At 52.7% G+C, this 137,993-nt stretch overlaps 6 protein-coding genes and 1 long non-coding RNA gene across 33 annotated transcripts in view; 3 read left to right on the forward strand and 4 right to left on the reverse strand.

Moving 5' to 3' along the window:
- The window catches only part of CIZ1 (CDKN1A interacting zinc finger protein 1), an 18,045-nt gene extending 3,525 nt beyond the window's left edge, over positions 1-14,520 (reverse strand). The window contains exons 1-12 of one of the 6 annotated variants that reach the window (XM_027556393.1): positions 14,435-14,520; positions 13,570-13,702; positions 13,224-13,339; positions 11,689-11,760; positions 9,463-9,692; positions 6,733-6,826; positions 6,417-6,549; positions 5,330-5,922; positions 4,948-5,069; positions 3,893-4,090; positions 3,019-3,143; positions 489-576 (exon numbers count right to left, since the gene is read on the reverse strand). In XM_027556393.1, the coding sequence (XP_027412194.1) occupies positions 489-576; positions 3,019-3,143; positions 3,893-4,090; positions 4,948-5,069; positions 5,330-5,922; positions 6,417-6,549; positions 6,733-6,826; positions 9,463-9,692; positions 11,689-11,760; positions 13,224-13,339; positions 13,570-13,697 (1,899 nt within the window). In that variant the 5' untranslated portion in view covers positions 13,698-13,702; positions 14,435-14,520. Of the gene's footprint in view, positions 1-488; positions 577-3,018; positions 3,144-3,892; positions 4,091-4,947; positions 5,070-5,329; positions 5,923-6,416; positions 6,550-6,732; positions 6,827-9,462; positions 9,693-11,688; positions 11,761-13,223; positions 13,340-13,569; positions 13,703-14,285 lie in introns of all 6 variants that reach the window. The other 5 variants (XM_027556396.1, XM_027556394.1, XM_027556395.1 and 2 more) reach the window with 5 other exon arrangements.
- A 6,619-nt stretch (positions 14,521-21,139) lies between these two features.
- On the reverse strand, positions 21,140-25,818 carry LOC113901695. 2 transcript variants are annotated; one of them, XR_003513508.1, is made up of 3 exons: positions 25,631-25,818; positions 23,381-23,591; positions 21,851-22,432 (listed from the first exon to the last, which is right to left on the reverse strand). It is a non-coding gene; the product is annotated as an uncharacterized LOC113901695 (long non-coding RNA). The 2 variants fall into 2 exon arrangements; XR_003513509.1 differs by having other exon boundaries at positions 21,140-23,591.
- Positions 24,783-72,666, forward strand: DNM1 (dynamin 1). Of its 8 annotated transcripts, none has more exons than XM_027556410.1 (23): positions 24,783-25,076; positions 39,063-39,136; positions 39,368-39,517; positions 39,855-40,058; positions 40,350-40,448; positions 40,554-40,714; positions 41,675-41,817; positions 41,952-42,087; positions 42,284-42,351; positions 45,205-45,343; positions 50,730-50,816; positions 52,769-52,839; positions 53,031-53,082; positions 53,288-53,299; positions 55,576-55,689; positions 59,651-59,760; positions 60,667-60,778; positions 61,239-61,250; positions 61,629-61,799; positions 63,093-63,334; positions 63,707-63,921; positions 66,058-66,094; positions 67,039-68,318. In XM_027556410.1, exons 1-23 carry the CDS (start codon positions 24,916-24,918, stop codon positions 67,109-67,111), a joined length of 2,643 nt encoding a protein of 880 aa, XP_027412211.1. In that variant the 5' UTR covers positions 24,783-24,915; the 3' UTR covers positions 67,112-68,318. The 8 variants fall into 8 exon arrangements, with proteins under 8 accessions (XP_027412211.1, XP_027412210.1, XP_027412212.1 ...); XM_027556409.1 differs by having other exon boundaries at positions 24,816-25,076; positions 66,904-67,286; XM_027556411.1 differs by having other exon boundaries at positions 24,817-25,076; positions 67,042-68,318.
- Positions 68,899-85,809, reverse strand: GOLGA2 (golgin A2). 9 transcript variants are annotated; one of them, XM_027556399.1, is made up of 27 exons: positions 85,393-85,809; positions 83,742-83,864; positions 82,687-82,767; positions 79,562-79,678; positions 79,250-79,293; positions 79,084-79,147; positions 78,621-78,680; positions 78,350-78,430; positions 77,522-77,560; positions 76,962-77,024; positions 76,780-76,873; positions 76,583-76,689; positions 75,447-75,505; positions 75,015-75,156; positions 74,071-74,157; positions 73,860-73,967; positions 73,569-73,656; positions 72,879-73,216; positions 72,435-72,548; positions 71,556-71,801; positions 71,400-71,475; positions 71,059-71,147; positions 70,579-70,797; positions 70,383-70,485; positions 70,179-70,285; positions 69,952-70,105; positions 68,899-69,866 (listed from the first exon to the last, which is right to left on the reverse strand). In XM_027556399.1, exons 1-27 carry the CDS (start codon positions 85,471-85,473, stop codon positions 69,652-69,654), a joined length of 3,099 nt encoding a protein of 1,032 aa, XP_027412200.1. In that variant the 5' UTR covers positions 85,474-85,809; the 3' UTR covers positions 68,899-69,651. The 9 variants fall into 9 exon arrangements, with proteins under 9 accessions (XP_027412200.1, XP_027412203.1, XP_027412205.1 ...); XM_027556402.1 differs by lacking the exon at positions 82,687-82,767; XM_027556404.1 differs by lacking the exon at positions 79,562-79,678.
- SWI5 (SWI5 homologous recombination repair protein) lies at positions 85,583-92,037 on the forward strand. Its single transcript, XM_027554497.1, has 6 exons — positions 85,583-85,588; positions 85,785-85,928; positions 86,212-86,307; positions 88,422-88,543; positions 89,583-89,677; positions 91,732-92,037. The coding sequence occupies exons 1-6, from the start codon at positions 85,583-85,585 to the stop codon at positions 91,794-91,796; spliced, it is 528 nt and encodes a 175-aa protein (XP_027410298.1). The 3' UTR covers positions 91,797-92,037.
- Positions 92,038-108,864: 16,827 nt separating this feature from the next.
- On the reverse strand, positions 108,865-120,911 carry TRUB2 (TruB pseudouridine synthase family member 2). The gene is given in 9 exon segments (XM_027556417.1): positions 108,865-109,748; positions 110,550-110,686; positions 111,543-111,615; positions 113,409-113,490; positions 114,898-114,959; positions 116,101-116,175; positions 119,886-120,017; positions 120,750-120,797; positions 120,800-120,911. Coding segments are annotated over 9 exon segments (993 nt in total). The 5' UTR covers positions 120,858-120,911; the 3' UTR covers positions 108,865-109,422.
- Positions 120,912-120,988: 77 nt separating this feature from the next.
- Positions 120,989-135,338, forward strand: COQ4 (coenzyme Q4). Of its 6 annotated transcripts, XM_027556419.1 has the most exons (9): positions 120,989-121,084; positions 121,336-121,428; positions 121,514-121,645; positions 122,961-123,057; positions 123,583-123,685; positions 131,763-131,786; positions 133,423-133,552; positions 134,152-134,245; positions 134,806-135,338. In XM_027556419.1, the coding sequence occupies exons 2-9, from the start codon at positions 121,359-121,361 to the stop codon at positions 134,975-134,977; spliced, it is 822 nt and encodes a 273-aa protein (XP_027412220.1). In that variant the 5' UTR covers positions 120,989-121,084; positions 121,336-121,358; the 3' UTR covers positions 134,978-135,338. The 6 variants fall into 6 exon arrangements, with proteins under 6 accessions (XP_027412220.1, XP_027412222.1, XP_027412224.1 ...); XM_027556421.1 differs by lacking the exon at positions 131,763-131,786 and having other exon boundaries at positions 120,991-121,084; XM_027556423.1 differs by lacking the exon at positions 121,336-121,428 and having other exon boundaries at positions 120,996-121,084.
- Positions 135,339-137,993: the final 2,655 nt, after the last annotated feature.

Here is a 137,993-nt window from a genome sequence, read left to right on the forward strand (position 1 = left end):
ATGGAAGGCAGGCCCAGTGGGCAGTGGGGGCGGCCAGTGTTCCCAGGTGCAGCGGGCAGGGCCCAGCAAGACGCCACCCCCCACCTGAAGGCCTCAGGTGTGCTACCTCCAGTCTCAGGGTTAGGGTTAGAGTCAGGCCACTCTGCAATCAGCAGACTGTGCTCCACAGAACACGGGCAAACACAAGACGGGATGGCGGATGGCAACAGAGAGACAGGACAGTCAGAAGACAGACAGGGCAGGCGCCAGAGGACCCCATGAGCCCCGAGGCTGAATGCGGGGTGAGATGGTGCCTCGCCCACACTGGACAGATGGGAAACTGAAGCCCAGAGAGGAAACATGACTGACTCATCACGAGCTACAGCCATGCAGGGACAAAGACTGACGTTTACTTTCTGCTTCCAACCTGGGCTCCCTCCTCCCCAGCCCTGGGCCTGGAGACCACACACGCGGTGCCTTTACCGCCAGCGGCGGGGGCGCCCTGGTACCTTGTGGTCCTGCGTCCTGCGGTGCTGGATCAGGTCCCCCATGTAGTAGAGCTGGCAGGTGTTGCACCAGCGCCTGGGTGGAGGCTCTCTGATGACAATCAAAACAAGTATGTGTGACACCGCATTCTTGTTGGAAAGACAGCCGCTCTTCCGGATGCTCCATAAATGGAATACAAGTCCAACAGAATCGGGTTTTTTTGGAACCTTAACAAATGGATTCTAGGGTTCGTCTAGAAGAATGCTTAAGAATAAGAGAGAAGACTCGGTGGGAGGGATGAGATTTAGAAGCACTGGGGACACCAGGAGGCCACCAGGACAGGTGACAGAGCTGAAAATATCTGGCCTTGAGAACTCTTTATCCTTCAGTTTGGATGCCCTGTCTTTCCCAGAGCTTGTCTGAGCCCTTCCCCAATTCCAGGACCTGTCTCCATGCCTGTTAAGTCAGGCCCCGCTCTGGGACCCCCAAAGTCCCACTGCCATAGCACTGTGCACAGTGGATTGAGAGGACCTGATTCCCTCTCTGCCCTCACAGCACCCCGGCATCCCTGGGGTCTGGCAGGGGATCAGTTCAGAGCTTCTGACTGTGAGGGAAGGACAGACAGCCCAAAGGAAGGACTGCCGCATTCTGGGTGGGGCCGAGTCAGGATCCAGCAGTGTCAGGACGCAGTGTAGCGAATCTTCTCCACCTGAAGCTTGTTTACAGCTTGGGCTACAGCTCTGCATTCTGTCGCAAGATCTATTTTTATATAGTCAAACTCATTCTGCAAATGCAATTTTGGATCCTGTTTGGTCCTGACATTGCATCAGGCATATGTTTCCACATTGTCAGCAATTCCCTGCCGTTGTCCTATATATTATTAGTTCTCCTACCAAGTGGAAGAACTGATCTAAGTCCATAGTTTGGGATATTTTAGATCATTTCCAAGTAAATGTTTTCACCACTGCATGAACTCTGCAAGGAACATCTCTGTGTCACCTTTCTCCTGGCTTTATGCTAATTTGGCCCAAGTGTAACTCCTAGGTCAGCAAGCCAGGGGAGGCTTAAGGGTGGAGAACATCCCACAAAGCCACAGGGAAGTTCCGCTCGAACTGAGACCAGCTAACAGAGACGCAGCCTTTAGAGAGAGCTCCCCGTCACTCAGGGAATGCAAGCAGAGGCCACCCAAGGGCCCTTCCTGTCCCCTCACCCCACCCAGGGAGCTGCAAGCTGTGACTCTCTGTAAATCCTCATGGCGGAGCCCCTGACCACTGACTCAGGGCCTATCCGACCAGGGAAAGGATCTGATTTGGCCTCCACAGGACTCGTTTCTTATTTTTTTAAGATTTTTTTTTGGGGGGGTGTGAATCATTTTTCTAAAGTCTTTATTAAATTTGTTACAATACTTCTGTTTTATGTTTTGGTTTTTTGGCCACAAGGCACATTGGATCTTAGTTCCCCAACCGGGGATTGAACCCACACCCTCTGCATTGGGAGGTGAAATCTTATCCACTGGACCACCAGGGAAGTCTGCTGTTCTGGTTTTAACTCTGAACTAGCTATTAACATCATGAAATTGGGAGATTCACATACAAATCGGTTTCTAGATGCTTCTGAGAAACCAGGAAATCTGGAGCTGAGTGGCAGCTGTTTGGTGAGACAGAGCCCACGTCCCCTAGGATGGACTGAGCCAATGCCATCCTGTTTCTCTCACTGCTGAGGCCTCCCAGCTCCTGCAGGCCTCAGTGGTTGCCCACTGAGCATCCCAAGAGCCAGTCCCAGACTCTGGAGGGCTGACATTTCTAATGGAGCAAGCCCCCATGACTAAGAAAGGAGAAAACCCAGGGACGTTCTAATCTCAGCCCATGAGATGAGCAGGTCCCACCTGACCATCAGGCCCTGTGGTCGGAGGCAGCACATATGCCAGGGGAGTGGGGGGTCTGTGCCACAACCCAATTCCCTCCCACATAGGGGGTCAAACTGTTCCTGCCTGGATAGAGCCTTAAGAGACTGTCTAGGGGCTGCCCTGCTGGCCCAGGGGTTAAGAATCCACCTGTCAATGCAGGGGACACAGGTTCAACCTCTGATCCAGGAACTAAGATCCCACGGGCCATGGGACAACCAAGCCCGCGAGCCACAACTACTGAAGCTGGCATGCTCTAGGGAATCTGTGCCCTGCTGTTTAAGAAGCCACTGCAACGAGAAGCCCGTACTCCACAACCAGAGAGTAGCCCCACTTGCTGCAATTAGAGGAAGCCTGCATGCAGCAACAAAGACCTAGCACAGCCAGAAATAAATAAATACAAATTTTCTTTAAAAACATAGAGGCTGTCTAGTTCATGAGTTCCTGCCTTACACCCCTCGCCAGGCCATTTTACAGATAAGGAAAACTGAGGGCCCAGGCCACACAGTTAGTGAAGAAGTATTTGGGAGAGGGCGATCTTAATGCCTTAAGACCTTGTGGATGGTAGATCAGGGGTCCCCTATGCCTGGGCTGGCTTGTGAGACCACCTCCCCTGCACCATCCCGAGCCTCTGAGACCCCCCCACTCACTCGTCCTCTCTCTCCAGGACGTCCCGGGGCACAGGCAGCAGGGACAGCAGGAAGGCTTGGCTCATGTGCTGGATCTCACCGAGCCGCTGCTGGTGCTGGGCTCCCGACATGTGTTCCTGGAACTCCTGCAGCAGGCGGGAGCGAGAAAGGGGCGTGAGGAGTGAGCCCCTGAACACTGGGGCTAGAGGAGGCCTCCAACCTGGGCTTCCTGGCCACCCCACTGCTGCCGGGAGGACTTCTCTCTCATGACCCTGTATGGGCCAGAGAAGGATGGTAAACTGGGGCCCAGAGTGAGCACATGCCAGCCAGAGCCTCTGCGCCCGCTGGAGACCATGAGCACCTCCGAGGTGAGGAGCAGTGTGATCAAATTCCAGGTCCCCGTGGCTCTGCTCAGGCCAGGCACAGAGGGGCAGTGCTAACAATAGTGACAGTAATCGCACCAGTGTGATGCTGTTACTAAGGCTGCACTCGCTCTGCGCTAGCCCAGCGACTCATGACTTCAATGTCAAGTTGCTGAATCCCCAGAACCCCTCTGGGAGGCAGTTTTTCTTTTTCTAGAGGTGGGTTCTAAATGTTTCTTCTGATGCATGCAGAAACCGAGGCACCAATGCCTCAGTTTGGAAGGTGGAATTCACTTTCCAAAACCCACATAGTCAATCAGGGCTGATTTGCACCAGGTCCACCCAACTCTGAAACCCTGCCCCCTGGGCTGGTCCGGAGATGTTTTGTGATCTAAGGTACAGCTGCCGGAGGTGGGGCTTGGGGGCCCAAGTGGACACAGAGGCAGCCCTGGGAAAGGCAGGCTGGGCATCACATACAGCCCCCAAACCCTCCACCCGCCCACGAGATCTCCCACCCCCCCACCGGAGGGTACCTGCTGGCTACTGCAGCCGGCCTTGCAGATGTAGCAGAAGAACTGAAGGGCCTGCTTAGAGGGTGTGCTGGCCGCCGCAGGGGTGGCAGAGGTAGAGTCGCTGGCCCGGGGACCGGGTGTGAGGGGTACGGTGCTAAAGGCCCGGCTGTCGCTGCTCTGCAGGATGGTGACCTTCAGGGATCCCCCAGCCCCCCACACCTGCACGGGGAGCAGGAGCAGAGCTACCACCAGCTGGGCGCTTATGGTGAGTCAGCCCTGTGCTAAACTTCTAGGAGCCCTCCTGATAGCCCATTTTACAGGTGGGAGAACTGAGGCTCTGAGCCGTTAGGTGATCACCCAGGCTCGCTCAGCCAGGCAGCACTGCAGTCAGTATTCAAAAACCCATGTCCCCCTCAGTTCTCCCTGCCTCCTGTGACAGATGGAGAAACGAAGACGCAAGGCAAGGAAGGGGCTTGGCCACAGTTATTCGGTAAGGCTCCCCAGGTGGCGCCAGTGGTAAAGAACCCGCTTGCCAATGCAGGAGACACGAGAGATGCAGGTTCAGTCCCTGCGTCAAGATCCCCTGGAGGAGGGCACGGCCACCCACTCCAGCATTCTTGTCTGGGGAATCCTATGGACAGAGGAGCCTGGTGGGCTATGGCCCATACGGTCGCAAAGAGTTGGACAGGACTGAAGCGACTTAGCACACAGCACAAAGTGGAAGGCAGGACTGGGCCCCAGGCCCCAGACGGAGGCTTCCACACCACGCTCTCTCCGCTGGAGCAATGTAACTCATGTGGGGGCTCTAGTTTTGGGGTGAGCAAGCTGGAAGGGACCCTTATCACCAAAAGTGCCTCCAGACTGTCAGAGCAAAGGCACATAAAGGCCCATATGAGAGCTGAGGAACACTGTCAAACCCAATCTGGTCTGCCCGCAAACCCAGGAGGAGGGCTGCTGTCACATTTCACAGGAGGGGAAACACCAGGGGTCCCGGGAAGGGGGGGCATGGCTGGGGCAGAAGGAGGCCATCCCACCACTGGGCACACAGTGCAGCCCTCATCAGAATCTCTACCCACCCCCAGCATCTCTCTCGCTCTTTTTTCACATTCTGCCACATCCAGGCCACCGGTCAGCTCCTCCTGGCTCTCCCCCACGCTGGCCTGGGCGCCCCCTGGCTCTGGTGGGGCCTCCTCTGGGCCTGAAATGACAGAGGCGTGCTCCATTTCCCACAGTCCATCTCCCACCGGGGCCCTGAGGGATGTGGGCCTGAGAGCCACTTTCTCTGCCCACGGCCAGGACCTTGAAGCCTCCACTGCACATGGACCAGAACCCTGGATCCAAGCCCAACCCTCAGTACCAGGCGGCACCCAGTCAGGGCTGGACAGTGCTGGGGGAGGAGCGGGGTCCCAGCAGAGCAAGTCCCATCACCGGGCCGGCTGGGAGTCACTGCTCACTTACCTGCTCTAGCTTCTACTGTATCAGGCAATCTTTCCAGCGCTGCAGAGCGAACCAGAACTGGGGCTTTCTCTGACGCTGGCACTGACACCTGTGGCTGAGTCTGAGGCCGTCCCTGGGCTGGTTCCAGTGGCTGCACCGGTAACTGAACCAGAGGTTGCTTGGGTGGCTGCTCCGGCGGCTGGAGCCTCGGCTGTGCTTCCGCCTGGACCTGTGGGCACGTCTGCGTCTGTGCCTGCTTCTGTAGCAGCGGCTGCACGTGCCTGGGGGGCTGCGGCTGCGCCTGTCGCCGTGGCTCTGCCTCCTCCTGCGGCTGCCGCTGCACCTGCTGCAGTGCTGAGTGCTCTGGAGAGGTCTGCGTCTGTGCCTGCTTCTGTAGCTTTGGCTGCACCTGGGCATTTACGGGGAGCGTCTGTGGCTGCACCTGGGCTGTGATCTGCAGGACCCGGGGCTGAAATCGTGGCTGCACGTGGGCTTCCAGGGGCTCAGGCAGCAGCTCGGGTGTCTGTGTCTGCTTGGGTGCCATCATCCGGGTCTGCAGCCGGACCTCTGCCTGCAGCTGCCCTGGGGGCCCCTTCTCTGTGGGCTCCTCTGAGCTGGGAAGGGTCAGAAGATCATATTCATGTCTGCCAACTGGCCCCAGGGGCTCCCAAGAAAGGCCCTGACCTAGGCTCCAGTCCTGGCTCTGCCATGTACAAGCAAGCCCCTTAGACTCTCCAGGTCCCAGCTTCCTCTAAGCAAACTGATCACTTGCTCCCACCTCCCACAGCTTGCTAGTATGTATTCAAGGCCCTGGAAGCCTGCCTACCCTCTGGCCATGCTCTGAGGTTCCAAGTACACATTTTCACCCCTCCACAATGGCCCCCTCACCTCACCGTGGCCCAGTCACAGTGAAGAAGCCAGAGTCCATTTGGCCAAGGGCCTTCCCAGGCAAGATGCAAAATTAGGTTTGACCTCCCCCGACGCCAGAAACCAAGGTCCTTGCCTTGTTCCCTTGAAGGATCTCACCCCACCTACCCCTACCCTTTGCCTTTGCAGGAATGAGGGTAGAGAACACCTGGGTACCAGGCAGGTTTTCAGCCTCAGTTACCTCTTTGACTTTTTAGCTGGCGGCTCAGAGGCTTCACAAGATTCAGGCTCAAGTGCTGGAGTGCATTTCTCCTTAGCGATGTCATCTGGGCACTGGGGAGGTTCTTGGTCTGGGATGGAGGGCAGGTGAGAGACTGCCATGCCAGGTGGAGCACGTATGAGCTCCCAGTTCCAGGAGGTGGGGCCTGGTCTCACAATTCCCCCCACCCCCTATAAGAGCCCTGCCTCCCAGATCTGCCTCCATGGCTGCTCCCCGCACCCACCTCCCCCCAACCCACATCCCTCCAAAGGACCAGCAGCTTCCCTCTCTCCCTCACCTTCGGGTGTTTCTGTTCGGGGCTCTGCGGCTTCTTCAGACCCCTCTGGGGGGTCCGATTTGTCCTCCACAGGCGTCGTCTGAGAAGAAGAATCCTACTTCCTTTCAGAAACCATTTCTGATATCTGCCACCCACCCCAGTAAATACCCCCTTGCTCAAGAGCAGCTCCAACATGTAGGCTCCAGGGGATGAAGGAGCCTGGCCCCAGAGCTGCCAAGGGAAGACCCTCAACACCCCGGGAATCACGTCCAGGAGTTCCATCTAGCTGCCAGCCTGTTAAGTAAATGCAGGTTTGGGCGACGCAATACTTCCTCCAGGTCCATGATGCTGCCCCGATTCCTTACCTTCTTCACGAAGCAGCCAGAAGGACCCTTCTCAAATGCAGACCTGATCGTGCCTCTTGTCTCTTTCAGGCTGAGATCCTGCCATGACTTCCCATAGCCCTGGACTATTCCTTCCTTACCCCAAGCCTGAAACTAACTCCCCTCCCCAGGCCCCTGCACAGTCTGGCCCCTACCTCAGGCCTGTTCCTCCAGCCTCAGCTCTCATGCCCCCTCTCCTCTCTGTGTCCACGGTGGCCTCTCTGGCTCCCCAAAGCCCTGGATCTTCTCCCAGGGCCTCAAAGGCGCTTCTTGCAGGAAGCCCTCCTAACCCATAGTACAGGCTCCCCGGGGCCTTGGACTTCCTTTTTGTGGAATTTCCCACGGCCATCATTCATCAGCTGGAGAATTATGTATATTGAGGTCCTGTCATCACTACCAACCTCCTCCCAGCCCAGGATCTCCAGGAGAGCCGGGCCAGATGCCTTCTTGCCCCAGAGAGTCCTCTGCCAGGCCTTAACAGACATCTGCTAAGTGAACACGGTTCCGGATGGCTCCAGGGTACCCCAGGGAGCCCCAGGGGTCCACCTGCCGCTTCCCTCTCTCCTACTAAGCCCAAGGGACCAGCAGTGAGTGGAAACATGCACCACTTCAGGGCTCCATGCCCTTCGGAAACTACCCAGCTCACCCTGCATGACACAGGCACTGGTCTGAGAGTCAGGAGGGCCGGACTCTTGGTCTGCCTGGACAGCTCTGCAGCCCAGGACAATCTCCACCCTCCTTTCTGAGCCTCTGTCTTCCCATGTGTAAAATGGGGCAAGAAGGTAAACACTAGACAGGGCCATGTTAGGGCAGGCTCAACTGGAAGGTCAAAGGCTGTGACCCCTCTCTGGAGGGAAATGCCTCACCTCTGGATGTGGGTGGTGTCAGAGCCAGAAAAGGTGGGTGCTGCCCCCTCTCCCAATTGGGGTACTCTCAGGAATGTGGTGTGTGTGAGGAGCTGTCTGGACATCCGGGGACAGGACAGACATAGGGAGCATATTATTTCCTTTGAAAACCTCCCTGGTTCTTCCTGCTCAAGTCAGGGAGAGCTCACTAAAGGTTCAGAAACTTCAGCTGGCAACAGGGTTGCTGCTGCTGCTAAGTCACTTCAGTCATGTCCGACTCTGTGCGACCCCATAGACGGCAGCCCACCAGGCTCCCGTCCCTGGGATTCTCCAGGCAAGAACACTGGAGTGGGTTGCCAGTTCCTTCTCCAATGCATGAAAGTGCAAAGTGAAAGTGAAGTCGCTCAGTCGTGTCCGACTCTTCGCAACCCCATGGACTGCAGCCTACCAGGCTCCTCCATCCATGGGATTTTCCAGGCAAGAGTACTGGAGTGGGTTGCCATTGCCTTCTCCGGCAACCTGGTAGAGTTTAGGATTTTATAACATTGTTTTACCCCAGTCACTTTTCTTTTACTTCTATGGTTGGGGATTTATTCAGAGTTACTGTTACTGTGTTGCTTTTTTTAAAAAAATTTTCAGATAGTGATTGTTTTTTTTTTAAATAAATGTAACAGAAAAGCAGTGTTCATTTAAAGCTATACTACCCCAGACAGTAGCCAGCAGGCACATGTGCCTGACTTTCAAGCACTGGAATTGTGGCAAGCTGAGTCGAGATGTAAGCATAAAATATATACCAGTTTTAAAGAATTAGTATTAAAAAAATAATCTCAAAAGAATATAAAATACCTTGTTCATTTTTTATATCGATTACATGTTGAAATGATCATTTTTAATATATTAGGTTAAATACAATATGTGAGTAAAATTAATTTTGCCTGTTTCTTTTTACTTTGTTACTGTGATTACCAGAAATTTTTACTTTTTAAATTTTTTTTAAAATTTAAATTTATTAACTGGAGCTAATTACTTTTGAAACATATATAATATCATATAAGAAACAAATCGCCAGTCCAGGTTCGATGCAGGATACAGAAATTTTTAAATTACCTGTGTGGCTCACATTTAATTTCCACTGGGCAGTGCTGATTTAAAGAAAGTTGGTAAAATATACCTACAATGAATACAGTATTATATGTCAATTACACCTCAGTCTTTTCAAAAAGAGAGAATTGTTAGCAAATAGTATTAGCAAATAATAGAAATGGTAAATAAAAAGGGAATAAATAGTTTGAGTGGTGTTCGGATATAGCAAAAATCACTTTGGGGTTCAGAAACATTTAAAGTTTTAGAAACACTAGACAAGTCTAACTCTCTCTCCTATCATTTTACTGATAAGGAAACTGAGGCACAGAGAGGGCTATGATCAGCCCCAAGGCCAGTGTGAGCTGGAGGGGGTACTGCTGGTGGGTCCCCAGATGTGTCCTCTCCCATCCACACCTGCTCTGCACCCAGACACCACTCACCTTGCGATTGGGGGTCGTAGAGGAGGAGGTCCGAGTCTGTTTCTGGGGGGTTCGCCCTGAAAGGTTGAGCTGGGAGGGGTTGATGGGGACCCCGACGGGAGGAGGACCCAGCAGGGACTGCCGAGTGGCCTGAGGAAAGAATTGCTGGAGATTTGGGGTGGCCAGCTGTGGAGGTGTGAGGCTGGGGGGTGTCAGGTTGGGGGTGGCCAGGTTGTAGCCACGGAGGTTACCTGTGGGTGAAAAGAGGGCAGAAGGGGGGTTACAACTGTGGTCAGGTGGTAAAGGTTAGGGTCAGGGGTCAGTGCCCCCAAGCATTATGGGGGCATCACGGATAACTTCAAAGGGGACTGTTCACACCCAAGGGCAGCCAGAGGGGAAGAGATGAGAACTGAAGGCCCAGTCCCACCTGAAGCACTGGTGGGAGGGGGCTTTCAGGCTGGTTTTCTTCTCCAGCTTGTGAGGGAAGGGGCCCTTTTCCCTCCTCAAATGCCTCCCTAGTCAGTGGCTTGGGCACCCCCAGAAACTCTGTTCACCCCCATGCATGCTTTAGGGTACACTTTCAGGTATATAAAAGATTCAGCACAGGAGCCAAAGGGAGAACCAGCAAGATGATTGGTCTCTGGAATAACAAGATAACTCTCCTACCAACACCAGCTACCCCTCATCAAAAGTCTCCTGGGGACCTCCCTGGAAGTCCAGGGGTTAAGACTCCACGTTCCCAATGCAGGGGGCCTGGGTTCCATCCCTGGTCAGGGAACTAGATCCCACAGACCACAGCTAAGACCTGGTGCTGTCAAATACATAAATAAATATTTTTTAAAAAAGGAAATGTCTTTTGGTGACTGGGCACTTGCTAAAAACAGCCTTAGTCACACCACCCAGCCACCTTCAGGGTAACTATTATCCTCTCTACTGATGATAAACAGAGACACAAAGTGAAGGAGTGGCTTGTCCAGGATCTTTGGGAGCGGCACTGCTGTCCACTCACTGGCTCCCAGGTGGGACTCTGGGGGTCCTCCCGACTCCCCTCTCTCTTTACCCTCCCCCATATGAGCCAACACCATTTCTCTTAACCCTGACCCTTACCCTCCTCTAGCCTGACTCCCCTTCGGATCTCCACTCCTATCGCCCCTCCTTCCAAAGCCGCTTCATCCCACGTGTGAATTTCAGCCACAGTCTCTGTACTGTGATCCTTCTAAAAATCACATTCTGACTTTGCCCCTCCCTCTGCTGAACCCATCCATAGCTTCCTGATGCTCAGGAAGGAAGCCCACTCCTCACTCTGCAAGGTCCAGCCCTGCTCCCCTCGACCCCCTCTCTTGCAGTTCTCTCACACACACCCACTGTGCTCCAGCCACACGCTCCCATGCATGGGTCTGCCTCAAACAAGCCTGGGTCTGCCTGCCTCTGGGCCTTTGCACATGCTCTTCCTTCTGCTTGGTGTGTTCTGCCTCTGCATAACCAGTCATCCTTCATTCCCCTCTTTACGTGATTCTCCTTTGAGAGGGCTTCTCAGACCCTCTCTCTGTCCCTAGAAACCCAGCTTCCCTGTTCCCAGGCCAGCTGCACAATTTCCTTGTCCGCTTCCCACTGTCCACCACTTAACCACCCTGGGAACTCCTTAAGGGCAGGCACTTCATCTGATTCAGAGCACTGGGGAAGTATCTGATCCAATAAAGGACAGTTTAAATCCTTGCCCCAGTGCTGGGATGGGAAACCCAGGGGTTACAGGCATGTATGGGTCAGATGTGCTGGGAGAAATGGTTCAAATGCAGGTTCCACAGTACAAGTTCTGTGACCCTGAGCAAATAAGTTTCCCTGTCTTAACCTCAGTTCCCTCATCTATAAAATGGGCATAGTAATAGTGCTTGACTCAATGTTTTATGAGGATTCAGTGAAATACACAAGTGTGCCTGGTATTTACTAAGCATTTTGTGATCATTAACTTAAACACATATACACGTATGTGCAGAGAGAACGCCAGCCAGCTCTTAAACAGTGAGATAAAAGATGGCACACTCTAAAAGAGAAATGGACAAAGAACATGGACAAGTCACAACATGAATTACAAACGTTCAGCAGACACAGAGAAATGTTCAAGCGCACTAAGAAATGTGACTAAAAGCACTCCAAGAAATGTAAACTAAAGCGTTAGTGATATAGCTTTTTTGCCAAGCAATTAGACTAGATGTATATACACATATATATTAGAAAAGAGTATAATACCCAGTGTTGCCGTGGGCATGGTGAAACTGGCACTGTCATACGTGGCTGGTGGCATTGCAAATTGGTCCAGTCCTTTGAGAAAGCAATTTGGCAATACTTATCAAGAACCATAAAACACCCATCCTCCCTGACCCAGTCATTCTACTTTTGGGAATCCATTCTAAGAAAATATTCTCAAACATGATATTCACCCCATTATTTAAAGCAGCAAAAAAGAGAAAGAAAAGAAGTAGAAGAAGGAAACAGCTGAGAAAGTTTAGGGACATAAGGGCACACACCTCCAGAGGAATATTAAACAGCTGTTAAAAATAATCTTTATAGAACTGTCAAATCATATGGTAAATGAACAAGCCATTCTGCTCAGTGAAAAACAAACAAAATACAGCTTTTCATGTATATCAGTAATCACAGTCATATATAAAGCCCCAATTCTGTGCGAGAAAAAAAATGGGAGGAAATATACCAACACTTTAATGGGTATTCTTTTTCTTTAGAAGTGAGGCTACATATGATTTGGATTTTCTTGTCCTCTTTTTAAAATATTTCTTTTGCTCTTTGAAGTGTGACTTTTAAAATGAGAAAGAAAAGAGTGGAAAAAAAATGTAAACATTGTGGGTTTCCGTATGTGGTCTTATCTCTCTATCCATCCCTCTATAATGTATAAGCCGGCTCCTAGGATCATCCACACCCATGTGGCAACGGGAGGGCTGAAGAGTGACAATATCACATCTTCTGACCTGGCTGCATACCCTGCTGGGAGGCAGGATAGCCCGGTGTCTCAGAACAAAGCTCTGTAGTAAGACCTCTAATCAACACCTGGGCCTCAGTTTCTTCATCTGTAAAATGGGGCCATGAGTGTATCTCCCCTTAGGGTTGTCAGCAGAGTCAAGAAACTGGATTTGTAAGGGGCTCAGCATAGTGCTCAGCCCTGAAGGACCAGTCAGCATGTCACAGATACCCTGTGGGAGGGGCTAGGTCTGAAGAAGAGCTGGCTCCATGTCTCTGGACCCCTGCCTCCTCCCACAGTGGCTGAAGTATTGGGAGCAGCATCATGGAAAGAAAAGCTGAAAGACTACTCTCCACGTGGAGAAACCCGGGTGAGGGCACAGGCTTAATGCAGAGGGCTAGAGACACCTACTCAGAGATCCAGGGGTCAGGAGGCCCAGGCCTCCATCTAGCTCAGCCATTGCTGATACTGTGTGACCCAGGGAGAATGACTTCCCTTCTCTGGACCTCAGTGTCCTCATCTGTCAAACAGGATGCAAAGGAGGGTGGTCAAAATAGATCTTTCCATCCATCATATCATCTAATCTCTCAATGTCAGCAAAATATGTGCTGAGTAGCGCCCACAGAGCTAGCACCACGGCCAAGGGCACTCCTCTGTGATCAGACAGACCTGCATTCAGCTGAGCAACCTAGGGACTTCCACCTCCCAGAGCCTCAGTGCCCTCATCTGTAAACTGGGATATTGACAGTAGCTCCCTCTCAGAGTTGCTGTGTGGCTTGGATGAGATTCAGTGAGCCCGCAGCCATACCTTGTAACTGCTGCAGAAGCAAAGCTCTCTGCAGCACAGAGCCGTTGAGGAGGGAGGTGGGGCTGGTCCCCTGGAGAGTCAGGAGCTGCTGCTGTGGCTGCTGCTGGGGGAGCCCCCTGTGTGTTGAGAGCGGGGGTCAGAGGGTCATGGGGAGAGGCAGACCCTCCCTCTTCTCTGACCCCCCTCCCCTCCATTCTCTGCCCCTTTCTACTGCAGAGAATCTCCTTGGGTTGGGAACTGATGACCTCCAGGGCTCAGACAGGGCTGCCCCTGGGCCAAAGGTCTGGAAAGGGGGCGACTCTAAGGCACGGGCCAGAGTCACCCAGCCCTCCAGTGGGGAGCTCACCTGCTGACGGTCATGGGCAGTGGGGCCTGCGGTGGGGACTGCTGGAGCAGCTGCTGAAGCTGCAGCAACTGCTGCTGTTGAAGCTGCTGCTGCTGGAGCTGCTGGAACTGCTGCTGCTGGTTGAACATGGTGGCTGCGAGAAGGGAGGGAGTCAGGTCGATGGATCCCGGTCGCCCAGTCCCAGCCCGCGGCCCTCGCGCGCTGCAGACTGAGCTACACGGCTACCCTCCCGGTTAGGCCCAGAGCGCGCCACGCGTGCGCTCCGTCCCTTCAGTACTCCTCCAATCCCACCAGCCGCGAGGTTTAACCACCCTCCCGCCAACTGCCTCCAAATCTTCCCAACAGTTCCTCCTCCAAACGCCCAATCCCGCCCTCCGTCTCTCCACTCTCCACTCCGGTGCCTCCAGGAGCGGTGCCTGACACTGATACACCTCCCACCCCACCCTTCGGCCTTTCTTTAGGCCAATCACGTGCAGAACAAGCCAAGCCCCGGGCCATTCACACCCCTCTAATGCTCCCACCCCGTCCCGGGTGCGCGCGTTCCGTCAATAACATCACCCCACCCCCACCCTGCTGCCACCTTTGACTGTCTTACGCGAACAAAGTAGGAGGAAGGCTTCCCTCCACTCTAACCCAACCGCCGCCCCCGACCCCATTCTACCAGCCTCTTCCTCTACCGACAGATCCAGCATCACATCCAAATGCGGCGTCCCCACCTGCCCACGAAGCCCTCAGTCTCCATCCGAGTGGCCCCTGGGTCCTCGGCCGTCCCCCCGAACAGTGCCCGGACTCGCGCACTTCGTCCCCGCCCCGGGAACCTCACTGCCACCTCCCCTCACCCGCTCTGCCGTCTCGTAGCCCTCACCGGCAGGGCGGGGTGGGCCGGGCCGGGCCGGGCAGCTCCGGCTCGCGGCTCCGCGGGTCCCCGTGTCTTCCCGCGGCTCCGCCCCGGCCTATCCACTCGGAGGGTCGGTCTGCGGGCCGGGCCAGGGCAGCGCCCCCTGGAGGACGGGAGGTCCAGGTCACGCTGCGGGGACGGCGGTGCGCGGTGGGGATTGGGGGAGGGGGGAGACGGCTCACCCGGCAACGCGGCCGGCGGCGGGAGTGGTTCCCGGCTGCGAGCCGGCACCGGGCACCGAGCAGACCCTCCGCCCCGCAACCTCCGCATCAGGAAGGGAGGGCTCTGAGCCCCAGGTCCGTCTGTCGCCCAGAAGGGGGTCTGTCGTCTGGCGGGGACTTGGCGGGGGGCTTTGAGGAGCACTGTCCCCAACCGACCTCCCCGAAGACCCCACTGTCCCGCGATCCCGGGGGTCCCGCTTGGGGCTGGGGCTGGGAGGGGGTGAGGAGCCATCCTCTGTACATTCGGGGACCGAAACCCAGCGAGGGGACGCCCCGCACAAGAATTTGCCCTAGAAAGGGTGGTGGGGCCGGCGAGGGGTGCGGGTGGGGGCTCGGTTTGAAAGTGTCTTTTTTTTCCCTCGGGTTTGGCCGCGGAGCCGGGGAGGAGGGCAGAGTTCAAAGATTAAAAAAACGGCGCTCATCGTCCTACTCTCAAAGACCCTTTAATTTCGCCTCTGTCCGGTGTCCCGGTGCCTCGCTCCTCGGTCCCCACACTGGGTCACAGTGTGCGGTTACTCGGGAGGGATCCTTTTTCTCTTTTCCGTAGTGCAAAGCCGACCACCGCTGTAACAGCCCTAGGCAACTCGCTCGCTTTGTATCCGGCGCCGACAGTGTGCCCCGCGGCGCACGCGGTGGGGCAAGGGACTGCAGGCCCGAGGTTGGCCCAGCGGAGACCGGAGGGGCAACCAGGCATCGCAATCACGTGGCCAGCGCTGCCCTAAAGCTAGGGACCCGCGCTACTACGGCCCCTGGGGCGGCAGCACAGGTGCCTAAACTCGGCCTGGATTTAGGCGCCAACGGGGCTGGACGTGGGTGGGACTAAAGGGGATGTCCCGCCTACGGGTGGAAGGGCGGCCCGGGCGCTTCGGACTTTGAAGCAGAGCCCGGTTTTATACCTGAAGGGCAGGAAGCGACAGCGTATTGTGTGACAGCATCACATCCGCCCAGATTCGGACACGGCTCGAGATTCCCCAGGGCTTCCAACCAAGCAGATCTCGGCGCTAGCCGGGATTGAACTGGGGCTCCTCTGCCTCCTGGCTAGGCGACCCTGGCAGACGCGGGAGTCCTCTCTAAGCCTGTTTCTTCGTCTTTACGTAAAATGAGTGGCCCCTCCCGGGGTGTGTGTGTGTCTGTATGATATTACATAATGTTTCGCACTGGCATCTCGCACAGGGCGAGCTTAGCAAATTGCCAAAGTAAAAAAATATATATGGTTTAGTTCAGTTGCTCAGTCCTGGCTGACTCTTTGCGACCCCATAGACTGCAGCATGGCCAGGCCTCCCTGTCCATCACCAACTCCTAGAGTTTACTCAGAATCATGTCCATTGAGTCGGTGATGCCATCCAACCATCTCATCCTCTGTTGTCCTCTTCTCCTCCTGCCTTCAATCTTTCCCAGCATCAGGGTCTTTTCAAATGAGTCAGTTCTTCGCATCAGGTGGCCAAAGGACTGGAGTTTCAGCTTCAGCATCAGTCCTTCCAATGAATATTCAGGACTGATTTCCTTTAGGATGGACTGTTTGGATCTCCTTGCTGTCCAACGGACTCTTAAGAGTCTTCTCCAACACCACAGTTCAAAAAATATATATATAAACCTGAAACTCATGCTCATGTTGGTGAAAATAGGGGCGCCAGCACTGGTTTCTTGTGTTGCTTCATCTTTCTGGAAAGTAATCTGCAAATTCTCTATCAAGACTCTTGAACATGTTCTGCCCCTTGACCTGGTAACTCCACTTGTAGGAATCTAGCCCAAGAAAATAATCAGAAACAAGTCTTTTTAAAAGCCAGCAGGTGCACAGAAACATCTATAATAGTGGTCGGGGAAATAATCAACTTTGGAGAATAGCTAAATAAATCACGGTGTCTGCCTCTTAAGGAATAGCACACAGCCTTCAGAAATTGCTATTTCAAATCCTGAAAGATGATGCTGTGAAAGTGCTGCACTCAATATGCCAGCAAATTTGGAAAACTCAGCAGTGGCCACAAGACTGGAAAAGGTCAGTTTTCATTCCAATCCCAAAGAAAGGCAATGCCAAAGAATGCTCAAACTACCGCACAATTGCACTCATCTCACATGCTAGTAAAGTAATGCTCAAAATTCTCCAAGCCAGGCTTCAGCGATATGTGAACCATGAACTTCCTGATGTTCAAGCTGGTTTTAGAAAAGGCAGAGGAACCAGAGATCAAATTGCCAACATCTGCTGGATCATGGAAAAAGCAAGAGAGTTCCAGAAAAACATCTATTTCTCCTTTATTGACTATGCCAAAGCCTTTGACTGTGTGGATCACAATCAACTGTGGAAAATTCTGAAAGAGATGGGAATAGCAGACCACCTGATCTGCCTCTTGAGAAATCTATATGCAGGCCAGGAAGCAACAGTTAGAACTGGACATGGAACAACAGACTGGTTCCAAATAGGAAAAGGAGTACGTCAAGGCTGTATATTGTCACCCTGCTTATTTAACTTCTATGCAGAGTACATCATGAGAAACGCTGAGCTGGAAGAAACACAAGCTGGAATCAAGATAGCCGGGAGAAATATCAACAACCTCATATATGCAGATGACACCACCCTTATGGCAGAAAGTGAAGAGGAACTAAAAAGCCTCTTGATGAAAGTGAAAGTGGAGAGTGAAAAAGTTGTCTTAAAGCTCAACATTCAGAAAACAAAGATCATGGCATCTGGTCCCATCACTTCATGGGAAATAGATGGGGAAACAGTGGAAACAGTGTCAGACTTTATTTTGGGGGGCTTCAAAATCACTGCAGATGGTGATTGCAGCCATGAAATTAAAAGACGCTTACTCCTTGGAAGGAAAGTTATGACCAACCTAGATAGCATATTCAAAAGCAGAGACATGGAGAAGGAAATGGCAACCCACTCCAGTACTCTTGCCTTGAAAATCCCATGGGTGGAGGAGCTTGGTGCAGGCTACTATCCATGGGGTCGCAAAGAGTTGGGCACGACTGAGCGACTTCACTTTCACTTTAAAACCATAAATGTAATTGGTTTTCCTACCTTTTCATGCCAACTTATTCCATTAAAAATAGAATGAAAAAAAAAAAAAAAGCAGAGACATTACTTTGCCACAAACGTCCATCTAGTCAAGCCATGGTTTTTCCTGTGGTCATGTATGGATGTGAGAGTTGGACTGTGAAGAAGGCTGAGTGCTGAAGAATTGATGGTTTTGAACTGTGGTGTTGGAGAAGACTCTTGAGAGTCCCTTGGACTGCAAGGAGATCCAACCAGTCCATTCTGAAGGAGATCAGCCCTGGGATTTCTTTGGAGGGAATGATGCTGAAGCTGAAACTCCAGTACTTTGGCCACCTCATACGAAGAGCTGACTTATTGGAAAAGACTCTGATGCTGGGAGGGATTGGGGGCAGGAGGAGAAGGGGACTCCAGAGGATGAGATGGCTGGATGGCATCACTGACTCAATGGACGTGAGTCTGGGTGAACTCCGGGAGTTGGTGATGGACAGGGAGGCCTGGCGTGCTGCGATTCATGGGGTCACAAAGAGTTGGACACGACTGAGCGACTGAACTGAACTGAACTTTAGAAATTATGTCTTCAAAGGATATTTAAACACGATATGGTATGAAGTGAACTCAGCAGGTTACAAATCTGCATACACATTATGATCCCAGTTTTTGGAAAGAATAAATGTGTGTAGTGGGTTCATGGGGGCGGAGATTCACTTTCCTTTTTAAAAATAATTTGCTATGATCCGTTTGGATGACTTTTTCATGAGGAGGATGTGAACATTTTTTGGAATGTATGTGACCTTGCGCTGCATCCCTGGAGATCAGAGAATGCTCTGAGGACACTGTTTGGGGCTAGACTCATGTTAATTGCTTTTTTTTTTTTTTTGCTGAACCTCGGGGCATGTGGGATCTAAGTTCCCAGACCCTCTCCAGTGGAAGCACCGATTCTTAACCACTGTACTGCCAGGGAAGTCCCTCGTGTTAATTCCTTTAAATCAACCCCTTGCAAGCAAAGCCCCCCAATGAGGTATGTTCAGAGGGAGAAGAGAGGCCTCATCTCTGCATCCCAAATGAGGCCTGAGGATGTGGCATCACCTGGAGGCCCCATTCTTGCCTCCACGTGGAGATGCACCTTCACCATGAAATAGGCTTGTACTCAGGTGGCGCCATGTCCAGACCTATTTGCTCCAGGAATCTGTCTCTTCTCACGATGATATCATATAGTATGATTATTACGGTGGTGGTGTAGTCGCTAAGTCGTGTCTGACTCCTGTCACCCCATGGACTCTAGCCTGCCAGGCTCCTCTGTCCATGGGACTCTTCAGGCAAGAAGCTTTCATCCATTTGTGCCTTTACCTACTACTAAGTGAGCTGAGGGGAGCAGAGAACAAAGGTGGGGAGCGGCAGGGTGGGCAGCCCCTTGTTGCTGCCCCTACCCTTCAGAGTGACCTAGGGCAGGGCCCCTCCCTACTTGGGATCTGAGTGTGGCCATCTCTGCTGGACAGGACTGACTTGTGTGTAACAGGCTCGCCCAGCCCCCACCCCCCACTTACCAGCTTCAGCCACAGTGGCAACCTTCTGTCCCCAGAGGAACCAAATCTCCCTCACAATCTCCCCTCTCCTCTCACTCATCACCAGGCTGATTCCTGTCCAGTCTTCACTGCTCCATTCAAACATCACCTTCTCAGGAGGCCTTTCTTTTTTTTTAACTCCTTTTAAAAATTTTTATGTATTTACTTTTGGCTATTCTGAGTCTTTGTTTCTGTGCAGGCTTTTCTGAAGTTGCAGCACGCTGGGGCTCCTCTCTCGTTGTGCTGCTCGGGCTTCTCCTTGCAGTGACTTCTCTTTTTGTAGAGCACACATTCTAGGGGGCGTGGGCTTCAGTAGCTGTGGCTCCCCGGCTCTACAGCGCAAGCTCAACAGTTGAGTGCACTGGCTTAGTTGCTCTGCAGCATGTGGGATCTTCCCAGACCAGGGATCGAACCCATGTCTCCTGCCCTAGCAGGTGGATTCTTTACCACTGAGCCACCAAGGAAGCCCAAGAGGCCTTTCTTGATTGTCAGATATATCCTCAAAGCTCTCTGTCCACATGGGGAATAACTGGACTCTAGGGCTCACTGGGGCCTGAGATTCTCACAAACTGAGCCATCCAGGGATAGAGTTGGCCCCCAGTCCATGCCTCCAGACCTAGCTCTGTCTCTCCTGGACAAATCCTGGCGTGTCTACAATCCTTTAACCTTCCCACCAAGAGGTGACAGCCCAGGACTTCCCTGTTGGCCAAGTGGTTAAGACTCCACATTCCCAATGCAGGGAGCCCAGGTTCAATCCCTGCTCAGGGAACTAGACCCCACATGCTGCAATTCAGAGTTCATATGCCGAAACTAAAGATCTCTCATACCACAACTAAGGCCCGGCACTGCTAAATGAATAAAATAAATTTAAAAAAAAAAGAGGTGACATCCTTTGCTACCTTCATGAGGTTGAAGTTTCTTTAGACAGTACAGTGGTAATGATGATTATAATCACAGTAATCGTGGCTCTAATTATTCACTGTTTCAGGCACTGTTCTCATATTTTCTCTGAATTATTACATCATTGAATCCTCCTCATATAACCCTATGAGATAGTTAATAGTCTTATCCCCTTTTTGCAGATGCAGAAACTGAGGTCCAGGTAGGTGAAATGACTTGTCTAAGGTCACTGGGTTAGATAGTGGTTGGCGTGGGATTTGAACACTGGGCAGTCTAGCAACAGAACTGTACCCTTGATCCTCAGTACACAAGAGTATGTGCCTTGTTCCAGACTTATGGGGAGCTCCTCATTGTAAGATGAGGCAGTGCAAGCACAGATGCCTGGACCACTGGTGCCCCAAAGCCCCTGGGAAATCTTGGTGCCCAGCCCCCAGCCACACGGAGAAAGGCACTATGTAGAGCCCCAGCCTGGCCCAGCTGGCTTCCACAGTGACCTTGCCTGACACAGCCAGGTGTCTTGGCTTCATCCACCTGGACTACTTTCTTGTCTTTCTCTCCCCTGTGATCCACATTCTAGGAGGGTTCAGCTTCTGCATCTTGCTAACCTCTTCATCCCCTTATGTCTTGTTTGAGGCCTGGCATGAAGTACCTGATCAATACCTGTTGAAGAGGGACTTCCCTGGTGGTCCAGTGGCTAAGACTCCAAGCTCCCAATGCAGGGGGCCCAGCCTTGATCCCTGGTCAGGGAACTAGATCCCACATGCCACAACTAAAGATCCTGAATTCAGCAACTGAAAAAAAAGATCACACCTGCAACGAAGATTGAAGACCCCACGTGCCACAGCTGAGACCTGGCACAGCCAAATACATAAGTAAACATTTTTTTTAAAAGCCTGTTGAAGAATGAATGAATCCAAAGGGCCAGACTCTGAGCAGACGTCATGACTAAATATAATGGCTTGGCTAAGTGCTGCATAATAAAGCCACTGAGAAATTCAATACAGTCAGCATTTATTGAGCACCTGCTGTATGCCCAACAAAAACCCCATCAGAAGGGACTAGCATTTCATTTCATGTGCATTAAAAGCATGCAGATTACAACAGCTGGTGCAGTATAGGCTATAAACATGGAAGCCCAGAGTCTCACCAAGCTCCATTCACATCTTCACTCCATCATTTTCTGGCTTTGTGCCCTCAGTCACATTCTTCTTTGCGCCTCAGTTGCTTCATCTGTCAAGGAGAACTAATAGGAACTCCTCCCCCGTCCTGAGGGTTGACTCTCTCAGCCCAGTAATCTGGCCCAGGGAGAAATGTCCAATGAGTGTTCCTGTTGCTGATCTGCCAGTACAGTGGTGGTTACAGCTTCAAGGGCTCCAGAGAGAATTCTCCCTCGTTAGGGCTCAAAATAGAGGGTCAAAGCCACTTCTCTCATTTAACTCATTGGCCTTCGGGACTCCCAGCTTCTCAGCACCTGGGAGAACCACCTGCAGCATCCCTCCTTTGGTCCTCACCAAGCCCTGTGGGAATGAGTGTGTGTGTGTGTGTGTGTGTGTGTGTGTGCGTGCTCTCAGTCGCTGTCATGTCCGACTCTTTCTGACCTCATGGACTGTAGCTCTGCCAGGTTCCTCTGTCCATGGGATTTCCCAGGCAAGAATCCTGGAGTGGGTTGCCATTTCCTCCTCCAGGGCATCTTCTGACCCAGGGATTGAACCTTTGTCTCCTGCATCCTCTGCATTGGCAGGAGGTTTCCTTACCACTGAGCCACCTGGGAAGCCCCATGGGAATGAGGCCAGTGTAGATATCAGGTTCATTTCCTTTCTGATTCCATGCCTTTGCTTATGCTGATTCCTCTGCCCAGAACATCAACCCTTCTCCACACACACACCCCCAAGTGGCATTTTATCCATCCATTCTTCAAGCCTGGCACAATCATTTTCACCGAACCCGAGAACAAAACCAAAGCACTACTAAACAGCGGGAAATTATGCATCTGCGAACAAGGAACTTGACCAATCTGTTCTTACACTGAGAGACCTCAAAGACTTACTGTTGCTAAAAAAAAACAAGTTGCATATAATAATATATATTAGAGCTTCTCCAGCTCTGATGAGATTCCTGTGCACAGGAATCTCCGGGGCTCTTGATTCTTGTTAAATGCAGGTTGTGATCTAGCAGGTCATGAGTGAAGCATGAGATTGTGTATTTCTGACCAACTCAGGGTGATATCCAGGCTGCTCGTCTGGCATGGGTGATTCAGCAAGACAGGATTTATAGTATGATCCCATTTCTGTAAAAAACAAAATGAATATACATGGGATAAACCAGAGAATAAACTCTAAATAGTGGTTATCTCTGGGTGGAAGGATGATCAGAAGTTTTCAAATACTGTGTAAATTCTGATTAATACAATATGTTTCTCTACTGTAATTAGGAAAAACAAACCAGCCACAATGGCGCCCCTCTAGGCAGAGTGTAACTGGCACCCTCTAAATAAATGAATGGCACCAATCCAGGCTTCATCTCTGCCCTCTCTGGTTCTCAGAGCATAACAACGGGCTGGCTGGGAGCAGCCACACAGGATGTGCAGTTCCACATCCACATCCAGCTCTCTGGAAGGTTGTGATCATCAGCATTCTCAAAGCAGTGGTTTAATAAGGGTCGCCTGAGCCTCAGGCCGGGGCCATGCCCTTCACGGGCATTCCAGTCTATCATTATCCCCATTACCCAGATTAGATCACTGAGGCTCCAAGATACGGAGGAACCTGGATCACACAGCTCATCTAAGACCCAGGTCATGCTCTTGGAATGGGATCCGCTTTTTCCTCTCTGCCCAGATGTTCCCCAGATGTCCACATGGGTTACTCCCGTACTTCCTTCAGGTCTGCTCAAATTTTTACCTTCCCAGAATCCTCCTCCAACCACTATATGCAAAACAGCAACACAGCCCCCACCTCCAGCTTCTCCAGCTTTCTTGTCTTCCAAAGTACTCATGACTATCTGACAGTCATATTCATTGGCTCATTTGTACTTTGTCCTTCTTTTTCTACTAGACTATAAGCCACATGAAGGTAAAGGCTTCATCCATTTTGCTCCCTGCTTTATCTCTGAGGTCTAGCAAAGCTCCTGGCTTAATAAATATGTCTTAAATGAGTGAATGAACCACAGTCTCCAATTTACAGACTACTGATCTCCCAGCAGTGGCCCCGACTCTGTTCACAGATGGTGACCTACTGACCCCCAGTAGAACAGGGCTGCTGTTTTTGCTCAGTCTCGAAGTCATGTCCAACTCTTTGCAACCTCATGGACTGTAGCTCTCCAGGCTCCTCTGTTCTCCAGGGTTCTCTCTCTGTTCTCTGTTCTCTCTTCCCTAGTCTCCTTGTGGGAAGTCCCAGTTAGGTTCCTTAAATGCAGAGGTGGACAGCTTGGCTTGGGGTCCCATGGTCTTTCTATGTGAAAAAAATAAATAGGGTAGGGTTTCAAGAGTCCTGGATTCGAGCCCTACTGTTTTACCACCACCCTGATGGTTTGGGGAGAAGACTTCACTTACCAGGACAAGACGTTCCAACTGTCCCAAGAAGGCCCTTCCAAGTGTCAGGGCCTTTGTACCTGCTGTTCATTTGGCCTGGCTAGCTGCTTTTCGGAGAAGGCAATGGCAACCCACTCCAGTACTCTTGCCTGGAAAATCCCATGGACGGAGGAGCCTGGTAGGCTGCAGTCCATGGGGTCGCTAAGAGTCGGACACGACTGAGCAACTTCACTTTCACTTTTAACTTTCATGCATTGGAGAAGGAACTGGCAACCCACTCCAGTGTTCTTGCCTGGAGAATCCCAGGGACAGTGGATTCTCCTGGTGGGCTGCTGTCTATGGGGTCGCACAGAGTCGGACACGACTGAAATGACTTAGCAGCAGCAGCAGCAGCTACTTCTCATCATTCAGGTCTCTTCTCAACTGTCACCTCCACAGAGAACCCTCCTAACCTGCCAGGCTAAAGAGAACTCTTTATATGCTGTTTATTTCTCGTGTCATTATTAGTATACACTATCTTCACTTGTACTGTTTCCTTTATCTGTTTATTCATTTACTGTCTGTCTCCACTGTAAGATCTATGAGGGTAGAGACCTGGTCTGTCTTGTTTACTGCTATATCTCTAACGCCTAGAACAGGATATGGCTTACAGTACGTGTTCAGTAAATATTTGTTAAATTAATGCTCTATATCTTTTCCTTGTAGAAACAGGGAGATTGAGGCCCAAAGGCGGGAAGGGAAATGCAGGAGATAAATTAGTGTTACAACCTAAAGTAGAAGGCAATGAAGCCGAGTGAAACTGAAGGTCAGAAGACTGACCTTGGAGGAGGCCGTGCCTTCAAGCCTCAGTTTCCCCATCTGTAAGAGGGAGTGAGGCAGCCACGACTACTCTCCAAGGGGTCTGGTACTAAGGGCACCTAGGAGACCTTGTCCGTTTCCAGGAAAGATAACGTGCGATGCAGCATCTGTGCCTCCCCCAGACACGGCTCGAGCGCCCCCAAAAGCCGCAGAAGTTGAAAACTACAGTCCCCATAGTGCCACGGGCGGCGCCTGCGCACGGCTGCTGACCCGCTGCGCTGCGGGCGCCCCCTCGCGGCACCCCGGCGCAGCGCGGCGCTCCGATCCCCGAGGGGCGGGGGGACCCGCGGCGCAGAAAAGCGTCGGAGCGCGCTGCTGCATCCGCGGAGCCGAAGCCGGGAGCCCAAGCGGCGGCCGGATCGCAGCCTGCTGGGCCAGCCGCAGCCATGGGCAACCGTGGCATGGAGGATCTCATCCCGCTGGTCAACCGGCTGCAGGATGCCTTCTCCGCCATCGGCCAGAACGCGGACCTTGACCTGCCGCAGATCGCCGTGGTGGGCGGCCAGAGCGCCGGCAAGAGCTCGGTGCTCGAGAATTTCGTAGGCAGGTAGGAAGCGGCGCGCCCCGGGAACGCGGACTCCTCGCGCCCGGGTCCTCCGGGTCTCGGGACCCGGCCCCGACGGCGCCGGGACCTTGGAGCCCCTGGCGCTGCACGGCGGACAGCTCGGCCCCCTCCGCCCCCACCTCCAGCCAGAACGAGGAGGCGGCCCTCCCCCGCGACGAGAGCCCTTCGGGGGCGCAGCGCCCTCCACCCCCCTCACCCACGCTGGGCTGCAAACGTCAAGCCTGCGGCCGCGGGCTCACGCCCCCCTCCTCTGCTCCATCCTTTAGGAAGACAGCAGACCCGGGCAAAGGGCTGCTCCCCCACCCCGAACCCCTCATGGGTACCGAGGGGCCTGCATGACTCCCCTCGGTTCTGGGGGGGTCTCTTGAAGCGGGCAGCACCCCTGGGCCTGTGCCCCCAGGCTCTGTGGACAGCTCCCCCTCCTCTCGTGGGGATTCCTGGACTGCGGTGGGGGGACACCCCTCCCGTCGCCCCTGGGAGAGGACATGGCCCCTTGAGCATCGGGGACCAGATACAGTCTCCCCCGTCACACACACCTCTGCGGCTCCGGCCGCCATCCGTGCGCAGCGCGGAAGAGGGGGGAGGCGCGACTGCAGGATGAGGAAGAGGGGTTGGGGGAGCCAGGGCCTCTGAGCCTTCCCCGAGCCGCCGGCCCCTTGCCCTGCCGCCGCCCCTGAGTTGGTGGGGAGAGGGGGGGCGCCTGTCAGTGTCGTCCTCCCCGTGGCCTGGCAGAGGGATTGGAATGGAGGGAGAAAGCGGTGGAGTATAGAGATGACTAAGACAGGGAGGGAGGCGGGCTGGCTGGGAGGGGTGGGGGGAGCCATTTGCACGACCTAATCCCCCTCCTGCCTCGGATCCCACAAGGCGCCGGGAGGGCCAGGTGGCAAGGAGTCAGGGGCCACCACCAAGACAAAGAGCCCTGGGTTTAGGGAGGCAGGCAGGGTCGTGACCACCCCCCAGGCTCTCCCCAAGAAGGGGAGACAGAGATGGGCTTTCCGGGGGCTGAGAAGGAGAGAGAGGCGGGCGCTCTCCCGGGGGGGCTGGAGGCGGAGTTGGGGGGGCTGGGCAGACTGAGGGAGGAGGCAAGAGAATTGCCGCTGACCTCCCCACTCTGTCATCTGCCTTCCTCACCTCCTTCAGAAACCCTAGCTTTCTTCCAATGACCTTCATGGGTAAAGAAGCGGATGACCTGTGCCAGAGAGGGAGGCAGGCAGAGAGGGCTTCCTCCTCCCCCCATCCCAGGGATGGCAGTTCTGGGCTGAGACATCCTGGGTCCCAAGCCATTTCTGCTGTGAAATCTCCAGCGAGTCACTGCCCTCTCTGAGCCTCAGTTTCCCCATCTCTAATATGGGCGATTAGACTGGATGGTTGTCCCCGCGCCTCAAATGACCTGGGAAGGCCCAGTGTCAGCCTCAGGGGTGAGAGAGAAGGATACTGCACTGAACGATGTATCTGTGGGACGTGGGAGAGCCACTGTGGGGGCGGCTGGGCCCATCTGATCAGCAGGGGGGGCGCCGTCTGTCTCCCAGGGAAGGGCTTCCAGAGAACCTCTTTCCTGCTCATGTGACCCCACCTTCCCCCAGAGCTGCAGAGATGCAGACAAGAGACACAGAGATGGTCCCTGTCCCTATGGCCTGACAGTCAGAGCGAGGGGGGTGGGAGGACCCTGGAGGTAATACAGCCCCTGAGCCCATCATGCTTTAGATGACAGTCGTGGACATCCTGCACTTTTCAGGGTACAAACCACAGGCCCGCCTTTCCCCCCTCTACTCACGCATGCTCCGTGCCTGCTGCGTGCTCTGGGCAGGGGGCACCAGAGGGCAGCTGACCTCAGCCACCGTCTGCCGGGCCCTTCCCCTGTGCCTCCTGCCAGGCTATATGGGACAGGTCACAAGAGCCCCGTGAGGTGGGTACTGTGATGACCACCCTGCAGGGGAGGAAACTGAGGCACTGAGGTTAGAGACCCTGTCCAAGGTCACAGGGCCAAGAAGGACCGTGTCTGTCAGGCTCCAATCTGGGGCCCGCACCACCTCTAAGAGCCCAACTCAGCAGTGAACACAGGGACGTGCAGCTGCATGGGCCCCCACTTTCCCCATCTGAGGAATGGGCCTACTGCCAGCTGCTGCCCTGCCTTCCTGAGACATGGGTATGGGGCTCCAGCAAGTTCACGAGTGTAAAAGCCCCCTTTTATAGACACATGGAAGGGAGATATTGATGTTCAGTTAGGTTTGGGGCTTGTGTGGGCCAGGAGACCTAGCCACTGCCCTCTCGGAGTCCACCATCCAACCGAGAGAGGTACCTGGGGTAGACAGCACAGCAGGCCAGCCACAGCTGACTTCTGCAACTGTTAGCTTGTTGAGGGGTCAAGTGAGATTCAGACTCTGCCCCCAGAGGCTTGGACCCTCTCGTTGCCCTCCACAATCCAATAGCCTTTGACTGCGGCCCCATGGGAGGATACTCAGGGAGGATACTGCAGGTCTGGGGCAGAGTAGGGGCCCAGCATGCAGTGGCATGCATGGGAATGCATCAATTGATTCTCATGAAAGCTAGTGAGGAGACCAGGACTGGAGTGGGACACAGGTCCACTGGGGTCCCCACAGTCTGCCTCGCCATGGATCCCCACCTCTCCACCCTGGACCAGGTCCCCAGACCCGTGTGCATGGTAACAGCCGCCCTATCTCCTGGGGTTTCCCGGGAGTCAACCCCCCATGGAGAGGAAGTGGAAAATATATCAGAGGAAGCAGAGGCTGCTCCAGGCTTCCGGGCACCCAAGAGGGCCCTGTTGTCATCTCTGCAGTGGCGGTGGCCCAGGCAGCTGCCCAGGACCCTGGCAGGGCTGCTCTGGGTCTATGCTTTTTCTTTGTCTCCCTTTTACAGAAAGGAAGACTGAGGTTGATTCATTCAGCCATCCAGCAGATGTACGTGAAGAAGAAAACTGGGGGCCATAGTCAACGCTAGGAGTGAAAAGGGCCACTTTCCACAGGGAGGTCAGAGAAGGTGTCTGGGAATCCGTGGCATCTGAGATGAGAACTGAGGGACAAGAAGTCATGTGACTATTTGGGGAGAAGCATTCTAGGCTGATGGAACAGCACATGCAAAAGCCCTGGGGCAGTAACGAATTTGGTATCTGAAGAACAGAAAGGAAGCGCTGTGGCTGGTGTTTGGTGAGCAAAGTGAACACAGCATGGGAGAGGTAGGCAGGGGCCTCAGATTAAGCTGAGGAACTACGTTTGTTTTCATTATTATCAGAAGCTCATAAGTAGTGGAATGACTTGAGCTGCTTCCAGCATGTGTGTGACTTGGGAAGGGGGACAGGAAACAGGAGCAGAGGCTGCTGCGCTGGGCAAAGAGGGGCTGGACCAGGGCGTTAGCAGAAAGAAGGGGAGAACGGTGGAGTTCAGGATGTATTTTGGAGGATGGTCCCACAAAACCTGCCGGGGGATGAGATGTAGAAGGTAAGGAAAGAAGAATCCAGGATGACTTTAGCACCTCGACCCTGGTGGGCATTGGTACCATTAACGGAATCTGGGAGGAGCAGGCTGGGGGTCGGGGGATAAGATCAGGAGTTTGGTTTTGAACTCATTGAGTCTGAGATGTCAGGTGGGCAGTGTGGTGATGGAAGTCGGAAGCTCAGAGGGAAGGCAGGCTGGAAATATAAATTTGGAAGAGATGGGATGTCAAGTCGTGAGCATAGATGAGATCATCTCGATGGTGAGCGCAGACAGTGGAGTGTGCGTGGGCCCCCGGACACCCCAGCACTTTCTGAGCAGATGTCTGGGGCCCCAGGTTTCCCTTCATCTGCCCCCAGCTGCGTGACCCCTCCCCACTATACCCATCCGGCACCAAGTCAGGTGTCCTGGGATAGGCTTCCAGGCTCCAGCACCCCTGGCCTCACTCACTCTGAGGCCCAGGCATGCTGACCATCGGGCACTGCCCATCTTCCCTCCTGTTTGGCCCCCCGGGCAGGCCAGGGCCAGCAGGAGTGTGACAGAGGGGCTGAGTGCTCAGGCTCTGGAATCAGACCTGGGTTTGCAGTTTAGCTCTGGTACTTACACTCTGGGCAAACTTGGGCATGTTTTTTAAACCCTGCCCAGCTGCTACTTCCTCATCTGTAAAATGGGGATAATAATAGCACCTCCATCAAGGGACTGTGGCGAGTGTTGACATCATGCCCGTAAAGCACTCAGGGTCAGGTCTGGCCCAGAGGATGTGCCCATTCTGTTCCTGCCTGGGCATAGATACCAGCTGGGAGGAGAGGCAAGGATGCAGGTGGGGCAGGGAGCCTGGTGAGTGAGCCTCTGCCCAGAGTCCAAAGGGCAGCCTGGGGGATAGGGTTTTGGTTTCCTCTGCTGACTCTGCCTACCCCAGCTCAGGCTTACTGAGTTGTTGGTCAGTCACTGAGTCGTGTCTAACTCTTTGCAACCCCATGGACTGACTGCAGCCTGGGGATCTTCCCAACCCGGGGATCGAACCAGCATCTCCTATGGCTCCTGTGTTGGCAGGCAGATTCTTTACCCCTGAGCCAGCTGGGAAGCCTTTTGCTCAGGCCCCCTGCCTCCTGTCAATCCCCCGTGTCTGCATTCTGGTCCCAGCACAGACCTTGTGCCAGTCTCTGGCCTCTGAGAGCCCTTCTCTTGGTCAGCCCCAGCCCCTGCCATGGGGGACAGACTACTAGAATCTGTCTCTTCCTCTGAACACTTCAGGCTACATCCCATTTCCCAGATTCGGAGACTGAGGCCAAAGAGGATTAGGACATAATTGAGACATCGCAAGTAGAGGGGCGGAGGGAACTGACATCTCCTTGGCACTTGCAGTGCGCCAGGCCCTGAGGATAGAGCTGTGAACAAGCCAGACCCATCCCTGTCCTCGGGGGACTCACAGCTGAGCGGGACAGACAGAGGCTGCATTACACAAACAGCTCTTATGTTGTGGGTTTGAAGAAGGGTACCAGGAGCCTGATGTTGTAGGGAGCAGGAGTCGTCAGGGGGCCAGAGAAGGCATCTGAGCAGTTAGGTCTGTACCTGAGCGAAAATAGGACTTGGTCAGGCAAAAGAGTGAACCACTCCAGGAGCAGGGTCCCCCCTGAGGAAAGCCAGGGGTGGAACCCGGAGGAGAGAAGGGCAGTGAGGAACAGAGATCGCAATGAGATCAGGCTGGTCTGGGAGGCGCTTTGGGCCCTTCAGACACCCCGACCCAGAGAGACCATGATGCTGTGCCCCTCCCTGCCCAGAGCATGCTCCTGGCACATGCCCTCAGCCAGACCTGTGTGCCCATCCCTGCCAGAGGACGTCTTCTCCAACCCCCTGCCCCACCCAGTGGCCCCAAGGAACTGGGAATGAAAGGTGACTCTGGCAGACAGCATCTGATCCCGGCGTCAGGAGAATCGAGTTTCCCTGCCTTGGCTGGGGTCGGAGGGTCAGAAACAGGGAGGGGACACAGGCAGGCCAGTGCAGAGGGGTCAGGTGGGAGCAGAGGCTGCCAGTCACTGAGGCGGTGCTACCAGGCCTGGAACAGGAGGCAGAAGTGGAGCCCACGTGCCGTATGTCTAAATATTCCCGTTATAAATCAAGCTAAGGAATTGCTAACTACAGTGTGTTCTGCCCTCCCACCTTGACAAACACACCTTCAAAGCAACCTGGCAGGATGGTGTGGAATTTAGAATTTCAGACTCCTCAGTTCTGAGACGGGGTAGGGACTCCCCGGGCTGCCCTCATCTTCCAGCTCTATCAGCCTTAGCCTCGAGGTTGCCTCCTCGCACTGAGGGCAGCCCACAGGTGGGAAAGAACCTAGAGGTACACTTGAGACTGAGAGAAAGTTCCAGGGCACTTAAGTGTGGCCTAGGAGGGCTGCACAGGAGCCTCCCTGGTGGCTCAGTGGCAGAGAATCCACCTGCCAGTGCAGGAGATCCGGGTTTGATCCCTGGGTCAGGAAGATCCCCTGAAGGAGGAAATGGCAACCCACTCCAGCATTCTTGCCTGGGAAATCCCATAGACAGAGAGCCTGGCGGCCACAGTCCATGGGGTCGCAAAGAGTCAGGCTTGACTGAGCAACCAAAACAACAGTGACAAGGAGGGGTGCACAGGCTCCAGCTGGGCACCTTCCCTCCATCCCCAGGAACCCCTTGCTTCATGGGAAGGTGAGGCCAGAGATCCCAGCAAGGATGGGGCCCAAGGTCAGGGCCCCGAGCCCCCAGGCCCAAGGGCAGTGCTGCTTATCGTCTTCTTGGAACCAGCAACCTCTTAGCAGGAGGAGCATCATCCCGTTTTCAAGTGGTGAAATGGCACAGAGAGGGTAAGGGACCTGCCTGAAGTCACACAGCGGTGCATCGGAGGCAGGACAGGAACCAGCATGGGTCTTCTGTCTCCATGTGAATGTCCACCCTCTTCACCCCAACCCCCGTGCGTGCCTCTCCATACACCTTGGCTTCTCCTCCTCTGCTCTCCTGGTTGTCTCTCGGGCACTCTTGCCCCCTTCCTGGACTGAACTCTGGCTAAGGAGTACCAACCGTTTGCAGCAGTCAGCTCTAGCAACTTGGAATTCCTATGTTGTTGTTCAGTCACCAAGTCGTGTCTGACTCTTTGCAAGCCCACAGACCACAGCACATCAGGCCTCCCTGTCCCTCACCATCTCCCAGAGTTTGCCCAAGCTCGTGTCCGTTGAATCGGTGATGCCATCCAACCAGCTCATCCTCTGTCGCCCTCCCAGTGCCCCAGCCAGAGGCCCGGGGTCGGGTCCCAGCTCCTCTCGCATCCTCCCCATCCAGTGCGGCCTACAGACCCTGCGGGTGTTGCCCGAGTCCATCCCTTCTGTGCCTGGGCCATCATCACCTTTGTCCTACCCAACACCCAGGACAGACTCCTCTCTTGCTATTCTCCGTCGGGCAACTCAGAACTTTCTAGGGCTTCCCAATCCGATGCCTCTGCTTGAAGCCCTTCTTAGCTCCCTGCCCTCCAAGCAGGGCCTTATCTCCTGAGCTGGGCCCCTGAGGCTGGCCGTACCCAGCTGGGCTTCCCCTCCGGGGGCCACCTAAGTATCTTACAGCTCATGCGGAAATGGGCTGTCCCTCTCCCTCACTCTCCTATTCTCTCTGCCAGGAAGGTGCCTCACCCCACCTCTGTCTTCTTCCTTCACTGGCTCAACCTCCAGATCTCACATCAGCCAACACCTCCTCTAGGATGCCTTCCCTGACCACCCTCGAGCCCGTGACCTTGACGTGTGGGGCAGGACTCAGTTTTCTCCCAGAATGAGGGACCACAGAGGAAGAAAGAGGCCCTTGACCTTGGGCTGAGAGCTCCTGGCAGAGGAGATCCAACCAAGGTTATTATGAACGTTTTACCTGTTTATCACTGTGCCACTCTTTTGTCCCCAATCTTAGCACAGGGAAATGAGGCCACCAGCCCAGAAGAGGAGAAACATCTCAGCAGGTGAATGCAATGCTCCCTGGCACATGTAGGCACCAAGCCCAGGATGGGCACTCAGGTGACTCACGACAGCACCAATGGGCAGTCTGCTAGTTAGATCCTTCTACAGTCAGGGTCTCGAGACATCCCCTCATTGGCCATAGGAGGGAGCTGCTGTATTGTGTCCCATTTCATGGATGGGGAAACTGAGGTTCAGAGCAGGGAGATCATTTAGTGGAGCTGAGATTCCTTCACCTCAGGCTGTTTGTGGTAAGAAATAACAAGCCAGGGACTTCCCTGGTGGTCCAGTGGCTAAGACTCTGTGCTCCCAATGCAGGCGACTCGGGTTTGATCCCTGGTCAGGGGACTATATCCCACATGCCACAACTAAGAGTTTGCATGCTGCAACAAAGACCCAGCACAGAGAAATAAATGAAAGAAATGAGGATCCGGAAGTAACTCCATATTGAGCGACTTGGGAAAAGTCCATGCTGAACTGTTAGACAGAGCTGCTACCCAAGTGTGGCTCAGAGCCCGGGTCCATGAGGGGCACCTGACTTTGTCTCTCTGAGCCTGTTTATTCCCCTTCAAGTTGGGAAAACTGGCCATGCCAACCTCACACAGCCGTTTGAGCATCAATCAAGAGGCTGCAGGTTTCTTAAACAACTTTATTAAGGTAGAATTTACATGCTGTAAGATTCGCCCATCTTTAGTGCACACTTCAACGATTTTTAGCATATTTGTGCAACCATCATCACAATCCAATTTTAGACCACTTCCATCACCCCCGAAAGAAACCTCGTGACGATGCAGATTTCAGAGCCCCCGGAAGCATCCTTGGCCAGCAATCAACAATCCATCAGGGTTTGCCATGACTGTTCTTATAAGTGATAAAAATGTTTACAATGCTGAGGCCCAGGTGTTGGGGGTGATGGTGGCTTTTTATTTTTTCAACATCTTATGTATTTTCTGAAAAAAAATTTAATGAGAGAGCATATGATTTTTTTAAAGCAGGAGCAGAAGAAATCGTTTCCGTTTTGAAAGTATAAAGTCATCAACACTTGAAAGAAAGGGAGGGAGGGGGGAGGAAGACAGGGAGGGAGGAAGGAAAGAGGCAAAGAAGAATGGTAGGAGGGATGGAAGGATAAGGTGAAAAGCAAGATGGCATGTTTTCTTTAATATTGAAGAATGGTTGTTGTGGGGAGAGTGCCAGGCTTGGAATCCAGGGCCCAGGGCACCAGTCTTACCCTGTCACCAACTCGCATTGTGAGCTTGGGCGACCCTCTTTCTTATGCCTCAGTTTCCACATCTGTACAATGAGGGCGGTGATGGGAAAATTGGAGAAACTCCTTCCAATCAGTCTTTTGGCCGACAAGGGTGTCCCGAACGCCTGCTCCGTGCCAGGCTCCAAGCTGGGTGCTGGGAATACCGTGGTAAAGAGGGCCAACCCAGGCCCTGCTCTCAGGACATTAGAATACCAGGGGAAGCTAAGGCCAGGGCTGCCCTGAAATCTTTAAACCTCAGCTGGAAATTCATGGGCTGTGTGACATGGGCCAGCCCAGGGCCTCCTGGGGCGGCAGGAACAGAGAGGGACTTGTTGCCTGGGGGCAGTCTCACCTCCTCCCCACTGTATTTCTTGGCCCACCCACTCCCTCGCCTCCACCCTGGCTCCCTGCTTCAGAAGGCACCTCACAGTCTGTTGGGCCCCTTCCCTTCCACTTCCAAGGCAAGATTGGGCTGGAAATATTCTGGCCTCCACCCACTCTTCTGGCCAGCCCCCAGGAAACCTATCTTCCAGCTCCCTCCCTGCAGCATCAATTGATGACATGGTCCTGGGAACCCAGGCTGTGTGCTCAGCTCCCTCAACTTTTATTTCTCGTCATTGCTACCATGCCTGAGTACAGACATTAAGTTATATAGGCCTCGCAGAAACCCATTTTGCTGATAAGGAAACTGAGATTCAGAGACGTCTGATGATTTATCCATAGTCACACAGCTCAGACATCCAATGCCGGGCCTGTCTGATATCAGAGTCCAGGAAACAAGAGACTTACAAGGATGACCACCGCTGGGCGCACGCCAGCCCAAGCATGCTACTTTCTGGTGGTATTTGAGCTCAGCAGGACTTGGGAACCAGGGTCCCAGAGCAGTTGTCAGACTAGGAGTGGCAGCTCTGGGTATAATTCCTCCAGGCCCCTCTGGGGTGACAGTGCCAGTTCAGATAGGCCGTATGTGGTGCCTGGAGGTGGTGAGATGTGTTTATTTCATCCCCCCTGTGCTTCAGGTTTGAAGGTACCTCTGCAGATGGCAAGGCAAGGCCTCCCCAGGAAACCACCATCTGTCCAAAATGAGTGGGAGGAGCTGGCATGTCCCCATCCACCCCTCCCACACGTCAGTCGAGGCTGGTGGGCCTGGCACACTTTTCTCTGAGCACCTGTTCTGTCCTCTCTTGGGCAAACCAGGAGCTTAGTGGGAGGTGCAGAGGTGGCTCTGGCGGGAGACCAGATCAGGCCCGAATCTCCAGTGCGAAGGCGCCAGGGGACACCTTATTATTTTTTTAATATTTATTTATTTTTCTGCACCAGGTCTTAGTTGCAGCCAAGGGGGTCATCGTTTAGTTGTGGCATGTGGGATCTAGTTCCCTGATCAAGGATCGAACCCAGGCCCCCTACCACTGGACCACCAGGAAGTCCCCAGGGGGCACTTTAACTGAGGGTATGGGGCAGTCTGTCCAGGTGAAAGGAGGAAGCTGTGGAGTTGCTCAGCCATGCTTGCTCCTTCCAGGGTTGCCTGAGCCCCTACGATAGCCCATCCTGTGCCCAGCATGAGAATCCTGTGCCCAGCGTGAGAATCCAGCGGCCAGTGAGGCACTGAGTCTGGATGTGGGAACAGCTGTGCTCATCACTGCCTGTCCAGGCATGAGCCTAGCTGAGAAGCAGGCTTCCGGGTCCTGGGCCCATCTCAGCCATCCCTTCCATTGCTGTGCGGCCTCACAGCTCCCTGCCCGTCTCTGGGCCTCCATCCTACCCCCTGGACAATGACAGGGAATGAGATGTTCTCTGAAAACTCCTCTTCCTTGAGGTCCATCGTTTCCAGCCAACATTATGTGGTCAGGATCCTGAGATCCAATTCAGTGCCTGGAGGAGGTGAGGCAGACGGTTCTTCAGGATCTTGGATTCCTTGCTGAATTTTGGGAGGATTCTCCGAAGGAGGGGGGCTGAGGACAGGAGGCTCTCCTTGGCAGCTCCCTCCAGCTGCTGAGTGCCCACTGTGTTCCAGGCATGGGCTAAGGCTCTAGGAATCATTGTGCAGCCACGTGTGGTCATTTATGATGCCTCCTTTAGATCATGTGGTTTACAACTGAGGACCCTGAGGCCCTGAGGGTGAAGCAACTTGCCCAGGGGCACCAGGCTGGGGAATGGCCAAGTCAGGACTCGAACCCAGGGCCTCTGCCTGGCGCTGGTTCCTCGTCACCGAGCCAGGAGCCTTAAACTTGATGGGAACATGGGGATTGTGTTTAGAATCCAGATGCCCTCCTCCCCTCCCCTGCGCCCCCCAACCCTGAAGATTCTAACCCAGCCTGTCTGAGGAATGTGCATTTGAACAAGCCACCCAGGGAATTCTGAGAGCCTGGGCCAGGGCCAAGATGGGGCCCCTCGCCACCTGGGCACCCATCCCCACCCCAGCCTGGGAAATCTGGGTCTGAGTAGGCACTGCTCCCACACATGCTCTGTGCTCTAATCTCTGCTTCCCATAAGCTGCTTGTCCTTTAAGTAGCCCTGGGAGGCAGCAACTCGGAGCAGGCTGGCCCAGACCCCTGATCACCCCTCCAGCTGGGCTCTGGGTTCCCCACACCCTCTATGTGGCACCTCAGGGACCTCCACCCCTCAGGCCTGCCAGGGCCAAGTGGGTCCATCTGTGCAGGAAAGGGGTGAGGGAGGGTGGTGCTCTCAGGCTAGAGCTCCAGGGAAGGTTCATGTCTCTGCCTGGGGAGGGGCTCTCTGTGGGGAGTCCCATCCTTTCCAGCCCTGCCTGCAGTTTCCATGGCAACCACTGTTGCCATGGTATTGCTGGGTGAGGAGAAGGTGGGGAAGAAGGTAGACCCCAGGTCCCCATATCCTCCCCAGCCTCTGTGAGCTGAGATGCCCTATCTCTCTAGTCCTGGGGGGCGGGTCCCAAGTACTAGAGGGTCACCCTTGCAAAGAAGTCAACGAGTAAGGGCTAAAGACAGAGACAGGAAGTCCCTCCCCCCCCAGTTAACCACCGCCCCCTCTGTGCTGCCTGGTGCACCTCCATTCCAGCACATGTCACACTGCATCACATTATCTGTTTACTTGTCTGTCTCTCCCACCACGCTGTGAGTGCCTTGGGGTGGGAACCGTCTGACTCATCACCTCCCATCCCCCGGGCCCAGCACAGGGCCTGGCACAGAGCAGCTGCTCCCAAATATGTTCTACACTGAATTTAATTGAATTACATAAAAAGCCAAGTCTGGCTCCTCAGGTTTAGAGGGCAGCAGAGTTTGATGGGAAAGTTCCCAGGCTCTGGGGTCCGACAGCAGTGGGTTTGATTCCCCGGTTCTGCCATTCCTGACTGGGTGACTTTGAATGAGTCATTTCACCTCTCTGAGGCCTTGGTTACCTCATCCGTAAAGTTATCTTCTCCATATGAGAGCACTTTTTGAGGACTTGGGGATTCAGTTCGCTTTTATTATTTATTTTTGGTTCCATTGGGTTTTCACTGCTGCCCGCGGGCTTTCTCTAGCTGCAGTGATAAGGGCCTACTCTTCGTAGCAGCGCTCAGGCTTCTCACTGCGGTGGCTTCTCTTGTTGCGGAGCACGGGCTCTAGACGCACAGGCTTCAGTAGTTGTGGCGCACTGGCTTAGTTGCTCTGTGGCATGTGGAATCTTCCCTGACCAGAGATCAAACCTGTATCTCCTGCCTGCATTGATAGACGGCTTCTTATCCACTGTACCACCAGGGAAGTCCTCAGCGCCCATTTTTTTAATGTAATTTTCTGGCCATGCCACACGGCATGTGAGCTCTCTGTTCCCTGACAAGGAACTGAACCCGCGCTCCCTCAGTGCCCATTTATTAAGCACCTCTTGTAATGGAAAAGTGCGAGCCCTGCCCTTCTGAACCTCACAGTCTTGCGCAAATGAAAAGCATTTGCCTGGCACCTAGAAATGATGGATAAATGCAGGATTTATCATGCTCCTTCCCCACAAAGTGGCTGACTCCTCCTCATTAGTCTCTGCTCTCCCCAGAGGTGGGGCAGGGTGAGGACAGAGAATGGAAGAGCCCTCCCCAGGGCCCCCAGATGAGGCCTTGAACCCAGAAGCCTGGGCTGATTCTGTTGTTCCGGGGACACTCTGCCCTTAACCTGAGGCACAGAAAGCTTTGTGAGTCCAGGTCAGGCTCTGGGCTCCGGGTAGGGCATCCAGGTTTCTGTTCTGGCTCTGTCCCAGCCCTATAGTACCTTGAGTGTATGCTTTCCCCTCCCTGGGCCTTCATGTGCCTCACCATGAAGGAGATCTCTGTGGCCCCTTAGCTCCCCTCTTTCCTGAATCCTGGCAATCCCCTGTTTCTAATCCCAGTAGCCTGATCCCTGAAGAGGCCTCCACCATCACCCTTGTGCTGGCTTGGGTGGAGCTGTGGGTAAACAGGTGGAGTGATGAAAAGAGCTGACAGGACAGAGAGAAGTGGCACCCTGAAGAGTTAGCCAGAAGGACTGCTGAGGCTGAAATTGACATAGCAGATGTCTGAGGAATAGACATCAGGTCTACAGGCAGGAAGTGACTTTGAGACCCCCTCAGTCCAGTCATTCAAAGGGATCTGGGTCTGCTGGGAGATGATGGGCAGAAAGCCTTCACCAGAGGGTCAAACAGATCTACTGCAGGGTCTAGTAGATACAGGCTGGGCAACATGAATATCTCTGAGCCTCAGTTTCCTCATCTGTAAAATGGGGATAATAATACTGTCTTCCTAGTGAGGCTATTGTGTAGAGTCCATGAAATATTGCCCACAAAGAGCCTGGCATGTGGTAGGCACTTAAGAAGCATGAGTCCTTTTCCTTGTTTCCTCCTTTCCCTCATCCCCCTCATCCTCAACCCCAGCCAGATGGGGCCAGAAAAGGGGAAGTGAGATCCTGCCTTTCCCCACAGCGGAAAGGAGGGGACGAAGTGCAGCTCCATTTCCTTGGCACCCACTCTGTGGCCACCGGACATTTGGGCATTGGGGTGGGGCACCTCATGCCCCAGTTTCTCCTGAGTTGAATGGCAGTGATTGAGTTGGGGCAGGGACTTCCTGTTGGCTCAGAACCAACACAGGGCAGACTGAGAGAGGTCTGAGGGTCAGTTCAGACTCACAAATTCTGTGACCCAGAGGACTTGAGGGTGGTCTTTTCCATCTTTCTCAGCTGCCCTCTCCCCTTCATGAATCCCTTGGGCTGAGGTGTGGTGAGGCACTTCCGGGGAGCTTTGAGGCCCCCGGTGGCAGGACAGGCGTCCCTGGGACACAGGGAGCCTCCTCAGACCTTGACTCTCCTCTCATCCTCAATTCACTGCAGGGACTTCTTGCCCCGAGGATCTGGCATTGTCACACGACGCCCCCTGGTCCTGCAGCTGGTCAATGCTACTACAGGTATGGGCTTCCCCTCTTTGGACCTCATTCCTCATCTGAACAGCAGGGATAAAAATGCCTAACGGAGAGGAGGCCTTGTTGTCGGGGGAGGAAGAATAAGGCAGTGTTTTGTGTGTGTGTGTGTGTGTGTGTGTGTGTTTACGTGAGGGGTCTTTTCCCAGTGGGAGATGAGACCCAGGTAAGCTTTGGTTATGATGCTTTCTCCCCCGCGCCCGGCTCCTTCTGGGGCAGAATATGCCGAGTTTCTGCACTGCAAGGGGAAGAAATTCACTGACTTCGAAGAGGTGCGCCTGGAGATTGAGGCTGAGACCGACCGGGTGACCGGCACTAACAAGGGCATCTCTCCAGTGCCCATCAACCTCCGCGTTTACTCGCCGCACGGTGAGATCTGACCCTGGCCCCGCCCCCGGCCTCTCAGCTCCCTCGCCGAGTCCCGCCCCTTAGGAAACCGTCTCCTTGGCCCCGCCCCTTAGCCGATGCCTCACGGGCTTCACTCCTCGGCAGGTCGTATTCTGGCCCCCGAACCGAGCCGTGGCTCCGCCCACCTCTGGCCACGCCTCTAACGGGTCTCCGTTTTAGCCCTCCGCGTTTCCCTAACCCCACCCACCTACGGCCACGCCCCCAAACACGTCCTTTCTAAACCCGGCCCTGTTCCTTAATCCCCCCGCCTACGGCCACGCCCCTCGCCTTGAGCCCGCCCTCTCGCCGCCCTGTCCAGTGCTGAACCTGACCCTAGTGGACTTGCCTGGAATGACCAAGGTCCCGGTGGGGGACCAACCTCCTGACATCGAGTTCCAGATCCGGGACATGCTTATGCAGTTCGTCACCAAGGAGAACTGCCTCATCTTGGCCGTGTCCCCGGCCAACTCTGACCTGGCCAACTCTGATGCCCTCAAGGTCGCCAAGGAGGTGGACCCCCAGGGTAGGTTCCCACAGGCGGCCGACACGCAGGGCCCCGGGGGTCTATTCACAGGGTAAGGGGGAGCCACTGGAGGGTCTAAGCGAATAGCAGTGGGATCATATTTATGCCCTTAAAAGTCGTTTGGGCCACCGTGGAGAATGAATGGGGGCGGAGCACAGGCAGGCAGTGAGTGAAGGAGGGAGAGGGCTGGGAGATAGCGGGAGTGTGGTGGGATCGGGAGTGCCTGGGGTCTTCTGTATGAGGGCGAGTGCAGATGTAGACAACCCTCTCCTGCCACATCCTCCCCACCAGGTCAGCGAACCATCGGGGTCATCACTAAGCTGGATCTGATGGACGAGGGCACAGATGCCCGCGATGTTTTGGAGAACAAGCTGCTCCCGCTGCGCAGAGGTAGGTAGGCCATGCCCCTGACCCACGTGATAGCCCTTCCCTTTCACCTCCAGCCCCTCACTCCCTGCAAGACTGAATGCCCCTTGACCTCCACCCCACCCACAGGCTACATTGGAGTCGTGAACCGAAGCCAGAAGGACATCGATGGTAAGAAAGATATCACAGCTGCCTTGGCTGCTGAACGCAAGTTCTTCCTCTCCCACCCTTCCTACCGCCACTTGGCTGACCGCATGGGCACGCCCTACCTGCAGAAGGTCCTCAACCAGGTAGGGGCTCAGGCCAGGATGAAGTCTGGGAAACCAGCCTGAGAACAGTCATTGAAGTGTATTTTGGGAGGGTTGCCCACTGTCCCACAGTGAGGTAGCACCCGAGCTTCGTTGCCCCTTTCCTGGGGCCAGGAAGGGAGCCCTGGCACCCTGCCAGGATGGAGGGTGTCATTGATGAGGGCTTGGGCTTAGGGGCTAGGACTGGAGCGTACTTGGCTGAAGACCTTTGTACCTTCTGAAATGGGGAGAGGCTGATCTGGGGACAGGTGATCCCAGGGGACTCCTTGGATATTTCTCTGCCTGGAATGGGGCTTCCAGAATCACTGAGGTGTGTGTGTGTGTGTGTGTGTTGACAGTAGGGAGGCAGTGTGACGTGGGGCAAAGTTGGGGTCCCTGGAGGCCATACACCTTGTTTCTAATCTCAGCTTCGCCTCACCCACCAAGACTTTCCAGCTCTCTGAGCTTCTATTTCTACATCTGTAAAATTGTGATAAGACTCATTTCTTACAGTCATTGTGCATTTCAGGGAGATACTGTGTGGGGTGACCTAACCAGAATCCCAGAACTTGAGAATTACCTTAAGGGAGGCCTTAAACCTAGAGGGCACAAGGGGGCAGTCTTCCAGTCATCACTGCCCCTGATTTATTTCATCTGGTTCTTGTGGTGTCTAACACTATTGAATTAATCAAAACCAGGTGATTTCCAATAAAAATCTAAATTTCTGGCTTCTATTAAAAATGGCATTACTGACTCATTAGTTCAATTAAAACACCTCTGTGAGCACCTACTGTGTGCCAGGCAGCTTTCATTCCGGTGGGCAGGGCAGTGGTGGGCAGGGCTGTGGCTCTGCACCTCACCACGTCCACACGGGCCCCAGACATCCTGGTCCCTGCCTGGTCCTGTGGGCTTTCTGGGTCTCTGTGACCATGGTCTTCATGCTTTCCTCACCCCTACCCCCAGCAACTGACAAACCACATCCGGGACACACTGCCAGGGCTGCGAAACAAACTCCAGAGCCAGCTGCTGTCCATCGAGAAGGAGGTGGAGGAGTACAAAAACTTCCGCCCTGATGACCCAGCACGCAAGACCAAGGCTCTGCTGCAGTGAGGCCCTCCCCAACCCCTGACTCCCCATTGAGGAGCTGCCCCTCCTGCAGCCTTTCAGCACCACCGGGTCTCTCCCTGGGCTCCCTGCACTGGGTTGCTGCTGCCCCCTCAGGTGACACCACTCTCCCCAGGATGGTCCAGCAGTTCGCTGTAGACTTTGAGAAGCGCATTGAAGGCTCAGGGGACCAGATTGACACCTATGAACTGTCAGGGGGCGCCCGCATCAACCGGATCTTCCATGAGCGCTTCCCTTTCGAGTTGGTCAAGGTAGGCAGCCCCCCACCCTGGGGCAGGAGGGTTCACCTCCCTCCCACCCACTCACCTACCTAGAACTCTCTCACACGTATGTTGGTTGACTTAACTAGAGGCCCTGGTGCCAGTCCTGGGAGTGGGGTGGAGCCTGTCCTGACCTCCCAAGTACAAACAGAGGCCCTGACCAGCCATCTCTTGGTCTCCTACACAGATGGAGTTTGACGAGAAGGAACTCCGAAGGGAGATCAGCTATGCCATCAAGAATATCCATGGCATTAGGCACGTATGGGGACTGGGGAGGGAAGCCGAACCCTGGAAGGCAGAAAGGGTCTAGCGCAGAGGTAGAGGGAGTGATGGAGTGAGCTCCCCTCGGGAAGAATGAAGAGCCCTAGTGCTCAGTCTCCTCAACCCCGACTTTTCGGCTTCCAACTTGGACAGGCTCTGGCGAGGGGCACTGGATAGGAGACCCGGGCTACCCCAATACCTGCCGCCTGCTGCCTGCCTTTGCCTGTTCCTGGGCACAAGGCTTGGCGGCTAGACTAGTTGGGTACAGCCCAAGGTACAGGTGGCAGGGGCAGCACCCTCTGGGCTTGGGTCCCCTGCCCATCCCCAAGGTGAGACAGCTCCCATCAGTCGTCTCCAGCACAAAGTTGCCCAAACCAATGGGTAGGGCCTGAGATAGGCTACCACGTGTTGGTCTGTGAACCTTTTGTGATGGAATGAGGCCTCTCAACCCTCCAGACCCTCCCATGATCCTGTTAGCCCAAAGTTGGCCCCATTCCTCCCCACTTCCCTCCTTCCAGTCAACACCAAGGCCAGTGGAGCAGGAAGGAAGACTGGGAAATAGACCAGTCCTTAAAATCTTAGCCTCTGCTCCAGGGATCCAGAGCTACACTGGTCCTTCAACAAGAAAATTTAAAACACCCGCTATGTGCCTAGGCAGTGAACCAGACCAAAATGTCACTGCTTTAATGCAGGTTCCATTCCAAGGTTTGGCATGAATTTACAGACTGCATTGGCTAAGGCACAGGAAAAAAAAAATCTCTCTCCTAGTCTTAAAATAAAATGCTTTCTTCCCAGTAAGGCTCTCAGAGACAACCCAGTTCAGCAGTTTTCAAACCATTTCTAGCCACAGAACCTTTTGTAGGAACAGAATCTGAAGACAAAACAGGACATATGCACCAACTATAAGCAGACCTTACCCTGAAAAGCATCAATTGAAAGACCTTCATTAGAGTCCCTCCTGCCCATTTTACAGATGGGAACACTGAAGCCCAGAGAGGGGTAGTGGGAGGACCCCGAGGGCAGAGCTCAGGGGGTCGGGATGGGGCCCTGGCCTGGTACTCCTGGCAGGAGCTGGCCTGTGACACTGTGCCCTTCTCCTGCTCCGGGCATTCAGAACCGGGCTCTTTACCCCAGACATGGCCTTTGAGACCATTGTGAAAAAGCAGGTGAAGAAGATCCGAGAACCTTGTCTCAAGTGTGTGGACATGGTTATCTCGGAGCTAATCAGCACCGTTAGACAGTGCACCAAGAAGGTAACTGGCGCCCGGCCAGCCCCTCCCACCTCTGCCCCGCCCTGCTCTGCTGCCAGGCGCTCCTTCCCCACCCCACCCCACTGCCCCCTAGTAGCATGTACAGACCTCAGCGGGGCGGGGGAGGCAGGCCACCGCAGTCCAGGAGAGCGGGACTCTCTGAGGGGTCCTCAACCAGCCCTGGCCCCCAGGCTGGGGGGACCAAGGGATTAGACATTGGAAAGACAGATATGGCAGTGGTTATTTGCTCCGAGAGCCCACCAAGAGCTCCCCCAGCTCAGGGAGAAGAAGGGACTCAGTCCCCTTCCTGCTCCCAGAGGTGGAGTCATCTTTGGGGTCTCCAGGGAGGGGTCTCAGGGAAGTCTTGGCCCTGGAGACAGAAGAGGTACAGGACCTTCTTGGGTGCCACCCAAGGGGCCTGGACAGCCAGAGGGATCCAGAGGACCCAGGTCAAGCAGGTACCCCAACTCCCTACCGTCCTTCATCTTCCCCATCTCACCCCCACCCTCACTCAGGACCCTCACTCAGGACCTTCCCTGTCCCTTCCATCCACATCCAGACTTCCAGGGACAGAATCCTCCTCCATCTGCCTCACAGAACCACTCAAGGAGGGCAGGGCAGGGCAGGGAAGATGGTACCCATTTCACAGCAGGAAGACTGAGGCTCGGGAGATCAAGTGACTTGCCCAAGGTCATGTGAGCTCAGAGGTGGCAGAGCTATAACTCCGAGCCAAGGCTTTGGACTCCACCCCCTAGCCTCCCTTCCTCTCCCCTCCCCACAGCTGTCCTGGCCCCTCTCTATCACCATCTTCACTCTTTTCTGTCTTTCCTCTTCTCTCTGTCTTTCTAAACTGAGCTCCTCCAGACTCCACTGGAGGAGAGGCACAGGATGCCCCTTGAGGAGAAAGGGAAGGGCCGGATTAGAGCAGGAAATAGAGAATGGAGACCAGGCAGCTACACACAACTCTGGGAGGCATCCTCTACCCCACAGTCTAGTAAATGGCGCCCCCTGGAGTTGTGCAGTGCACCGCCTGGGCAGCGGGCTGCCACGACCTTGGCAAATAGGGAATGGTGCTGGGCTTTGGAGGCGGGACGAAGCAAATACAGGAGGTTCTGGGAAACCTAGCATTGACCAGAATGGAGGTGAGTGGAGTCCGGGCCTGGGTCAGCTCCTCAGCAGGACCCCGGGCTGTGACAAAGACAGCGCTGGAAAAGAGAGAGGGGGCAGGCTTCAGGGTAGCTGAAGAGTCGCGGAGCCAAGCCCTGGGAAAGAATATGAACTCAGTAAGGGCCCTTGGATGGTGCCGGGGCTTGGTCCCTCACACCCCTCCCATGCCCTCAGAGCCCTGGAGGGGGGGTGCGGCACTTGGCAACACCCGGGAGGTGCCAGTCTGGGTGGTAACAGGAGGGCCAGGCCCAGCGCTCACATTGTCTTCTCTCCTCTCTCTCTTTCTCTGTGTTGGTGTCTCTCTTCCCTCGTGCCCCTGCCATCCTCCACCCTGCACCCTGGCTCCGCTTGGCCTTCACTCCCCTCCACCTCCTCGCCCTCCCACCCCTGGCTGCACCCCGTCCTGCCCCCCTCCTCCTCCCGGGTGCAGGACGGGCCTCTTCACACCTGACCTCGCTTTTGAAGCCACAGTGAAAAAGCAGGTGCAGAAGCTTAAAGAGCCCAGTATCAAGTGTGTGGATATGGTAGTCAGTGAGCTCACGGCCACCATCAGAAAGTGTAGTGAAAAGGTATGATGGCCGCCTGGGAGGGGCTGGGCCTGGCCATGGCTTCCTCACGGCCAGGGCCTCCTGTGGTGGGCCGCAACCAGCTGCTGAGCAAGCCTGGCGACCTCTCAGCACTCAGGTGGACCCAGGCCAGCCCGGGTGGCTCCTGGCTCTGAGATCTGGTGCCAGCTTCTAACCCTGGGTCTACAGTCCTCATAATCCCTTCAGGTCCCCACCTCCGCCTAGCAGACTGCTCTCACCCAAGCACCCTCGGTGGTGCCTTTGACAACAATGATAATAAGGAGCTGGATGCTGTTTATTGAGCACCTACTGTGTGCTAAGCACTAGGCTAAGTGCCTGCCCTTGTTATCTGACCTCATCCTTCGAACAACCCCAAGCAGTGGATAGTCTTATCCCCATTTTACAGATGACAAAACCGAATCGCAGAAAAGAACAGCAGAATGGGATTCAGGTTTACGGAGACCAGGGGAAGAGGTCTTGGATCAGGGCCTCCTGGGCCAGGGGAGCCATCCCAGTCCCAACACTAATTTGCCTAAAAGCATATTGGATTACTCCCTTGATTGCAATCCATACACGTTTGCCAGGGTCAGCCTCTTTTGAGTAGTCTCTGACCTTTCAGATGCCTTTTTCCTGTTTGTCTACTTCAGGGCATTTGGGGGATTTTTCACCAGATCATCTAAAGCAGTCCTTCCCAGAGGCCTGCATGAGTCCAGCCTTGCTTGTGTTTGAGAAAGCTCCTATGCTGGGAGGTGGGGGAATTTTTGCCTTAACTTCACGTCTCAAGTAAGGTATCACAGTTTTTGTGGCTCGTACACAATTAGTCCTGTGCGCCCCTTTCACAGTCCTGTCTCACTTTTGCTCACTTTTGTGCCAGATGGGAATGGATTAAGCAAATTAGCGTCCACTCAGTGCCTGATCCAGGTGGAATCAAATCTGAGCTGGATTCTCTATTGTAGAGTATATATCATGATATCTAAATCATGGTCCCACAACATCATGACTACTAAGCGATATGATCTTAACTTTTGTTAAACTAAAAAATACTGAGTTTTTTTTTTTTTTAATTTTTGGCTGCACCATGCATGTGAGATCTTAGTTCCCCAAACAGGGATCCAACCGAAGCCCCCTGCCGTGGAGGCATGGAGTCTTAACCATTAGACCACCAGGGAAGTCCCATGCATTTATTTCAAGCTGCCTCAAATCTCTTTACAAAACAAGACAATATCTAATTTTTTTTTTCATTTTGGTTTTTCCTAGTGAAAGTGATACATTCTCAAATAGATAAAATATGGAAAACCCCTAAGAATAAAAAGGAGGCAACAACCCTCCCTTTCAAGAGAACCACACTGAGACTTTCATACACTTTCTGTAAATACACTCCTCTTTTATTTATTTATACTTAACTAGTTTATTTATTCTTTCAACTTTTTACTTTTATATTGGAGTATAGCCAATTCACAGTGTTGCAAAAGCTTCAGGTGTGCAGCACAGCAACTCAGCCGTACACATATAAACTACATATATAAACTCCCCTCGCATCCAGGCTGCCACACACATGGTCCTTTAAAAAGAATGAAATTAGCAGTACTGATTTCATTCTGATCATACATGACTGTTACCAAAATACTCAAACTGCACAGAGAATGCAAAAGTCCCTATAACCCCACAGCCCTGGAGATAGCTGCTGGCAGCACTCCTTCCTTAACTAATTACACATATTCACCAGTTTTAACCAGAGATCACACTGACCACACTGATCCATGGGCTCTTCGTTTTTACTGAATAGTATGAACTGAAATCCTTGCAGTAGCTACATAAAGACTATGCCCTTGAACACTGTACTGTATTCCACTGTAGAAATATGACATGATTTACATATTCAATATCCTATTGACAGACACTTAGGTTGTCTCAATTTTTTGTTTTTCGTTTTACAAACAGTTCTGCAGTGAATAGCTTTATAAATGTATTTGCGCATTTATCCTGTTGTTTCTTTATAGCAAATTTCTAGTATAGAACTAGCTAGCAATGGATGTAAGCATTCACACTTTTGGTAACTTCTGCAAGATTTGCCCTCCAAAAAGTTTTAACCAATTTATTCTTCCAAACTATTTTTTCTATACATAGACTTATGTACATTATTAGGTACTCACACTGTGAATATATTAGTATCCTGCTTTTTCTCCCAACATTTTGGTGGGTGTTATTACAAAGTCAATGTGAGCATTTCTAATGATTGCATAATATTCTATTGAATTGATTTATTACTGTCATGGTTTATTTAACCATTTTCCTATTGATGAATGCTGAAATTGTTTCCTGTCTTTCAATATTATAAATACCCTGGCAATGAATATCTTTGTGTATAAGTAGTTTTAATTTTCTTTCTCTAGGACTATTTCCTTAGGACAGATTCCTTGAAGACTGATTACTAGATATAGAAATTGTGAAACACTGCTGAATTGCATTCCAAAAAAGTAGTAATTAGGGTAAATTGTAATATGTTGGAAACAACCCAGATGTCCATCAAGAGGATATTGATTATAGTATTATACAATGAAAGACTAGTTGTTAAACGGGCAAGGGATATTTATTTCCATTCATATGTCCTTCCACAATGTACTATGGGGGGAAAAGCAGGTTTCAGAAAATAATATATAGAATTTAGGGGGAAAGAAATATATTTAAATGATAAATATACAAAAAGTAAAATACAATATAATAACCTACATAAATTATCAAGTTCTAAAGGCATAGTTATTAACCATTATTTTGAGAAGGCAAAGAACATAGGAATTTTTCTGTTTCTACTTCACAAACTTCAGTCATATTCAGATTTCTTATAGTGAGTTGGTAAGTTTTTGTAAGTAGACAACTGATCAACAAAGACTTTAGAGAGGAAAGCTTGTAAATTATTTATTTTTAAAAATACCCTTTGATTGATTTAATGCATAGTAGTTTTTTGGTTTACATAGTGAAATTCACCCATCTTCATCTTTTTTTTTCCTCCCTAAGTCTTCCAAATTTAGCAACACCCTTCTGCTAATTATTCCTAGCCCTGCTGGGCTAAGCGTTTTCATCTCTGTATGAAATCTGGAGTTCACTGTCCAGCACAGGATGTGCTGCTCAGTCCTCTCAACAATGCCAAGAGGGAAGGTGCTATTATTACCCCATTTCACACATGGAAAAACTGAGGCTCAGAAGGTCCAATCACTTCCCCAAGGACAGTCAGCAGGGCAGGGGGCTGGCTTTGAACCCAGAGCCATGTGGCTCCACGGCCTGCGTTCCTGACTCCTAAACAGTGGGCTCCAGGCTGACTGCCCCACTTAGCCAGGAACTGAGAGAGAAAAGATCCATTTTAAAAACTGGCTGAAAGTCCTGGAAATGCGCAGAGGCAGCCAGAATGGAAAAAGATGCTCAAAGGGAACAGAACTGCTCAAAGGGGCTGAGGCTGCCCTGTCACTTGTGACACGTGGAAAACTTGACCACTGTAGCGTCCAGGAGGTTAGTGGGAGAACTGGTCATGCTCTTTGGCAAACTGCTCCTCCTCCTCCCTCCCTGCCCCTACCCCAACCCCACCCTGGGAGGAAGCACTTGGGACCATCTCAGAGGAGGCTTTTCTGGTGGCCGTGACTCAGTCTCGAAAAGGAGTGACAGCGCATCCTCGAGCTTTGTGGGGCAGCAGGGTCCACCGGACCCCTCCAGCCAGCATTTGTTTTTAAGCCCCTGGTCTCAGGCTGCCTCTCTCCCAGGTCCCCTGAGCTTGGCCACATGAGCCACACCCTTGGCACAGTCATGGGATGGTTGGGAGGATGTGGCACCTCTCAAGGCTGCTTCTCCTGGGCTGACACCCAGGACGCTGCTTTCTTCCCCACCCTCCTGCCTCTCCTGAAGACCTCACCCCATCTCCTTGGCCTCCTTCTTGCCCTCAGAATCCCTACTTGTGACCCAGGCACACTAACCTTCAACTCTCTTCCCACAGAGGGGGATCCGCCTGAGAGACCTGAGCCAGGCATAGGAAGAGGGACAAGGTGTGGGTCTAGTTTTGCCCGGCCTGAGCCCCGCCCGGCAGAGGAGCAGGTCCCTGGGAGTAGACTCCTGTCCTCAGCAGTGCAGCGAGTCCCCCTTTCTGAGGAGTTGCTGGTTCATGAGCCACAGGGGAAAGGAGCCCATGTCTGCTCACCTTGGCAAGGAGGGCAGAGACATCCATCCTTCATTCATTCACTCATTCCTTCAACATTGCCCTCTTTGAGCACCGTGGTGTGCCCAACCCTGCCTCTGCCTTCAGGGCAATTACAGTCCAGTTTGGTGAGGGAAGAGGGTGTGTGTTGCAGGGGGTGGGGGAGGGGACATAGAGGTTATCATGGTGGACTTTCTGGAAGAGGTGACATTCAACAGAATCTTGAAGGGGGAGTCCATCTGGGTTTTGTCCAGAGCCTGGCTGAGCTGGGGACAGAGTTCATAGGCCAAGGATTTGGAACAACTTCCCCTTTAGCCTCAGTTGATTAAAAACTAGGAGCGGAAGAGGGGTGCTGCTGAACTTCTACCCCAAAGGAGTGGGGCAGACACAGGCAGGCTGGCCAGCCAGCTTGGAGCCAGGCAAATGTGTCTGGGGGGTGGTAGTGCCAGGCCAAGGCATGCAAAGTGAAGAAGAGTTGGGTGGATTCTACCATGAAGGCCTGGGGCCCAACCAGGCCCCCCGCAGGGTACTGCTCATGCTGCTGCCTTCCCCCCCAACTCTGCATGCCGCCCCACCCCCCAAGCATGCCTGTGCCTCCTGCATGGCCCTTGTGTGACTGTTGGTTTTCCCCTACCTCCCCTCCCCCAGCTCTTACAAGGAGCATTGCCTGTCCCCAGCCTGACTCAGGAGGCCAGCTGGCACCTTGGGCCCTGCCCTCCCCAGATTCTCCCCGGACAGTAATCTGCAGGCTGTTACCTGCCTGGTTCCCCACTTGAGCGTGTCTGCAAGCCTTTGAAAAGGCAAAGCGTAGCCCTGAGGATGAGTGAACGTTTGGGGAGCTAACTGTGCCCCCAAACAAAGGCCTCAATCGAATAGGTCTGTTTCCAAGATGGCTGCCAGCAAGATGGCTGCCGAGGAGCAGGCTGATTCCCAAGGCACTTGTGCGCATGGGAACTACCAGCCCCCATGAAGTTGCCCAGGTAGGCTAGTAAAGAGGGCCCAGACCCGGGAAGACCCTTGAATTGCCATTTGGCTCCCACGACTGAGGGAAAGGGGTGGCCGTGGCTTGGTGCCGTCAGCTTCCTGGGCCCCCAAGTCTTGGGCATTTGGTGTGTCCCTCCCACCCCACCCTGGATTCTGGTGGGCTTTGGGTGCCCCCTGCCTGTGCCCGCTGTGTACCTGGCTCTCTCCCCTGCCACCCTTTCTCAGCTCCAGCAGTACCCCCGGCTGCGGGAGGAGATGGAGCGCATTGTGACCACCCACATCCGGGAGCGCGAGGGTCGCACCAAGGAGCAGGTGAGCCCACTTGGCACTGCCCACTCTTCCCTGGCCTTGAACTCCTGCCCCTGGGCTCACCTCCTTCTTCCCCGTTAGTCTCTTCTGTCTCAGTCTCTCGTATACGTTCTCTCCCCATATTAACTTTATGTGTCTCTCTTACTCTGTTTTATTGTGAGAAAAAAATACACATAACATACATTTCACTGTTTTACCCACTTCAAATCGTGCAGTTCAGTGGTCTTAAGGACATTCAGATTGCAACCATCACCACCATCCATGTCCAGAACTTTTTCATCTTCCTAAAATGAAACTCTGCCCGCCTCCACCTTAAACAGTCCCTGGCAGTCCAGTGGTGTAGACTCTGCGCTCCCAATGCAGGGGGCTCAGGTTTGATTCCCAGTTGGGAAACCAAGATCCTGCATGCTGCATGGCACAGCAAAAAAAAAACACAAAACACAATGACTCCCATCCCATCCTCTTCCCAGCCCCTGGCAACCACCATTCTCCTTTCTGTTTCTATGAATTTGACAAGTCTCGGTACCTCGTATAAATGGAAGCAAACAACAACTGTCATTGTGTGTCTGGCTTGCTTCACTCAGCGTAATGTTCTCAAGGTTCATCCATGTTGTAGCACGTGTCAGGATAACTCTCCTTTTTAAGGCTGAATCATATTCCATTGTTTGGGTAGACCACATTTTGCATATCCATTTGAGTTGGGTTTTTCCCCCCACCTTTGGGCTATTGTGAATAATGCTGCTATGAACATGGGTGCACAAATATCTCTTTGAGACCTTGCTTTCAGTTCTTTGGAGTGTATTCCCAGAAATAGAATCACTGGATCATATGGTACTTCTATGTTTAATTTTTTGAGGATCTGCCATAGAGTTTTCTACAGAAGCTGTTCCATTTTACAATCCTACCATCTGCTTCTCAACTTTCTATACTCTGGTCACCCCTATTTGGGCCTCTCTCTCTATTTCCTGTTTCTCTGGGTCACCATACACCCCCTCCTAGGCACCCTCCCTTCCTTTTATGTAGTCATCTATCAAATACTCATTCATTCATTCAATAAGAGGCATGTCCACTGAGTGCTCCTCTGGGTTGAGAGGAACAGAAGTAAGCAGGCCCCCTTACAGCTCTCACAGAGCTCACAGGTGAGTCCTTTTTCCTTGTCCATCTCCCTGTCATCCTTCCGTCTGTACCCACTTCTGGCTCCCAGTCCCCAGCCTCATCCTTATACACTCCTTCTCCACAATGGTGCTGTCCTCAGCCACCCACTTTTTTCAGTTTCAGTTTTGGCTGTGCTGGATCTTCGTCGTGGCATGCACGGGCTTCCCTTGTTGAGCATGAGCTCTACGGCGCATGGGCACAGTAGTTAAGACACACAGGCTTTAGTTGCCCCACAGCATGTGGGATCTTAGTTCCCTGACCAGGGATCAAACCCACATCCCCTGCATTGGAAGGTAGATTCTTAACCACTAGACCATTGGGGAAGTCCCAAGTATATGCATTTTAATGTTGTCATATATTGCCAAACTGCCCTCCAAGAAGATGATACATGTTTATACTTCCATCTATGGTATGTCTTCCTACAACTGTGCCCACATTAGTCCCAATATTTATTATTAATTTGAAAGGTCAAAAAGGGTCCCATTTTAATTTACATTTCTTTGTGAACAAGAGGGAGCATTTTTTACATATCCTTATTGGTTATCTGCATTTCTTCTATGGATTACCCATTCAGGTTCTTTGACTATTTTGGTTTGTGTTTCTTGTCTTCCATTTATTGATTTCTAGGAACTCTTTATTTATTATGGATACTATTATGGATATCTTTGTTTATTATGGTTTATAGATTTATTTCTTATGGATTCTATATATGCTGCAAGTGTGCTTCTCCCAGATGTTCATGCATTTTAAAACTCTATGGTATCTTTTCCATTTGCCTGCTGACCTGTGTATCCTTGAAGGTCATGCTCCTCATCGATATTGAGCTGGCTTACATGAATACCAACCATGAGGACTTCATAGGCTTTGCCAAGTGAGTGCTCCTTGGTCAGAGAAGGTGACAGTTTGTGTGACTATGTGTGTGTGTGTGTGTGTGTGTGTGTGTGTGTGTGTAGGGCCCAGGCCTGCTGGGGCAAGCCTCTGGGTCTGGTGCCCACTGAACAGTAGCAATGAAGCTGGACCTCTGGAGAGAGGTTCTGGGACTCTTCCTTCTCTCCTCATTAGTGCTCAGCAGAGAAGCAACCAGATGAACAAGAAGAAGGCTTCAGGGAACCAGGTGAGTGAACTCCAGTGCCCTAGCCGGAGGGATGGAGGGTGCCGGATGGACGCCAAGCTCTGAGAGCCCCCTCCCCCGAGGGGAAGGGTCCCACAGGGGCCAGGGAGCCTATCAGATGCCAGCCACAAGCCTCCCACTCTGCCTCAGTAACCCTCTCTCCTCTCTCCCGATGCTTCTCGTGGTTGCTATGGTTACCTCTTTGCAGGATGAGATTCTGGTGAGTACCAGGACTGGGGCTCTTGGTTTGTATAGTGAGGGGGAGGAGGGGACCCATTTGTAGCGGGGATGCTCAGGGGTCAAGAGGACACCTTTTGGTTTGAGCTGCTTGCACACAGCAACACATGGGTGTCCACACAAGCACTCAGGCCAGAGGCAAGGCTTAGCCACACACAGAGTCCTACCAATCTGTCCTTTGGTGTGCATGAGCTAAGCATCTCCTTCATCCAGAGGGAGACCACATGGGCTGGAGTGGGCCAAAATGTTTGGCAGAGACCTGGCATTGAGTAGGAGCTCTTTAATATCTGTCAGATGGATGGATGGATGGATGGATGGATGAGAGAGAATGTTTTTAAGCTGGCATCCCTACCAGAGAGTTGAGGAAAGAGATGAATGAAATGTCAAGAAACCGGGGCCTCCTCACCTGCTCTGTTCTTCAGATCTCTGCTGAAACATCACTTCTCAGCCCCAGTTGTACCCCAAGCCATAGAGTCCGAGCTTTTCCAGAGGCCATAGTGTCTTTGTGATAATCTAGATGCTTGTGTGCTCACTGACATCATATCACTTCCCTCTTGAGCCCTCTAAGGGGAAGGGCTGGGTCTGTCTTGTTTACCAGTAAATCCTTGGCCCCCAGCGCAGTGCCTGGCACCCAATAGGTGCTCATTAGAAGGAAGGAGTTCGTGAATGCAATATCCCAGGGCAATTTGATTCAGCACACACTCACTGGGACCTACACTGTGCTGGCCCCTAGACAGGAGTCAGACTCTAGTCCTGCCCCTTGTAGGCTGGGCTTGCAGTCAGGCCCCAGGGGGAACAGGAGGTTCCCGGTGCCCAGGCTCTGGAAAGGGGTTTTGAATGAGCAGGGAGGAGGGCAGAGCTGCGGTGGCCGAGGGAGCACAAAGGCTGGGAGTCAAGGCGGGAGCAGGGCAGAGAGGTCTGCTGGTCAGATGCTGGAGATGGAGAGCCAGGGTACAGCATTTGGACTCAATTCCAAAGACAGTGACAAGATGCCAAGGGGGTCCTCTCCAGATGGGACAGGGTGGGAGAGGGCTCATGGAGGCACCTGGCTCTTTGTCCCTGTTAACCGCTAAGGCAGCTATTAGCTGTGATCTGCTGTGTGACTTGGGTTCTCAGGCTTCTCAGGGAAGCCAGAGGGTCAAGCAGGCTTGACCCCAGAGGGCTTTCCTGCTAGCCTAAGTCTCCTCTGTCTTCTCAGGGGAGAAGCCAGGGAGGCCAGGGCTTGGGGGAGGGAGTGGAAGCAGCTCCCTCATCCCCTCAGTCTGGCCCGCCACCAGGGTCTAGTCGATGGCCCTGCCATTGAACCAGAATCCACAGGCCCAGATCTGTGTTGATGGCTCAGGATGGTCCCAGGGCCAGCTGTTTCCTGCTGTGAAAAGAGACCTTTGCCCATTACTCTGGGTTTCCCCGGGGAAGAGGAGTCTAGACAATTTGTGCTCAGCAACCCCCCACTCCCGCCTCCCACTCTACCACCACCACCCCCCATCTGGGACCTGGAGACAAAAACTCTTAGAATCCCACTGTGGCAGCCTTTGTGTATTCATGCCACAAATATTTATTGATCACTTACTGTCTGCGGAGCACACTGACAAGTACTAGGATACACCAGTAGAGGAGAGAGTTCACAGTTTAGCAAGGCAGGCGACATGAACTAATAATCACACACACACACAGATTCAAAATCCCAGTCATCATCATAGAAGAAAACTTCAGGGAATAATGAAAGATTATAATATGGGTTCTGATTATCCTGGGAGCCAGGGAGAGCCTGTCTGAGAATGTGACTTCTGAGCCTATACCCTGAGGATGGAGTCAGATTTGTCAGGCAAACAGGGGGAAGTGCTTTCTAGGCAGAGTCAACATCAGCATGTGCAAAGTCCCTGAGACAAGTCTTTGAATAAGCTGACTCTTAAGCTGAGAAGATATACTTTGGCTCATGTTGCCCAGTCAGCCACCTAAACTCAGCTTGCACACTTTTTAGTGCTGGGGAGCTCATCCCCTCCCAAGGCCACCAGTTGCCTACTCAGATGGCTCCAACTGACAGAGGCTCTTTATCCTGAACTGACCTCTGTCTTCCACTCTGTTCACTTGCGGTTCAAACCAGGGTAGATCTGGCCCCTACCGTCCCTGACCAGCCAGGCCTCCAAGACCTGAGAGAGGGGTGGCCTTTTGAGTGTCTCTCTTTGCCTACCTATCTTCCATGGGGAATCCTGGCCTCTGTCCAGTGACTTCCTGTCCCCCCACCACACCACCTTTCAGGTCATCCGGAAGGGCTGGCTGACCATCAACAACATCGGCATCATGAAGGGAGGCTCCAAGGAGTATTGGTTTGTGCTGACTGCCGAGAATCTGTCCTGGTACAAGGATGACGAGGTAAGTAAAGGGACACTTGTCATCAAGGGATTTGTCTGATGGCCAGTCAGGTTTAGATCCTACCACAGTGGAGTGGACTGGACCACCAAATAGGAGTATTTGGTATCTATTTCACTGACTGATTGACTTATTTTTGGCTGGGTCCAGTACTTAGTTGCAGTGCAAGGACTTAGTTGCCCCAGGGCATGTGGAATCTTAGTTCCCTGACCAGAGATCAAACCCATGTTCCCTGCCTTGGAAGGCGGATTCTTAACCACTGGACCACCAGGGAAGTCTCCCAACAGGGGTATTTAAAAATCCCATCAAAGAGCTTTGAGTGAAGCTGGGAAGTAAGGACCATAAGCAGGCAGTTCTGGGGGCTCATCCAGGCAGGATGGGGAAGATGGCTTGGCCGGATGGGGGAGCTTGGGGGCTGAGCGCCCTGGAGAGGGTAGGCAGGGGTGCTGAGCGTCCCTCTCTGACCCCACCAGGCCCGCAGCCTTCCTGTTTTCTTGCTCCAGGGCGTGCCTGCTCCTCTGTGGCCCCCACAGGCCCATGACACACACAGTCCAGCTGCCAGACACAGTGTTAACCCCTGCACCCCAGTCCCCCAGGCCCCGCAGTCCAAGCAAGATGCCCAGGGTGCCTCCAGCCGGAGGGTCCAAGACCAATGGGGCCCACAGAGGCGCCACACCGAACCTCTCCCTGCCCGCCAGGCATAGACCCCCCTGCCACTTCCCTCCCCTGCTGTTGGTCTCCTTTAAGAACCAGTCTATTTGGCTTCCACATCTGGATTCCAGAGGTGACCAAAGAGAGCAGGGAAGGCTGGGATGGAGTGGGGAGGGGGGTGGGGGGATGGCTTGTGGTAATGAACTCCAGCTGGCCAAGGAGTGGGGGAGGGGACCCTCTTCTTCCTGAGGGGGCCGTTGAAGGACAGCGGGGAGCAGAGCTTGGGGTGGTGGCCTGCGATTTTGGTCTCCAAGCCCCTCTCGGTGATCCCTGGCCCCCTCTGAGTTGCCCGAGGTAGGGCCCCCCTCCCCACCTTGGGCGGGCCCCCTCTGTCGTCACTGGCAGGGGCGCCAAGCCATCTGGACCTCATTACCCCAACCCTGGCCTCTCCCAGAGCCCGGGGCCCCTTGAAGGGATGGAGCGTGAGGTGGCGGGGCATGCGGGGGGGTGGGGTGGGGGTCGCTTCCTGCTCTGCCTCCCAGGGAGGCTCCCTAGACGTGTGCCGTGGATGGGGGGGTGCCGACTGCTGGCCCCCACAACTGGTGCCCCTATGCTGCAGTTCCTTACACAGGGCCGGGGGACATTGTGAGCTGGGGCTGAGGGCCAGCGACTGTCTACACTGTGGGGGAGAAAGAAGTGTATCTGAGAGGGCCCCCCCACCCCGTCCTTGTACATGTGTACGTGGCGGGGTGTCTTTTGGGAGCTTTGTGTGTACATCTGAGTTGAGTCACATGTGATGCTGGCCTGTCTGTGGGGGTGGGAGGGGGTGGGCAGAGAATGCCGGGAGGTGGGAGCCTGGTGGACGCGGCGTGTGGGTGTTTGACAGGAGAGCGTCTGGGTTATAAGCATCAGGGCGTGTTTGGTATGTGAGGGTCTGCGTGTGCGTTTGGGGGCAGACCACGTGTGCCCGTGCTCAGTGTGTAAATGCCGGTGTGTATGTGCGGCGAGTGGGCTCCAGGAGCAAGGACGTGCGTGTGGCACGTTTGAGAATATGTATCGTATGTACTGGGGATGTAAGGATGGGAGAGGACCAGAGTTCCGTTGTGAGTGGATATGAGTGTGTGTCTGTGGGAGCTTGTGTGTGTGTGCACTTGTATGTGTGTGGGACATTGGACGTGCAATTTAAAACTTGAATGCAGGAATGTATGTTTCTGAGTTGGGGGTGGGGTGTTGGTGCTGAGGTGAGGGTGCCCGTGTGTGTTGGATGTGAGTGGATTTTTTTTTTTTGCACTAAAACTGCTGGGGTCACGGAGGTGGTCCGGACTGGGGGGAGGCTGATCTGTCCCCCTTCTCCACCCAGCCACCAGCCGTCTGCTCTTCAGGACTTGGATGACCCTCTGGGCAGACAGGCGGTCGCCCACAGCCCAGCCCTCACTGACCCCCCATCTTCTCAGTCTCCCTCTGCCACCCATCACCACCCCCACCCCATCCCACAGCAGCGTGGCACCCCCCCCCCGCCCCGCCTCCCTCGGTGCCTCCTCCCAGCCTCCACCCTGTGCCCCCCAAGCCCCCTGCCCCGGCTCCAGGCTCCGGTTGTGGGATGGCGGCCGGGGGTCGGTCCAGGTCTCCAGCGGCGGCGCCGAGGGTCTAACCCAGCCCAGCCTAACCAATGTGCAGACTACTGTACAATTTGGGAGTCCTGAACAGATAGTCTAAACACTGGGTAGACGGAGTGGAGGGGGTCCCATGATCCATCCAGGCAGCAATGTCTGTCCGTCGGGTGTGAGTTCGGCCCCGTGTCCCGGAGATGCAAGGCTCCCCAGCCCAGCCCAACCGGTCCGGGGTCCCCTTTCTGCTCCGACTCCCCTTCTGCCTCTTTTGACGTGGCAGGGGCGAGCAGGAGCTGTGGCTGGGAAGGAGGGGCCTGGGGAGGGGGCCGGCCTGCGGGAAGGAGGAGGCTGCTCCTCACTGGATCCAACCCCAGGGCGGGTGGCGGCGGGGCCTCCCTCGAATGCTTCCAGATGTTCCCTGGCCGTGTGTGTGACTTCCTCCTCTCCTCCCCCAGCCGCCCTCCGGTGCTCCCGGCCACCCGCCTGGCATAAAGAGGGCTTTATGTGGCTGGTCGGTCCAGGCGGGTGGGTGGTGGGTGGGGGCAGGCAGAGGGAGGTGGGTAGGATGACACCAGGACCGGGAGCAGGGTCCTCTTAAACCCAGCTCCCCTACCCCACCCCGCCGCCCAAGATCCTGGGCGAGGCCCGGAGTCCTCCAAACCCACACAGACACATCGCCCCACCCGGGGGCATGGGCCCAGAGGAGTCGGGTGGGCTAATGGGGTACAGGCAGTAGACACCCTTCCCCTCCTCCCAGAGCCCCATCCCCGGGTACCTCCTCTGCAGACTCCAGAGCTCCTCCCTTCTGTCTGTAGGACAGAGCAGCCTACAGACACATGTGCACATAGGCCTGCCACCCGCATGCCACCCACAGATAAGCATATCTCCTCCTAGACGATACAGATAAACCAGGTTCAGCCCATTATGTAAACGATATGTACATGTCCCAGAGGCACATTTGTGCAAACACACAGATATTTATAACTGCCGTGCACACCAAAAAAACTGTGCACACATACAAACATACTCACCCACATGGTCGGACTGGCACCTCCTCAGGCACCCTCATGCACACACAAGGACACACAGGCACAGGGACAATGGTGAGAGGGCACGTGCTCTGGCGGGCATGGATTTGCACAAACACAACCCCACACATTGCACACACTCACCACTTCTAGGCTTGTGCTGTGTGTCTGTCTGATTGCTAACACATGGGCGGCTGTCGGGGGGGCTGCTGAGCCAGCCCTTTGAAGACACCAGGCCCTGGTGGCCCCCCCCTTTCCCTGTCTCTCTAGTCAGGAAATGAAGTCAGAGGCTTATCCAACGCAGGCCCCACTGGCCAGGCCGGGGGCGAGAGAGGCTGAGTGTGGCGGTCCCTGGCTGGGGCTGGCCTGGCTTGTATCCAGGGCTTGCTTGGGGCTGGATGTGGGAGCCAAGCTCAGCCTCACTACCCCGGGCTCTTGAGCTCTGGCACAGATGCGGAGGTGGTGGGAAGGGCTTGAGCCAAGGTGTCTGGCAGGCCCAGAGCTCTGGGGCCAGGCTCTTACCAGATAGAGCCTGCACAGTTCTAGGGGGCTGGTGGTCCCTAGTCCCAGGTGCCCACCCCAACCCCTCGCCCCAACGCAGAGCATCCTTACGGAGTGAGGGGGGGCAGAGAACAGCGCCAACCTCACCATCACTCCTTCCTTGCTCTCCCTCAGGAGAAAGAGAAGAAGTACATGCTGTCCGTGGATAACCTGAAGTTGCGGGACGTGGAGAAGGGCTTCATGTCCAGCAAGCACATCTTTGCCCTCTTCAACACGGAGCAGAGGTGCCCACCTTCCCCCATGGGGCCCACAGATCCAGAAGGGAGAGGGACCTGCCCCGAGCCCCCCAACAAGTCATTCATTTGACAAACATTTGTTGAGTTTCTCCTCTGTGCTAGACTCATGTCAAGATCTCATTCCTGGTCTGTGCTCCCCACCCCCATTTCCTTTCTCCTTCCCACCTGACCTCCCTCCCTCTCCGCCTCTGTCTCTCCTTCCCTCCTTCCTCCCCTTCTGCAAGCACTTGGTTAGTAACTGCCCTGGGTAAGATACTGGCAGTACCAGGCCTCTCACCTCCCAACCCAGGGCTGACTCTAGGGGCCTTTCTCCCACTCAGAGATGTGGGTTCAATACAGCTGCCAAGAGGAGAAAGCCAGGGAGGGGGCAATGGGGCTTGCTATCTAAACCAAGGACTGCACTGTCATGGGTGCCCCTTTGATGAGGGCTCAGTCCCTTTCTAATAGAGTATTTTACTGCTTATTTCACTGAATTCTCACAATGACCCTAAAAGGCAGGACTTGTTACTATTTTTAACTTTTTATTAATTTATTTGGCTGTGCTGGGTCTTAGTTGCAACACACAAGATCTTTGATCTTGTGGCACACAAGTTCTCTAGTTGCAGCATGTGGGATGTAGTTTCCTGACCAGGGATTGAACTTGGGCCCCTTGTATTGGGAGCATGGAGTCTTAACCACTGGACCACCAAGGAAGTCCCAGGAATTGTTATTATTAACCCATCTTCCAGATGAGAAAACTGAGGCTGGGAGAGAGGAAGGGACTTGCCACAGCTGGGAAATAAGAAAGCCAGGACTGGCCCTGCAGGCATGATGACCCCTGTCCACGCGTGCCCTTAACTACCAAGGTGAAAGGGCTTTGCCCTGTCTCCCCTCACCACCGGCCCCACCTTGCAGGAATGTCTACAAGGATTATCGGCAGCTGGAGCTGGCCTGCGAGACACAGGAGGAGGTGGATAGCTGGAAGGCCTCCTTTCTAAGGGCTGGCGTGTACCCTGAGCGTGTTGGGGTGAGTGGCAGGGGAAGTAAAGGAGGGGCAAGCTGCTTAAATAAGGGGTCCTGTGGTGGAGCCACCCTCAGTGATGCCAGGTCGTGCCATATTTTCAAGATATTGGGCTCAGAAATAGCAGGAATCCTCCCTCTACCTGCCCCAGGGTGGGATCAGTTAAGCCTTCCTCCCATCCTTCTCCAATGCCATTTTACATGACCCTTTTTCTGCTGCAGATGGCATTTCCTGTATGCCTTTCATATAATGGTGGTTTCTTGTGACTGCCCTCACTTTTCTCCCCTCTTTCACTGTGACAAAGTCGAGAGTTGCCTTCGAATTGGGGTGCAGTGCCCAGATTGCTTACTCAGTCCCTCCTCTTTCCTCTCCATGTGTGTCTGCTTCGGCTATGCTCACTGGTGGCGGTGGCGGTGGTGGCAATGCTGATGTGGTGACCTCTGTGGCTTTGGTGTGGGCCTCCCAGGACAAAGAGAAAGTGAGTGTGCCCCTCCCTCATCCTCTGCCAGGCATCTCTAGCCTAGGGCCAGATCTGGTCAGGTCTTTAGAATCCAAAGGGACCTTGGAGATGTCCTTTTCCTAATTTACGGACTGGAAAAGTAAGGCAAATTCTAGGTACTAGAGTCAGAGCCAAGACGAGACTGAATGAGGGCCTGGGGTCCTGAGAGGCACTAGGGTGGGCACTCGTGCCCAGAGACCCAGAGCTATGGGGAGCTGGTGTCTTTGTATATAGGCCAGCTGCATCTCTCTGTGCTCCAGCATTCTAGCCATCCTTGAAGGGGCTGGGACCCTGGGGATGCCTCGAACCTGGCTTTGAGGGCCCAGCCACCCTGATGCCCTCTGTTCTTAATTGCAGGCCAGTGAGACGGAGGAGAACGGCTCGGACAGCTTCATGCACTCCATGGACCCACAGCTGGAGCGGCAGGTGGAGACCATCCGGAACTTGGTGGATTCATACATGGCCATCGTCAACAAGACTGTCCGGGACCTCATGCCCAAGACGATCATGCATCTCATGATCAACAATGTGGGTTCACCACCATGTGGGGGGCAGTAGGACCCGGGAAGTGGGTGGCTGGCTTGGCCTCAGGTAGACACAGGCCAGCCACGTGGGACTGAATTGGGAGGGAGGCAGGGGTCCATGCCAGAGCTGTCAGATAGAAACGTCCTGTGAGCTTCACATATTACTCTGTAGATTCACACAACCAAATTGTTCCAGACATGCTTAAATTTTTCCAGAAAGGGCTCAGAATCTGCATCTTTTGAGAACTCCCAGACCATGTTTTGAAATACATACCCCCCAGAACCACTTCCACCTGTAGCTTAATGAAAAAGCATGGCCCTAGGGGAATTAGAACTGAGTTGAAATCTTGGGTTTGCCACAAATTCCCTGTGTGATTCTAAGCAAACAACTACCCTCTCTGAGCCTATGTTTCCTTATTTGTAAAATATGGATAATAATAGAATTGAGAATTAAATGAGTATAGAGTGCCTAACAACACGGTGCCCAGCATGTGCTAGGTGCTCAACGCATATTTAAATAACGAATAAATGAGACACAAGCCAATGGCATAAAAAACCTCCACAAATATTCTCTCCACAAATATTCCAGAGCCTGGACCAGGTAACAATGAGGGATTTTTAAGAACGTTAACCCACCTCCTAAACACAGAGACTGGCATTTCACCCAGTCCTGGCCCACATTCACACCTGGTACTCAAGGGCTCAGAACAGTTTAAACTGTCATCTTCCTTATTTTGGTCCAGTGGAACATACAAGTCTTTGGAAAGGGTGTAACTACCCATTTGGGGCTTCCCGGGTGGCATTAGTGGTAAAGAACCTGCCTGCCAATGTAGGAGACATAAGAGACGCAGGTTTGATCCCCCTGGAGGAGGACATGGCAATCCACTCCAGTATTCTTGCCGGGAGAATCCCATGGACAAAAGAACCTGGTGGGCTACAGTCCATGGGGTCGCCAAAAGTCAGACACGACTGAAGCAACTTAGTACTCATTCACCTCATTGTACAGATGTGGAAACTGAGGCTGAATAAAGCGGAGTAATCATTCCTGATGCGTGATATTAATAGCCCTTGGGTGTCCCTCCTAGATCTATGACCTGAACAGTTCACTTTTCTTCTCTGGATCATCTGAGATAAAGGGCAAGTGGGGGAGTGGGGGAAGCACGGGAGATCTCTAAGTTTAGGCAGTGGCAGAGCCCCATACCCGAGCTCCGATTCCTAGAAGGGCCGGGGAGGGGAGGGCAAATTGGTTGGTACAGGCCTCCGGGTCCAACCCTCTCCTCTCTTTGCCCACTCGCAGACCAAGGAATTCATCTTCTCGGAGCTGCTGGCCAACCTGTATTCGTGCGGGGACCAGAACACACTGATGGAGGAGTCGGCCGAACAGGCACAGCGGCGTGACGAGATGCTGCGCATGTACCACGCACTGAAAGAGGCGCTCAGCATCATCGGCGACATCAACACGACCACCGTCAGCACGCCCATGCCCCCGCCTGTGGACGACTCCTGGCTGCAGGTGCAGAGCGTACCGACCGGACGCAGGTATCAGGGCCGGCTCCCACGGCCCCAAAGCCCCCCAGCCCGGGGCCCGCGGGAGGAGGGCCGGGACCGGGCAGTGGCGCGCCCGCGTCACCGGGGCGGCTCCCACCTGGAGCGAGGGGCGGAGCTTAGAGAGGGCGGGGCTTGTCGCGGGGCGGGGCTTGCCGTGGAACGCTGGCTGCCGGGCGGGGTGGAGCAGGGAAGTTGGAGCCTCCGAGCGGGGGCGGGCTTAAACACCCGAGTGAACCCAGGGAAGAGAGGGGCGGGGGCTTGCGCGCATGGGCGTGGCCGGCACCAGCCTGGGGGCGGGGCCTCGGTGTGGGGCAGAGCAGCTCATCTCTCCCCTGCTTGTCCTTCTGTTTCTGTCGCCCGCAGGTCACCCACGTCCAGCCCCACGCCGCAGCGCCGAGCCCCTGCCGTGCCCCCAGCCCGGCCCGGGTCGCGGGGCCCTGCTCCTGGGCCTCCGCCTGCTGGGTCCGCCCTGGGGGGAGCGCCCCCGTGCCCTCCAGGCCGGGGGCTTCCCCTGACCCCTTCGGTCCTCCCCCCCAGGTGCCCTCGCGCCCCAACCGCGCCCCGCCCGGGGTCCCCAGGTGAGTAGGGGCTGAAAGCGGTGGCAGAGATCGCCGGGCGGGCGAGGCCGGGAGGGAGGTGGGGCCGAATCCTGGAGCATCGGCCTGGTCGCCAGAGCCGGGCCTCTCCGTCCAAGTCACTCGGACCGTGGGTGCCAGAGCCACCGGGGGTGTGGCCAAGGGCTGGCGGAGCCTGCCCCCAGGGAGCGCTGAGTCCCGCAGGTGGTCATTTCTGGGAAGGGGGCCGTGGGGCTCATCCCACCTGCCCTCTTCTTTCCAGCACTTGCATGGCGCTTCCCTCCTTTTTCACTCTCTCTCTCCCCCACACTGCATCCCTTCTTTCCTTTCTAGCCGCTGTCCTTCGATCTCCATTCCATCCTTTACTGCTGTCTCCCCGCCCCTAGGGAGCCTACCTCAGGTCTGAGGATCTGAACCCAAATCCTATCTGGATGGGTAGATTTTGTTCACTTATACTCAGGGCTATCCTGGTGCCCCCACTTCCCCAGTCCTGAACCTTTGGACCTGTCCTCGAGGTTGTCCGGCCTCTGTCCCACAGGAAAAGAGGCCAGGTTGTGACTGTGTGACCAGCAAGGTGTGGGATATGTATGTGTGGGCGTGCACACGGGTGTGAGAGTGTGAGAATGGCACCCAGGCATGTGGTAGGGCATGGAGCAGCTGGGAAAGGGGTCTGGGAACCATGGGAGCCTGATGGTTTTCTTCCTTCCCCTTGCCTCTGGCCCCACCCAGCCTGGACCAAGGTGGTGGGTGTCAGAGCAGGAGTGGGTAAAGGCTGCCAATTCCCAGAAATTTCCAGGGAAAAGGATTCTGTGTCATCCCTTGCCTTTGCCTTCTTGACCCATGACCTTCTTTCAAGGAAGGTCACTCTGGTGTCTAACTCAGTCTGCCCTGTCTCCACTGGCCATGTTCTCTGAGGAAGAACTCATCAGACCAATAGCATCCATTTATGTTTCCAGATGGCTGGAGAGGAGGGCCATGGGTCTAACATCCATGGATCTAAAATGGAGCAGAGATGGGGCTTGCTCTGTGATGACCTGAGGGCCAAGGTGGAGGGGTTAAAGCAGGCAGCATGGTGGTGTTCAGGGACACTGGACTGGAGTAGGCCTTTAGGCAAGTCGCTTTCCCTTCCAGGGCCTCAGTTTCCCTTCTACGAAATGATATTTAACATTCTTCCTTCCCAGGGTTGGAGTCGGGATCAGGGGAGACAGTGACTATAGATAGAGATACCACATTAACTGGAAAAGTGGCCATAGAAACTCTCTGCCAACTTCCAACCTGAGTTCAGATCCCTAAGGGTATTTGAGATGCCCAGGCCTGTGCTGAGGTGTGACATGAGAGCTGTAATATTTGGTACCTGCTACAACTCTGATCTGACTGACACATGGGAAGTCATGGCCTCAGGGAGAGAGCAATCTGGGGAGCTTCAAGGCAGCTTGACTTCAGTGAGATCCCAGGGCTGATTGAGATAAGGTTCAGGTGGTGAGGAGCCGGGAGGGCTTTGGGATAAGGAGCAGCAGGTGGGCAAAGATTTAGTGTGGAATGCATTAAGAGCTGCTGGCCAGAGCAGAGTGCAGATAAAATGAGGAAGAATCGAAAAAGATTGCTCTGGGTGGGGTGGAGCAGGTTGGAGAAACTTCAAAGTCCGCTGAAGAGGTTGTCTTGTTGGGACTCAATGCCGTGGGCAGTAGGGAGCCACATAAGGCTCTTGGGTGGAGATGTGAGAGCTGGACCCTAAGAAAGCAAGGCCTGTCCCCTCTGGAGCAATGCAGGTGGCCCTCTGAGCACGCCAGGCACGAGTATGCAGGGAGCTGGTGCAAATTGCCTCCTGTGTGCGGGCAGGCGAGCAAGCTTCTGTGTTGTGACCGCAGCCCCGCGTGTGCTTCAGTGTGCCCAGTGGCTGCATGCCCCAGATCCACGCTGCACGTGCCGCCAGCCAGCAAGGTTGCTGGGCCTTGGTGGGGGGAGGGCGGTGTATGCGTGTTGTTTGTGGGCATGTGTGTCAGCGTGTGCATGCGGGGCCGTGGGGCCTCACCGCATGTGTGTGCACGCCCGGGCGTGTGCGTATGCGTGTCCCCCAGCCCCAGGCCCCGCCCCGTCTGTGCGTGTGAACTGCCATGTTGATTTCGTGCTGTCTTTCAGAATCACTATCAGTGACCCCTGAGGAGCGTCAGCCACGGTAGGTACAGGCCTCTCCGCCTGCTGCATGAACGGTGTGTCTGCCCCCTGCCGCACCAGCTCCGCACTGCAGGGCGCACCTGGGACCTCAGAGGCAGGACCCCCTCCACCCTCCTCCGTCTCCCTTCCGCAGCTCCAGACTTACTCTTTCCTCTTCCTGTCCTCGCTGCCAGCTGGCTCTCTCACCTCCCTTCTCAGCGAGCCTCGGGACTCAGTGCCGCCGCCCACGAGCTCCTTGGCAAGAGCCTGGGGAGGTCCCGGGTCAGGCTCCACACCCAAGCTGGCAGCCCCCCGGGGTGCCCTCTGGAGCCGTCACAAAGAGCTCAGAGCTCGTAGTTCACGGTGTCAGGAGCAGGGAGCTTGGCGAGGGTGGTGTGTAGGGCTGGACTCAGGCGGCAGAGAGGCCTTGGAACCTCACCCTGGGGTGCCACACTCCTTCCCCGACCTGAGTGAGCCCTGCTGCCAAGACGGGCAGCCGGATCCCAGCCTGGGAGCTCTTCAGACCCGAAGAGCTTCAGGGCAGGGGCGGTCCAAGTCCCACCTCCTCAAGCATGCCAGCAGCTGAGCAGCAGTTGGGGGTGAAGGCTCTGACGGTCGAATGCTTTTGGAGGGCCCAGGTGTCCCATCCACACTGTCAGCCCAGAGCACACCTCACAGGCCAGGCAGGTCTCACAGCCCCTTCCCTGGCCTCCGTGGTCTCATCACTCCAGCATCCTCCTCGGCCCCAGGTGGAGCATGCTAGGTAGCCTGCAGGCTCCCCCCAACCTGGACCTGTTGCTCCTAGAGGTGACCTACCCATTTCGGCCACAGGGGTGACAGTGTCTGCGGACTTGGGCGAGTCGGCTTCTCCAAGTTCTGCCCCGGCTGGGCCCCCCCCAAACTCGCCCAGCGAACCACCTGCCGCTCTGCACCTGCGCTGACTCTCGCTCTTCTGCTTTTCCCCAGCAGGAAGGGCCCAGCCTCACCTACACGACCTGCGGTCCCCCGACCAGCCGAGGCTCCCCTCTTAGACTTATAAGCCTGTGGCCACTGGCATCCGGCCGCCTGCCCTCCCTGCCTCCCCAGGGCCCCTTCGGGGGACTCGCGGGCTTTCTGCCCACCCAGAGGGGCCTCTAGTGCTCCCTCCAGCCATGCTGTTAGCTTTAGCCTCCTGGTTCAAACTGTTCTTTTTTTTCCTGTCTTTCTCCATCAGGCCTGGGGGCTGTTGCGTGGGGCTCAGGGTCCCACACGCTCTGAGGCTAGGGATGGCCCCAGGCCAGTGAGTTGAAAGACATGGGGGAGGAGACCAGAGAAGAGGGATGTCAGAGGGGGCCAAGCACGTGTCTGGAGCTATGGGTGCACTGCCTGGTGGTGTGTGAGAGAATAGCGTGAGTGGTGGGGTGGGGGCTGCCCCCAGCCTTACCCCAGGCCCCCATGAAGCTCTGGCCCCTGCCCATCTCGTTTCTTCCCTTCCACCTTCCCTCTCTCTCCTCTCTCCTCTCTTCCAGAACCCTTGCCCATGCCCTCATCTCCCCCCGCCACCTCCGGGCTTGGCTGCCTTTGCCTTACCAGCTCTCTCCTGCTTTTCTCTCTCCCGTTCTCTCTTTGCTTTCTCTCCAACTGCCAGCCGATCGGGTCAGGCAAGTCCATCCCGTCCTGAGAGCCCCAGGCCCCCCTTCGACCTCTAACCAGATCCCTCATATTCCTCGGAGACTTCCCTTTCCAAGCCTGCCCGGACGGCTGTTCTGTGACTTGACAGTGGCTACCCAACCCCAGAGCCTCCCCTCCACCTGTGACTTAGTCTGTTGTAGTGGTGAGCTGACACATCCAGGCGTGACGTTGGTGAAATTTTGTGCCCCTCTGTGGTCTTGCTCCTGCCCTGTTCTATAAATATCTATAAATACTCATATATATATATATACAAACATATCTATGGCCAAGCCTCGCCTCTGGTGTTGGGAATCAATCACCGTGCTGTCCTTGAGGAGTCTTGCAGCCCAACTACAAGGGAACACCTGTCACCCTGAATCCCCCTCCAAAGCGTGCCACCTCCAATGAGCCCCAGTGTCATGCCCAGCCTGTGGGCAGCCAGCCCCCCTCTGCCATCCTCCCATCCCAACCCCCTCCTCGAGCGTGGGGGTACCGTGCTGGCAGCTGTATGGTTCTCTGACTGCTACCAGTCTTGCTGTCTCTCAGCTGAGAATAAAACCCATTTCTGGACGATGGGGAACAGCGTGTCCTCTGCAGCCTTGTGTTCGCTGTGGTGCTTGGGGGGAGGTAAAGGTTTCAACATTGGGGTGAGGGATTGAGGGGCCCAGCTATTGATACGATGCTTTAAGATGTTGGGGGCAGGGAAAGCCCCATCCTTTCCGAGGCCTACTGGGAAAGCACCTGGAGTCAGCTGATCCTGCGAACCCTGCTCTGGCCACCAGGGGGCCCGGGAGGAGAGGCACGAGCCAGCCAGGCACTGTGGAGGGACAGGGTGATGGAATGGACAACACTTGAGCCAGAAGTCAGCACTTGGTGCTGTGGCACTCTGCTTCCCCTCCCTGAGATCAGATCCAGCTTCTGAGTCACTCCGCTATTAAGGCAGGACGGCCCCTGAGAGCCCCTTGGGAGTCCCCCTGGGGTCCCCCAGGCTTCACCAGGCGGCAGTGGGTGACAGGCCTCAAAAGATCTCAGCCCCGCTGGACGTGCCCAGACACCCTGGAGGTGGGCACAACCAGAAGCCTGCCCTCTGTTGGCAGGACCTGCTCCCTGTTCAGTGCTCATGGCACAGACCTCAGGGCCCAGTGACATAAAAAAGGCACACACCAGGACAAGCAGTATGGCTAAATTCATTTATTCAGAAATAAAAAGTGAAACGAAACAGGAGTCGAATCACCCGGGCACAAACCCGTCCCCGCCTCCACCTTCTCTCTCTACCCTATACTATTAATAAATAAGTTTCCCCAGCCCCAAATATTTAATAGAAGTTCCTCCCCATTCACCAGCTCCAACCTCTGCTGAGATACGGGGGTGCTGCCCTACCTCCAGAATATACAAAATGTTACACAGTTACAGTATAAACACTGGGGAGGGAGCCCACTCCGCCACCAGCTTATGTCCTTGCCTAGCCTCAATTTGCCCAACTGTCCCAAGGCCTGTGAGAGTGCTGCCCAGTTGTCAAGCTGGGCAAGGAGGGGGCACTTGGCCCCAAAGTGCCTCTGAATAGAGGATGGATGAGCCCCTCTGAAAGGACTGCTTGGTAGGGGTGAGGAGGCCACCAGGGAGCCCCTGCTCCCCAAGAAGGCCCGCCTCTTAAATAAACTGCCTTTAACTGAGCCTCTGGCTCTTTGTTTCTCTGGAACTAGTAACAGTCCAGATATCAAGACACAGCCCTGGCCAAGATGGCAAGGGGTCTGCACCTGTTTGTCTCCCCTCATTGGATGGGGGGCTTATACCCCTTTCTTCAAGGGTTTCCGCGTGCTAGTCTAGGGATGAGGGGGGGCCAGGAAGGAGGGACGGGGAGGCAGGGACAGGTGGGGGCAAAGCCCCCGGGCCCCACGGCTGTGGTCTCTGCCTGCCAGTGTCAGGCCACTAGATCACCATGATCTTCACTTCGTCATTGTCATCAGCTCGGTAGAAGAAGGGGATGCAAGGGTTGCTGCCCAAGCCTGGGTGCTCCTGGGGGTTTTGGATCTCACGCAGCAGCTGCATGATCTGTTGCGCGGTGGGGTTCTCAGGGGTGGTCTGGCCCGGCAGGGTCCCCTGCTGGGGCTCCACAGTGTCGGCGAGGCTCACCTCTTGGAGACCTTTGGGGAGAGAGGGCGGCAGAGCTTAGAGTGGTGTACCAGCTCGCCCCTGCCTGCCCACCACTCCCCCAAGGGTGCTACTCACCACCCTCACTGTCAGCAGTGCTGGGCTCCTGGCAGGTGTGGGGCGCTGTAGTGGGCTCACCAGCAGGGTTCTGGGCAGCCAGGAATTTGCCATACCATTCATTTCGTTCACCCACCAGGCATAAAACCAGTTCCTGGAGCTCCAACAGCTTCACCTGGAGGGAGAGATACTCAGCAGCCCTGCCGCACCCCACCCTGGCCTGCAGAGACAGGCAGAAGGACCCCTACCTTCATCTCCTCCTTGTCCTGAGCCAGCCGGCTAATGTATTCCTCCTTCTCCTGATGCCGGGCCTTCAGCACCGCCCTCTGACTCTGATAGAGGGCGATATACTCTCCTGCGGGAGGCGAGGAGGGCAGACGGGCTCAGATGCGATGTGGCACTGCCCGCATCCAGCCCCCCGCCCCCATCCCGGGCCCGGCCTCCCCACTCACCAATAGTGTCCGTCTCTCCAGACAGCTGTATACAGCGATGCTCCAGCTCCTCCACCCGCTCCTTCAGATCCACCTTCTCCTGCATGAGCTCTGTAAAGCGGCCCTGAGGCCAGAAGGGCAGGGTCAGGGCTCAGCAGCGACCTGCCCACAGGGCCCCCCACCCTTCCTGGACCCCACTGGGGGGCAACTCACGCACCTGCAGCTTGTCCATGGCCACCTGGAGGGCCTGGTGGGCCTCCGCGGGCACACTGTCTCCCCCAGTCCTGGGGGCGGGGGCTTCTTTTTCCACCCCATCCTGGGCTGTGGCCGCCAGGTGACAGAGGCGCTGGCAGTGTAGCTTCTGCTCCTTCAGCTGCCTGCGTAGCCGGGCCTGCTCATCCTCAGCACTGGCCAAGGCCGAGTGGAAAAATTCCACCTGCGGGGGAGAGGGCACACATGCTTTTTTGGCAGACACGCAGGACCAGAGAGGGGTGGGCGGGCAGGCAAAGAGACACGCCCCTTCTCAGGGTCTCGGGGTGCACGCCTGTGGTTGGAGAATGACACGCTGGCTGACCATGGCTCCCAGGGGAGGTTGGGGGATGACCAGAGATGGAGGGAGGAAACCGCAAAGGGTGTCTGAGAGGAACCGTTGGGGGTGGGGTGGGGTGGCGGTGGGGGGAGTGAGACAGGCCCTCACCAGGGCCTCTCGGCTCTCCAGCTCCTCCGGCACGCTCAGCTTAGGCCTCGGAGCCTCCTCATCCTGCTCCTCACTCTCCAGTCCATCTCCTGTTGGGGACAGATAGGGGGTCTTCAGGCCCCCCAATCACGGAGGCGGAGCAGGCCTGGAAGAAAGCTCGGAGCCCAGATCTGCCCCCAACCTCACTCTGCAGCCCTGGGCCAGCCAGTGGCCGGGGGGAAGGGGACCCGCAGTCCCCGTGGCCTCATGTAACTCAGGAATGAACAACCACTCGGTGCCACGCTGCCAGACGTCCCCCTGCTCCTCGGGCCGGTGTCCTCCCTCCAGGCCTCCCCACTGACCTTCCCCAGGCACAGCCATGAGGGTCAGCTGGGCCTGAAGCTGCTGGTTCTGCTGGTTGGCAGCTTCCAGGCGCTCCTAAGGGGCCAGGGAAGAGAGTGAGGAGGGACACAGGCCACAGGCCTTCCCTCAGGGGCCCAGTGCTCCGACGCTCTCACCTGGGTCTCCTGTAACTCCTGGCGGGCCGCCTCCATCGCCACCTTGCCCTGGACCTCCTCGTGCTGCAGCCGGTCCATGAGCTGGGTCTGCAGCAGCACCTGCTTGTGCAGCGCCTCCTTATCCGAGGCCAGCTGCTGGCAGGCGGCCATGTGCAGCTGGTAGGCGGCCACGTAATACTGCAGGTGGTTCAGGTACTCGTCCCGCTGCTGCTGCAGATCTTGAACCTCCTGGCCCTTCACCTCCACCTGCGGGCAGACCCCGGGGGGTGAGGGCGGGGGGTGGCTTGCTTCCACAGTCTGAGCCCCTGGGCCGGGGAGGCCGGGCACAGACCCCTCGGTCGGAGACAGACACTGTGCAGGGCTTTGCCGGCTGCCTGTGCCCCGGCTTCCTTGCCCAGAGCCCCGTGCCGCCTTCACCGAGCCTCACCCCTCATAGCAAGCTTCTTTCTATCTTAACTCGAGGCTGTGGATGAGTGGAAAAGCAGAACAGCTTTTCCAGCCAACAGCTGTGAGGTGCACACTTGAATGCCTGCGGCTTTCCCTGCAGGATTCTCCTTTAATCCCCCAATGCTTCTAGGAGAAAAATACTAACTTCCTTTTAATATAAGGAAACTGAGCCTTAGAGATGCGAGGTTGGAATCCAGGGCTGAACCCAAGGAGCTAGCCACCGTATGTCTCTTTTCTCTAATTAGGGGCTTGATGCCTCTAGCAGGGACAAGGACCTACGGCATAGGGCTACCCAACTCTGAAAGTCAGAGGCCAGGGGGTAATCAGTCACAGGCTCTGAAGGACCCCAGGGTCACCTGTTCTGGCTGCCCCCCACCCACCTGTCTGGAGGGGTGCCTGTCTCCTAGCCCTTCCTTTGGGGGCAGGGGTTACCGTCTCCTTCAGCTCCCCCAGCTTCTCCTGCAGCTGGCCCAGCTTCTTGGCCAACTCCTTCTTGATGTGCTGCTCGGACTGTAGTGCACTGGTAACCTCCATGTTCTCATTGGACTGCACAGAGAGAAGGGCAGTGAGTGGCCACCCTACGCAGCTGGAGACTCCAGAATCTGTCCACGGGGGAAGTGGAAGTGTGGAGCTCACAGAGCTCAGGTAAGTGTGGAGCCAGGTAGGAAAGATCACCCACCTTCATACCCTCCCACGTCCCTCCAAGCGGGGCTTTCTGGCTCCCAGGGTGCCTTTGTGGGCACCAGTCATGAAAGGTCCATATCACCCATTTTACAGGTGGGAAAACCAAGGCCACCACAGGGGTTAAGTGTCTCACCCCACCCCCAAAGGGCTTGGCCAGGGAGGAGAGAGGGCTGGGCAGGCGGGGCTGCGCACCAGCCTGACGAATCCGTTCTGCAGCTCGGCCAGCTGCTCCTTGAGCTCGCGGTTCTGGGACAGCGCACGGCTGATGGTGGTGCGGTCGCTCTGCATGGTCTCCAGAATCTGCTTGCGCTCCTCCGCCTGCTCCCCCCAGCACTCGGCCTCCCGCTCCAGCTCCAGCAGCCGCTGCTCCTGCTCCTGATTCAGGTGACTCAGACTTTCGTTATCCTTCACCTGTGCCTGCAGCTGCCCAGCCAGGCTCTCTAGTTCCTTCTGGAGCCGCTCAGTCTCCGCCTGAAGCCGCTGTTCTGCCTCCGAGGGCCCTGCCGGGGGCTCCTGGGGCGGGGGCGCAGCTGAGGAAGGGAGCACACCATCAGGGTCTCTTGGCTGGGCCGCGTCCAAAGCACCCTCTTCGGGGTCCACAGCTCCTAACTCGGCCTCCTTGCCCCCAGTCTTGGCTTCCTGGCTCAATCTTTCAAGACACGTTCAGAGCTCTTTATGCTTCAGACCACAGTGGGCACACTTCACCCCTTTTTTTGCAGATGGGGACACTGAGGCTCAGAGAAGTTGCAAGCCTTGCCAACTGCTGGTATGGATCTCTTTCCCTGGGCCATGATGCCCTTCCATCCACCCACATCCAATCTCGGCCACCCTCACCAGCCCCAACGCCGGCCTCCATCCCCAGGTCCCTGGGGCCCAGCTCACCAATCTGGTTCCTCAGTTCGGCCAAGCTGGTCTCCAGCTCCTGAGCCTGACACACGCTGCGCTCCTTTTCTTCCTTCAACTTGCTCATCTGCTCAAAGCACCAAGATGGGGGTGGGGGCGCACATGGAAGGAGAGGTCAAGTAAGGGCTGGCTGACCGTAGCCCTGTCCACCCCCGCCTCCAGATACACACGTCCACCTCCAGCTATGCACAGCAAATGACACGATGCCCAGGAAGACCAAGTGACCTATCCAAGGTGGGGGGGCGGGGGGGATTGAAGGTCACACCTCACCTGTTCCAACACCTGCTGCATCTTCTGCTGCCATATGGCATTCTCCTCCTTCAGATTTGTCGCATACTGGTCTCTCTCTGCCTGCAGCTGCCTCAGGGAATCCTTCAGCTGCAAGAGGGGTGCAGAAGTTAGCAGGGGCTGTCACAGGGGGGGCCTCACCTACTCATGGTCATCTGGGGACTCCTGTACCCCTCTGTGTGTAAAGCCTCACCTGCTCCATGTGGGTCTCCAGCTGTGCCCTCTCCTCCAGGGCCTGCTGTAACTGCTGGCTGCTATCAGGGGCAGGTTGACTAGAAAACTGGATGGTGAAAAACAAAGTTAGATTGGGGGGCCCAGGCTGATCCACACAACGCCCACCCCCAAAAGGTCAGCATACAACTCAGGGTTATCCTTAATATTGTTAGTACCATGTCTACTTTATTTTCACTAAAAAATAGCTTTATTTTCACTAAATACTCCATGTAAACAATTCTGATAGTAAGTGTTCAAAGTTCTCCCAGCCTCCCCAATCCAGTGTGTATCCTTCTTGACCCTTTTCCACAGGTATGCAAACATGCTTCATTGATGCACAGTGCCAGGGATAGTATCATATATGGTTCTGCAACTTAATTTCACTTTGCTGAAAACAAGATAACTTTAAGTTTTTATAATGGTTACATAGTACTCCAATATACGAACGTGTCATACCCTTACAGGTGGCAGGAAGGCAGAAATTTGCTGGGCATGCCAAAACAATGAAGAAGAAACTGACCTGGGCACTCTGTCTACCTGGAGGCTTGGCATTCAAGAGGAAGGAAGCGGAAACTCACGGGCTGGCCTTACAACTATTGGTTTGGTCAAAAAGTTTGTTCAGGTTTTTCCATACAATGTTATGGAAAAACTCGAAGGACCTTTTTGGCCAACCCAATATCATCCATAAAACAACAGTTTTCAATTAGGATGCTTTAAAAATATATATATATAAACAAATAAGCCATATCAGATTCCTGAGATCTGGGCAAGGTCCCACTCTTTCTCTTGTCTCTAGAGAAGTCTATGGCAGAACCAGAACAAGGATCCACACTTTCTGGTTCCTGGTCGGAGGGCACCACAATGACCCCGAGAGGCCCTGGCCCTGCCAGGTGGGTCTCGCACACCCCAGGGCTTCAGCCCTACCTGCTGCAGCAGCAGCTCCGACATCTCCAGCTTCTTCTGTAGCTCCTCAATGCCCAGCTTCATGGCTGACTTCTCTATCACCAGTAGCCGCAGCTTCTCCTCCAGCTCTGAGTTATGCTGCTTCAGGTCCTCGTTGTTCTTACTGTGGCCAGAGGCGACGGAGGGAGGTGTGAGTACTGAACAGAGAGGAATGCTCCCGTGATCCACCCACTACTCCTGCCATAAAAGTCACTTTGGAAGGGACCCCAGCACCAGAAGTCTCAAGTGGCAGCCCAGAGAGAAGACACAAGCTGCCTGAGGCCATAGCAGGGGTTAGGGGCATGGCTGACTGACAGCCTGGCTCTGCACACGTCCAAACATGTACCCTCTTTCTCACCCCACTCCCTTGGATCTCCCCTACTTCCCAGTCCCCCCCATCACTCCCCATCCTACTTGTTCTTGTATAATTCCAGCTTGAGGGCATCTCGCTCTCTGGTCAATTCTTTGTTGTACTGCGAACACAGAAAGGCGAGGTCAGGAGAAGGCAGGCGGAAAATGCAGACCAACAACAGCAACAGAACGACTCCCAGCAACACGTCCTCACCTGGTGTGAGGCTTTACGTTTTTTCAAAGCACATCCAAGCTCATGCTCTCCTGTGGTTTTAGTAAGAACTCGGGAAGGTTGGAAGAGACAGGTGGGGCAGTCTGACTCTGGGCTGGCCACCGTTCTCACTGTTAGCAGCATCACATCTGAACCTTTTCTGAACCCTTTCTTAGCCAACATTCCCATTTCCAACTCACAATCACCGTGGAAGGCAGCTACTATCTCCATTTTATCGGTGAATGCAGAATATTAGAGGTTAAGGAGCTCGCCTAAAATCACTTAGACCTGGGATTCTTCAACCTTGTTTTCTGCCCTGGGGTTGGGGAATGACTACGAGGGATGGATTAAATTGCACTGTAATCTTTTGTTCATTTTTTGAATGGATGGGACGCTCACATAACCCCAAACTCAGAAGGTACAAAAGTGACGGGTCTCTAAGCACCCTGTGCCTCTCCCTTGGGCCTTCTAAAAATATTTCTTTCTTTGGCTGCGCTGGGCCTTAGTTGCAGCATGTGGATCTAGTTCCCCCCCTGCACTGGGAGCACAGTCGTAGCCTCTGGACCACCAGGGAATTCTGTCCTTGGGTTTTATATGAGTCCTTTCCAACATGCCATATATATTACACACATGTACTTCTCCCTTTTTAGTGTGGTCATGGACTAAAAATACTGATCTGAACCTTCACAGCCTGAACACCCAGCACCTGAGCCAGAGCCCATGCAGTTAAAGGCAGGGCTGGCTGGCACTCAGGCTCTGGGCTCATCTAGTGCTCGCTCTAGGTGGCACTCCCCCACCCCTCACCACAACTCGCCCACGGCAACCAACTCGTGTCCAGATCGCATTTCACAACCACACAACTCTAAAGCAGCAAGAAACGGACAGTGCTGCCGTGTGGGCAGCCAGTCATTCCATGCTGCCGCAGAGACCGTTAGGCTCACAACCCTTCCACACGACCTCCAGGGGATGGGCAGGCTGCCGGGCTCACCCTGTCGGCCTGCTTCTGCTGCGTGGAGACTGCAGACAGCGTCCGCTCCAGCTCTCCTACGCGCTGCCTGGAAGACTGCAGGCGGTTAGCAAGATCCTCTGACTCCCCTAAAATGACAGCAGAGAGGGGAAGTCCAGAGGAGGAATCCCACCAAAGGCCTAGCCAGCCCAGGGGTAAAAGGGTGCCTAGATTCCCACCTGCTTTCTGCCTGGCTGCCTGCTGGGTGTGAGCCAGAGCTGTCTGTAACTCCGTCTTCTCGGACACCAAAATTCCGATAGTCTGAATGTGGACCTTTGGGAGAAAGGCCAAACGAGTGCTGAGAATGTGCAAAAGCAATGTTTCCTGGGGGCAGCAAGGGACCCTGGAAGAGTCCACTCACCTGGAGCTGTTCTCTCAGAGCCCCTTGCTCCTTTGCAAGCTTCTGCTCAAATTCCTTCTTTTCCTGCAGAAAGAGAGAAGAAACAACTCTTACTGGGAGGAGGCAAAAGTGAACGAGAAAAGGACATGTGCCCCGCCCGGGGATGCCACCACAGGCCCAGGACAGGCCCACCAATGAGAACAGATAATCGGCACCCAGGGAGTGGAAGACGGGCGAGGAGGGAAAGAGGGAAGCCACCTATTCCTCCAGGCTGTAAGCAGCCAAGAGGAGAATGGTCCTCTACATCTGAATCCTCCCCCAAACCCATCAGCCATGGATTGTTTAGTCGCTAAGTCATGTCTGACTCTTTTGCGACCCCATGGACTACAGCCCAAAAGGCTTCCTCTGTCCATGGGATTTCCCAGACAAGAACACTGGAGTGGGTTGCCATCTCCTTCTCCAGGGGATCTTCCTGACCCAGGGATTGAATCCTCATCTCCTGCATTGGCAGATGGATTCTTTACCACTGAGCCACCAGGGAAGCCCCATTAGCCATGGAAGAAACAAAGAAATCGCATTACTTTTTCCAGCTGATCCAAAGTTTCCTGGTTCTCTTGTTTCTGCGGGGAGAGGCAAAGGAAGGTGACTGAGGTTGTCCTCCTCCCCCATGATCCTCAGACCAAGGAGGAGGGGCCACAGGCAGGGGCCAGGAAGGGGTTAGAAAGGGAGGGTTCACGGGGACATGAATGAACGAATGCTTCTCAAGCTAAGAGACTTTGAGCCTTGGCAGGTTTTGCTCATGGCTACAGCAGCAAGAGTCTGGATCTGATTCCCTTGAAGGGACAATGACATAAACCTCTAGAGATGGAGTCTGAGAAGGTGAAGACCACCCTCTGCCAGCTCGCATTCAAGGAATGTTTGCTGAGCAAACACACCACTGGCCAGGTTCTGTTCTTAACACCGATACGACATGAATGAAAAGGACCCTGAAATCTTTTTTGGAGCTTAAAAGGGACCTTGGACACCCTCTGATTCTACCTCCTCAGGAAACTAAAGGCCAAGGAGGAGAGGTGACTTGTCCAAGGTCCAAGTGGGAACAAATCAGGGGCTGGGTCAGGGCTGGAACACATCAGTCAAGCTAGTGCCTCCCCTACAGGCAACAGACCCATGGCAAGGTGGGGAGGACTCGAGCAGAGGTGTCTGGAGAACAGAGTAGGCAAAGAGGGCAGCCACAGAGAGAGCCATGCTGCATGCCATGCTCCGGGGTCCCTCCAGCTGAGACCTAGGCCCCCCAGCACCCCCTTCTCCCTTGGCACCAGGGATCCCCAGCCCCTTTCTTCAAGAGCCCCAGGGTGAGACCGGAGCCCCATATTGGCAGCATGGATCAGGGGACAACACCGGACTCTTACCAATTCCTCTATCTTGCTACTGAGTTGTTTGTTTGTTAGATTGCTGGAGTCCAGGGCTACTGATAGTTCTTGGTACCGGCTCTGAGGCGCATGCAGAGAGGAGGAGGAGGAGGTGGAGGAGGGGTGGGGGAGAGGTAGAGAGAGCAATCATTAGGGTTGGGGGGTGTCTGGGCTGTCTCAGCTGGGTGGGGCACCCAGCCCCCGCCATGGGAGGAGGTAGGGGGCAGGGCTGGCCTGCAGGGTCACTGGGCCACAGTGTAGGCCCACTTACCTCCAGATTCTTTATATTAGCAGGAGATGCTAGGCCCTCCCCATTGATGTAAGATGAAGACTAGGAGAGACGAAAGGGCTCACATGGAGATGTTCTCTGACCTCCTCCAGCACCTTGCCTTCCCCATCAACTGGCAACATTTCCTCTTCCACCTAACTTGCCTCCTGCCCTTTAATCCCTCCCTGTGCCAGTTTCTCCTGGTTCTCAGTTCCCCCTTGTTCCTCCCCTCCCAAAGAGCTCTTATCTGCAGGATCAAACAATGTAACCAATCTCATCATCCAACCCCTTCATTTGCATGGCTTCAAAGAGGAGACTCAGAGAAGTAATGATCAGCTAAACATTATCCAGCCAAGCTGCCTGGTCCCAGGATCTTCCCTTCCTTTGGGGAGTCTCTGCCTCAGTTTCTTTCTAGCATATTTTCCCTCCTACTCTAACCCATGCCGAGCTCCAGTTTTCGGGGTACCTCGGACACAAGACCGTTGAGCTGCTGAGACAGCTGTCGCAGGCCCTCGGTGGATGAAAAGGATCTGGGGATGAACACAGCAGTCAGGGGTGCAGGAGGCTCGATGGGAAAGAGGGGGTCATGGGGCAGTGGCCTAGGGACTGCTGCCCTCGTGGGAGACACTCACGTGCTTTCGTCAATGGGACCAGAACCGTTGTCGGCATCATGGTTCTGTTTGGGAAGAAACACAGGAATTGGTCATTCAATTTTTAGTAAGAACCACCCACAGGCACCAAGCTCATTCCAACCACCTTCCATCTCCCTGAAGCTTAAGGGGAGTCTGGTTTTGGGCTCCCCCATCCCAGTCCTCAGGAAGGGCACCTGGCTCACAGAGCCAAGATACCTGGAAAAAAAGGACGAGGGTCCGCAGGAGGTCCAGTCCTCCGGGAGATAGGAGGGGGGCAAACACAGAGCTGGCCAAGGGGGAAGAGGCACAAACCTGAGTTGATGCCATGCTAGTGACACGGGGGGGACTAGCACTGGGGGAAGGGACACCGCCAGGTGACACGGTGTCATCAGCAGACGGTGTAACAGGAGCGGCGCGGTCTTTGGGCGCCTGTCACAGAACAGAGCAGGGGGTTAGGGGGCCATGCAGGGCAAAGAGCGCCTCGCTGTCATGAGTGCAGGGGTGCAGAGCGGGCAGGACCGGTGTTGTGCAGTCGTGACAGTCACACGTGCTGGGAGCCACGCAGGGGTGTGGCTACGGCTCGCCTAGAACTCGGGCCATTCTGCCGCCTCCTGGACCAAGGCTCAGGGCGAGGGCCGTGAGGCCTGCTTCCTGAACATGGGGTGTCATCCTCTGTGGAGCTCAGTCAGAGGCAGTGCCAGGCTGCCCTGTGGCAGCCGCAGCAGGTAAGAGGAACGTGTGCCGGGTCAGGGAGAGGCAGACACTGCTTTTCCAGAGGGTCAGTCTGTGCCAGAGTGACCCTCCCCAGGGACCCTGCTGGGCAGAACGTGGCAGTGATAAAGGAAGAGAGCATCTGCCTCCTCCTTCCTGCTCTCCCTTCCATCCCTCCTCCCAACCACTGGGCGTGTCCTCGAGTCATGCCTTTTTTGGGAAAGAAGCCGCCAAACAAGAAGGCTCCTCCTGCTCCTGGAGGTGGAAAGAAAACTGGCCACTACCCCACCCCAAGCTCCTAGCTCCTAAACACCTACCCAACCGAGAACAGCTGAAAACCAGAGAGAAGACATCTACTCTTGGCCTCCTAGAGAAGAATCGTGGGTTTGAGGACCAGGGGCCACAGAGAAGTCCCCTCTTCCCCCACCCAGGTGAATCCACCTGCTTGACCAGAGCCCCACTCGGCCTCTCTCCAGGCTCAGGCCTGACTGACACTGAGTCCAAGCTGCTGGCTCCTGAGAGCTAATGTTCAACAGGTGAGACTGAAGAAGACTGACCAGCTGAAGCTTGACCAGGGAAGAGCGCCAGGCAGCCAAGGTGGATCTGGAAGGGAGAGGCTGCACCTCTCCTGAGGGAAAAGGCAGCCTACTCTCTGGACGCCGCAGCCCTGGCCTCTGAAAACTCAAATCTACTGTCCGCCTTAGAGCAAGCACCACAGAGCCTGGGGAGTTGAAGAAGAATCAAACTGTCGGCATGGTAACTGTCCACACTGCAACCTCTGACCCCAGAACCTGGTGTTGCCTTGCCAACCTATACTCCTGAATCTAATGGGTAAGAGTAGGGGTTCGGCAGCTGGCGAGGTGTGAGACTTCGGGGGTGGGGGGAGCACACTCTTAGCCATGGGCCCTAGGGAGCCCTGGGCCCCTCCTGGCATCTTGGCACCCAGGGATCCCTAGCATTAGAAACAAGAGAGCTCAGAAGGGGAAAAAAGGACTTGTCTGAAGACTGAAATATACAAAATATGACAATTCAGTGAACAACCAAGTTATTTCATAATTTTGAATCATAAAACTAAGTATGGAATTTCAAAACACATTGTCCACTCCCCTCAAATGTCCTATTCCATTAAAAAAGAAAAAAAAACACTTTTTTCTATCCATTATTCCTCATTTCTGGAAATGTCATCAACTCTGCCTAGGATACTGTAATCACAGGCCTAGTGTTTTTTGTTTTTTTTTTACTAGAGTAGAAAACTTAAGTGGGAAACAGTTACTGATATAAGAGAGGATTTTAAAACAACAAGAAAGGGAACTTCCCTGGTGGTCCAGTGGTTAAGACTCCATGCCTCCAATGCAAAGGACATGGGTTTAATAATCCCTGGTTGGGAACTAAGATCCCACAAGCTGTGCAGTGCAGCAAAAAAAAAAAAAAAAATGACAAATAAAACACGAAGGGAACATGGGGTTATGGGTCTTCATTTCCAGGACAGACAGATGTGGACCAGGGCTTCGGGACTCCTGGAGGCCCATGTTCCCTCCCCAGGCCGCCCAGCGTCTCCTCTGAGAGCCAACAGGGTGAGTCACAGCACCTGGACAGACCTGAGTGACTGGGTGTGAGCAGGCCTGATGACTGAAGACTCTCTCACCCCAGCCACCAGGGCCCTGGCCCCACCCCGCTCCCCCTGCCCACCTCCAGCAGGACCTGGCCCCCTTCCAGTCCTACTCCTCTGGCCTGGGAGATGTTCCCTGAGGAAGTTAATTAAGGAGGAAGTGCCAACATCATGTCTGGAGGAGGTCATCTCCTAGTCCACGTGCATCCCAGGCTCCCCTTCTTTCCCGAAAGTACTCTGTGAGCTCATAGTCCTGGCGGTTACCTGTGACCACACCCTCTGCCTGGGTCCCCTACTTGCAATATGGATGAATGCTCCCCACTTCTAATCCTCAAACCAGCTGCCACCCTCTCCAGCCTGGAATCCATTTAGAATGAACCTCTGCCCCCGCTGAGCATTTGGAATGCCGCCACGTCCTGGCTTGCTTCTTTCACCTGTCTTCTCCAGCACCTAGCACTAGCTGTCTGCTTTCAATGGCCCACTGAATACAGTTGTGTCCAGTGGATTCTTAAAAGAGAACAGGGGCAGAATGTCTTGATCACTCATGTGTTTGATGAACCTCATATCCCTTACAGTGAGTTCCATTGAAAAAATAACCTCAATCCTTGTAACTATTATAAAGTAAGCTCCTTTTCTCTTAACCCTACATTCCCTACTGCCAAACCAAAAGGAACTGAGGAACTAAAAAAAAAAAATCACAAACTGCTTTGTGGTCTACTGGTCTTTTGGGGACAGATGCCCAGGGGGCAAGACTTGAAGGTATGGTTTTATTTAACCTCTCCTAGTCTGAGACCACCACCGGGCGTTCAAACTGAAGGCTCAAAGAGCCCTAATCCCACACACCTGCTCCAGAAACTATTCCCAAGTTACCTTTAACCTCCAAGGAGCATCTCACCTTCTCCAAGATGATAAAAGATGGTGGGGGCAGGGTGGGGGGGAGGCAAGGGGAAGAACCCAATCAACCAAGCAGGTGAAAAAGCAGACATGAACAGGCCGAGGGTTAATGACAGCAACATAAAATAAGCCAGAGACAAAGTCTCCCCCACAACAAAGACGCCTCAGGGCATGCAGAGCTGGGAGGGAGCAAGCCAGAGAGGGGGTCTTGGCACTGCCTCACCTTCCACTTGTCCAATGGGGGGATCGCTACCCCATTGGAGCGGTTAAGGTCGGACACCAGCACCTCCAGAATGTCCTGAATCTACAGGAGGCGAAAGGGGAAAAACAAGGGCAGGGGAGAAAGAGAAAAGTGGCTTAGAGAGGCAAGAGAGTCAAGGAAGGAAGGAAGACACTGGGTTGGGGCAATGGAATGCCGGAGAAGAGAGAAAGGGGTCAAAAGGGATCAATACCGGCCTGGGTCATTTTTCCAAGTAGCCACTTGCTGCCTTGCCAAAGGCAGAAATCAAGGGAAACAAACAGATGGAAAAGTCCCCTGAACTATGCAGTCACATAGCTCCTCAGATGAACAATGCAGCTCTTAAAAGCTTCTTAGACCATCAGGCCTAGACTCTTAAAAACCAGACTTCAGAAAAAGGGTTCATTTGAACAAAGTTGGGGGAGAGGGGCTACAGCTGAAAAATAAGCTTGAAAGACAATAATCTGATCCACCAGTATCATTTTACAGATGAGGAAACTGAGGCCCAGGGGAGGAAGTGATTTTCCCAGGGCCACCCAGCAAGCTGGTGGCAAAGATGGTCTTAAAACTCAGATGGTCTCCTAATCCAAGTGCCTGAGGCCCTCTCCTCAACACACTCTGGGGCTCTACTGGGGCCTCTAAATGGAAAGTCTGAGGGCAAGCAGCTGTTTTCACTGCCTGGCTTTCCCCATGAGGCTGGGGAAGATCACCAGAGCAGTTAAGACAACTAGCAACTACGCTTTATTGAAAGTTTACTCTGCACCAGGCTCTATTTTAGGGGATTATTATAAAAACGACGACAATCTCATTTCAACTTCCTTGGTGTAAGACAGTATTACCCCAATTTTACTAATGTGGAGACACAGATCCAACGAGCTTAAACAATTTGCCCAAAACCATATCCCTTGCAGAGGGAGAGGGAGAATTCAAACCCAAACTTCTTAGCCAATATCTGACATTTCTTCCACAATCTTAACCACTACCCTCTACTGTTGCCCCGTGAGTGCCTCATCCCCGGAAGGCAGTCAGGCAAGACTCACATCCTCAGGTGACGGACAATCACCAGAAGTGGTTGTCTCAGGGCTACTGCCATTCTTGATCTTTCTTTTTTTCTTAGCTCCTGCAGGAACACCAGGGCTGTTCTTCTGCTGATACTCCCTTAACTGTAAAAAGGAAAAGCAGTGAGGCTCATGAGAACTATATGCCCCTTGGATCCACATCCTACTTTCAAAGTTTACAAAATACTCTTTGCCTTCTGATTTAACGCCACAACAACCCTCCAAGGGCTGTCATCCTCAATGACTTGAAATGGACTGATATCGTGGCTAGGAGCAAAAGGTGGCAATAAAAGGCAACAACGGAATTTAAATTCAGCCTTCTGACTGAGTTCTGGATTACAACATCAATCCGCAGCTGCTAGAGGGCAAAATCAGCAGCAGAAGAGGAAAAGTAAACATTTAATCAGGCATCAGGGTCCCTTCTTCCATCTCTATTAGAGCTTCACACCAGTACGTCTCAAAATTTTACATCAATGTATCCTAATGGCAGAAGGTAGAGAAGACACACACCCCTAGTGAATCTGGGAACGTAACAGAAAGAGGACAACCCAAACACACTTCAGAGAGAAGTCCATTATAATCATCCCGATCTATGCAAATGTCATCCCTAAGTATATTGAGTATAAAAGGCTTTTTCTCTCCCAAGAAAATCAAGCAAAACTGACCCATCAGTCCCATATTTATCCTGTGGCACTTGGGCTGCCCCACGTTGAGGTGATGACTTGTGAAAGATTCCCAGTTGTGAAGTTCAGTTTCCCTGGATGTGCTCCTCAGAGGAGCACTAAATGCTGAGTGACCGGCCCTCTGGTCTCAGAATCACAGAAAATTACAATGTGAAGTAGAAACTTCCGATTAAAAATGTGAAAGTCTCTCTGGATAGAGAGACCTGGGAGAAAACCAAACTAAACCAAACACCTCCCATGGCCACCCAGAGATACTGTCAATGTTTGGAGATCACTGGGGGAAATGTAGGCTTTTTACACTATCAGCATCAAACGATGGGGGAACAAGTCTAGAGGTGAGGGAGCCTGAAACCCAGGTCCCTCTGAAACCTAGGTCCCATAGCCCCCCGAGTCCCCTTTTTCAAGCTGCTGCCACGACCCAGAGACACTGGAAAGGATGTGAAAACAGTGGGAACTGGGTGGTAAAATTTAACACCGAGTTTTCTAGGCATTAATGACAGTTCCGAGGGGCATTATGACGTAGCCACATGGCACTCATCCCTAGCAACGCCCGAGTAGCCGCTCCGCGTTGAGGGGAGGGGGCGGTTGGTGGGGGGAAAATGCAAAGGCCAGGACCAAGGTTTTCGGAGTCAGGGAGTTAGGGAGACCAGGGAGCTGCGGAGGTCCGGTTCTGGGCGACAGGAGACGAAGGCCAAGCCTGGTGTGGGAAGCCACGGGGGTCACCGATCCAAAGTCACCTGGGGGTGACGAGTGAAGGCGGCGGAGACTGGGCAGCCGGGGGGTGGAGGGGTGGGGGGGGCGGGACTGGCTGCGAAGACTTTGTTGGTTGGGGGGGGGGCGCCAAGGGGCGCCGAGGGGCTCACCCCGTGTGCCTTGGAGGCAGCACAGAAACTCTGGCCATGGCCCGGCCTTCGGAGGGGTCAGGGAGCCGCGAGCCCGCACATTTTTACCTTTTTCTTGGCCGCAGCCAATTTGCTCTGTCGGGTTTCTTCCGACATCCCGGGACGGGGCGGGGGAAGGGGGGGCCACATCAGCACGATCCCGTCAACCTCTGCGGAATCGCTTCCGGCAGCCACCGCGCCGCGGTGCCACTCAGCCAAGAGAAGGCGGTACCGGGGCGGTACTAGGAGGCCGCGGTGTATGGGGGTGGCCTCAATTCTCTAGCCCCATTGGATAGTGGAAAAGATACGGGGCGGAGACGCACGGCTAAAGCCGCCGCCTAGCCCGAAAGAGAGGGTGGAGTCACAAAAAACGCTAAAGGCGCAGCCGCAGAGTAAGCGGCCTCTGTCCTGCCCACCGCGGCGGAGAGGACTGAGCCGGCTCTCGCCAAGTGCGTGCGTAGCTACGCTTTGTGACGTTCTTAGTCTCCGTCACAGGATTCCAAGTACCTGGCAGACCTGAGGAGGCTCTTTTCCGTCCTCGCCCTGGACCCTCCTTCTCTGCAGCGCCCCCCGAGTCGGGGGCCCCGGACGCCAGGGCTGAGGAGGTGGGCGAGGAGCTGATAGCAGGGGGAAAGCACATCTTTTCCCAGTCCCTTTTCGTGACGCCCCTGTAGCTCTGCCTCAGACTTTCCTCAGATACCTCCAGAGACGCGCCCCCCGCCCCGCCATCCACTCCTCCAACACTCCTCCCTGTCAGAAACCCCCCCTTTTCCGAGAATCCCTACCCTGATCCCAGAACCATTCTCTGTCCCCTTCCCAACCGGATCCAGTCCCGGTTCATAGCTGTTCCTCCTCTCCACACCCCGACAGTACCCCTTTCCTCCCCAGGCGGCCTCTAGGTTCAATCAGACTTTTTCCCTCGGCTTCCTCTCCAGGATTCAACCAGGACTTTCCAAAAGTTGCGGCGGGGCCTTCCGATCCCCTGTGAGTATACCTGTGCCCCCTCCCTGCCCTCCACCCTGTATGCTGCTCCCAGCCCTTCCCTCCTTCCCTAACAGCGGCTGACCCACCCACCAGCCCTCTTCAGGGTCTTCCCCCCAGCTGACCTTATTCCACAGAGAAACTCCAGGTCATTTCTCAGTCCTTCCGCATCATCTTTTCCTCCTGCCCGCCAGGCTTCAGAGAAGAAACAGCGTTCCTGTCCTTTGTCAGTGTTACCCCAGACCCTACAAAGGGGCTCTGTCTCTCCTCCTCCCTGACATCGCCACAAGTGGTTGGTTGGTTTTGTGCTTTTCACACCACCCTCCTTCCCTCACCCATTCCACCTACATGGAAACCAGTCTCATTCCCTCAAACACAGGTGCTCTCTCCTGCCCTACAGCACTTGCATATGCTCTCCCTTGTGTGGAATACTTTTTTCCAGCTTTTTGCCAAACTGATGCCTCCTCAGCCTTTAAAGTTGAGCTTCCTTGGAGGAGTCACAGCTCCACTTCAGGCTCAGGCCACTTGCTCTGTTAGGTGCCCCCTTAGCACACGGTACTTCAACTTCAAAACACTTTCCAGACGGCTGGTTAGTTGATTGGTTGTTTTTCCTTCCTTCATTCATTTGATGAATTCATTTGAAATAGTGCTTTCTATGTGCCAGGTCTGGGCTTCCCTGGTGGCTTAGACGGTAAGGAATCCACTTGCAATGCAGGAGACCCAGGTTCGATTCCTGGGTTGGGAAGATCCCCTGGAGAAAGGAATGGCTACCCACTCCAGTATTCTTTTTTTTTTTTCTTCCACTCCAGTATTCTTTTTTTTTTTCTTCCACTCCAGTATTCTTGCCTGGAGAATTCCATGGACAGAGGAGCCTGGCAGGCTACAGTCCATGAGGTCACAGAGTCTGACACTACTGAATCGACTTACTTATGTGCTGGGTCCTATTGTAGACACAAGGCCATCAGCTGTGAAAAAACAGAGTCCCTGCCCTCATGGTGTTCACCCTCCAGTGGTATAAGGCCATCAGTGAAAATAATATTATTAATGAAATGTACAACATGCCAGGTGGTGATAGATGTTAGAAAACATCAGGACAAGGGGTAGTGTGTGAGGTGGTTAGATGGGGTGGTCAGGGAAGGTCTTTTTGATGAAGTGTGACTGGTGAGTCCAGCTTTCCATGGAACTATCTGGAGGAAGAGCATCATTTTGGGTGTTGTATGCCTGGGACTAGGCTCTATGTTCCATGAAGGCAGGGGGCCGGGCTTGATGTCTTCTCCATTGCTAAACCCCTGCAGCCTTAGGCAGTGCCTGGCAGCTAGTACTTACTTATGATTTGTTGACTGGTTAAAAACCCCAATGTGGCCCCAACCAACATTTCCTGAAGATTGGCAGCATGTCAGGCACTGCCTTCGCAGCTTTTAGTTGCAGAAAGGACAAAGATGAACTGTAGCCCCAAGGAAGCATTTTGTTACCCAAGTAGTTTTTTTTGAATATTTATTTATTTATTTGGCTGCACCAGGTCTTAGTTACAGCATGTGGGTTCTAATTCCATGACCAGGGATCAAACCTGGGTTCCTTGTGTTGGGAGCATGGAGTCTTAGCCACTGGCCCACCAGGGAAATCCCCCAGTGAGGTTATAATCGTAGACTGGAGAGGAGAATCCAAGAGGTAGACCTGAAGTGGATGCGCTAGGGTCAGATTGGGAACCAGGATGAGCCCTTTAGTTAAAGTTGGGTTTGGCTGAAAGTGAAAGGAAACCCTGAATAGTGGTGGCTAAAACAGTCATCGGGGACCCATGCCTCTATCATCCAAGACACTGTTCAACTCCATCGTCCCTCCACTAGCAGGAAGGAAGAGGGCCACAGAAAGGTGTATCCCCTCCCCGGAAGGACAGTTCTCAGACATAGAATCCACTATTTCTGATTAAGTTCCACTTGCCAGAACTTAGTTATAGGACCACATCTAATTCCAAGGGAAGCTGGAAAATGTAGTCTTACTCTGGGTAGAGGTTGTCTGTTACCACACTGAAACAGGGAGTGGCTTTTGGGGGGACAATGTGGAGGTTCTGAATTGTAGATAATTGGTTAGTCTAGCTTCTGACTTTTTGTGCCACTCAGCGGCCATCTCCCAAACCTGGCCAGGCTGACAGGACCAGCGAGGATTCTCTACAGCTTGACATTCAGAAACTCAAGGAGAAGAAGGACATGTTGGACAAGGAGATCACCCAACTATTATCAGAGTAAGTCTGGTTGGGTTCCTCAGTGTGCTTAGAATAACGTGTGTGGGGGGGGGGGGGGGGGGGGCCGGGGATCATACCATGTGGCTTGTGGGATCTTACCAGGGTTTAAACCCAGGCCATAGCAGTGAAAGCACTGAGTCCTAATCACTGGACCACCCGGGAAGCTCTAGAAAACTTTTAACTAGTGCCCAGTAACTCATGGATGAGGATAAGAGGCTTGTGCAAGCTTCCTGATGGTAAGTGGGTGGCAGAGGATGAGATGATTAGATAGTATCACTGACTCGATATGGACATAAGTCTGAGCAAACTCAGGGAGATGGTGAAGGACAGGGAAGCCTGGCTTGCTGCAGTCCGTGGGGTCTCAAAGAGTCCAACAGGACTTAGCGACTGAACAACAGCAATAGTAACTGAAACCTACCTTAACATAAAAACAGGACTGTGCCATTGGCATCCAACAGCCTCAGCAGCTGCCTCAGGTAAGGCGTGGTCAGGCTTGGGAGGACCAGGGGAACTGGGAGCTGAAAAGCTATGGGTCTCCCACTCTCTGTCTGGAACCCACGGTCTCTGCCTCTGCTTCTGTCCACACGTGGGCCCTGCCCTCCCTCTGAAAGTGGGTTTTCAGTGCCAAGGGGACACTGGCTCTTCCATACCTCCTGGGTTTTCCCACGCTTCTTGCTCCAGCCACAGGGCACAGACCAAGGAACCTTTGAATAGCCGTGTTACGCTTGAGGGGATTTGACTAACCACTCATGTGCCCATCTGTGAATCCCTCAGCTCTGACCAGGGTTACATAGTACCAGTAGTGCCTGGAGACCCCTCCCTAAGGATACAGGGAGAATTTGCCAGGAGTGAGACAGTGGGCAGATCCCCTGCCGTACCTTAAGCTTCACGAGGGCGGGGTCTGTCTTGGCATTGCTGTGTTCCCAGTGCTGAGCACCCAGTAGGCCCTTAGTGAGTAAGGGCCTTATTACCTCTGAAGCTGGGGGCTTTATCAGCTTTCTTAACGATTCTCTCTCTCTCTCCCCGTTTCCCACCCCAGAGGCTACAGTGTAGATGAACTGGAGGACCACATCTCCCAGCTCCACGAGTATAATGACATCAAGGATGCGGCCCAGATGCTGCTGGGAAGACTAGGTGAGAGAGTCCCCACAGGCCAGGCTGGTGGGATTTTGCCCCTGGGTCTTCTGACTTACCATCCCTCGCCCCACCCCCACCCGCAGTGTTCTCAGCTGCTGTGCTCCCCGAACGCCCCTGCCCTTCCTAGCAGAGCAGCTGTACGGCTCTCATTGAGTCCCTGGGGTTCTTCCCCTCATGTAGAGGCTGCTTTGGAGCTGCAGGCAGGTTGGAATCTGGGACTCGCCTGCCTGCCTGAGGACTAGGGTTCCTAGTGCCCCAGAGTCTACTCAGACCAATGGAGACCCCAGCCTTGCCTCAAGTGGCTGGCATGGTACAGAGGCGAAAGTACAAGGGTGACTCTTGGCTCAAAGGGGTATTTTGTTCTTCTTTGAGCACAGTACCCACTATCCGGAGATCTGAGCCAGGGCACAGGCACCTGGAGGTAAGGAAATGTGTACGTGGCCTCGGTGCCATCACCTGGCTTCCATTGTTGGACACGCTGATGTTTGACTGCCGGTGACCATCTGGGACAGTGCTCAGAGCTGGGCTGTCTGCCCACCGGCTGCCTCATTGGTAGCACTTGTCGCAGAATTCCCCGTCAACATCTGAGATTCCACAGCAGGAAGGGCTTCTCCGTATTTCACTGGGGAATGGGTCCCACAGGAGGGGAGGGAGAAAACGGAAAGGGGGAAAAAGAAGTGAAGAGAGGAGGATGACCTGGGCCCAAGAAGAATGGCATGTGGGGACTTCCCTGGTGGTCCAGTGGCTAAGAGTCCACACTCCCAATGCAGGGGGACCAGGTTCGATCCCTGGTCAGAGAACCAGATCCCACATGCCGCAACTAAGAGTTTGCAACTAAAGATCCCATGTGCTGCAAGTAAGACCTGGCGCAGCCAAATATAAAAAAAAGAAGAAAGGAATGCGAGGGGACTGTAGCCTAGAGGCCAAGGGGAGTAAGCTCTCGGTAGACAGAACCCAACTTGAGACCTGTCCCTCTGGGTCATAGGACCTGGAGCAGGCAGCCTACCGTCTTTGATTCATTCAGTGAGTATTTCCTGAGGACCTGCTCTGTGCTACTCCACTGGATATGGGGACACTTTGGTGAACCAGACATCTGAATGTCTCTGTTCTCACGTGACTATGTTTTGATGTTGGAGTTGGGAAGGGGAATAGTCACGAACTAAACAAACACAAATAAATGAATTATAAAATGCGTGAAGTGCCATGAAGGAAACAAAGGTCAGAGATGGAAAATACTCAAGTGTTCGCAGGGTGGTAGGTGGGGATGAAAGAAAGTGGTCAGGGCAGGCCTCTCAGGAGACAGACCCCTTTCCATGGGAGGAGAGACGAGTCTTTGAGGAAGCGGGAGGAATGGTATCACCAAATGGCAAGGGCAGAGACTTCCCTGGCGGTCCGGCAGTTAGGACTTCACCTTCCCATGCAGGGGGTGCGGGTTCGATCTCTGGCCGGGGAGTTAAGATCCCACATGCCTCCAGGTCATAAAACAGAAGCGATATTGTAACAAATTCAATAAAGACTTCTAAAATGTGCTGTGTGCTCTGCTAAGTTGCTTCAATCACGTCAGACTCTTCGTAACTGTAAGCCCTCTGGGTTCCTCTGTCCATGGGATTCTCCAAGCAAGAATACTGGAGATCGAACCCATATCTCTTACATCTCTTGCGTTGGCAAGTGCACTTTACCACTAGTGGCACCTGGTCCACATTAAAAAAAACACACAGTGGTCAGACATGCACATGGGCAGGGTTTGCAGCTGGTCACAGGCACAGTGTCAGTGTAGATTTACATTTGCAGCTGGTGACTCTTGTTGCTCTGTGTGGAGAAAGGGTTCTTGGGGAGCTTTGCCTCCTCTGCCAAGTGGGTGAGGGTTCAGTGAGTCCAGTTTGGAGTGAGTGGACAGGGCCCACAGTGGAGGAGCCTGGAAGGAATGGCAGGAAGATTATGTGGCCAACAAGGGGAGCAGGAAGAAAGTCCAGGAGGAGGTCCTGGGTGGGCCAGGGCTTTGGCCATTCTCCCTCCCACTTCGCTCACTGGACATCCTTCCTTCCTTCCAGCTGTGATCCGAGGTGTCACCACCAAGGAGTTGTATCCAGAATTTGGCCTAGACATGAATGACTGAGCTCACAGCCCTTTGTCCACGGCCCACTGGGACAGGCAGATGTGGACATAAGAAGCAGTGAAAGCCCAACAGCGAACCCACAGGCTTTCCAGCAAGAAAACATCAACAGCCCTTTTTCTAGAGAGCCCAAGCCGAGTCAGGAGGAGCCGAACCAGCTCCAAGGTTCCTGAAACATTCTAATGATACCTGTGTATGTGTATCCTGTTTATAAATAAACATGAGTGATTTTGGTTCAAATCTCTATGCTGATTCCCTCTCTTCTGATAGCCCCCTGATCCTAACCTGGAAAAAGAGAGCCTGCCCTATGTGGTAACAGATTTCCACATGCCAGGGACTGTGCTAAGTGCTTTATATCCATTACCTCCAATGCTTCAATCCATCCTAAGAGGAATTAGTATTACTATCCCCATTTCACAGATGAGGAAATTGAGACTCAGAAAGGCACAGTGACTTGCCTAAAGTTAGACACCCAGTAAGTGGCCACAGGGATTTGAGCCCAAGTCTTAACTCTGAAGTTTCTAGTGTGCAACTCTGCCTTTGTGAGCTGGGAAATGAGCAGGTAAGAGCTGAGAGTGAAATAGCAACATTTGGAGGACTTTGTCCCTAATCCACAGAATTGGGGTTCCAGTCCCCAGTTGAAACCCTCTGCCAAGCGTGGGTGAGCTGTGGTCGTTTCTTCATTGCGCGATGCTCACCATGAACAGCCATCAACTGGCAGAAGTGCAGCCTGAGTGTTGTGACTGCTCAGTGCAAACAAGAATAGCAGGATCTCACTATTAACTAGTTACCCTGGCTATTCCCACTGCCCCTCTGCCCGGTCCATGCTGAACATTCTCAAGATTTCAGATGCAATAGCAGTGCTTAGGGACAGGCTGTCATGAGGTAAGTATAGTCTCTATCAATAAAAACCAGCCATGCAAGTCAGGTCTGGGTTTGAATTCCAGCTCTGCCCACTTACAAGCGGTGTGACCACAGGCAGCTAGCTTGGCCTCCATAAGTAGAAATGATAATAGTATTGTACACATCAAGGCAATTTGCCTCAGCTGCCTTAACAGTCAAACCTCCTTTTAGTCATTCAGTCGTGTCTGACTCTGCGACCCCATGGGCTAGCCTGCCAGGCTCCTCTGTCAGTGAGATTCTCCAGACAAGAATACTGGAGAGGATAGCCATTCCCTTCTCCAAGGGGATCTTCCTGACCCAGGGATTGAACCTGGGCCTCCTGCATTGCAGGCAGATTCTTCACTATCTGAGCCACCAGACTCCTTGGCTGAATGTGATCAAGGTTCCTTTGTCTCACAAAGTCTGATGAGTGTCTGATAGCCCTCCTACATTTCAGAGCTTCACTGCTGGAATCCACAGTGGGGGTAAAAGAGATGGAGAAGACACATCAACTCTGAACTGACTCACTCCCAAATGGGCAGACGTCACTTTTGCTCACAGACAAATGTTCCAGAGCTAGCTATGTGGTCTAAACTGACTGAAGGCACCTGGGAAATGAAGCTGAGCACCCGGATATTTGATGGGGACTAGCCCACTCCAGTGTTCTTGCCTGGAGAATCCCAGGGAAGGGGGAGCCTGGTGGGCTGCAGTCTATGGCGTTGCACAGAGTCGGACACGACTGAAGCGACTTAGCAGCAGCTGCTGCTGTTGGAGCCACAAGTACTACCTCCAAAGAGTGCTTCAGGGATTTAATGAGCAACTGCCTAGGACCCAGAGCCTGGGAACGTGAGTCCAGCTCCCCTTTAATGCTGGACAGCAACTTGTCCTGCTCAGAGGACGGCATGACCCAGGCCCACACTCTGGTCCTGTTGCAGACTGCAGACAGTTGGCTTGTCTTGCCTCTGTCTGAACACAAAGGACCTGGGTCTCTGCCACACAGCGCTTATCTGCCAGCAGGAAGGAAGAAGCACTGACAGGGACTTCCCTGCTGGTCCAGTGGCTAAGACTCTGTGGTCCCAATGCAGGGGACCCGGCTTTGATCCCTGCTTGGAGAACTAGATCCCACATGTGGCAACTAAGAGTTCGCTTGCCTCACATACAGCATGCAAAGTTGTTACACTGTCACCAGTACAGCAGTTACAGGACCATGTCTCCACACCTTCACCACTTCTCACTTGCTAAGTTCTTAGTCTAGCTCATGTTGACCTTTCTGTAGTTAATTGATCCTTTTATTTCTCTCACCTCATTTTGGTATCTAATTTCAAATCTTATAACAAGATATCTTTACCTCTTTCCTTTATACTAGTCATTTTGCTTAACTCTAAGGAGTACGTCAAGGCTGTATATTGTCACCCTGCTTATTTAACTTATATGCAGAGTACATCATGAGAAACGCTGGGCTGGAAGAAGCACAAGCTGGAATCAAGATTGCCGGGAGAAATATCAATAACCTCACATATGCAGATGACACCACCCTTATGGCAGAAAGTGAAGAGGAACTCAAAAGCCTCTTGATGAAAGTGAAAGTGGAGAGTGAAAAAGTTGGCTTAAAGCTCAACATTCAGAAAATGAAGATCATGGCATCTGGTCCCATCACTTCATGGCAAATAGACGGGGAAACAGTGGAAACAGTGTCAGACTTTATTTTCGGGGGCTCCAAAATCACTGCAGATGGTGGCTGCAGCCATGAAATTAAAAGATGCTTACTCCTTGGAAGAAAAGTTATGACCAACCTACACAGCATATTCAAAAGCAGAGACATTACTTTGCCAACAGAGGTCCATCTAGTCACTGCTGTGGTTTTTCCAGTGGTCATGTATGGATGTGAAGGTTGGACTGTGAAGAAAGCTGAGCGCCGAAGGATTGATGCTTTTGAACTGTGGTGTTGGAGAAGACTCTTGAGAGTCCCTTGGACTGCAAGGAGATCCAACCAGTCCATTCTGAAGGAGATCAGCCCTGGGATTTCTTTGGAGGGAATGATGCTGAAGCTGAAACTCCAGTACTTTGGCCATCTCATGTGAAGAGTTGACTCATTGGAAAAAAGACTCTGATGCTGGGAGGGATTGGGGGCAGGAGGAGAAGGGGACGACAGAGGATGAGATGGCTGGATGGCATCACCGACTCGATGGACGTGAGTCTGGGTGAACTCCGGGAGTTGGTGATGGACAGGGAGGCCTGGCATGCTGCAATTCATGGGGTTGCAAAGAGTCGGACACGACTGAGTGACTGAACTGAACTGAACTGAACCTTATCTTCAATTTCAAAACTTACTAGAAAGTAAGGACACTTCTCCCTAGTCTACTAAAACGCCTGCCTTTTCACATTTTGTCGTATTTTCTTTTGTTTATGTCTTCGTCAGCTAGCTTGTGGGATCCTAATTTCCCAGCCAGGGATGACCCCTGGGCCCCTGGGCAGTGAGCACGCAAAGCCCTAACCACTGGACAACCAGGGAATTCCCCCTGTCTCTTTGCAAATTATAGATCTCTAACAATTATGTGTTTGTTTTCTTTTTTTTTTTTTAAGACTGTATTTTGTTTGTTTGTCTTTGGCTGCACTGGGTCTTCGTTGCTGCCCATGGGCTTTCTCCAGTTGCAGTGGCTGGGCTTCGCGTCACGGTGGCTTCTCTTGTTGCAGAGCACGGGCTCTAGGCACATGGGCTCAGTAGTTGCAGTACACGGGCTGTTTCCCCAGGGCTTGTGGGATCTTCCTGGGTGAAGGATCGAACCCGTGTCCCCTGAGTTAGCAGGAGGATTCTCAACCACTGGATCACGAGGGAAGTCCTGTGTGCCTGTTTTCTGATGATTGCCCTGAGTTGTATTTCTTCCGGAAGGCAATATAAGGCACTAAGGTAGGTTCCAAGTTCTCCAGTTGAGAAGGACTACACCGCCAGTCCTCCAGAGACTTCTGCATTTGGGGCCAATTTTAAAGGCACCCTTGGCTTGGAAAGCATAACCCAGGTCCCTTTGTGTGAGGTCAGCACTCCCAGGTGTCATGGTGGGAAGAGGCCTCAAGGGGGCAGTGTCTACTCAGAGATATGCCCAACGGCCAGGGATGCTGCCTCTAGAAGGGCCCTGGCTGGGAAGGTCCTACCAAGCCACTGGCCGCAGATCCTCAGAGTGCCCCACAGAGAAGAGGGGGTTCTCTGTGGCAGCACCCCCCCGCCCCGAGTCTGAAGTGATCCCAACTGTCATCCCAGGCAGTAGGGAGCCAACTGGTGGTGGAATGCGGACAGTGACGGGTGCCATTGTTCAGGACGTGCCCAGATGGTGCTAGGGAATAGGCTGCAAAGGACAATTGACGCTGTGAGTGTGGAAATGTTGTTTGATCATCTCCAGTGTAAACCTTACCCCAAAACATTTGTCATTTGACATGTCCACTGGAGTTCAAAACACTAACAAAGGGCAATCTGTATTTTCATCCCTGAGGGCTGAAAGGGGTCATTTCCAGGCAGCCTGACCTCACCAATGCAGTGTCACCAAACAGTAAGACACTTTGGGGAGGGGAGGAAGGCCAGATCCGGGCTTCCTCTATGGGAGAATGGAGCCTGTGGGGCCCCAGGCTTGATGCTTGGAGCCAGTGTGATGAAAGCGCTGGTTACCGTCAGGCATGTGGGTAGCCAATCAGGGGAAAGGTGACAACCACCACCCAAACCAGTCAGAAGCTGAAGGTTTCCCCAGAGCAGGGTTGACAGCAGTAACAACCTAACACTTCTGAAACCCTTTGGATCAGCTGGGAGATAAGAACTTGTCTCCAGCACCTCCCCACCACACTGCCAGGAGGCAAGTGTCCCCATTTCCAAACTGAAGCTCCAAGGGGTGGAGCAACTTGCTCAAGGTCACAGACCCAAGAAGCAACCAAACTGTCTGGCTCCAAAGCCTAGCCGATGGCGGGCTGTCCTGCCTCCCAGCTGAGTCTCACCAAAGGTCACGCATTAACAGAAGGAGTCAGAACTTGAATCCAGAACTCTGAGCCTTTAAGCCCAAGGTCTTAGCCACAGATCTCTGCTGCGCTTCTTAAAAGTTGTACCTGGGACTTCCCTGCTGGCGCAGTGAATAAGAATCCACCTGCCAAAGGAGGACACACGGGTTTGATCCCTGAGCCACAACTACTAAGCCTGAGATCTAGGGCCTGCGAGTCACACACTGAAACCTGTGTGCCTAGAGCCTGTGCTCCGCAGCAAAAGAAGCCACCGCAATGAGAAGCCCTCGTGCCAAAACTAAAGACTGTGCAAAGCGACATAGACCCAGCATGGCCATAAATAAATAAATATTAAAAAAAAAAAAAGGTTATACCTGCCCAAGTGCTTCCCAGGTCGTGCTTGTGGAAAAGAACCTCCCTGCCAATGCAGGAGACTTAAGAGACATGAGTTCAATCCCTGGGTCAGGAAGATCCCCTGGAGGAGGGCATGGCAACCCACTCCATTCTTCTTGCCTAGAGAATCCCATGGACAGAGGAGCCTGGTGGACTACAGTCCACAGGGTTGTAAAAAGTCGGACACAACTGAAGCAACTCAGCACACACGCACGTATCTGACCAAAGATCTGACCTAGAGGCCAGGCCAGTGACCAAAAATGAACAGCCTCACTCAGCCTTGAGTTTGGTGTTGGCCCCTCTGTCCTGATTCCTCTGAGTAGGAGGTTTTGCTCCTTTCCCAGAGAAGGGGAAGAGGTGGAAGCAGTGACAGATTTCCTCTTCTTGGGCTCGAAAATCACTGCACTGCGGATGGTGACCACAGTCATGAAATTAGAAGACGATTGTTTCTTGGCAGAAAAGCTATGACAAACCTAGACAGGGTGTTAAAAAGCAAAGACATCACTTTGCCAACAACGGTCCATCTCGTCAAAGCTATGGTTTTTCCAGTGGTCACGTATGGATGTGAGAGCTGAACTATAAAGAAAGCTGAGCGCGGAAGAATTGATGCCCTCGAACTCTGGTGCTGGAGAAGACTCCTGAGAGTCCCTTGGACTACAAGGAGATCCAATTTTTTTTTTTTTTTTTAAATTATTTCTTTGTTATTCTTGGCCGTGCTGGGTCATCGTTACTACGCCAGCTCTTCTTTGGTTGTGGTGAGCTACTCTCTCGTTGCGGTGCACAGGCTTCTTATTGCAGTTGCTTCTCTTTTTGCACAGCACAGGTTCTACAGCACGCAGGCTTCAGCAGTTGCAGCCCACGGGCTTGATAGTTGCACTTCTTGGGCTCTAGGGCACAGGCTAAACAGTTGTGGCACACAGGCTTAGTTGCTCCGTGGCATGTGAGATCTTTCTGTCTCAGGGATTGAACTCTTGTCTCCTGAGTTGGCAGGCAGATTCTTTACTGCTAAGCCACCAGGGAAGCCCCAAACCAGTCAATCCTAAAGGAAATCAACGCTGAATGCTCACTGGGAGGACTGATACTAAAGCTGACGCTCCAGTAGTTTGGCCACCTGATGTAAACTGCCAACACATTGGAAAAGACCTTGATGCTAGGAAAGATTGAAGGCAGAAGACGGCAACACAGGGTGAGATGGTTGGATAGCATCACCAATTCAGTGGACGTGAACTTGGGCTAACTCTGGGAGATGGTGAGGGACAGCGAGGCCTGTCATGCTGCAGTCCATGGGGTCGCAAGTAATGGGACACAACTTAGCAACTGAACAACAATAATTTCCAAACCTCTGAGTGTCACAATTACCTGAGAGGGATTTTAAAGAAAAAGATTTGGGTCTCTAACCCCTCCTCAGGGATTGCACTTTGGCAGGCCTGGAACAGGGCTGTATTTTTTTTAACAAGCTCCCAAAGTGTTTCTGATATCTGAGCTCCCTGGTTAGTGTTCTTGGATAGTTGACAAGTTGCTTCTAACCACCAGCAATGATGTCCATCAAATGCTACCTCCAAACTGGCCATCTTCCAACTCATCTAGAGAGCCACTGGACCTTAAGAGCCAGCCCTGGATCAAAACCAGGTGAGACTGTATCTGGCTTCTCCCCAGAGGCCCAACATTAGTTAGCTCTGCTCCTGGGCTGGAGCTGACCTGCAGCTCCACCCTTCACCCTGGCACCAGCAGACCTGCCCAGCTGGTTTACCTGGGAGGAACTCGGCGGCCTGTTTTGCCATCTTAGGGCTCTTCTGGCTTCTGATTTGCTAGGGGATCAGGAAGTACTGATAGGGTTGGGGTCAGCGAGAAGAAAGCTGGGCAACAGGGGTCAATTTGATCATGGGCTGCTTTGCAGACCCCTGAGGAGGCTAGAAGGCCCTGGGATAGCCCATCACCCAACCATCATACCTGACCACCCACCTGATGCTTGCCTCTCTTAGTCAACCTCCACCGCCCTCACTGCATGGTGAGCCAAGTTTCACCCAGAGGGGAACTTCTTGGAGTGACTAATATCGGTCCCTCTGCCTAACCAGCCCACCTCCAGATGAGTCCCATGCCTCCTGCTGAAGTGTTCAAAGCAGGGGGATCAGTCAGGGTCGGACAGGATATTGCAGAGAAATCAGGTGATGATACAGTGGTGGAAACCGGGTTTTATTTGTTTTTATTCTGTGGCCAAACAGAGCTAATGCTCAGCAGGCCATGGCACGTATAGACAGATGTGGGAGGCTGGGCCAGTGGCTGAACACCCCAGGCCTCAGTTTCTACATCTATAAAGTAGGTAAAATAATACCTGCTGTGGCCACTTCACAAGTGATCACAGATATAAAAGCTGGTTTAATGACCATAATGAAATAGGCAAATGTCAGCTCATTCTTACAATGATACATTTGTGTGTGCTAGGCATGTTCCTGGCTCCTCGGGGAAAGTAAGGTCCTTATAGTTCAAAGTGGGGCCTTAATGAGCTAACATTCTTGGTACAATAGTGGGGGGCAGGGAGAGTGAGCTGGGAAATGTAAAAAAACTCATATCTTGAAAACTGCAGTTATCTGGATATTGATGTTTATTCATTCAACAAGTAACATTGAATGAATATGCATTCACTGTCCACAGTGATTTTGGAACCCAAGAAAATAAAATCTGCCACTGTTTTCATTTTCCCCCCATCTATTGGCCATGAAGTGATGGGACAGCATGCCATGATCTTAGTTTTTTGAATGTGGAGTTTTAAGCCAGGTTTTTCACTCTCCTCTTTCACCTTCATCAAGCAGTTCTTTAGTTCCTCTTCACTTTCTGCCATTAGGGTAGAATCATATGCATATCTGAGGTTTTTGATATTTCTCCCAGCAATCTTGATTCCAGCTTGCGATTCATCCAGCCCAGCATTTCGCATGATGTACTCTACATATAAGTTAAATAACCAGTGTCACAATATATAAACTTGATGTACTCCTTTCCCAATTTTGAACCAGTCTGTTGTTTCATGTCTGTTTCATGTTGCTTTTTGCCCTGCATACAGGTTTCTCAGGAGGCTGGTAAGGTGGTCTGGTATTCCCATCTCTTTAAGAATTCTCCACAGTTTGCTGTGAGCTTCCCCTGGAGAAGGGAAAGGCTACCCACTCCAGTATTCTAGCCTGGAGAATTCCATGTGCTGTATAGTCCATGGGGTCGCAAAGTGTCGGACATGACTGAGCAACTTTCACTACTAATACACAGTCAAAGGGTTTAGCATACTCAGTGAAGCAGAAGTAGATGTTTTTCTGGATAAGCAAAAGTCTCTTGCCTTTACTATGATCCAGCCGATGGTGGCAGTTTGATCTCTGGTTCCTCTGCCTTTTCTAAATCCAGCTTGTACACCTGGAAATTCTCTGTTAATATACTGTTGAAGCCTAGCTTGAAGGATTTTGAGCATTGCCTTGCTAGCGTGTGAAATGAGTGCAATTGCGCAGTAGTTTGAACATTCTTTGGCATTGCCCTTCTTTTGGGATTGGAATGAAAACTGGGGGGTAAAATATACATAAGGTACTTATAAAATTAACCATTTTAACCATCATTAAGTGTACAATCTAGTGGCATTAAGTATTGGGCTGGCCAAAAAGTTTGTTCAGGTTTTTCCATTCTGGAAATCCAATGCAACCCAACACATTCACACTGTTATGCAAATGCCACTACTTTCTAGTTCTATAGTTTGTTTGTTTTTGTTGCTGTTGCTGTGTGTGTGTGTGTGTGTGTGTGTGTGTGTGTGTGTTGGTGCCAAAACCCAGGATCAAACCAGGAACTATCTCTATAACTTTTTAAAAAAATTTTTTATGTGACTGCACCGGATTTTAATTGCAGCACACAGGATTGATTTTTCGTTTCGACATATGGGATCTAGTTCCCTGACCAGGGATTGAACCCAGACCCCCTGCACTGGGAGCATAGAGGCTTAGCCACTGGACCACCCGGGAAGTCCCTCTCTATAGCTCTTTCTATCTTGCAAAACTGAAATTCTATACACATGAAACATGAACTCCCCACTTCCCAGCCCCTGGCAACCACCATTCTATCTTCTGGCCCTTTGAAGGTCTGCTTTAAGTAACTCATATAAATGGAATCCAACAGTATTTGTCTTCTTGTGATGGGTTTATTTCACTTATAATATAACGATATCCATCATTAGCATTATGTCTTTAGGGTTCATCTGTGCTGTAGCAGGTGTCACAGAGATCAAATCACCCAGTCAGTAAACAGGGCAAGTTGGGGTTCGCACCGAGGCCCCTCCACCACCAAGGTCTAAGGCTGCACCCCCTCCTCCCCATTGCACCCTAGTGGCCATTACCTCAACTGGCGACTGGCCAGCATGGAGGCCAGCGGGTTTGTCAGTGACACTGATGTTCTGGAGAGCCCACTCTGAGCATGGTAAGGACGATCTGGCACTTTCTTTGTCTTCAAAACAGTCTATGTCTTGAAATAAGAAACTCAATCACGTAACTTAAAATTTAAAGCCCAATTCCCAGATCTCCCGTTGCTTACATTGTTGGTACAATTTAGCAACGTTGTTAAGCACTCGAAGGTTAGAGACAGCGACTGAGGAAAATAAGGGACTTGGGGTGGTTTTCCTGGCAGACTGGGGCTACACATTGCCTGAATATTTGCCGTGACTCCAGGTTCTCTCTGCCCACCAAATCCTTCTATTGCCTTATGTACTGAGGTGCTCCTCTGTTGGGTGCCTATTTATTTACAGTCGTCATATCTTCTTCTGGGATGGATCCCTGGATCATTATGTGGTGTTCTTTGTCTCTTGTAACAGTCTTTATTTTAAAGTCTATTTTGTCTGATGTAAGTATTGGTACTTTGGCTTTCTTTTAATTTCCATCTGCATGGAATACAACACAGAGATGCAGGAGGCATGCAGGCTAAACTGATGTCTTGAGTAACTATCTGCTCAGAAATGGGGGTGGGGAGCGGCAGGGTCCTACTGAGAGACAGATGCTCTGCTAGGCAGGAGGTCACTCCCTCCCTGGCAGCTTTCCTCACCTGCGAAGTGGAGGTAATCACAGTAACTTCCATACCATGTGAGACAGTCCCTGTAAGTGTCTTAGCATAGAGCCCAGCACACCAGAAGCCCCTAGGAAGTGATGCCATCATTGTCCCTTCAGGTTCACTGGTCTGCTGATGCCAAACCTGCCCAGGCCCTGGGCTGGGCACTGCGCCCTGGAAACAAATTATAGTGATGGTATCAGTCCAGCCATTAAGAATATAATAGAGCGGCCAGCTAGTTCTTCCCATCTGTAGAAGTCATTGGTGTAAATGCCAGAGGAAATGCCCCCCGCACTGGGGCCTCTTTGAAGGAACAAACACTGGTTGTGCTGACTCTTATCCCTGTGAGGTTAAATAAGTCACATGGAACCCAGGTTCAGATCTTCCATCCTGGCCCCACAGCAGTTTCTGACTCAGAGGCAATTCTGATACAAAGGATCCAAGGCCCCAGTTGCTGAGAATGTGGAACGTTGGAACATTCACCTTGAGTGTAAAGGACCCAAGGTGATTCTTATTGACAGGCTGTCAAGCTGTCAATAAGAATTAGTCAGAGAAGGCAATGGCACCCCACTCCAGTAGAAAATCCCATGGATGGAGGAAGGAGCCTGGTAGGCTGCAGTCCATGGGGTCGCTAAGAGTCGGATACGACTGAGCGACTTCACTTTCACTTTTCACTTTCATGCGTTGGAGAAGGAAATGGCAACCCACTCCAGTGTTCTTGCCTGGAGAATCCCAGGGACGGGGGAGCCTGGTGGGCTGCCGTCTATGGGGTCGCACAGAGTCAGACACGACTGAAGTGACTTAGCAGCAATAGCAAGCTATCAGTGGGCACTGCGTTTCCACCTGGGCCACTGTGGGCCCCAAATGTATCACACACCATTTGAACTGCACTGGCAGTTTTCTTGGCTGATGAGGGTGAAAGACAAGATTGAAAAAGCTGGTTTAAAACTCAACATTCAAAAAACTAATATCACGGCATCCAGTCCCATCACTTCATGGCAAATAGATGGGGAAAAAGTGAAAACAGTGGCAGATTTTCTCTTCTTGGGCTTCAAAATCACTGAGGATGGTAAATGCAGCCTTGGAAATAAAAGACGCTTGCTCCTTGGAAGAAAAATTATGAAAAACCTAGACAGTATATTAAAAAGCAGAAACATCACTTTGCAGACAAAGGTCCATATAGTCAAAACTATGGTTTTTCCAGTAGTCATGTATGGATGTGAGAGTTGGACTGTGAAGAAGGCTGAGCGCCGAAGAATTGATGCTTTTGAACTGTGGTGTTGGAGAAGACTCTTGAGAGTCCCTTGGACTGCAAAGAGACCCAACCAGTCAAGCCTAAAGGAAATCAACCCTGAATATTGATTGGAAGGACTGATGCTGAAGCTGAAGCTCCAATACTTTGGCCATCTGATGTGATAAGCCAACTCACTGGCAAAGACCCTGATGCTGGGAAAGATTGAGGGCAAGAGAAGGGGGCAACAGAGGATGAGACGGTAGGATGGCATCACCAACTCACTGAACACAAGTTTGAGCAAGCTCCAGGAGATAGCGAAGGACAGGGAAGCCTGGCATGCTGCAGTCCATAGAGTCACAAAGAGTCAGACATGACTTAATGACTGAACAACTTCCAGGTTATTTCCTGAGTCAGTGGCTCACCCTGTTCAGCATTTTATTCAAAAGACTGCTCAGGCAGCCCTAGTTAACATCACCAACTTCCCTTTCCCCACTTAGCATTTAGGCTGTCTTGTTTACTGATATACTCCTGGTGCCCATACCAGCATGTGGCCAATAATATGTAGGCATCTAATGAACATTTATTGAGTAAATGTTGAATAAACCACAGACCAGCTGGTGCAGTGGTAAAGAATCTGCGTGCCAAGCAGGAGACAAGGGTTCAATCCTGGAGTTAGGAAGATCCCCTGGAGGAGATGGTAACCCTTTGCAGTATTCTTGCCTGGAGAATCCCATGGACAGAGGAGCCTGGCGGGTTACAGTCCATGGGGTCACAGAGTCAGATACGACTGAGCAGCTGAGCACTGTTACCAAAATGGATGAACCCAGGCCTTTGGGAAAGTTGCCACATCCTGGAGTCACAGTTTGTACAATGGGAAGGAACAGCCCAAGAGGAGGGGAGGGGACAGGGCTTTCCTCCCTGTGTCTCTGGGCACCCCCACGGAGTCTGGAGGAAGGAACATTTGTACCTGATGGACAGATAGGGAGAGGCCCATGTTGTCATTGCTTAGTCACTCATTCGTGTCTGGACTGAGCAACTAAACAACCCCATAGACGGCAGCCCACCAGGCTCCTCTGTCCACGGGATTCTCCAGGCAAGAAGGCTGGAGTGGGCTGCCATTTCCTTCTCTAGGGGATCTTCCCAACCCAGGGATTGAACCCGTGTCTCCTGCACTGGCAGACGGGTTCTTTACCCAGAGCCAACAGGGAGGGCCCAGAAAGGGCCACACTCTACTGCTGGATAAAAGAAGCCAATTGTGATAACTGTGTATACTGTAATCCCACTTTGTTACAAAATTAATCACTTGATGGACTTCCCTGGCAGTCTAGTGGTTGAGACTTTGTGCTCCCAAGGCAGGGGGCATGGGTTCTATCCCTGGTTGGGGAACTAAGGTCTCTCATGTTGCACAGCCAAAGAAAACACAAAAGTAACAACTTCAGTTATTTATTCAGGTAATACGTATACACTGAGCACATATACAAGTGAAAACTCCTGTTTCCTTTCTGTACACAGTACTTCTGACACCAAATGTGGAGGCTTTTCCATACCAAGCAATTCTGTAATTCCTGATGGACGGGACTGGGTGACTTACAATAGAACTCAGTTCTGACATGGCCTGCCTGGAGTTCACTCACACCATGCAGGTCAAGGGCGCAGTCCCAGCAGACTGCCCCCACTCCGGATACTGATGACACGTCCTAGGTTGTCACCTACACGCGCTGCTGACTGAAGCTGGGGATTCTCATGACCCCCTCCTTAAGTTTGAAAGTTCGCTCAAACAGCTCACACATCTCAGAGAAACACTTATGTTCACTAGTTTATTACAGAGAATACAACTCAGGAAGGACCAAACGGTGGAGGTCCGCAGGGCAAGCAAGCCATGTGGGAGGCGTGCTGGGTTTCCAAGCCCTCTCCGGCTGCTCCCCTTCCCCAGCACCCAGATGTGTTGGCTAACTCAGCTCTCAAAACCCCATCCTTTGGGTTTTTTATGGCGCTTCTATTAAGTAGGTGGGTGTGGCTGAAAGGGGCTTGTTTTTATTTATTTGGCTGTGTTGGGTCTTAGTTCTCTGGCTCTTTGTTGCGGCCTGAGGGCTTCTCTCTAGTTGTGGCGCATAGACTTAGTTGTCCCAAGGCAAGCGGGATTCTTAGTTCTTGGACCAGGGATCGAACCAGAGTCCCTTGCACTGGAAGCAGAGTCTTAACCACTGGAAAGTGAAAGTCAGTCGTGTCTGACTCTTTGGGACCCCATGGACTATACAGTCCATGGAATTCTCCAGGACAGAATTCTGGAGTGGGTGCTGCTGCTGCTGTTACTAAGTCGTTTCAGTCATGTCCGACTCTGTGCGACCCCATAGAAGGCAGCCCACCACGCTCCCCCATCCCTGGGATTCTCCAGGCAAGAACACCAGAGTGGGTAGCCTTTCCCTTTTACAGGGGATCTTCCCAACCCAGGGATCGAACTCAGGTCTCCTGCACTGCAGGCAGATTCTGTAGTGGCCGATGCACTAGGGACGTCCTGAAAGGGGCTTATCATAAGAAAAGGTGCTTGCCACTTTCACCTTCTGGAGCTCCTTCAGGAACTGGGCATAAAACATACAACAGAAGATATTCAAGATGTTCTTTTCACCTTTATCGCTTAGGAAATTACAAGGGTTTTAGGAGCTCTGGCTGGGAGCTAGGGAGGAAGACCCAAAAACATACTTCTTTTTACATCACAGTATCACAATAGATACTCCATTTGTTTTTTCCCTGTGGCTACGCTGGGTCTTCGTGGCTGCACAGATTTCTCTCTAGTTACAGCGAGGGCTGCTAGTCTCCAGTTGTGGTGAGTCTAGGCTTCTTGTTGCGGTGGCTTCTCTTACTGTAGAGGACAGGCCCTAGGGCACCCGGGCTTCAGTAGCTGCAGCGTGTGGGCTCAGGAATTGTGGTACATGGGCTTAGTTGCTCTGAAGCATATGGGATCCTCCCAGGCCAGGGATCGAACCCACGACACCTGCATTGGCAGGCAGAGTCCTTACCACTGAGCCATCAGGGAAGCCCAGGCACTCAGTTCCTTAAACAAAAAGTGCCTAAGCACCTACCATGTGCCAGGCCTGGGACTTGGTTAGTAAACAACCCCACAAAAGCAGCAATAGCTCAAGAAGAGGCAGGATGGTGTGGCGGTCAGTAACGCTGACTCCAAACAGCACAGATGTGGTCTTAGGCTCGGGACTCCCTTGTCAGGTATCCTTTGGCTTGTTATTTGTCCCCTTCATGCCTCAGTTTCCTCATCTGTAAAACAGGGATTACTATAGTCTCTGGACTTCCCTGGTGGTCCAGTGGTGAAGAATCTACCTGCCACTACAGGGGACACAGGTTTGATCCCTGGTCCAGGAAGATTCCACACGCCATGGGGCACTAAGCCTCTGCACCGCAACTGCTGAAGCCCCCAAGCTCTAAGTCCTGACAGCCACAACTACTAAAGTCCATGCACTTAGAGCCTGCGTTCCGCAACAGAAGCTGCCGCATGAGAAGTGGTGCACCGCAATGAAGAGCAGCCCCGGCGCAGCGCAACTAAAGAAAGCCTGTGCGTAGCAATGAAGACTCAGCACACCAGAAAACAATCACTTCAGTTCAGTCGCTCAGTTGTCTCTTTACAACCCCATGAACTGTAGCACACCAGGCTTCCCTGTCCATGACCAACTCCCAGAGCTTGCTCAAACTCATGTCCATCAAGTCGGTGATGCCACACAACCATCTCATCCTCTGTTGTCCCCTTCTCCTCCTGCCTTCAATCTTTCCCAGCATCAGGGTCTTTTCAAATGAGTCAGTTCTTTGCATCAGGTGGCCAAAGTATTGGGACTTTCAGCTTCAGCATCAGTCCTTCCAATGAACATTCAGGACTGATTTCCTTTAGGATGGACTGGTTGGATCTCCTTGCAGTCCAAGGGACTCTCAAGAGTCTTCTTTAATGCCACAGTTTGAAAGCATCAATGCTTCAGGGCTCAGCTTTATTTATAGTCCAACTCTCACATCCATACATGACTACTGGAAAAACCATAGGTTTGACTAGATGGACCTTTGTTGGCAAAGTAATGTCTCTGCTTTTTAATATGCTGTCTGGGTTGGTCATAGTTTTTCTTTCAAGGAGAAAGTGTCTTTTAATTTCATGGCTGCAGTCACTATCTGCAGTGATTTTGGAGCCCAAGAATAAAAAGTCTGTCACTGTCTCCATTCCTTTAAGTAATAATTTTTTACCTGGCTGCACCAGTCTTAGTTACAGCACAGGGAAACTTCTAGCTACAGTGTGCCAACTTTTAGTTGTGGAATGTGGGATCTAGTTCCCTGACTAGGGATAGAACCTGGGGTCCCTGCATTGGGAGTGTGGAATCTTAGTCACTGGACCACCAGGGAAGTCCCCAGATACACTTCTTATATACAGTTCAGTCAAAACTTAAATTCTTATTTGGACCATGGAAGAGGAGCTGCTTGGTTAGTTACCCTGGGGCACGTGGTATCTTAGTTCACAGAGCATGGATCAAATCCACATCCCAGCTCCTCTTCCATGGTCCAGGGTCCCATGGAAGAGGCCCTGGAGGGGTCAGCTACAGTCCATGCCCCAGGGAGCCACTCTGCGCCCTGCGCCCTCACCGCTTCCCTGGGCTGGCAGCGAGGAAAGTTTTGAACAGCCCTGGTCCCCAGCGCTCCCATGGAGAAATTCTTGGGTAATGTTTATTAACCACAGCATAACACGTGCCCCAGTCAGCCACTGCTGTGGTGATAACAGGGGTAGTGGAGGGGAAGAAGGGGCCTCCCCTGACCTCAGGGGGAGTTTTCTGGTTACAGGACAGCAGGGCTCTGAGAAGCACTGGGCCAGCCCAGGTGAGTATCTAACCACCTGTTATGAGTCAAGTCATGTCCCCCAAAAATTTACATGTCAAAGTCCTAATCCCTGGGACCACAGAATACGACTTGTTTTCATTCGGTTAAGAATGATTTCCTTCCAGGACTTCCCAGGCAGTCCAGTGGTTAAGACTCTGTACTTCCAACAGAGGGGGTCCAAGTTTGATCCCTCTCTTGTTACGAAGCACAAGCTCAAGAAATCAGTCACTGTGGGGCTTAGCTACCCAGGGGCATGTGGTATCTTAGTTCACAGAGCAGGGATCAAATCCACGTCCCACGCACTGGTAGGTGGATTCTTAACCACCAGACCACCAAGGAAGTCCCAGGGCAGGAGTATTTTAAATGCTGATACATACCATCGAATTACTCCTGAAAGGTTACACAGTTGTGTATTCCTAGCAAGCATATTCCCAGATGGCTCTGGTGGTAAGAATCTGCCTGCCAACACAGGAGACGCTAGTTTGATCCCTGGCTTGGGAAGATCCCCTGGAGAAGGAAATGGCAACCCACTCATTTTCTTGCCTGAAGAATCCAATGGACAGAGCTAGCCTGGCGGGCTACAGTCTGTGGGTCACAAAGAGTCAGATATGACTGAAGCAACTTGGCACCAAGTGTATAAATCGCCCATCTTCTCACATCCTCCCCGATAATGGATGTTATCTTTTTCTTAGTTTATTTGAAAGGCAAGGAAAAGTCATCTCATTTTCATCTGAATGTCTTTCATCATTAGAGTCTGAACATCATTTCAGGTTTACTAGCCATCTGGATTGCTTTTTCAATATAAACACACAATTCACGTCATTTGATCAACTTTCTTGTCATGCTTTTCTTATTGTTTTGTAAGAACTCTTTATATATTATAAATATTATTGCTTAAACTTATAACAACTATTTTTTATCTGTCATTCATTTAGCGTCTTTTCCTCTGTACAGAGTTTTTAATTGGGCTAAGTCTGTTGATCTTTTTTTTTCCTTTGGCAACACTACACGGCTTGCAGGATCTTAGTTCCCTGACTAGGGAACTTCCTGTTAATGGTTTCTCTTACAGCTTCAGGCTTTCTGTCATGTGCAAAAAAGCCCCTCCTGCTCTCATGTTCTGCAGTTAGCAGTTCCAGCCATGAACAATTCTTATTTTTAGACACCCACTGTTCCACCAGCTCTTATTTTTAGACATCCACTGTTCTGCCAGCTGCTGGCCTGTCAATGCCCCACGTGGCTCTCTGGCCCCAAGGCAGAGCATGGCCTCTTGGAGTCCCAGGGCTGGCCTGGACCAGGGGGCTCCTGGGTGCCCAGCCAAGGCCTCAAGCTCTTCTCCAGCTCTGCTGCCACCCGGGGTGCTGCAGCCTGGATGGCATCCTGGATGTTCGGTAGGTCCCACTGGGTCCTCAGGAGGGCATCATCCAGGGTGAAAAAGCCGTCCCGTGTCCGCCGCACCTGGGCACAGACAGCGGTGCTCTTCAGCTCCAGGCCGATTTCGTGCACCAGCCTTCGCAGCTGCTTCTGTGTCTCATGCATGCACTGCACCTCTGCCAGGGACACACAGCAAGGTGGCGGTCAGGAGCACAGCCTCTGATGACACCGATCTAGGTCCACACCCCGGGAGCCCTCCTGGCTGTGTGATAACCTTAGCCAGACCCCTTCCTCCTCCAAGTGTAGCTCAGGGCAGGCCCTGAAAGTCTGTTAAGACAGGCAGAGTCTCAGGCCCCATCCAGACCTGTTCAATCAGAATCTGCCTTTTCAGAGGAACTCCCAGGTTGGGACTTTCCCTGTGGTCCAGTAGTTAGGACACCATGCTTCCACTGCAAGGAGCATGGGTTCAATCCCTGGTCAGTGAACTAAGATCTGGTAAGCCACATGGTGAAGCCAAAAAAAAAAAAAGGTGGTTGTTAGGAATCATTTCTATAACACATTAAGCATCAGGAGAGTCTTGGTCAGCACTCAAGAAAGGAGCCCTTGTTAACACAAGAAAGAAAGAAGTGGTGATGGAGCAGGTGCTGAGCTGGGTGGGATCAGGGCGGAGGGGAAAGTGGTGTCTGATGCCCCACAGTGACCTGAGACACTGGGCGGCTCTGGAGAGGAGCCACTACATATAACCTCTGCTTGTTAAGGTCTGGCTTCAAAGGGGGACTTGGCAGGAGACATCTATCTGCTCTGTGAGCTGTGCGATTAGCCAAGTCCAGCTTCAGGCTGGGAAGGAAGCGGGCCCCTGCTGCCTTGACCAGCTGAGATCAGCGCTCACACACGCTGGCCTCCGCAAGGGTCTCCCACAGTGACTGCATGAACTCGGGAGCCCCGTGGTGCTGCCCCAACTTCCTGGAGCAACTTACCTAAGAGGAATTCCGGAGGCGCAAACTGGAGGCATCGGATGCCGGTGATCAGCATTGGGGACTTGTTCATGGGCCGGATCACGCCGCTAACGGCCATCTCATAGGCCTCCTGGGTCTGTAGGTCAAGGTTGGAGTACCTGGGGATCAGGAGGGGCCAGATCAGGCAGCTGACCGCCTACCCCAGCCCTGCCCCACTCATGCCTTTCCTGAAGCTCTTCATTCGCTTCCCACCTTCTCAGTTCCTCTAGCCACCTTCACAGCAGCCTCTTCCGGTGCCCTCCAATCCTGACCCGCAGGCTCTACCCCCGTTCAGTTGTACCTACACTGACTACTTCCACCTGACTCTGCTGAGATGCTGTGGTCGCCTGGCTTTCTTCTCTGTTAGCTCATATATTCCCTACGAGCCCAACCAGGGTCTCTTGTTCCCCTTGATCTCTCCAGGGGCTGGCCCATGCCCTGGCACAAGGAAACATTTCTGCTCGCCCTGAAAGGAGTGGGCGCTTGTGCCTCGTTTGGGGCTCAGAAAGGAAGATCCATGGAATCTGCCCCAGGGAGGCAGAGCCTACAAGAGTCCTGCGGGTTAACTTCTTACCCTTCGAGCACTGCCCTACCCCCATCCCCGCCCACCCCCCACAGCACTTCCTAAAGGAAATCAACCCTGAATATTTGTTGGGAGGACTGATGCTGAAGCAGAAGCTCCAATGCTTTGGCCACCTGATGCCAAGAGCCAACTCACTGGAAAAGACCCTGATGCTGGGAAAGACTGAAGGCAGGAGGAGAGGGGGGCAACAGAGGATGAGATGTTTGGATGGCATCACTGACTCAATGGACATGAGTTTGAGCAAACTCTGGGAGATGGTGAAGGACAGGGAAGCCTGGCGTGCTGCAGTCCATGGAGTCATAAAGAGTTGGACACGGCTTAGCCACTGAACAACCACCCAGCTATTCCTTGAGGTCCCGCTTGCAGGGAGGTGTGGGCCAGGCCTCTCTTACGTCACCAGAGCCTTCTGATGGGAACCTTGGATCACAGCCAGGATACGGTCCAACTTCTCTCTGGTCACGTGGTCTGGAAAAGCCAGGCAGTGGTAAGCACACAGGTGCCCACTGAGACAGCTAGAAATTTCCTTCCCACAAATCAACTCCGTCCTTGGAACTGAGAGGGGGTCCCACGCATCCTTAGGTCCCAGGGTTCCCATGTAGGGGGGTTGAAGAGTCCTTTGAGAATCTTATGAAAGCTCTGGACACTCTTCTTAGAAATATACACATGAACTCAACGTCTGGAAGACAAATTCAAGGGATTCACAGGCTCCAGGTTAAGAACGTTTTGTTCTTGGGACTTCCCTGATTGGTCTAGTCATTAAGACTCTGCTCTCCCAATGCAGGGGGCATGGGTTTGATCCCTGGTCAGGGAGCTAAGATCCGGCATGCCATGTGGCTTGGGGGAAAAAAAAACCACACCCTCCTCTCAACCCAAAAAAACCAACCAACCAAAAAAAAAAAATCCCACTTTCTTCTGGAAATGAGGCTCATAGTATGATATGACTTGCCTGCTCTTCTAAGCCAGGCCCCCTGAGCCCCAGTCCAGGGTTTTTCATGCCAGGCATCCCTGGAGGGAGGGTGCCACCTGTCCAAACACAGAAGTGGGTTGGCAACAAGTGGGAGAGGCTCTGCATACTGGTCCCACCGAGGGATTCTGGGGAAGGCAGCACCAAAGCCTGGGGATGCTCAAACCCGCGTGGGGCCGAGCCTGTGGGCCAGCTGGGACAGGCGCCAACTTCTGCCTCCACTGGCCAGAGCTCTGGGAGCAGGTGTAGGGACTAAAGGCTGGCCAGCTGGGGAGGGCATGGGCCTCGCATCCCTCCTGTCTGGTTTCATTCGTGCTGTTGTCTTATCTGGAAGCTAACAGCTTCCTCCTCCTGGCTCCTGACACTCTCTACCTGCTTCTCTTTCCTGGCACTTAGTTTTCCTGGGTTTTTAGAATAGTTTTTAATGACTTAAGAATCTTCTTCCAGAAATTCAGACCAATACCAACAAACACCTCCCCTCCTCCAAATTCCAGCTTCCGCTCTCCCAAAAGCGTCAACCTGGTAGCTGTCTTCAGAACATTTTGTTGGTAGTTGACACACACCTACAAGTACAAACACGGAGCATTGCTTTGCCGTGTTTTTAATCTTCTCCAGAAGACGTAGCGGTGTGTCTGCTCTCCTTGCTAGACTGTGAGATCACTGATACTGGGGACCCCATCTGATTCACCATATGTGCGCCCCACAATGACTGGCGCATGTTGATGCTCAGAAACGTGTCAAACAAGCAAATGCAACAGATCCTACAGGACAGTTTAGAACATGGGGAGAGCAAGAAATGAAAAACAAGCCACCTATCCATCTACCCATCCATCCATCCATCACCCATCCACTGATCCGTCCAGCGCTTCCCACATCCCAGGCCCAGTGCCATGGGGGACCACGGGAGTGGAACTACACTATCCTGCTCTCGTGCGTGACATCCTGGTGGGAGACAGACATTAAAACCACTGATCGTCAGCTGATGACTTCTTCTTTTTTTTTTTTTTAGCCGATGACTTCTGACAGTATACCTGGTCCGAGCCTGGGGGCTGGAGAAGCTTCCCTGGGGAGGTGACATTTAAGCCAGGTGAGAAAGCGTGGGGAGGACAGGGCATTCTCGGAAAACAGAATCATGTGTCCACACCCCCAGGAGCCAGCCCTGGCTTGGTGTGTCTGCGAGTGTTTGACAGGGACCCTCACGGCCCACATCGGGGTAAAGCATAAAGAAAGCAAGTGAAAGGGCGGGAGCACCCACTCTTCCTGCCCCCCGCCCAGGACTCCCTTGGGCTCTTACCGTACGTCGTCTTCTCCACCAGCCGCCCGTCCTCACGGAAGTCATCTGTGGCTTTGCCCAGGAGGCCACGCACGGTGTAGTCCTGGAGGATGGGGAGGCAAGGCATGTTCTAAGCCCTGCACAGAGGAAGGAGGTGTGGTCCAGCAGCTCAGGCCCCCAGGGTACTAGACTGAGGCTGGGGGTGGGGGGCGCTCGGGGAGCTCGGGCGCTCAGCCCCTGCCCAGCTGCCTCCTGGGAAAGGGTACCAGACTTTCCTGTGACAGCAAGCAGCATCGGCAGCCTGCACAGGGCGCCCAGAGCCACCCTGTGAGCACCCCCAGCCTCCATGCCGCTCCACCAGACTGTCCTGTGACAGCAAGCAGCATCGGCAGCCTGCACAGGGCGCCCAGAGCCACCCTGTGACCACCCCCAGCCTCCATGCCTCTCCACTTCCATCCAACCTGACGCTGGAGCCTCCCAGGCCCCTCCCCGGCAACTGTCGGCTTCTCTCTTCCCTCCAAATACGATCTGTGTAGCTCCCTGCCTCTGCCTCAGGTAAGAGTAACGACAACGACAGTGAGGGTGACAGCGGGGACATCGACTGAGCACCCACCACGTGCGAGTGGCTGTGCTGAGCCCGTTCCACACTGCCACTGATTTAATCTTCACAGTAAGCCCGCGGAGGAGGTACTGTTTTCACTCCCATTTCAAAGATGAGGAAATGGACGCACATAGATGTTAAGTAATCCAGCCCGGGACACGGAGCTGGCTCCAACAGTGCTACAGGCTGGAGTCTTACAGTGAAGCCACTTGACTCCAGTCTCTGCTCTTAACCACGCACACCCTGGGTCTCCTAATGTGGTATCTCTGCACACACTCGTGAAGCCAGACCCCACGGCTCAGCAGGGATGCAAGCTCCCTGACGCCAAGACGGTGGTATCCACTTCTCAGCATTGCGGAGAGAATGCAGTGGTATCAAGATCAGGCTCTGGGGTCAGACAGACCCAGGTTCAAATCCCAGCTCTGCCTCCTTAGAGGCCGTGTGAGGAAATTCCCTGGCAGTCCAATGGGTAGGACTCTGCACTTTCACCGCTGGGGCCAAGGGTTCAATCCCTGGTTGAGGAACTAAGATCCTGCAAGCCCAGTGGTGTGGCCAAAAAAATTTAAGAAATAAAGGCTGTGTGAACCAGAACAAGTGTCATCTCCTCTTTGGGGCCTCATTCTTTCATCTGTAAAATGGGTTAACAGTAGATCCCATCTCACGGGGATGCTGTAAGGCATCCATGACGGGGTCCAAACACGGCTAGGCACAGAACAGTCAGCGTGGGACAACGCCAGCTGTCACGATGATGCTGTTGTTACAGCTTCCCCTAGCACAAGACTTGCCCTGCCCCAAAATGCTGTCTGATGTCCGGGGTATCCCTTGTGGAATCCTCTCCGCTTCAGAATCCTACCAGTGACCCCCAGGGAAAGGGCGGAGGGATAAGCAGGTGGTCCCCAGCCCCCATACCTTGGTGAGGTGAGCGTTGTACATGTCAGTGAGGAGCCTGCGTCCGTGTCCCACGCCGAGCACTGAAAGGTACCCCAGCCTGATCTTACACTGGGCTCCCCCTTCCGGTTCCCCTGGGCTCTCCAACCCCCACCCCGTCTAGCGGAACACTCCCACTGCTGATGGGTGTGGCAGCCAGGGGGCAAGGAGAGCATCTTCTACTGGAAGCAAGGTAGCCTCTGGACACGTGTGTGAAAAGGCAGATTTCTGGGTCCCAGCCACATATACTGACTGACTCAAAGTGGGAGTGGGGGTGGAGGGCTAGGATCCTTAGCAAGCTCCCTGGGGATCCTGACACTCAAAAGTAAGAGACCACCAGCCCAGTCACACAGACCTATACTCCCATCTGGGGATGGTTCTCAGCATGTCCTTTAACGTCCTGGGGTCTCAGGCTCCGCATCAGCAAAATGGGGATAAAATTACTGTCTGATCCCTGTGGGTGTTGTGATGACGGAGGCAATGAGCAGGAAGGAAGCGGTGAGCACAAAGGACAGACCCAATAAGCAGGGGCATTGTGGCCACTCCCTGCCTTTCCTCGGGTCTGTTTCTCCCTCTGGCTGAAGGAAAGAATGACCCTCCATTCACTCCTGGAGAGGCTACCCCGGGAGGGGTACATGAGATCACGTCCACCCGCCTGTGTCCCAGGAAGTAGGACAAGTTGCTGTGACTATTGTGCATGGAGAACGTGGCCACCGCCTGACCCTGGGGACACAGATGGCTCATGACTCAGGGCTTTGTGTGCCCAGCGACATCTAGAGCTCTGCCAGCGGGGCCAGGGTCAGGCACTTGGCTACCCCACACAAGCAAGAGGCTTTCCCTCTCTGGTCCAGGGACTCACTCGCTACATGACCCAAGACAAATCATCTGTGCTCCTCGAGGCTAACTTTTCTTCCTAAAACCATACGGTATCTACCAAACAACACTGTTATGGTGATTCATGTGTACAAAGGGTTTCAAACCACATGTCACAGGCAAGGGTCACTTGATAAGGGTGGACGATCAGGACATCCCTCTTCCCACCAGTTTCTTCCTAGACATCAGACTTGGGAGGGATCAGGGGAGGAAGGCAGGAGTGGGAAGTGGCAGTCAGTTGAGAAGTGGACTGGGCTCCTCAGAACTCCCCAGGCCTCTATCACTGCACCCCAGGCTCACCATACCACCTACCAAGCACCCCAGACGCCTGGGAATCCAGCCGGTGTCCCACGCCAACCTTCAGGCTGGTGAATGCGAGTCCACGAACTGGAAAGAAACAAATGAGGTCTTTATCCAATGAACCCAGCCTCCAGGATGGCTTTAGGCCCACATGGCAATCTCATTCCTAGAATGTTGCCTCATGGAGCCCAAACCAGCATCAAGCTGGACTTTCAGGCTTCCCCACCAAGGAACCTGGGGTCCCAAACCATTCATCAGTTTCCGGGGCCCAGAGAAAAGGCAACCCAAAAGGCCTGTTAAGTCTGCCTGTCACCATTCCCTCAATGAAGGGCTTTGAGTGCACTGGGCAGAACACTGGAATTAAGACTGGGGGGTTCCCCATCCAGCTCCTGTGGAAGGCGGGTTCTGGACAGTCTCCCAGTGAGAAAATGGAGGCTGCGAATTCCTGAGTCTGTGTGTTCACAGAGCCCAGAACTCACTGACTGCTCAGGAAATAACCCATTTCCCAAAAGAATGAATGACTCATCAAACTGATATAATTATGTACAGGTTTTTGTACATAAATTATACTTCAGGAAAGATGTCCAAAAAAAAAAAAATGAAGAATGCAGGAATGAGCTAGAAGCTTTTACATTTCTGAAGATCAAGAGGAACCTAGGGTAACAGTACGGGGTAGTTAAGAGCCTAATGAATCCAGGCTACATGATTTAACATTAGCCAACACTGAACTTCCATCTTATCATTTGTGAAATGGGACTAGGACCCACTTCCCAGGATTCAGTGAGATGGTACTTGGGAAAAGCCTAACATAGTACTTAGTACAGAGTAGGCCCTCAACACATCATACTTCCTATTGCTGTTGTTATACTGTGGACTCATTGAATATTTCTGTCCAAGGGGTTTTGGAAATGGTGGGAAATTCTTAGAGATGAGAATACCAGACCACCTTACCTACCTCCTGAGGAACCTGTACGTAGGTCAAGAAGCAACGGTTAGAACTTGACATGGAACAACAGACTGGTTCCAAATTGGGAAAGGAGTACATTAAGGCTGTATATTGTAACCCTGCTTATTTAATTTATATGCAGAGTACATCATGTGAAATGCCGGGCTGGATGAATCACAAGCTGGAATCAAGACTGCCAAGAGAAATATCAATAACCTCAGATATGCAGATGACACCATCCCCATGGCAGAAAGCAGAGAAGAATTAAAGAGCTTCTTGATGAAAGTGAAAGAGGTTGAGTGAAAAAGTTGGCTTAAAACTCAACATTCAGAACACTAAGATCATGGCATCTAGTCCCACCACTTCATGGCAAATAGATGGGGAAACAATGGAAATGGTGAGAGACTTTATTTTCTTGAGCTCCAAAATCACTGCAGATGGTGACTGCAGCCATGAAATTAAAAGATGCTTGCTCGTTGGAAGAAAAGCTATGACCAACCTAGACAGCATATTAAAAAGCAGAGACATTACTTTGCCAACAAAGGTCCCTTTAGTCAAAGCTATGGTTTTTCCAGTAGTTATGTATGGATGGGAGAGTTGGACTTTAAAGAAAGCTGAGTGCCAAAGATTGATGCTTTTGAACTATGGTGTTTGAAAAGACTCTTGAAAGTCCTTTGGACTGCAAGGAGATCAAACCAATGAGTCCTAAAGGAAATCAGTCCTGAATATTCATTAGATGGACTGATGATGAAGCTGAAACTCCAATACTTTGGCTACCTGATGCGAAGGACTGACTCACTAGAAAAGACCCTGATGCTGGGTAAGATTGAAGGCAGGAGGAGAAGGGGATGACAGAGGATGAGATGGTTGGGTGGCATCACCGACTGGATGGACATGAGTTTGAAAAAGCTCTGGGAGTTGGTGATGGACAGGGAAGCCTGACCTGCTACAGTCTGTGGGGTCGCAAAGAGTTGGGCACGACTGAGCAACTGAACTGAATACTGTTGACTCACTGAATATTTCTGTCCAAGCAGTTTTAGAGGTTCCTGGCCTCTAAGCTCCTTAGCCTTCCTATAGCCTCCCAAACATATACTTTAATTATATCTAATAATGGGGGCTCATTATCGGAACTAGTTTCACTGTTGGTTAGCTTCATTGACTATAAAATGTCACTCTTCACAGACATAGAGAACAGATTTGTGGTTGTCAAAGGGGAAGGGAAGTAGGGGAATGATGAATTGCGAGTTTGGGATTAGCAGATGCAAACTATTTTATATAAAATGGGCTTCCCAGGTGGCACAGTGGGAAAGAATCCACCTGCCAATGCAGGAGACACAAGAGATTCACACTTGATCCCAGCGTCCGGAAGACCCCCTGGAGAAAGAAATGGCAGCCCAGTCCAGTATTCTTGCCTGGAAAATTCCATGGACAGAGAAGCCTGGCTACAGTCCACGGGGTTGCAAAGAGTGGGACACAAGTGAGCGACTGAGCACGCGTGCACACACACACACACACACACGCACACACACATACACGTAGAAAGGATAAATATACTGTGATAAACCATAATGGAAAAGAATGTGAAATAGAATGTATACATCAGATCAGATGAGATCAGTCGCTCAGTCATGTCCAACTCTTTGCAACCCCATGAATCGCAGCACGCCAGGCCTCCCTGTCCATCACCAACTCCCGGAGTTCACTGAGACTCACGTCCATCGAGTCAGTGATGCCATCCAGCCATCTCATCCTCTGTCATCCCCTTCTCCTCTTGCTCCCAATCCCTCCCAGCATCAGAGTCTTTTCCAATGAGTCAACTCTTCACATGAGGTGGCCAAAGTACTGGAGTTTCAGCTTTAGCATCATTCCTTCCAAAGAACACCCAGGGCTGATCTCCTTTAGAATGGACTGGTTCACTTTGCTGTACAGCACAAATTGACACAATATTGTAAATCAAATATACTTCAATAAAATAAAAAAAATTTTTTTAAGTCACTCTTTCACAGGAGCTCCAAATTCTGTCCTTAAGACTTCTACCTTAGGGTCTCAACTTTTACCTGGAATCCCAGAATAATAAAGGGGTCAGCAAACTACAGTCCACAGGTCAAATCCTCAAGTTTTGCTTTTTTACGGCCCACAAATTAAAATGATAAGTGGTTTTAAAAAAATGAAAAGAATACTATTTCATGATATATGAAAAATACATGAAATTCAAATGTCAGTATCCACAAGTAAGGGGCTTCCACGGTCAGTTCAGTTCAGTCGCTCAGTCGTGTCCAACTCTTTGCGACCCCATGGACTCCAGCACGCCAGGCCTCCCTGTCCATCGCCAACTCCCGGAGTTTACTCTAACTCATGTCCATTCAGTCAGTGATGCCTGGTTTCCCTGGTGGCTCAGTAGTAAAGAATCCGGCCAATGCAGGAGATGCGGGTTCAATCCCCTTGAGAAGGATATGGCAACGCATTCCAGGATTCTTGCCTGGGAAATCCTATGAACAGAGGAGCCTGGCAGGCTACAATCCACAAGGTCCCAAATGAATCAAACTTAGAAAACACAACTTAGTGACTAAACAACAACAAATCCACAGGTAAAGTGTTACTGGAACACAGCCAGGCTCATTACACACTGTCGATAGCTGCTTCTGCACTACAACGACAGAAACCTGCAAAGCCTAAAATATTGACTATCTAGCCCTTTCCAGGAAATTCTGCCAATCTCTGGTCAAATACTTCATTGCCACTGTGGTCCTACATTGGTCTGGGACAGGAGGAGTCTGGCTGGGACACACTGACTTTGGGCAGGGATTTCCCGGGGAAGCGACACCCAGCCCCTTTCCTGAATGTGCATTACCCAGCGGATGGTCGATGAGTGTGGGCACACGGGTGGCTGTGAGGGTCAGCTCCTTCTCTTCGCTGCCTTCCACGGGTCCCAACAGGAAGCGAACACGCTGTTTAGGGGCAGGAGGCTTCCCAGCATTGAGACCTGAATACACATAAAGAACATCTCATCGACTCTGTTGTAGAAGACAGCTGAAAGCCCACGGTGCAGAGAAGAGCAGAAGTTAAGAAACAGACTTGGGTTCAAATCTTGACTTTCAGTTCAGTTCAGTCACTCAGTCGTGTCCGACTCTTTGTGACCCCATGAACTGCAGCACGCCAGGCCTCCCTATCCATCACCAACTCCCGGGTTTCATTCAAACTCACGTCCATCGAGTCGGTGATGCCATCCAGCCATCTCATCCTCTGTCGTCCCCTTCTCCTCCTGCCCTCAATCCCTCCCAGCATCAGAGTCTTTTCCAATGAGTCAACTCTTCGCATGAGGTGGCCAAAGTACTGGAGTTTCAGCTTTAGCATCATTCCTTCCAAAGAAATCCCAGGGCTGATCTCCTTCAGAATGGACTGGTTGGATCTCCTTGCAGCCCAAGGGACTCTCAAGAGTTTTCTCCAACACCACAGTTCAAAAGCATCCATTCTTTGGCGCTCAGCTTTCTCGACTTTACCACTTATTAATTACTTATGACCACGGACAGTACTGAATCTGTTTACCCATCTGAACACGGGAGAAAGCGAGGTACTGTGAACCGAAGAGACAATTAGGAAATGGCTCTGCCCAGACGACTGGGTCACACGATCTTATTTTGCAACAAGGATCAGAAACTGAGATGGACTCCTGGGGAACGGGAGCGGGATCCTGGGTCTGGCTCGAGGCACTCACCTTTCAGAAGCTGCAGCTCCACGGTATCCCGTAGATGCTTCCATTTTAGCCCGGGGGCTTGTAGACTGCGAAGAGCCCCTGCAGCCGAGCCAGGCCGGCGGACCCCATACCTGAAGCCCGCGGGACCCGAGCTGGCAGAACAGCTGAAAGCGGACGGAAGTGCTGTATGGTCCCGCCCCCAAATGTGCTATTACCAATGGGCGCCGCCATGTTTCACGGCCGGAAGAGGTTCGATTCTTATTATCCTCGGGGGGAAAACGTGCGACGGAGAAGGACGTAGGGTCCGGTGCTGAACCCCAAACGTGGCGAGGCTTACTTGGAGACCTCTCTTGGAGGTGAGGTGAAATGAGGAGGATTTTATATCCATGGGTGTAGGTGACAAAGGGGTTGCCTAGGTTTTCTCATGCTCAGCGAGAGACTTTTCCTGTCCGTGCTATTTTTCCCGCCCAAAAGGCCCTCCCCACTCAGCGCAGTAGGGCTCGAGTCCTTTTGACTTCTCCGGCGCGCCGTCGCCAGAGAAGTTTGAGAGCGCGGTGTGGGGGTGGAGTCGGCCTTGCCCCGCTCATTCCCCCACCCCCACCCCCAGGACGTCTGACGGTCCCCGCTGCCATGGCGACGCTGCTGCGCGGGGTCCTGCGCCCGCTCTGCGCCTTCCGGGGCGGTCCCGGCCCTCCTGCAGGCAAGCGGCAGGGGCGCGGGAAGGAGGGCCGGGGACTTGCCCCGCTCCGCTCTTTTGACCGCGCGGCTGTTTTCTTGCCCCGCAGGTGTTCCCTTCAGAGCCGTGAGCCATGGCACCGGCCTGCTCTACCCCGAACACATCCCCACCTCCGTGCTGCAGAAGGTGCTGCTGGCCGCCGGCTCTGCCGGGATGGCGCTGTACGATCCCTATCGCCACGGTAAGGCAGCCTGCGCTGCAGGCGCTTTACTGGGGCAACTAGGGATCCGGAGTGATGCTGAAGCTCCAATGCTTTGGCCACCTGATGCGAAGAGCCAACTCATTGGAAAAGACCCCGATGCTGGGAAAGATTGAAGGCAGGAGGAGAAGCGGGGCACAGAGGATGAGATCGTTGGATGGCATCACCGACTCAATGGACATGAGTTTGAGCAAACTGCAGGAGATAGTGAAGGACAGGGAAGGCTGGCCTGTTGCAGTCCATGAGGTCGCTAAGAGTCGGACAGGACTGAGTGACTGAACAACAGCGGGGGTCCGGGGCCCGGTGTGCCTTTGCCTTGAAAGCCAGGCCATTGTCAGCCATTGTCAAAGCCTCCGCGTTTGCTTGGTTAACTGTAGATTAGACTAGGCCAGGGTACCCAAACCTGGCTGCAAGTTATAATCATCCGAAACATTCATAAAAATGTAGATGCCAGGGTCCCACCCTAAATTTACACAATTGGAATCTGCCAGGAGTGGGTAGGGGAGGATAGAAGGAAAGTGGGATCTGAGCTTCTGCCTTTTTAAACTGCTTCCTGGGAGATTCTGTTACCCAGACACACAGAACCTCTGGACTAGATAATTTATGAGCACCCATCAAATGATAACATCCTGTTAGCATTTGGGATCATGCATGGCACATAATAAATGCTCGATAAATGTTTGCTGGATGTTTTAATGGGACACTTTGGGATCCTACAGTGTTTTTCTCATGCCCTCTAGGATTCTTAGACCTGAAAGCACTGTTATTCTTTCCAGTAAAAATGATAGTGCTGACTGCTCACTGAGTCCTTATTTTACTTGCTCACTGTGTTAAGTGTTCTATATGTGCAACCTTCTTGACTTTTAACATTAACCGTAAGAGAAAGGTATTACGTGCACTTCACATATTAGGACCCTGAAGATTGGAAACATGAAGCAGTTTTCACACAGTCACCTACATTGTGATCAAAATGGGGCTTGAACCGAGCACTGTCTGATACCAGAGTCTATCCATCCACAGAGACGTGACATTCTGTCCTGATGATGGATGTGAAAGTGATTTATTAACTCTTTGGAACATGGTGCTAGCCAGAGCCACCTCACCCCGTTAGACTGATAACAGTAATAACTGTAGCCGTACTGAGCTTTACTGGGTGTCAGGTGATTCACTGTTTAACTTGAATCTTCATAACTAAGAGCTAGATACTCTTATCATATATGAAATTAAGGTTTAGACCAGGTCAGATAATTTACCTAAGATCATAGCCTCCATTTGTCCCCATTTTTTTTCCTTTCAGACATGGTTGCAGTTCTGGGAGAGACCACAGGACGCCGTACCCTGAAGGTCCTCAGGGACCAGATGAAGAGGGATCCAGAGGGTGCCCAGATCCTGCAGTAGGTCCCAGCTCTGCCTGGGGGATTGAGGGCATTCTTTGGGGATTCTGATTTCTCTGGAATCACATGGTGTTCCTCTAGGGAACTCTTCTTGATACCATGGCCATGGATGGTTGCACAGGCTGGGCACTGCCCAACTCCATGGATGTCATTCACATAGACAACTCTGATGACCTCTGGACAGTGCAGTATGGTGGCCTCAGCCCTGTTCCAACAACAGGGCTCTTGTGCGTTCACTAATGTCCCGTAGCATATGCTGCCTGTAACCCGCACCCCTGCAGTGCCCTGTGTGAATACCCAGATCACGTCTGAGGCCTATTTACCTAAGGCAGGAACCACAGCCTTAGCTTGTGGTAGTCTCTTCAGTCCCTGCCACTGGCCTGGCCAGTAGTAGAGGCTGCATTAGGACTTGACCCCGTTGCTGCCCTCTGCCCCTTCACCTCTCACACCCTTAATCTAGCTGGACCTTTCACCTGCCTTTGCTGCTGCCTTCCCAGTATCTGAGTCCTGCCTTCTGCTTCACAGGGAGCGTCCCCGGATCTCGCTGTCCACCCTCGACATGGGCAAGCTCCGGAGTCTGCCCGAGGGCTCCTTTGGCCGCGCGTATCTCCATTTCCTGGATGTGAATGTGAGTCTCCAGCTTCTGTGCGTTTGGCAGTCACCAGGGAGGGCAGATGAATGGCACATGAGTAATGTCCTGAGGAACGAGGGGCCTGTGCTTCCACCATGGGCAGCACTGCCTTGCAGTCTCTCGTGCCAAGGCATTGGCATTTTCTGTGGTACAGGCACGTGGGCCAGGAACATCGCTCCAAGCAATTACACTGCCCTGCACTTACTAACCTCTACTGAGTGCCCCATGGCGGGTTCACATGTGATCTCACTGAATTCCACCCGAACAACTCTGCCAAGATGAGGAAACTAAGGCTCAGAGAGGTTAAGCAACTTGCTGATTTCACAGGCCAGTATTAACGGAGGCAATATTCAAATCAGGATTATGCTTTTAACTATCACATCGTGTCCCCTGTTGTAGAGACAGTGTGCCCCTTGGGTGTGACAAGTTGTGACACTCTCCAACCCCAGCCAGAGAGGACACGGACTAGGGCGTCAGGACCCCCAACTACTGAGGAACTCATTCATTTCTTCAGAATCAGTCATGCGCCATCCACTGATCCAAGTGTGGCAACTTAGACAAGGTCTTGCCCTCATGGAACTAATATTCTAGTGGGGGACGGGTAGACTATAAAGCAGTAAAAGAAGAAAACTTTAATATGAAAATTCAGGCAAAATATTTATTTAGTACTTAAAACATACCAGATGGGACTTTTCCCGTGGTCCAGTGGCTGCCTTACAGTGGCTGCCTTCTAGTTCAGTGCCCGGTTAGGGAACTAAGATCCTGCATGCCTCAGTGCAGCCAAAAGAAGAAAAATCACACCAGTGTCCTCAGCAGCTGGGACACAGTGAATCAAACCAGGAAAGCACCTGTCCTTTGGGGCTTCTGTTCTCGTAGGTGCTGCTGTGAGGACGCCAGTCAACCCGATAGAGGGCAAAGGTGGGGTCGGGGTGGCTGGTGGCCCCTTCCCACAGGGTGGTCATAGGAGTCCCTGCCGAAACACCGTGTACCTCAGACTAGGAAGTGAAAGAAAGTGAAGTTGCTCAGCCGTGTCTGACTCTTTACGACCCCATGGACTGTAGCCCACCAGGCTCCTCTGTCCATGGGATTCTCCGGGCAAGAATGCTGGAGTGGGGTGCCATTTCCTTCTCCAGGGGATCTCCCCGACCCAGGGATCGAACCCAGGTCTCCCACATTGCAAGTGGACACTTTAACCTCTGAGCCACCAGGGAAGCACTCAGGCTAGGACTTGAACCCAGCCAAAACCCACAGTTGTGAAGCTCAGGTTCTTGATGTCTCATCACAGACAATTGAGAGGCAAAGTGGTAAGAAGTGGATTTATTCAGAGAGAAACTCACTTCACAGAGTGTGAGCCACCGCAGAAGGCGAGAGTGGTGGCCTCTAAATGTGGCAGACTTCGTTCTTTCATGGACTGGGTAATTTCATAGGCTAATGAATGGGAGGATTATTGCAACCATTTTGGGGAAGGGGTGGAGATTTCCAGGAGGCTGAGGAGGAGTCAGTTCTGAGGAGAACTGGGGAAGAGCATTCTGAGCGGAGGAGCTGGCGAGTGCCAGGCTATGTGTGTTTAGGAGAAGGAAAACTGATCCACGTGGCCAGTATAGCTTCACAGGAATGAGTTGTGGGGAGGCCCCCAGTGAGCTGGGAGGTCGGCCTAGCTCAGCCAGGCCCTGCACACCACAGGAAGTATTACCCTGAAACTGGGTTACCCCCAAAGCCATTTCTTGGTGGGTGTTGAGCCTGAAGATACAACCAAACCAAAGATCAGGAGAAGGAAGGATTTGTTACTTGCAGTGTGTATCGGAGAAGGCAATGGCAACCCACTCCAGTATTCTTGCCTAGAGAATCCCTTGGACAGGGACTTCCCTGGTGGTCCAGTGGCCAAGACTCTGCGCTCCCAACGCAGGGGGCCTGGGTTCGATCCCTGGACAAGGAGCTAGATCCCACATGCAGCAACTAAGACCCAGTGCAGCCAAATTAAAATAAATAAATGATTAAAAAAAAAAAGAATCCCTTGGACAGAGGAGCTGGTGGGCTGCTGTCCATGGGGTCACACAGAATCGGACACGACTGAAGCGACTCAGCATGCATGCATGCATGCATGCATGGAGAAGACCAGGGATCTTTCCCAAAACATTGTCTGTTAACAGCAAAACTGGGGAAACTTTAAGCTAACAGTATATTCATATTCATGAAGGGGCTTGTTGTAGTTCAGAATTCCATAGACAGAGGAGCCTGGTGGGTTACAGCCCAGTTCAGTTCAGTCGCTCAGTTGTGTCCGACTCTTTGCGACTCCATGGACTGCAGCACGCCAGGCTTCCCTGTCCATCACCAACTCCTAGAGCTTGCTTAAACTCATGTTTACTGAGTTGGTGATGCCATCCAACCATCTCCTCCTCTGTCATCCCTTTCTCCTCCTGCCTTCAATCATTCCCAGCACCAGGGTCTTTTCTAATGAGTCAGCTCCTTGCACCAGGTGGCCAAAGGATTGGAGCTTCAGCTTCAGCATCAGTCCTTCCAATGAATATTTAGGACAGATTTCTTTGAGGATTGACTGGTTTGATCTCCTTGCAGTCTAAGGGACTCTCAAGAGTCTTCTCCAACACCACGGTTCAAAATCATAAATTCTTCGGCGCTCAGCTTTCTTTATGGTTCAACTCGCACATGCATAATCACTGGAAGAACCATAGCTTTGACTAGATGGACCTTTGTTGGCAAAGTAATGTCTCTGCTTTTAAGTATGCTGTCTAGGTTTATCATAGCTTTTCTTCCAAGGAGTAACCATCTTTTAATTTCATGGCTGCAGTCACCATCTGCAGTGATTTTGGAGCCCAAGAAAATAAAAGTCTCACTTTTTCCATTGTTTCCCCATCTATTTGCCTTGAGGTGATGGGACCAGATGCCATGATCTTCATTTTCTGAATGTCGAATTTTAAGCCAGCTTTTTCACTCTCCTCTTTCACCTTCACCAAGAGGCTCTTTAGTTCCTCTTCACTTTCTGCCATAATGGTGATATCATCTGCATATCTGAGGTTATTGATATTTCTCCTGGCAATCTTGATTCCAGCTTCTGCTTCATCCAGCCTGGCATTTCGCATGATGTACTCTGCGTAAACTCTTGCAAACTCTGGGAGTTGGTGATGGACAGGGAAGACTGGCATGCTGCAGTCCTTGGGGTCACAGAGTCGAACATGAATGAGCAACTGAACTGAACTCTGCATATCAGTTAAATAAGCAGGGTGACAATATACAGCCTTGACATACTCCTTTCCCAATTTTGTTGTTCCATGTCTAGTTCTAACTGTTCTTTCTTGATCTGCATATAGAGGTCAAGAGGCAGGTAAGCTGGTCTGGTATTCCTATCTCTTGAAGAATTTTCGTTTGTTGTAATCTACACAGTCAAAGGCTTTAGCACAGTCAATGAAGCAGAAGTAGATATTTTTCTGGAATTCTTTTGCTTTTTCTGTGATCCAACCGATGTTGCCAATTTGATCTCTGGTTCCTCTGCTTTTTCTAAATCCAGCTTGAACATCTGGAAGTTTTCAGTTCACGTACTGTTGAAGCCTAGCTTGGAGAATTTTGAGCATTACTTTGCTAGCGTGTGAAATGAGTGCAATTGTGCAGTAGTTTGAACATCCTTTGGCATTGCCTTTCTTTGGGGTTGGAATGAAAACTGACCTTTTCTAGTCCTGTGGCCACTGCTGAGTTTTCCAAATTTGCTGGCATATTGAGTGCAGCACTTTCACAGCATCATCTTTCAGGATTTGAAATAGCTCAGCTGGAATTCCATCACCTCCACTAGCTTTGTTCATAGTGATGCTTCCTAAGGCCCACTTGACTTCGCATTCTAGGAGTCTGGCTCTAGGTGAGTGATCACACCATTGTAGTTATCTGGGTCATTAAGATTTTTTTGTATAATTCTGTGTATTCTTGCCACCTCTTCTTGATATCTTCTACTTCTTTTAGTTCCATACTGTTTCTGTCCTTTATCGAGCCCATCTTTGCATGAAATGTTCCCTTGGTATCTCTAATTTTCTTGACGAGATCTCTTTAGTCTTTCCCATTCTATTGTTTCCTCTATTTCTTTGCATTGATCACTGAGGAAGTGATTCTCTCTCCTTGTTATTTTTTGGAACTCTGCATTCAAGTGGTGGAACTCTGCATTCAAGTGTGTATATCTCTCCTTTTCCCCTTTGACTGTCACTTCTCTTTTCTCAGTTATTTGTAAGGCCTCCTCAGACAATCATTTTGCCTTTTTGCATTTCTTTTCCTTGGGGATTGTTTTGATCACTGCCCCCTGTACAGTGTCACGAACCTGTGTCCATAGTTCTTCAGGCACTCTATCAGATCTTGAGCAGAGAATTCAGCATAGAATTGGGGCAAAGGTCAACAGGGTCCAAGTCTTAGTTGATTGATATCAGGAGAGTCAGAGAAGGTCAACATCATCATATCTTAGGTTTTAACTAGTCTGGGATCTTAGCATGTAGATACCAGCCTCCACCTGGGTGGAGGCCTTAGTTCCTATAGAACATGTAAAGATACATATCAGATTGTTAATGTATATTCTTTGAGGCAGAACTGGGACTCTTTTCTCATTGAACTGTTATCTCCTGATGGCTCAGACAGTAAGGAGTCTGCCTACAGTGCAGGAAAGCCAGATTCAATCCCTGGGTTGGGAAGATCCCCTGGAGAAGAAATGGCAACCTACTCCAGTATTCTTGCCTGGAGAATCCCATGGACAGAGGAGCCTCAGATCAGATCAGTCTCTCAGTCGTGTCTGACTCTTTGCAACCCCATGAATCGCAGCACGCCAGGCCTCCCTGTCCATCACCAACTCCCAGAGTTCACTGAGACTCACGTCCATCGAGTCAGGGATGCCATCCAGCCATCTCATACTCTGTGTCCCCTCTCATCCTCTGTTGTCCCCTTCTCCTCTTGCTCCCAATCCCTCCCAGCATCAGAGTCTTTTCCAATGAGTCAACTCTTCGAATGAGGTGGCCAAAGTACTGGAGTTTCAGCTTTAGCATCATTCCTTCCAAAGAAATCCCAGGGCTGATCTCCTTCAGAATGGACTGGTTGGATCTCCTTGCAGTCCAAGGGACTCTCAAGAGTCTTCTCCAACACCACAGTTCAAAAGCATCAATCCTTCGGCGCTCAGCTTTCTTCACAGTCCAACTCTCACATCCATACATGACCACAGGAAAAACCATAGCCTTGACTAGATGAACCTTTGTTAGCAAAGTAATGTCTCTGCTTTTTAATATGCTGTCTAGGTTGGTCATAACTTTTCTTCCAAAGAGTAAGTGTCTTAATTTCATGGCTGCAGTCACCATCTGCAGTGATTTTGGAACCCCAAAAAATAAACTCTGTCACTGTTTCCACTATTTCCCCATCTATTTCCCATGAAGTGATGGGACCAGATGCCATGATCTTCATTTTCTGAATGTTGAGCTTTAAGCCAACTTTTTCACTCTCCTCTTTCACTTTCATCAAGAGGCTTTTTAGTTCCTCTTCACTTTCTACCATAAGGGTGGTGTCATCTGTATATCTGAGGTTATTGATATTTCTCCCGGCAATCTTGATTCCAGCTTGTGTTTCTTCCAGTCCAGCGTTTCTCATGATGTACTCTGCATAGAAGTTAAATAAGCAGGGTGACAATATACAGCCTTGACATACTCCTTTTCCTATTTGGAACCAGTCTGTTGTTCCATGTCCAGTTCTAACTGTTGCTTCCTGACCTGCATACAAATTTCTCAAGAGGCAGATCAGGTGGTCTGGTATTCCCATCTTTTTCAGAATTTTCCACAGTTTATTGTGATCCACAGTCAAAAGCTTTGGCATAGTCAATAAAGCAGAAATAGATGTTTTTCTGGAACTCTCTTGCTTTTTCCATGATCCAGCGGATGTTGGCAATTTGATCTCTGGTTCCTCTGCCTTTTCTAAAACCAGCTTGAACATCAGGAAGTTCACGGTTCACATATTGCTGAAGCCTGGCTTGCAGAATTTTGAGCATTACTTTACTAGCGTGTGAGATCAGTGCAACTGTGCGGTAGTTTGAGCATTCTTTGGCATTGTCTTTCTTTGGGATTGGAATGAAAACTCACCTTTTCCAGTCCTGTGGCCACTGCTGAGTTTTCCAAATTTGCTGGTATATTGAGTGCAGCACTTTCACAGCATCATCTTTCAGGATTTGGAATAGCTCAACTGGAATTCTATCACCTCCACTGGCTTTGTTTGTAGTGATGCTTTCTAAGGCCCACTTGACTTCACATTCCAGGATGTCTGGCTCTAGGTGAGTGATCACACCATCGTGATTGTCTTGGTCGTGAAGATCTCTTTTGTACAGTTCTTCTGTGTATTCTTGCCATCTCTTCTTAATATCTTCTGCTTCTGTTAGGTCCATACCATTTCTGTCCTTTATCAAGCCCATCTTTGCATGAAATGTTCCTTTGGTATCTCTGATTTTCTTGAAGAGATCTCTAGTCTTTCCCATTCTGTTGTTTTCCTCTATTTCTTTGCATTAATTGCTGAAGAAGGCTTTCTTATCTCTTCTTGCTATTCTTTGGAACTCTGCATTCAGATGTTTATATCTTTCCTTTTCTTATTTGCTTTTCGCTTCTCTTCTTTTCACAGCTATTTGTAAGGCCTCCCCAGCCTAGGGAGCTACAGTCCGTGGGGTCAAAAGGGTCAGACATGACTGAGCAACTAACACTTTCACTTCTCTTTCATTGTTTCTTGACTGCTTTTCCTCTGTTCCTGCATCCCTTTATTCCTTTAAGATCATTAATTACTGAGACATTTTGAAGGGTAAGCATTGTGTCCAGGCTTAGATCCCAAGTTGACTTAGGCCAAAATGGCTTCTCTAGTGAGAAGTATGTCATGCCTAGTTCTCTTTAAGTCAAGAATGTCATGCCTGGTTCTCTTTCTCCATGGGCCCCTTACCCTATCTGCTTAGAGACAAAGTCTGTATTTTGTAATAGAAGCAATAGGAAGCCATTGAAGTTTCGAGCCAGGTAGTAACATGATCTGCTTTATAAAAGGACCTTAGGATACAGCAGGGCAGAGTCCCCGTTCCTACCCTTCCCTGCCCCCAGCACATCCACTTCCCATCACAGTACCTCTGTCAGGTCGCCATCCAGTCCAGCTGCAGGAGCCAACCAGGCTGGAGGAGGTGAAAGAGTGAGCAAAGATTGCTCTCGAGCTGGGTTTCTCAACCTTGCCACTGTTGACTTTGGGGCTGGAGAATTGTTTGTTGTAGGGCAGCGCTGTGCATTGTAGGAAACATCCCTGGCCTCTACGTGCTAGATTCCAGTAGCACTGGCCCCACTAAGTTGTGACAACCTTAAATGGCTCCAGACACTGCAGCTATCCCCGGGTAGATGGTTGAGAAGTCTGCTTTAGATTTTGTCCCTGAGAAAATAATCATCTTCCTATCCTCTGCTGTACTGCTCCCTGTTGCCCACGCCCCATATTATACCATCGCCCAGAAATTTCACCAAGATGCAAGTTTATTTCATCAGTGGGAACTCCACCAGGGTGACCTGCTCCAGGTACCACCTAGAAAAGGATATTCTCCTTCTGAAGTCCCCCAGAGCCTTTTGTCCTGTTGTTGTAGAGGGGATGGGACTGCCAAGGCCTCCCTGGGCAGCTTGCTCAGCCACAGCCTTAAGTAGCAGCCCTGGAGATTGTGACACTTCTAGAGTATAGACACCTGGCAGCCCACAAAATGTAAGGGAACACCTTTGTCTCAGTGGAGGTTTAGATCAAAGGTCAAGGTCAGGCCACCTTCCCTGAGACTGACTGCTAGCCTTTCTTTCCATCTTTAAAGCTCTGGGCAAATCACTTGACCTCTGAGCCTCAGACTCTTTTATCTGAGGTGAGGAAACCTCATGTTTAACTTCCAGGGCACTTATATGGCTGATTAATAATGGCTGTTAAGGCTTTAGAATCCAGCAGGCTGTGTTCGGAATCCTGACTCAGCCACTTGATTAGCTGTGTGATCTCTGACAAAGTTACTTTATCTCTCCTTTTTTTCTTATCTGTATCTGAGGCTGATAGCAATATCTCCTCCCAGGTGGCCTCAGGACGTGGCATGACGGTATGTACAGAGGACTTCATACAGTGCTGAAACATAGTAGGTGTCAGCCGTCACTGACCAGCTTCAGCTTCACACAGCAGACAGAACTCTATAGAAGAAATTAGAACCAGGGACCCAATGAAGTCACAAACACAGACCGTGGCATTGGGCTAGTAGCCCCCAAAATAAAGACACCAAATCCCTTGACCTCTGGACAGGCTGAGCTCATGCTCTGAAACTAGGAAGACCTACTCTGCATGGTGCAGCTGAGAACTCGGAGAGGCAGTGGGCGGAAACAGAAGGACAGCTGGTATCCCTGCCTGGGGTCAGAAAGTGCCTGGGGCTGGCCTTTTACTCCTGCATTTACAGGAGGTTGATTCCCAGGCCTTGGAGACAGAACAAGAGAGCCCTGTCCTGGGCTGATGACCAGCTGCTGCAGCACTGTTTACGGAGATAGCATGCACACTATAAAGGGAATTTAGAATCTGCTGCCATCAGATAAACAAAATAGAAACAGGTAGAATTACTTTTAATAACATATCTTGTTTTCGTGTGCTAAAATACCATTTCTGTATGTAATCGATACTATAAAATTATGAGATTTCACATTATTCTTGTCATGCCGAGTCTTGGAGCTCCAGTGTGTATTTCACACATGCAGCGCATCTCAGTTGGCACTTGTCACCTTAAGCCTTGGTGGCTGCCATGATTGGCTGCTGTACCCGACAGTGCTGGTGTGAACGAGAGACATTAACGATCACGTGCACCGAACAGCACGACACAGTCATGTCAGACGCCACAAAAAAGGACCAGGCGCTCTAAGAGACCATAACGTGGACCTGATCTGTCTGAAGGTCAGGGGTAGCCTCCTGCAGAAGGGACACTTAAGCCAGGTTGTAAAGGACAGGTAGGAATTGTCAAGGTGAAAGAGCACCCTAGGCTGGGAGCAGCTCATCTGAAGAAGTGGGGGCCTTGGGTGCTTCTTTGCTTCCCCCCTTCATTTTATTTCCAGTTGTGGTTCAAAAAAAACACCACCACCATAAGATTTACTACCTTAATCATCTCTCAATGGGCAGTTCAGTAGTGTGTTAAGTATAGTCACACTGTTGTGAAACCAATCACCGGAGCTTTTTCATCTTGTAAAAACTGAAACTCTGTATATCAGTAAACACCTCCTGCTTCCCTCTCCCCACCAGGGGTTTCTGAGATCCAGCAGGGGCTGTACATCCTGTGTGAGTTGAGGTAGACCAAGGGGGCGCCCCCTATATTCCCTGCCTGCAGACTCCCCTGTCAGCAGCTGCAGACAGACCTCAACTCCGGAGATAGTTCTGGTGGGGTGTGAATTTGGTGGCGTGGTTGAGAGTCGAGGAGAGGCTGGAAAATTGGACCCCGGGAACCACGAGGAAGGGGTCTAGGGAGGGCTCATGGTTGTCAGGGGGCTTCCCCAGTGGCTCAGAATGTAAAGAATCTGCCTGCAATGCAGGAGACCCGGGTTCGATCCCTAGGTCTGAAAGATTCCCCTGGAGAAGGAAATGGCAACCCACTCCAGTATTCTTGGCCTGGAAAATCCCATGGATGAAGAAGCCTGGCAGGCTACAGGCCATGGGGTCGTAAAGAGTTGGACACGACTGAGCAATTTCACTTTCATGATCATCAGAGGGTCTCCCCAGACACCCGCGCACCCACCCGCTTCGTGGACGATGAGGAGCTAGCATACGTGATCCAGCGGTACCGGGAGATCCATGACATGCTCCACACCCTGCTGGGCATGCCCACCAACATCCTGGGTGAGTGCTGGCCAACTGGCAGCCCCTGGATGCTTCCAGAGTGGGGGTGGGGCGGAGCATACCCAGTGAGGGGCCTGGGTGGGGCCGGGCCCTCCATTCAGCCTGTCTCCCGGTCTATCCACAAGGCCAGGTCAGGGCACACCTGTTTCAGCTGCTCACCAGTTAGCTGACCTGGTGCCTCATTTTTCACTTTACCCAAACATCATGGTGTATCTGGGCCACACATCCCCATCCTCTGCCCCAGTGCCTCTGACAGCTCCTACACTGACGTGGCAGTGTCCAGACACCTGGGCTCCCCACGCTCTGAAACCCTCAGCTATTCCCGGAGGCCTGGACTCCTCAGCCTGGCTTTTGGAGTCCCGCACCCTGACCCCAAGCTTCCTTTCCAGCCCTTGCCTCCTCCTGCTCTTTCTTGTACCCTCTTCCCCCTACCCCAAGCCAAGTGCCCCAAGGACCAGCACAGGCCGGGACTGGGCACTGCTGACCCCCTCGGTAGAGATCGGAGTGGAGCAGACGCCTCACCATGTCCTGAGCATCACTGGCCTCTCCTCCCCCGGCCCGTCCTCACTTCTCACTCACTTCCCCACCCTGCCTGCCAGGGGAGATCGTGGTGAAATGGTTTGAGGCTGTCCAGACCGGCCTGCCCATGTGTGTCCTGAGTGCACTCTTTGGACCGATCCGACTCAGCGCCCAGTAAGTTCTCAAGTGCTGAGGGGTCGGGGGAAGGTGCAGGGCTCCAGGAAATGGGAAGAGCCCACAGCCTTTCTGAGCAGCCCCAGTGGATCTCAGGAAGCCAGGATGGGAGGGCTGGGGCAGAGTGTGAACGTGGCCCGGTGCAGGGGCTCCAGGATGAGGCTTCGTGAAGCTTGGACGCTTCATAGAACTTGAGGGTTTCTCGGGCCAGGCCCCAGTTATCAAGTGAGAACAGCCGGGTCAGGAAACCTGGGGCCAGGGGTGGGGGGCGGTGCGTGGGGGGTGTGGGTTCCTGGGGATGCAGTCTGGCATTAGTTTCTGAAGGTGGGGGAGCCCTCGATTTAAAGCTGGGCTTTGGTGTGTTCAAAATGTGTGGCTTTGAGCACAGGGCTTTTACCTCACTGAGCTTCTGCTTCCTCATCTGAAAAGTGGGGCTGGGAACTGCCTCCTCTTGTCTGTGCGGATTAACTGAGGACACGCCCGTCGGCTCAGGGCAGGTGGCGTGCCCCGCGCTCAGGACCCCGGGTGCTCTGTCTTCTCTCTCCTCTGCGGCCCCACAGGAGCCTACAATTGCTGATCTCGGAGCTGATCCCATGGGCAGTTGAGAATGGCCGCAGAGCCCCGTGTGTCCTCAACGTGTACTACGAGCGGCGCTGGGAACAGCCTCTGCAGGCTCTGCGGCAGGAGCTGGGCATCACGGAGCCACCCCTGCGTGTGGAGGGCCTGGTGTAGACCCTGAGCGCCTGAGGCCCCGCCCCACCCCCCGCTTCCTCCGGGGGTGGAGCACATCTGTGCCAGCACCCAGGTTCCTCTGTGAACTCTGACCCTTGGACGTCACTCATCATAATTTATCAGAGGGAGCAGCCAGTGGAGCTCCTGGGGAGCCAGAAGTGAACCTCGAGTGCTCAGGGATTGCTCAAGTCCACAACCCAGGTGCCTGACCCCTCCCTGCCTGCCAGCGTTCTCTGGGTGCCAGCCTGGGGGAGTCTTCACAGGGGGAAGGGCTACCCTTTATTCCCAAGGCCTGAGGAAGAGGGAGGCAGAGGGGGAGGCGGGTCTCTGCTGTCTGAATAAAGGCTCCCATCAGGTCCCATGTCTGCTTCTACCGTCTCTTCCTGGTGCTGCCCATGACCCTGGCAGGCTTGGACCTTTGAGCACTGAGGGCAGACACTCCCTCCAGCCAGAGCTTCTGCTGCTTTTCCCTGCTCCTCTGGGATTCAAATTCCCCACTCCTCCTCCACCTTCTAGCAGAGGGACTTAGGGCCAATCCCTTCCGCTCTGTGGACCTGTTGCATCATCAGTAGAAGGGATTGAAGTGGCCCTCACCTCCCAGGGCTGCTCTGGGGGTTCATGAGGTGATGCCCAGAGAAGGGGCCCAAGCAGGAGCTGTTCTTGCTGTGTTCGCAGTGGGAGGAGGCAGCTGTGAGACTGCAGGCTCCGTTTGGAGTAGCAGCCAGGCATTTTCCTCGAGTCAGAGCCAAGAAGTGTGGACAGGCATGGTGAAGAGCATTGTCAAAAGGGTAGGCGGCCCTGTCTTGGGATTTACAGCCAGAAGGACTCCCAGAGTCTTTAGAAGTTTTGGAGGCCAGCTCCTCATTGTGTGGGTAGGGCGATGGCAGGCCCAGATGTAAGCAAGGAGGTGTCCGGAGAAAGCAGAACACAGGCCACACAGCCTGGCTGGTTCCGTGCCGCAGCCTCCCTGTGGATAAGAAGGACTGCGGTTTACGGCCGTACCTCAGTGCGTTACCACATCGACACCTCCAGCAACGCAAGGACAGAGGCGGTACCATCACCTGTATTTCGAGGCAGTAGGAGTGGAGATAGGGCTGGAGTCAGGGACTGTCCGGAGACCTGGCTGGCACAGCCACCCCAGTGCCTCAGCCTTCCTCACACCCATCATGTACCCAGTCCAGCGCTCCCAGAGGTGGAGGGAGGGTTTGGGAGGCTGGAGGCCTACATTGAAACCATGGCCTTTTCAAGAGGGAAGCCTTGTCCTGAGCGCTTTGAATATCCACAGAGGAGCAGGTCGGGGCGAGCTCCCTGTACCTCATCCATCTTCGCAGTACAGGCCACCTTTCCAGACCTGCCAGCTGCTTCCCCGGGCCCCGAGCACCTCCACCCTGAGGTCTGGAAAAGTTGATGGTTGTGGGGGAAGGGCAGACCCTCAGATGGTCTCTGCCCAGCTAGCGAGCTCACCTGCTCCGGCCACTTGGTGCCTGGTGACCCCGGGCCTTCACGACCCTCAAGAGATTGGGCCCCCAGGCACCAGGGTGAGCTGGCGAGGGGGCCTGGTCTCCAGCTCACGGTGGGAAGAAAATGACAGTGGAATAGCTGCAACATCCTAAGCTCTTCCCGCAGCCCTGGAGACCCGGAATCTTCCCTCCTTCGTCCAAATAAACCACGGTGGTGGTCTTCCTACCTTTGAGAACACCACGTCCTAGGTCGTAACGTGGTCAGCTCCTTGTCATTCACACCAGTACTCAAACGTCACCTCCAAGGGGGCTTCCCAGACCACCCTGTCTGAAACCGTCTCTTCGCCCTCATGCCCTCTCATCAAGGATTTTCTTTATGGTGCTCACCACACCCGGGGATGACCTCGTTTGTTAGAGCTGGGTGCTCCCAGAGAGCAGTGACCTTTCTCTTCACTGTTGGGAACCACTGCCTGCCTGGCAGTTGGGGCTTGCTGCTTCATGGTTGGAGTAATGGTGCTGAGCACCCTGCCGGCAAGATCTCATTCAGTCCCCACAACAACCGCATTTTGCAGTGAGGGTCTCAGGTCTGGGGAGTACCCTAAGGTCACACACAACAGACTTTCCATGATTATGAGTGTTTTATTTTTCTGAGAGATTTGAAGATTTTCTAAGAGGTTCATTTGTATGTTTTTATTAGTAACCAATGTGAAAAATGTTCTCAGTTGCCTAAAATGTAAAATAATGGAAATTTCTTAGAAGTATAATCAGTGTTATCTTTTTGAGCAGCAGTTTGGCAGTAACTATCAAAATTTTGAGTGTGTAAAGCTTTTGAAATGATATAACTTGCCAATGGGATTTTACCTCTTGTTCAGTTGCTAAGTTGTGTCCAGCACTTTGGGACCCCATGGACTGCAGCACACCAGGCTTCCCTGTCCTTCACTGTAGCCAGGAGTTTGCTCAAATTCCTGTCTATTGAGTCAGTGATGCTATCTAACTGTTTCATCCTCCACTTCCCCCTTCTCCTTTTGCCATTAGTCTTTCCCAGCATCAGGGTCTTTTTCTAATGAGTTGGCTCTTTGCATCAGGTGGCCAAAGTATTGGAGCTTCAGCTTTAGCACCAGTCCTTCCAATGAATATTCAGGGTTGATTTCCCTTAGGATTGACCGGTTTGATCTCCTTTCTGTCCAAGGGACTCTCAACAGTCTTTGCCAGCACCATAATTCAAAAGCATCCGCTCTTCGGCGCTCAGCCTTCTTTATGGTCCAACTCTCACATCCATACATGACTACTGGAAAAACCATAGTTTTGACTATAAGGACTTCTGTTGGCAGAGTGATATCTTTGCTTTTTAATATGCTGTCTAGGTTTGTCACAGACAAACCTTTCCTTCCAAGGAGCAAGTGTCTTTTAATTTCATGGCTCTAGTCACTGTCCACAGTGGTTTGTGAGTCCCAGAAAATAACATCTCATTGCTTCCACTTTTCCCCCAACTGTTTGCTAAGAAGTGATGGGACCAGATGCCATGATCCTAGTTTTTTGAATGTTGAGTTTTAAGC

This window comes from Bos indicus x Bos taurus, chromosome 11 (genome assembly GCF_003369695.1).
Source record: "Bos indicus x Bos taurus breed Angus x Brahman F1 hybrid chromosome 11, Bos_hybrid_MaternalHap_v2.0, whole genome shotgun sequence".
Taxonomy (NCBI): domain Eukaryota; kingdom Metazoa; phylum Chordata; class Mammalia; order Artiodactyla; family Bovidae; genus Bos; species Bos indicus x Bos taurus.

What these genes read in the sequence shown, in the direction of transcription:
- DNM1 (XM_027556409.1), top strand. Translation starts at nt 24,916, where the DNA reads ATGGGCAACCGTGGCATGGAGGATCTCATCCCGCTGGTCAACCGGCTG. An exon ending in GCTGCTCCCGCTGCGCAGAG is followed by an intron (nt 40,449 to 40,553) that starts GTAGGTAGGCCA and finishes CCCCACCCACAG; the next exon opens with GCTACATTGGAGTCGTGAAC. An exon ending in TCAGAAAGTGTAGTGAAAAG is followed by an intron (nt 45,344 to 50,729) that starts GTATGATGGCCG and finishes ACCCTTTCTCAG; the next exon opens with CTCCAGCAGTACCCCCGGCT.
- GOLGA2 (XM_027556399.1), bottom strand. Translation starts at nt 85,473, where the DNA reads ATGTGGCCCCCCCTTCCCCCGCCCCGTCCCGGGATGTCGGAAGAAACC. An exon ending in TGCAGCAGGTGTTGGAACAG is followed by an intron (nt 73,657 to 73,859) that starts GTGAGGTGTGAC and finishes TGCTTTGAGCAG; the next exon opens with ATGAGCAAGTTGAAGGAAGA. An exon ending in TGGAGAGACGGACACTATTG is followed by an intron (nt 70,286 to 70,382) that starts GTGAGTGGGGAG and finishes CGCCTCCCGCAG; the next exon opens with GAGAGTATATCGCCCTCTAT.
- SWI5 (XM_027554497.1), top strand. An exon ending in GCGGGGCCTTCCGATCCCCT is followed by an intron (nt 86,308 to 88,421) that starts GTGAGTATACCT and finishes TGTGCCACTCAG; the next exon opens with CGGCCATCTCCCAAACCTGG. An exon ending in GATGCTGCTGGGAAGACTAG is followed by an intron (nt 89,678 to 91,731) that starts GTGAGAGAGTCC and finishes CCTTCCTTCCAG; the next exon opens with CTGTGATCCGAGGTGTCACC.
- COQ4 (XM_027556419.1), top strand. Translation starts at nt 121,359, where the DNA reads ATGGCGACGCTGCTGCGCGGGGTCCTGCGCCCGCTCTGCGCCTTCCGG. An exon ending in CGGTCCCGGCCCTCCTGCAG is followed by an intron (nt 121,429 to 121,513) that starts GCAAGCGGCAGG and finishes CTTGCCCCGCAG; the next exon opens with GTGTTCCCTTCAGAGCCGTG. An exon ending in CCTCAGGACGTGGCATGACG is followed by an intron (nt 131,787 to 133,422) that starts GTATGTACAGAG and finishes CATGATCATCAG; the next exon opens with AGGGTCTCCCCAGACACCCG.